This window comes from Cetorhinus maximus, chromosome 11 (assembly GCF_964194155.1).
Source record: "Cetorhinus maximus chromosome 11, sCetMax3.hap1.1, whole genome shotgun sequence".
Taxonomy (NCBI): domain Eukaryota; kingdom Metazoa; phylum Chordata; class Chondrichthyes; order Lamniformes; family Cetorhinidae; genus Cetorhinus; species Cetorhinus maximus.
The window spans coordinates 1,827,568-1,971,746 of record NC_135889.1 but is presented as its reverse complement, the minus strand read 5'-3'; the positions used below and the strand labels follow the sequence as shown (position 1 = coordinate 1,971,746).

At 46.4% G+C, this 144,179-nt stretch overlaps 1 protein-coding gene and 2 long non-coding RNA genes across 4 annotated transcripts; 1 reads left to right on the top strand and 2 right to left on the bottom strand.

The window, feature by feature from the left end:
• The first annotated feature begins 32,327 nt into the window (after positions 1 to 32,327).
• On the top strand, positions 32,328 to 102,583 carry LOC144686234 (uncharacterized). 2 transcript variants are annotated; one of them, XM_078551325.1, is made up of 6 exons: positions 32,328 to 32,809; positions 32,938 to 33,062; positions 69,270 to 69,392; positions 89,331 to 89,861; positions 93,617 to 93,862; positions 102,294 to 102,583. In XM_078551325.1, the coding sequence occupies exons 1-5, from the start codon at positions 32,758 to 32,760 to the stop codon at positions 93,824 to 93,826; spliced, it is 1,041 nt and encodes a 346-aa protein (XP_078407451.1). In that variant the 5' UTR covers positions 32,328 to 32,757; the 3' UTR covers positions 93,827 to 93,862; positions 102,294 to 102,583. The 2 variants fall into 2 exon arrangements, with proteins under 2 accessions (XP_078407451.1, XP_078407452.1); XM_078551326.1 differs by lacking the exons at positions 93,617 to 93,862; positions 102,294 to 102,583 and adding an exon at positions 90,653 to 90,676 and having other exon boundaries at positions 32,333 to 32,809.
• Positions 102,584 to 108,896: 6,313 nt separating this feature from the next.
• LOC144686328 (uncharacterized) lies at positions 108,897 to 119,774 on the bottom strand. Its single transcript, XR_013577900.1, has 2 exons — positions 119,596 to 119,774; positions 108,897 to 110,028 (listed from the first exon to the last, which is right to left on the bottom strand). It is a non-coding gene; the product is annotated as an uncharacterized LOC144686328 (long non-coding RNA).
• Positions 119,775 to 123,877: 4,103 nt separating this feature from the next.
• Positions 123,878 to 135,329, bottom strand: LOC144686327 (uncharacterized). The gene is made up of 3 exons (XR_013577899.1): positions 135,190 to 135,329; positions 130,372 to 130,472; positions 123,878 to 123,997 (listed from the first exon to the last, which is right to left on the bottom strand). It is a non-coding gene; the product is annotated as an uncharacterized LOC144686327 (long non-coding RNA).
• Between the last annotated feature and the right edge of the window lie 8,850 nt (positions 135,330 to 144,179).

Below are 144,179 nucleotides of genomic sequence, written 5' to 3'. Positions count from 1 at the left end.
AAGTGATATGTGAAGATTCCCTTCATTGCTGTAGCGGCTGTAATTGTGAACTGTCTTTTACCCCTCTCACTTTCCTTCAGTGTGATTGTGTGAATGGACGTGTAAGCGAATGAAGCAGAGCTCATTCTGAAATTGTTTTTTCTAGAAGAAACACGGCAGCAGGTTTTGCCTTTATTGCAGAGTGCCTGACGTTAAAGTGAAACCATTTGTAGAGCGTGGGCATTTATCATGATATAAGCTAAGCAACTTAGGGCTGAATTTCCCCGTTGCTGAGCAGGGGGCGGGGCTCGCTCGCCGATGTGTAAAATGACGCGAGATGATGTTGACCTCCGATGTCATCCCGCCCCATTTAAATTTTCAGGAAGGCGGGGGCACAGAAAAATCAGCTGCGGGCCCACCGACATGTCAATGGCCAATTGAGGCCATCGACAGGATCATTTATACAATTAAAGGACCTGCCCGTCCAACTTTAAGGTTGGCGGGTCGGCCAGGAGCCCTGGCGGGTAATAGAGAAAACATGAAACCTCATCCAGCAGCGGGATGAAGTTTCATGTAGTGTTCTAAAAAGTTTAATAAAGTTTAACTGTAATTTATGAACATGTCCCATCTCATGTGACACTGTCACATGAGGGGGACATGTTAAGGATTTAAAAAAATTTCTATTTTTAATATTGTTCAAAGTGGAAGCGATCTCCCTGAGGCTGCACTTAGCCTCAGGGAGATGTGCTCTCTGTCGTGCGCATGCGTGAAAGAGCGCACTCTCGCTTTTGGGGAATCGCCCGCACAGGGAGTGCATAGCGCTTCCCACCGGACGTCATGCTGGGCGGGCCTTAATTGGCCCACACACTTAAAATGGCGGCGGGGCCCACTTCTCCGGCAGGGGATGGTCTCCCCGCCCGCCAGAGATTGATTCGGGCCCACCCACCCAACAGGCAGAAAATTCAGCCCTTAATGATTGCCCAGCTCAGGGCAGTAGCTAAACAGGTGGGAAGTGAACGGGTGGCAAAAGAACAAAAACGCCTGAGGTACTAAAAATGTCCCTCAGCTCAGAACCAGAACAGGCAGAAAATACAGAACCCGAAACCCAGCCAAACTTTGCCTGGAGGAGCAGAGAGTGGAATTCGAGCTCCAAGGGCGAGAGAGGGGCAGGAAAGAAAGGAGGGGAGAGAATTCCAGGAGAGAGAGATGTAGTATAAAGGATCATTATCCAGAATGGATGTGTCACTCAATGCAGCACCTGATGATGTAGCATTGGCATCAGGCAGACAGGTGCTGGATACTGTAGGCAGCAGACAGGTAGCCCTGAGGGGAGATGTGCCTCCCCTGTAACCCACATTGTTCATACTGTAAATAAACCAGCTTTTTAGCAAATACCCTGATAAGCCGACAGCTCTTCTTTGTTAGAATCCTGGCTCCGCATGTTCTACACCATGGGAGCAGCAGCGGTGACACCAATTTAGTCCATTGTTGGTGCCACATGACAAACACCCACAGTCTGGGATGAGCACAATCCTAGCCTGGCACAATCAGCCATTTTGGTGCCAATCTCACCACAGATTGGTATCAATGGCGGTACAGCAAGAACAGTCACTGCCCCTACCCCTCCTGGTCTCAAACCTGGCAGACACACACAGAGCTTGTGGCCGGAAGGTGTGCTGTGAAAATTCTCTGTGGTTCCCACTGGCCTCGTCGCTCTTCATCAGCACAAAACCAATCCAGGCCCCGCTCTTTTTCCTCTTTTCAAGTGCCCGACTTAGATTGGCTTATTGACACCAATGTCTCCTGGGCCTCAACTGGGCCCATTCACTCATTCCTGGCCATTCCAGGACCAATGACCAGCCCTTACCAAAACATCTTCGACACAGCATCATCTTATGTCAACCCGTTCTCACTGAGCGCATTCGATCCACTATCTCGCCACCTGCCGGGACACCGAGATAGTCCACCAACACTGTACGAAAGGTGGGGAAACGGCCTGCCGCCATTTTGAAATGTCTGAGGCCCAGCAGGGGGCGCTGAGAGTTCCACATACTGCAGGATGGGGCATTCCCAGTGATTCTACTCAGTTAGAATCTCCAACAAGTGGGGTATAATGCCTAGCTTCCTCGGTGAAGCTCACCAGAATTCCCAGGGCTTCTGGTCCATCAATTTAGTGCTTACAGGGCTCCCAACATACTTCAAACCCGGCATGGGTACAGAGGTACCTGTACTGGCCGAACACCTTGCATGGCTCTGCACAATTCCTCTTCAGCCTTCCGCTATAAATCTCCAGGGGCTGGAGGAACAAAGCCACATGTTAAGGGTCAGATTACCACTGCACCACATCACAAGAGGAGACAGATCACGGAGACCCTTTATGTCATTCACAGCCAAAGCCTTTCCTCATTGAGCTGGAATTGATGTGTACAGTTCGTCATCAATGAGATTCTTCCATCGGACCCCTGGCTCACATTCCGCCAGGAATTGCCACCAGCTTTGCAAGGCCTGGGGCAGTGGAGAAACAAGTTCCACGTTTCTCTGTTCCCAGCCCCCATGCCAGTGTGCCTGTTCACCCTTAGGGGGGTGCCACACACCCTATTGCCGAAGGTTAAGGAGGAACTTCACCTCATGTTACACGGGGTTGATTATTTCCCTGGCCACACGACCAGCCTGCTGGTGTTCCAGTTTGGTCACTGTTCCTAAGCCCAATGGCCACCTCTGGCTTTGTGTGGATCGTACACGGTTCAATGAAACCGTTCAGAGGGGAGTCCACCAATGGCGTAAGTAGTTGACAATTTAGCCAAGCTCGCCAGTGGCATCTTGTTTATGAGGCTCAATGTGAACAGCAGGTTTCAGCAAATACCCCCCAACAAGGAATCCAGGCTCCTCATGACCTTTATCGTGCCCTTGGGTCAATTTTTCTTTAATTGCCTCCCTTTCAGCATTTGCCCCTGAGATATTCTAAGGTGCCATGTCAACAACCCTTGAGGGCAAACAAGGTGTTATTTGCCATATGGACAACAACCTCGTGAATGGTTCCACAAGAGCCAAACACAACCATAGAGTAAGAGAACAAAAACAAAAATACCTGGAAAAACTCAGCAGGTCTGACAGCTCCTGTGGCGAGGGATACAGCTGACATTTCGAGTCCATATGACTTTTCATCAGAACTGAGGAAAAATAGAAATGAGATGAAATATAAGCTGGTAGAGAGGGGTGGGACAGGAGGAGCTCTATAGGGGGCCAGTGATAGGTGGAGGCCAGGAAGAGATTGCCAAAGATGTCAGAGGCAAAAGGACAAATGGGGTGTTGATGGTGGTGATATTAGCTAAAGGATGTGCTAATGGGGACATTAAGAGCAGCAAGCAGGACAAGCTAGTGGCAGATGGCCCTAGTGGGGGTGGGGTGGAGGGAAGGGATCAAAATGGGCTGAAAGGTGGAGCTGAAACAATAGATCAAAATAAATTTAAAAATAGGTGGGAAAAGAAAAATATATTTATAAAAAAATTATAAATTATTGGAAAAAGGGGGATCAGAAAGGGGGTGGGGATGGAGGAGAGAGTTCATGATCTAAAGTTGTTGTACTCAATATTCAGTCCGGAAGGCTGTAAAGTGCCTAGTCGGAAGATGAGGTGCTGTTCCTCCAGTTTGTGTTGAGCTTCACTGGAACAGTGCAGCAGGCCAAGGGCGGACATGTGGGTATGAGAGCAGGGTGATGTGTTGAAATGGCAAGCGACAGGGAGGTCTGGGTAATGCTTGCGGACAGACCGAAGGTGTTCTGCAAAGCGGTCACCCAGTCTGTGTTTGGTCTCTCCAATGTAGAGGAAACCGCATTGGGAGCAACGAATGCAGTAGGCTAAATTGAGGGAAGTGCAAGTGAAATGTTGCTTCACTTGAAAGGAGTGTTTGGGCCCTTGGACGGTGAGGAGAGGGGAAGTGAAGGGGCAGGTGTTGCACCTTCTGCGGTTGCATGGGAAGGTGCCGTGGGAGGGGGTTGAGGTGTAGGGGATGATGGAGGAGTGGACCAGGGTGTCCTGGATGGAATGATCCCTGCGGAATGCCGCCAGGGGGGTGAAGGGAAGATGTGTTTGGTGGTGGCATCATGCTGGAGTTTGGCGGAAATGGCGGAGATGATCCTTTGAATGCGGAGGCTGGTGGGGTGATAAGTGAGGACAAGGGGGACCCTATCATGGTTCTGGGAGGGAGAGGAACGTGTGAGGGCAGAGGCATGCGAGTTGGGTGGGACACGGTTGAGGGCCCTGTCAACCACCGTGGGTGGAAAACCTCGGTTAAGGCAGAAGGAAGACATGTCAGAGGAGCTGTTTTTGAAGGTAGCGTCATCAGAACAGATGCAACGGAGGCGAAGGAACTGAGAGAATGGGATGGAGTCCTTACAGGAAGCGGGGTGTGAGGAGCTGTAGTCGAGGTAGCTGTGGGAGTCGGTAGGCTTGTAATGGATATTGGTGGACAGTCTATCACCAGAAATTAAGACAGAGAGTTCAAGGAAGGGAAGGGAAGTGTCGGAGATGGACCATGTGAAAATGATGGAGGGGTGGAAATTGGAAGCAAAATTAATACATTTTTCCAGGTCCAGACGAGAGCATGAAGCAGCACCGAAGTAATCATCGATGTACCGGAGAAAGAGTTGTGGGAGGGGGCCAGAGTAGGACTGGAACAAGGAATGTTCCACATACCCCATAAAGAGACAGGCACAGCTGGGGCCCATGTGGGTACACATTGCCACACCTTTTATTTGGAGGAAGAGAGAAGAGTTTAAGGAGAAATTGTTCAGTGTGAGAACGAGTTCAGCCAGACGGAGGAGAGTAGTGGTGGATGGGGATTGTTCAGGCCTCTGTTCAAGGAAGAGGCGGAGAGCGATCAGACCATCCCGGTGGGGGATGAAGGTGTAAAGGGATTGGACGTCCATGGTGAAGAGGAGGCGGTTGGGGCCAGGGAACTGGAAATTGTTGACATGATGTAGGAATCGTGGATGTAGGTGGGAAGGGACTGGACAAGGAGAGAGAGAATGGAGTCAAGATAGGAAGAAATGAGTTCCATGGGGCAGGAACAGGCTGACACGATCGGTCTGCCAGGACAGTCATGTTTGTGGATTTTGGGTAGGAGGTAGAAGCGGGCCGTCCGAGGTTGGGAGACTATGAGGTTGGAAGCTGTGGAAGGAAGATGTCCAGAGGAGATGAGGTCAGTGACAGTCCTGGAAACAATGGCTTGATGTTCAGTGGTGGGGTCATGGTCCAGGGGGAGGTAGGAGAAAGTGTCTGCAAGTTGGCGCTCAGCCTCTGCGAGGTAGAGGTCAGTGCGCCAGACAACAACAGCACCACCCTTGTCAGCGGGTTTGATGACAATGTCAGGGTTGGACCTGAGACAACGGAGTGCAGCAAGTTCAGAGAGAGACAGGTTAATGTGGGTGAGAGGAGCAGAGAAATTGAGACGACTGATGTCTGCACGAGACAGCGGCAGAGAGATCAGAACCAGCGCAAGTGTGGGGAAGCTTCAAAAAGTGACGTTAGCACAAAGGCGATGGCTGGTTGGTGAGTAATGGGTAAGTGTTTTTCTCCAGTTTAAAGTAAGTTAAGCTAAAGAAAGGTAAAAGTTCTAGTTTTTATTTAAAGTACATAAATGATTTATACTTTGTTTATTGTATTTAACTTAAAGTAAAGGTTTCTTTTCCAACTAGAGGCATGGCAGGGCAGCTCAGTCGCGTGGTATGTACTGCCTGCAACATGTGGGAAATCCTAGACGCTCCTTGCGCTCTGACGGACCACGTGTGCAGGAAGTTTCACCAGCTACAGCTACTTGAGCTCTGAGTTTCAGAGCTTGAGTGGTAGCTGGAGGCACTGAGGTACATCCACAAGGCTGTGTGTTTCGTGGATAGCATGTTTTTAGACGTGGTCACCCCACAGCATATGGAAGTGCAGACAGAGAGGGAATGGGTGACCATTAGTCAGAAAAAAGGTGTCAGGCAGGTAGTCAGGGAATCTCCAGGGTGAATCTCGCTCGAGAACCGTTTTTCTGTGTTGGAAACAGTGAGAGCGATGGTTCCTCTGGGGAGTGTAGCCACGCTCATGGCACAGTGAGTGGCTCAGCTGCACAGAGGGGAGGAAGAAGAGGGGACGAGCAATAGGGGTAGGAATCTCGATAGTAAGGGGAACAGACAGGCGTTTCTGCGGCCGTAGATGTGACTCCAGGATGGCATGTTGCCTCCCTGGTGCCAGGGTCAAGGATGTCACTGAACGGCTTCAGGGCATTCTAAAGGGGGAGGGCAAACAGACAGAGATCGTGGTACAGATTGGTACCAACAACATAGGTAGAAAGAGGGATGAGGTCCTGTAAGCAGGATTTAGGGAGCTAGGAATCAGATTAAAAAACAGGACCTCAAAGCTAATAATCTCTGGATTACTTCCGGTGCCTAGTGCTAGTGAATATAGAAATAGGCGGTTAGTCCAGATGAATGTGTGGCTGGAGAGATGGTGCAGGAAGGAAGGCTTTAGATTTCTGGGACATTGGGACCGTTTCTGGGGGCGGTGGGACCTGTACAAGGTGGACGGGTTGCACCTGAACCGGAATGGGACAAACATCCTTGCGAGGAGGGTGGCTCGTGCTGTTGGGGAGGGTTTAAACTAACTTGGCAGGGGAATGGGGACCTGAGAGGTGGTTCAGCAGGGGGAGGTGCACAGCCAGAATTAGACAAGAGAGCAAGTGAGTCTGGAAGGCATAGAAATTGTAGGCCAGTTAAGGCACAAGAGAGTTTGGCAAGATTGGCTGGCATATATTTTAATGCAAGGAGTCTGACGAATAAGGCAGCTGAGTTGAGGGCACAAATTAACACAAGGTTGTATGTCATTGCTGTCACAGAGACATGGTTGAGAGAGGGGCAGGATCGGCAACTAAATATTCCAGGATATAGGGTCTTCAGGGGAGACAGGAAAGGAGGTAAAAGAGGAGGGGGTATCGCAATATTGATGAAGGAATCATTTACAGCAGTAAGGAGGGATGACATCTTAGAAGGCTCCTCAAATGAAGCCATATGGGTAGAACTGAAAAACAAAAAAGGAGCAATCACATTGCTGGGAGTTTACTATAGGCCCCCAAACAGTCAGAGAGAAATAGAAGAGCAGATATGTAGTCAAATTTCAGAGAAGTGCAAAAATAATAGGGCAGAAATAGTGGAGGATTTCAGCTTCCCCAACATTAACTGGGTTAGTTATAGTGTGATAGGTTTAGAGGGAGCAGAATTCTTAAAATGCACCCAGGGGAGCTTTTTAAGCCAGTATGTAGAAGGTCCTACAAGGGAGGGGGTGGTCCTGGACTTAATTTTAGGGAATGAAGCCGGGCAAGTGGTAGAGGTATCAGTGGGGGAGCATTTTGCAGATAGTGATCATAACTCCGTTAGATTCAAGGTTGTTATGGAAAAGGACAAGGATGGGCCAGAAATCAGAGTTCTAAATTGGGGGATGGCCGATTTTAATAAGATCAGATATGATTTGGTCAGAGTGGGCTGGGAGCAGTTACTATTAGGTAAATCTGCGTCAGAGCAGTGGGACTCATTCAAGAAGGAAATAGAGAGAGTACAGGGCCAACATATTCCAGTAAAGACAAAGGGTGGGACCAACAAATCCAGGGAACCCTGGATGTCGAAGGGTGTAAAGGATTGGATAAAGAGAAAAAGGGAGGCTTAGGCAGATACCCAGGGCTCAAAACAGCAGAAGCCCCAGAGTATGGAATATGTAGGAGGAAACTTACAAAGGAAATTAGGAGAGCAAAAAGGGGGCATGAAAAAACATTGGCAGGTAAAATAAAAGAAAATCCAAAATTATTTTACAAGTGCATTAAGATTACGAGGATAACTAGGGAAAGAGTAGGGCCCATTAAGGTCCATAGTGGTAATTTATGTGTGGAGCCGGAAGACGTAGGTAGGGTTCTAAATGAATACTTTGTGTCAGTGTTCACAAGTGAGTGGGACGATGTGGGTTTGGAAATCAGGCAGAAGGACTGTGATATAATTAAAGAAATTAGCATAGAAAGGGAGGAGGTTCTGAGTGGTCTGTCAGGCTTGAAAGTAGATAAATCTCCAGGCCCGGATGAAATTTATCCCAGGCTATTGAGTGAGGCAAGGCAGGAGATAGCAGGGGCGCTGGCAATAATTTTCAACACCTCTCTGCCCACAGGAGAGGTGCCAGAGGACTGGAGGACAGCCAATGTGGTACTCTTATTCAAGAAGGGAGGAAGGCATAAACCAAGGAACGACAGGCCAGTCTGTCTAACCTCAGTGGTGGGGAACTATTGGAAGCAATTCTGAGGGACAGAATTAACCTACACTTGGAGAGGCAGAGATTAATCAAGGACAGTCAGCATGGTTTTGTTAAGGGGAGGTCATGTCTAACCAATTTGATTGAATTTTTCGAAGAGGTGATCAGGTGTGTAGATGAGGGCAATGTATTTGACATAGTCTACTTAGATTTCAGCAAGGCTTTTGATAAAGTCCCACATGAATGATTGATAACGAAGGTAAGAGCCCATGCGATCCAAGGCAATTTGGCAAATTGGATCCAGAATTGGCTGAGTGGCAGGATGCAGAGGGTGATGGTCGCGGGGTGTTTTTGTGACTGGATGCCTGTGTCCAGTAGGGTTCCACGAGGATCGGTTCTGGACCCCTTACTGTTTATGGTATATATAAACGATTTAGACTTGAATGTAGGAGGGCTGATCAGTATTTTCGGGGATGACACAAAAATTTGTGGGGTGGTAAATAATGAGGAGAATAGCCTTAGATTACAGGAGGATATAGACGGGCTGCAGAAAGAAAAGGCATGTAAGAAAGGCAAGGTTACATTGAACATGGGGGGATTTCAATATGCAGGTAGACAGGGAAAATCAGGTTGGTAGTGGATTCCAAGAAAAGGAATTTGTGGAATGTCTACGAGATGGCTTTTTGGAGCAGCTTGTGGTGGAGCCCACTAGGGAACAGGCAATACTAGATTTAGTGATGTGTAATGAGGCAGGTTTGATAAGGGAGCTTAAGGTGAAGGAACTCTTAGGAGGAAGTGACCATAATATGATAGAATTTACCCTGCAATTTGAGAGGAAAAAGCTGGAATCAGATGTAACGGTATTACAGTTGAATAAAGGCAACTACAGAGGCATGAGGGAGGAGCTGGCCAGAATTGACTGGGAGATGAGCCTAGCAAGAAAGACAGTGGAACAGCAATGGCAGGAGTTTCTGGGAGTAATTTGGAAGACACAGCAAAAATTCATCCCTAGGAAGAAGAAGCATAGTAAAGGGAGGACAAGGCAACCATGGCTGACAAGGGAAGTCAGGGACAGCATAAAAGCTAAAGAGAAAGCATACAATGCGGCGAAGAGCAGTGGGAAACCAGGGGATTGGGAAGCCTACAAAGACCAACAGAGGACACTAAAAAAGAAATACGGAGGGAGAAGATTAAATATGAGGGTAAACTAGCCAGTAATATAAAAGAAGATTGCAAGAGTTTTTGCAAGAGAGGGTAAGAGAGAGGCAAAAGTGGACATTGGGCCACTGGAAAATGATGCTGGAGAAGTAGTAGTGGGGAACAAAGAAATGGCGGAGGAACTGAATAGGTACTTTGCGTCAGTATTCACGATGGAAGACACAAGTAACGTTCCCAAAGTTCAAGAGAGTCGGGGGGGCAGAGATGAGTATGGTGGCCATTACCAAGGAGAAGGTGCTAGGAAAACTGAAAGGCCTGAAGGTGGGTAAATCACCTGGACCAGATGGATTACACCCCAGAGTTCTGAAGGAGATAGCTGAAGAGATAGTGGAGGCGTTAGTGGTGATCTTTCAGGAATCACTGGAGTCAGAGAGGGTCGCAGAGGACTGGAAAATCGCTAATGTAACCCCCTTGCTTAAGAAGGGAGTGAGGCAAAAGACGGGAAATTACAGGCCGATTAGCCTGACCTCGGTCGTTGGTAAGATTTTAGAGTCCATTATTAAGGTTGAGATTTCAGAATACTTGGAAGTGCATGGTAAAATAGGGCAACGTCAGCATGGTTTCATCAAGGGGAGGTCATGCCTGACAAATCTGTTAGAATTCTCTGAGGAGGTAACGGGTAGGTTAGACAAAGGAGAGCCAATGGATGTTATCTACTTGGACTTCCAGAAGGCCTTTGACAAGGTGCCGCACAGGAGGCTGCTCAGTAAGATAAGAGCCCATGGTGTTAGAGGCATGGTACTAGTATGGATAGAAGATTGGCTGTCTGGCAGGAGGCAGAGAGTGGGGATAAGGGGGTCCTTCTCAGGATGGCGGCTGGTGACTAGTGGAGTTCCGCTGGGGTCAGTGTTGGGACCACAACTTTTCACTTTATACATTAATGATCTAGATGAAGGAACTGAGGGCATCCTGGCTAAGTTTGCAGATGATACAAAGATAGGTGGAGGGACAGGTAGTATTGAGGAGGCGGGGAGGCTGCAGAAGGATTTGGACAGGTTAGGAGAATGGGCAAAGAAGTGGCAGATGGAATACAACGTGGGCAAGTGTGAGGTCATGCACTTTGGTAGGAAGAATAGAGGCATAGACTATTTTCTAAATGGGGAGAGAATTCAGAAATCTGGAATGCAAACGGACTTTGGAGTCCTAGTCCAGGATTCTCTTAAGGTTAACTTGCAGGTTGAGTCAGTAGTTAGGAAGGCAAATGCAATGTTGGCATTTATTTCGAGAGGACTAGAATATAAAAGCAGGGATGTGCTGCTGAGGCTTTTTAAGGCTCTGGTTAGACCATATTTAGAATATTGTGAGCAATTTTGGGCCCCGTATCTCAGGAAGGATGTTCTGGCCCTGGAGAGGCTCCAGAGGTGGTTCACGAGAACGATCCCAGGAATGAAAGGCTTAACATATGAGGAACGTTTGAGGACTCTGGGTCTATACTCGATGGAGTTTAGAAGGATGAGGGGGGATCTGATTGAAACTTACAGAATACTGAAAGGCCTGGTTAGAGTGGACGTGGGCAAGATGTTTCCATTAGTGGGAGAGACTAGGACCCGAGGGCACAGCCTCAGAGTAAAGGGAAGACCTTTTAGAACAGAGATGAGGAGAAACTTCTTTAGCCAGAGAGTGGTGAATCTATGGAATTCATTGCCACAGAAGGCTGTGGAGGCCAGGTCATTGAGTGTATTTAAGACCGAGATAGATAGGTTCTTGATTGGTAAGGGGATCAAAGGTTACAGGGAGAAGGCAGGAGAATGGGGTTGAGAAACGTATCAGCCATGATTGAATGGTGGAGCAGACTCGATGGGCCGATTGTCCTAATTTCTGCTCCTATGTCTTATGGTCTTATGGTCTTATGGCTGGTCAGATGGGCTGATCAGTGGCAAATGGAATTTAATCCGGATAAATGTGAGGTGATGCACTTGGGCAGGACAAGCAAGGCACGGGAATACACGATGAATGGTAGGACCCTGGGAAGAGACCAAGGATCAGAGGGACCTTGGTGTGTATGTCCACCGGTCCCTTAAGGCCTTTGGACAGGTAGATAAGGTAGTTAAGAAGGCATATGGGATACTTGCCTTTATTAGCCGAGGCTAGAATATAAGAGCAGGAAGGTTAAGCTGGAACTGTATAAAACGCTGGTAAGGCTACAGCTAGAATATTGTGTGCAGTTCTGGAATCCACATTATAGGAAGGATGTGTTTGCACTAGAGAGAGTGCAGAGGAGATTTACCAGGATGTTGCCTGGGCTGGAGAGTTTTAGTGATGGGGAGAGATTGGTTAGACTGGGGTTATTTTCCCTGGAGCAGAGGAGATTGAGGGGATACATGATTGAGGTGTATAAAATTATGAGGGGCATAGATAGGGTAGACAGGAAGGAACTGTGCCCTTGGTGGAGGGATCAATAACCAGGGGGCATAGATTTGAGGTAAGGGGCAGGAGGTTTAGAGGGGGTACGAGGAAGATTTCTTTCACCCCGAGGGTGGTGGGAATCTGGAACTTACTGCCTGAAAGGGTGGTAGACAGAAGCCTTCATGACATTTAAGAAGTATTTAGATGTGCACTTGCGATCCTATGGCATACAAGGCTGTGGGCCTAGTGCTGGAAAATGGGATTAGAATAGTTAGGCACTTGTTTGACCGGCGCAGACTCGATGGGCCGAAGGGCCTTTTTCTGTGTTGTAGACTGTATGACTCTATGACTCTATGTTACGCCGACAGTTTTCAACGAAAACATCAAGAGCAGGTAAGAGGCCAGAGGGAGTGGTCCAGGTGGAGGGACAACACTGGAGCCGGGAGAAAGAATCCATTGAACGGGGGGAGGGCTCCTGCCCAATGAAGTGAGCATGGAGACAGAGGCGGTGGATGGCTTGGAAGCTTTGCATTCAAAGGATCATCCTCCGCCATTTCCACCAACTCCAGCATGATGCCACCACCAAACACATCTTCCCTTCACCCCCCCGGCGGCATTCCGCAGGGATCATTCCCTCCGGGACACCCTGGTCTACTCCTCCATTACCCCCTACACCTCAACCCCCTCCCACGGCACCTTCCCATGCAACCGCAGAAGGTGCAACACCTGCCCCTTCACTTCCCCTCTCCTCACCGTCCAAGGGCCCAAACACTCCTTTCAAGTGAAGAAGCATTTCACTTGCACTTCCCTCAATTTGGTCTACTGCATTCGCTGCTCCCAATGCGGTTTCCTCTACATTGGAGAAACCAAACGCAGACTGGGTGACCGCTTTGCGGAACACCTTCGGTCTGTCCGCAAGCATGACCCAGACCTCCCTGTCGCTTGCCATTTCAACACTCCACCCTGCTCTCATGCCCACATGTCTGTCCTTGGCCTGCTGCATTGTTCCAGTGAAGCTCAACGCAAACTGGAGGAACAGCACCTCATCTTCCGACTAGGCACTTTACAGCCTTCCGGACTGAATATTGAGTTCAACAATTTTAGATCATGAACTCTCTCCTCCATCCCCACCCCCTTTCCGATCCCCTTTTATCAAGTACTTAATTTTTATTTTATATATATATATTTTTCCCACTTATTTGTATTATTATTTTTAAAAATGTATTTCCATTCATTGCTTTGCCCCCACCTTTTAGCCTATTTTGATAGTTTCTCCCACACCATCCCCTCCCACCACCCCACCCCCACTAGGGCTGTCTGTCACTTGCTCATCCTGCTTTCTGCTCTATGGGCAGAATTTTACAGCAGTGGGATTTTACATTCCTGCTGAACTCAATGGGGTTTATAACGGCCCCCCCTGTATTTTACAGCCCCGCCCCCTCCGAAACGGGGCTGTAAAACTCTGCCCTTAATGTCACCATTAACACCTCCTTTAGCCAGTATCACCACCATCAACACCCCTTCCACCTTTTGTCCATGACATCTTTTGCAATCTCTCCCTTGCCTCCACCTATCGCTGGCCTTCTATCCAGCTCCACCTGCCCTACCCCCTTAAACAGTATAAATTTCACCACATTTCTACTTCTACTTAGTTCTGAAGAAGAGTCATTCCGACTCAAAATGCTAACTCTTTCTTTCTCTCCACAGATGCTGTCAGACCTGCTGAGTTTTTCCAGCATTTTTTGTTTTTGATTCAGATTTCCAGCATCCGCAGTATTTTGCTTGAATATAAACCTAATGTTTCCATTAAGAAAGTTATCGGAAGATCAACTCTGTTACAAATAGGCAACAAGGTCAAACTACAACAGTGGGAGACTTCAATGTCTATCACCAAGAGTGGCTCGGTAGCACCACTACTGACCGAGCTGACCCAGTCCCAAAGGACATAGCTGCTAAACTAGGTCTGCGGCAGGTGATGAGGGAACCAACAAGATGGAAAAACATACCTATCCTCACCAACCTGCCTGCTGCAGATGCATCTGTCCATGATAGTATCGTAGGAGTGACCACCGCATGGTCATTGTGGAGACGAAGTCCCATCTACACATTGAGGATAGCCTCCATCATGTTGTGTGGCATTACCACCGTGCTAAATGGGATAGATTTGAACAGATCTACCAACTCAAGACTGGGCATCCATGAGGCGCTGTGGGCCATCAGCAGCAGCAGAATTGTACTCAAACACAATCTGTAACCTCATGGCCCGGCATATCCCCCACTCTACCATTACCATCAAACCAGGGGATCAACCCTGGTTCAATGAAGAGTGCTGGAGGGCATGCCAGGAGCAGCACCAGGCATACCTAAAAATGAGGTGTCAACCAGGTGAAGCTATAACACAGGAGTAATTGTGTGCCAAACAGCATAAGCAGCAAGTGATAAACAGAGCTAAGCGAACCCACAAGCAACAGATCAGATCTAAGCTCTGCAGTCCTGCCACATTCAGTCGTGAATGATGGTGGACAATTAAACACCTCACTGGAGGTGGAGGATCCACAAATATCCCCATCCTCAATGATGGAGGGGCCCAGCACATCAGTGCAAAAGATAAGGCTGAAGCATTTACTGCAATCTTCAGTCACAAGTACTGAGTGGATGATCCATCTCAGCCTCCTCCAGAGGGCCCCAGCATCACAGATGCCAGTCTTCAGCCAATTCAATTCACTCCACATGCTATCAAGAAACAGCTGAAGGCACTGGATACTGCAAAGGCTATGGGCCCCGACAATATTCCAGCAATAGTACTGAAGACTTGTGCTCCAGAACTTGCCGCGCCCCTAGCCAAGCTGTTCCAGTACAGCTACAACACTGACATCTATCCGGCTATGTGGAAAATTGCCCAAGTATGTCCTGTCCACAAAAAGCAGGACAAATCCAACCCAGTCTATTACTGCCCCATCAGTCTACTCTCTATCATCAGTAAAGTAATGGAAGGGGTCATCAACAATGCTATCAACCAGCACTTGCTTAGCAATAACCTGCTCACTGATGCCCAGTTTGAGTTCCACCAGGGCCACTCAGCTCCTGACCTCATTACAGCCTTGGTTCAAACATGGACAAAAGAACCGAACGCCTGAGGTGAGGTGAGAGTGACTGCCCTTGACATCAAGGCAGCATTTGACTGAGTGTGGCATCAAGGAGCCCTAGCAAAACTGAAGTCAATGGGAATCAGGGGGGAAACTCTCCACTGGTTGGAGTCATACCTAGCACAAAGGAAGATGGTTGTGGTTGTTGGAGGTCAGTCACCTCAGCTCCAGGACATCACTGCAGGAGTTCCTCAGGGTAGTGTCCTCGGCCCAACCATCTTCAGCTGCTTCATCAATGACCTTCCTTCCATCATAAGGTCAGAAGTGGGGATGTTTGCTGATGATTGCACAATGTTCAGCACCATTCACAACTGCTCAGACACTGAAGTAGTCCATGTCCATATGCAGCAAGACTTTGGCAATATCCAGGCTTGGGCTGACAAGTGGCAAGTGGCAAGTAACATTCGCGCCACACAAGTGCCAGGCAATGACTATCTCCAACAAGAGAGAATCCAAGCATCGCCCCTTGATGTTCAATGGCATTACCATCACTAAATCCCTTGCTATTAACATCCTGCGGGTCACCATTGACCAGAAACTGAACTAGACAAGCAAGATAAATGCTGTGGCTACAAGAGCAGGTCAGACACTAAGAATTGGACAGCGAGTAACTCACCCCCTTACTCCCCAAAGCCTGGCCACCATCGACAAGGCACAAGTCAGGAGTGTGATGGAACACCCCCCATTTGCCTGGGTGAGTGCAGTTCCTACAACACTCATGAAGCTCAACACCACCCAGGACAAAACAGCCCGCTTGATTGGCACCACATCCATAAATATTCACTCTCTCCACCACCGATGCACAGTAGCAGCAGTGTGTACCACCTACAAGATGCACTGCAGGTACTCACAAAGGCTCCTTAGACAGCACCTTGCAAACACATGACCACTACCACCGAGAAGGACAAGGGCAGAAGATGGATGGAAACACCACCACCTGGAAGTTCCCCTCCAAGCCACTCACCACCCTGACTTGGAAATATATCGCCGTTCCTTCACTGTCACTGGGTCAAAATCCTGGAACTCCCTCCCTAACAGCACTGTGGGTGTACCTACACCACATGGACCCCAGCGGTTCAAGAAGGCAGCTCACAACCAACATCTCAAAGGGTCGTGAATCTGTGGAATTCACTACCTCAGAGTGCAGTGGATGCTGGGATGATGAATAAATTTAAGGGGGAGATAGGCAGATATTTAATTAGTAACGGGTTGAAAGGTTAGGGGGAGAGGGCGGGAAATTGGAGTTGAAGCTGAAATGAGATCAGCCATGATCGTACTGAATGGCGGGGCAGACTCGAGGGGCTCGACTGACTACTCCTGCTCTTAATTCTTATGTGCTTATGTTCTTAAGGGCAACTAGGGATGGGCAATAAATGCTGACCCAGTCAGTGAAGCCTACATCACATGAATGGATTTTTAAAAATGCTGTAAGGTACAGTCGCTACAGACTGAAACACCCAGGATTGGAATGGGTGGTGTAAGGTACTGTTGCTACAGATTAAAAAATTGAGGACTGGAATTGGAGCTGTAATGCACTGTTGATACAGACTGAAATATCCAGGACTGGAATCTGAGCTGTAAAGTACTGTTCCTACAGACAGAAACATCCAGGACTGGAATCTGAGCTGTAAAGTACTGTTCATACAGACAGAAACATCCAGGACTGGAGTCGGAGCTGTAAGGTACTGAAGCTTTAGACTGAAACATCCAGGACTGGAATTAGTAGTGTAAGATACTGTTGCTACAGACTGAAACATTCAGGACTAGAATTGGAGCTGTAAGGTACTGTTGCTACAGGCTGAAACATCCAGGGCTGGAATTGGAGCTGTAATACACTGTTGCCCAAGACTGAAACATCGTGGAATGGAATCAGAGGTGCAATGTTCCTTTGCTACAAACTGAAATATCCAGGACTGGAATCGGAGCTGTAAGGTACTGTTGCTACAGACTGAAATATCCAGGACTGGAATCGGAGCTGTAAGGTACTGTTGCTACAAACTGAAATATCCAGGACTGGAATCGGAGCTGTAAGGTACTGTTGCTACAGACTGAAACATCCAGGACTGGAATCGGAGCTGTAAGGTACTGTTGACACAAGCTGAAACACCCAGCAATGGACTTGGTCCTGTAAGTTACTGTCATTACACAATGAAATATCCAGGACTGAAATCGATGCTGTCATATACTGTGGTGATAGACTGAAACATCCAGGACAGGAATCAAACTATAAGATATTGTTGCTACAAACTAAAACAACCAAAACTGGAATCGGAGCGACAATATACTGTATAAACAGGCTGAAATATCCAGGACTGGAATCAGAGTTATAATAAACTGTTGCTCTAGACTGAAAATTCCTGGAATGGAATCGGAGGTGTAATGTTCCTTTGCTACAGACTGAAACATCCAGGGCTGGAATCGGAGCTAGAAGGTGCTGTTGATACAGACTGAAAAACCCAGGGATAGTTAAGGTGCGGTCAGGCGCTGTTGCTACAGACCGAAACATCCAGGACTGGAATCGGAGCTGTGAGGTACTGTTGCTACAGACTGAAACATCCAGGAATGGAATCGGATGTGTAATGATCCTTTGCTACAGACTGAGTCATCCAGGGCTGGAATCGGAGCAAGAAGGTGCTGTTGATACAGACTGAAACACCCACGAAAAGTTAAGGGGCTGCCAGGTACTGTTGCTACTGACTGAAACATCCAGGATGAGAATAGGAGCTGTAAGGTACAGTTGCTACAGACAGAAACATCCAGGACTGGAATCGGAGCTGTAAGGTACAGTTGCTACAGACAGAAACACCCAGGACTGGAATCGGAGCTGTAAGGTACAGTTGCTACAGACAGAAACACCCAGGATTGGAATCGGAGCTGTAAGGTACAGTTGCTACAGACAGAAACATCCAGGACTGGAATCGGAGCTGTAAGGTACAGTTGCTACAGACAGAAACATCCAGGACTGGAATCGGAGCTGTAAAGTACTGTCGCTACAGACAGAAACACCCAGGACTGGAATCGGAGCTGTAAGGTACAGTTGCTACAGACAGAAACATCCAGGACTGGAATCGGAGCTGTAAAGTACTTTCGCTACAGACAGAAACACCCAGGACTGGAATCGGAGCTGTAAAGTACTGTCGCTACAGACAGAAACACCCAGGACTGGAATCGGAGCTGTAAGGTACAGTTGCTACAGACAGAAACATCCAGGACTGGAATCGGAGCTGTAAAGTACTGTCGCTACAGACAGAAACACCCAGGACTGGAATCGGAGCTGTAAGGTACAGTTGCTACAGACAGAAACATCCAGGACTGGAATCGGAGCTGTAAAGTACTGTCGCTACAGACAGAAACACCCAGGACTGGAATCGGAGCTGTAAGGTACAGTTGCTACAGACAGAAACATCCAGGACTGGAATCGGAGCTGTAAAGTACTATCGCTACAGACAGAAACACCCAGGACTGGAATCGGAGCTGTAAGGTACAGTTGCTACAGACAGAAACATCCAGGACTGGAATCGGAGCTGTAAAGTACTGTCGCTACAGACAGAAACACCCAGGACTGGAATCGGAGCTGTAAGGTACAGTTGCTACAGACAGAAACATCCAGGACTGGAATCGGAGCTGTAAAGTACTGTCGCTACAGACAGAAACAACCAGGACTGGAATCGGAGCTGTAAGGTACAGTTGCTACAGACAGAAACATCCAGGACTGGAATCGGAGCTGTAAAGTACTATCGCTACAGACAGAAACACCCAGGACTGGAATCGGAGCTGTAAGGTACAGTTGCTACAGACAGAAACATCCAGGACTGGAATCGGAGCTGTAAAGTACTGTCGCTACAGACAGAAACACCCAGGACTGGAATCGGAGCTGTAAGGTACAGTTGCTACAGACAGAAACATCCAGGACTGGAAATCGGAGCTTTAAAGTACTGTCGCTACAGACAGAAACACCCAGGACTGGAATCAGAGCTGTAAAGTACTGTTGCTACAGACAGAAACATCCAGGACTGGAATCGGAGCTGTAAAGTACTGTCGCTACAGACAGAAACATCCAGGACTGGAATCGGAGCTGTAAGGTACAGTTGCTACAGACAGAAACATCCAGGACTGGAATCGGAGCTGTAAGGTACAGTTGCTACAGACAGAAACATCCAGGACTGGAATCGGAGCTGTAAGGTACAGTTGCTACAGACAGAAACATCTAGGACTGGAATCGGAGCTGTAAAGTACTGTCGCTACAGACAGAAACACCCAGGACTGGAATCGGAGCTGTAAAGTACTGTCGCTACAGACAGAAACATCCAGGACTGGAATCGGAGCTGTAAGGTACAGTTGCTACAGACAGAAACATCCAGGACTGGAATCGGAGCTGTAAGGTACAGTTGCTACAGACAGAAACATCCAGGACTGGAATCGGAGCTGTAAGGTACTGTCGCTACAGACAGAAACATCCAGGACTGGAATCGGAGCTGTAAAGTACTGTCGCTACAGACAGAAACATCCAGGACTGGAATCGGAGCTGTAAAGTACTGTCGCTACAGACAGAAACACCCAGGACTGGAATCGGAGCTGTAAAGTACTGTCGCTACAGACAGAAACATCCAGGACTGGAATCGGAGCTGTAAAGTACTGTCGCTACAGACAGAAACATCCAGGACTGGAATCGGAGCTGTAAAGTACTGTCGCTACTGACAGAAACATCCAGGACTGGAATCGGAGCTGTAAAGTACTATCGCTACAGACAGAAACACCCAGGACTGGAATCGGAGCTGTAAGGTACAGTTGCTACAGACAGAAACATCCAGGACTGGAATCGGAGCTGTAAAGTACTGTCGCTACAGACAGAAACACCCAGGACTGGAATCGGAGCTGTAAGGTACAGTTGCTACAGACAGAAACATCCAGGACTGGAAATCGGAGCTTTAAAGTACTGTCGCTACAGACAGAAACACCCAGGACTGGAATCAGAGCTGTAAAGTACTGTTGCTACAGACAGAAACATCCAGGACTGGAATCGGAGCTGTAAAGTACTGTCGCTACAGACAGAAACATCCAGGAATGGAATCGGAGCTGTAAGGTACAGTTGCTACAGACAGAAACATCCAGGACTGGAATCGGAGCTGTAAGGTACAGTTGCTACAGACAGAAACATCCAGGACTGGAATCGGAGCTGTAAGGTACAGTTGCTACAGACAGAAACATCTAGGACTGGAATCGGAGCTGTAAAGTACTGTCGCTACAGACAGAAACACCCAGGACTGGAATCGGAGCTGTAAAGTACTGTCGCTACAGACAGAAACATCCAGGACTGGAATCGGAGCTGTAAAGTACTGTCGCTACAGACAGAAACATCCAGGACTGGAATCGGAGCTGTAAAGTACTGTCGCTACAGACAGAAACATCCAGGACTGGAATCGGAGCTGTAAGGTACTGTTGCTACAGACTAAAACACCCAGGACTGGAATCGGAGCTGTAAAGTACTGTCGCTACAGACAGAAACATCCAGGACTGGAATCGGAGCTGTAAGGTACAGTTGCTACAGACAGAAACATCCAGGACTGGAATCGGAGCTGTAAGGTACAGTTGCTACAGACAGAAACATCCAGGACTGGAATCGGAGCTGTAAGGTACTGTCGCTACAGACAGAAACATCCAGGACTGGAATCGGAGCTGTAAAGTACTGTCGCTACAGACAGAAACATCCAGGACTGGAATCGGAGCTGTAAAGTACTGTCGCTACAGACAGAAACACCCAGGACTGGAATCGGAGCTGTAAAGTACTGTCGCTACAGACAGAAACATCCAGGACTGGAATCGGAGCTGTAAAGTACTGTCGCTACAGACAGAAACATCCAGGACTGGAATCGGAGCTGTAAAGTACTGTCGCTACTGACAGAAACATCCAGGACTGGAATCGGAGCTGTAAGGTACTGTTGCTACAGACTAAAACACCCAGGACTGGAATCGGAGCTGTAAAGTACTGTCGCTACAGACAGAAACATCCAGGACTGGAATCGGAGCTGTAAAGTACTGTCGCTACAGACAGAAACATCCAGGACTGGAATCGGAGCTGTAAGGTACAGTTGCTACAGACAGAAACATCCAGGACTGGAATCGGAGCTGTAAGGTACAGTTGCTACAGACAGAAACATCCAGGACTGGAATCGGAGCTGTAAGGTACAGTTGCTACAGACAGAAACATCCAGGACTGGAATCGGAGCTGTAAAGTACTGTCGCTACAGACAGAAACACCCAGGACTGGAATCGGAGCTGTAAAGTACTGTCGCTACAGACAGAAACATCCAGGACTGGAATCGGAGCTGTAAAGTACTGTCGCTACAGACAGAAACATCCAGGACTGGAATCGGAGCTGTAAAGTACTGTCGCTACAGACAGAAACATCCAGGACTGGAATCGGAGCTGTAAAGTACTGTCGCTACAGACAGAAACATCCAGGACTGGAATCGGAGCTGTAAAGTACAGTTGCTACAGACAGAAACATCCAGGACTGGAATCGGAGCTGTAAGGTACTGTTACCACGGAATGAAACATCCAGATTTGGAATTGCAGCTGCAATTGCTACAGACGAAAACATCCAAGACTGGAATGGGTGGTGTAAGGTCCTGTTGCTACAAATTAAAAAATCGAGGACAGGAATCGGAGCTGTAAGGCACTGTTGCTGCAGGTTGAAACATCTAGGAGTGGAATTGGAACTGTAAGGTACTGAAGCTACAGACTGAAACATCCAGGCCTGGAATATGAGCTATAAGGTACTGTCGCCATGGACTGAAAAATCCAGGACTTGAATGGGAGCTGTAAGATACTGTTACCACGGAATGATAAACCCAGATTTGGAATCGGAGCTGTAAGGTACCATTGCTACAGACTGAAACATCCAAGACTGGAATGGGTGTTGTAAGCTACTGTTGCTACAGATTTAAAAATCGAGGACTGGAATCGGAGCTGTAAGGTACAGTTGCTACAGACAGAAACATCCAGGACTGGAATCGGAGCTGTAAGGTACAGTTGCTACAGACAGAAACATCCAGGACTGGAATCGGAGCTGTAAGGTACAGTTGCTACAGACAGAAACATCCAGGACTGGAATCGGAGCTGTAAAGTACTGTCGCTACAGACAGAAACACCCAGGACTGGAATCGGAGCTGTAAAGTACTGTCGCTACAGACAGAAACATCCAGGACTGGAATCGGAGCTGTAAAGTACTGTCGCTACAGACAGAAACATCCAGGACTGGAATCGGAGCTGTAAAGTACTGTCGCTACTGACAGAAACATCCAGGACTGGAATCGGAGCTGTAAGGTACTGTCGCTACGGACTAAAACACCCAGGACTGGAATCGGAGCTGTAAAGTACTGTCGCTACAGACAGAAACATCCAGGACTGGAATCGGAGCTGTAAAGTACTGTCGCTACTGACAGAAACATCCAGGACTGGAATCGGAGCTGTAAGGTACTGTTGCTACAGACTAAAACACCCAGGACTGGAATCGGAGCTGTAAAGTACTGTCGCTACAGACAGAAACATCCAGGACTGGAATCGGAGCTGTAAAGTACTGTCGCTACAGACAGAAACATCCAGGACTGGAATCGGAGCTGTAAGGTACAGTTGCTACAGACAGAAACATCCAGGACTGGAATCGGAGCTGTAAGGTACAGTTGCTACAGACAGAAACATCCAGGACTGGAATCGGAGCTGTAAGGTACAGTTGCTACAGACAGAAACATCCAGGACTGGAATCGGAGCTGTAAAGTACTGTCGCTACAGACAGAAACACCCAGGACTGGAATCGGAGCTGTAAAGTACTGTCGCTACAGACAGAAACATCCAGGACTGGAATCGGAGCTGTAAAGTACTGTCGCTACAGACAGAAACATCCAGGACTGGAATCGGAGCTGTAAAGTACTGTCGCTACAGACAGAAACATCCAGGACTGGAATCGGAGCTGTAAAGTACTGTCGCTACAGACAGAAACATCCAGGACTGGAATCGGAGCTGTAAAGTACAGTTGCTACAGACAGAAACATCCAGGACTGGAATCGGAGCTGTAAGGTACTGTTACCACGGAATGAAACATCCAGATTTGGAATTGCAGCTGCAATTGCTACAGACGAAAACATCCAAGACTGGAATGGGTGGTGTAAGGTCCTGTTGCTACAAATTAAAAAATCGAGGACAGGAATCGGAGCTGTAAGGCACTGTTGCTGCAGGTTGAAACATCTAGGAGTGGAATTGGAACTGTAAGGTACTGAAGCTACAGACTGAAACATCCAGGCCTGGAATATGAGCTATAAGGTACTGTCGCCATGGACTGAAAAATCCAGGACTTGAATGGGAGCTGTAAGATACTGTTACCACGGAATGATAAACCCAGATTTGGAATCGGAGCTGTAAGGTACCATTGCTACAGACTGAAACATCCAAGACTGGAATGGGTGTTGTAAGCTACTGTTGCTACAGATTTAAAAATCGAGGACTGGAATCGGAGCTGTAAGGTACAGTTGCTACAGACAGAAACATCCAGGACTGGAATCGGAGCTGTAAGGTACAGTTGCTACAGACAGAAACATCCAGGACTGGAATCGGAGCTGTAAGGTACAGTTGCTACAGACAGAAACATCCAGGACTGGAATCGGAGCTGTAAAGTACTGTCGCTACAGACAGAAACACCCAGGACTGGAATCGGAGCTGTAAAGTACTGTCGCTACAGACAGAAACATCCAGGACTGGAATCGGAGCTGTAAAGTACTGTCGCTACAGACAGAAACATCCAGGACTGGAATCGGAGCTGTAAAGTACTGTCGCTACAGACAGAAACATCCAGGACTGGAATCGGAGCTGTAAGGTACTGTTGCTACAGACTAAAACACCCAGGACTGGAATCGGAGCTGTAAAGTACTGTCGCTACAGACAGAAACATCCAGGACTGGAATCGGAGCTGTAAGGTACAGTTGCTACAGACAGAAACATCCAGGACTGGAATCGGAGCTGTAAGGTACAGTTGCTACAGACAGAAACATCCAGGACTGGAATCGGAGCTGTAAGGTACAGTTGCTACAGACAGAAACATCCAGGACTGGAATCGGAGCTGTAAAGTACTGTCGCTACAGACAGAAACATCCAGGACTGGAATCGGAGCTGTAAAGTACTGTCGCTACAGACAGAAACATCCAGGACTGGAATCGGAGCTGTAAAGTACTGTCGCTACAGACAGAAACATCCAGGACTGGAATCGGAGCTGTAAAGTACTGTCGCTACTGACAGAAACATCCAGGACTGGAATCGGAGCTGTAAGGTACTGTTGCTACGGACTAAAACACCCAGGACTGGAATCGGAGATGTAAAGTACTGTCGCTACAGACAGAAACATCCAGGACTGGAATCGGAGCTGTAAAGTACTGTCGCTACAGACAGAAACATCCAGGACTGGAATCGGAGCTGTAAGGTACAGTTGCTACAGACAGAAACATCCAGGACTGGAATCGGAGCTGTAAGGTACAGTTGCTACAGACAGAAACATCCAGGACTGGAATCGGAGCTGTAAAGTACAGTTGCTACAGACAGAAACATCCAGGACTGGAATCGGAGCTGTAAAGTACTGTCGCTACAGACAGAAACACCCAGGACTGGAATCGGAGCTGTAAAGTACTGTCGCTACAGACAGAAACATCCAGTACTGGAATCGGAGCTGTAAAGTACTGTCGCTACAGACAGAAACATCCAGGACTGGAATCGGAGCTGTAAAGTACTGTCGCTACAGACAGAAACATCCAGGACTGGAATCGGAGCTGTAAAGTACTGTCGCTACAGACAGAAACATCCAGGACTGGAATCGGAGCTGTAAAGTACTGTCGCTACAGACAGAAACATCCAGGACTGGAATCGGAGCTGTAAAGTACAGTTGCTACAGACAGAAACATCCAGGACTGGAATCGGAGCTGTAAGGTACTGTTACCACGGAATGAAACATCCAGATTTGGAATTGCAGCTGCAATTGCTACAGACGAAAACATCCAAGACTGGAATGGGTGGTGTAAGGTCCTGTTGCTACAAATTAAAAAATCGAGGACAGGAATCGGAGCTGTAAGGCACTGTTGCTGCAGGTTGAAACATCTAGGAGTGGAATTGGAACTGTAAGGTACTGAAGCTACAGACTGAAACATCCAGGCCTGGAATATGAGCTATAAGGTACTGTCGCCATGGACTGAAAAATCCAGGACTTGAATGGGAGCTGTAAGATACTGTTACCACGGAATGATAAACCCAGATTTGGAATCGGAGCTGTAAGGTACCATTGCTACAGACTGAAACATCCAAGACTGGAATGGGTGTTGTAAGCTACTGTTGCTACAGATTTAAAAATCGAGGACTGGAATTGGAGCTGTAAGGTACTGTTGCTCCAGACAGAAACATCCAATACGGGAATCGGAGAGGCAATATACTGCAGCAACAGGCTGAAATATCCAGGAATGGAATCGGTGTTGTAATACACTGTTGCTCTAGACAAAAACTTACTGGAATGGATTCGGTGGTGTAATGTTCCTTTGCTACAGACTGAAACATCCAGGGCTGGAATCGGAGCTGAAAGGTACTGTTGATACAGACTGAAAAACCCAGGGATAGTTAAGGGGATGTCAGGCACTGTTGCTACAGACTGAAATATCCAGGACTAGAATTGGTGTTGTAAAACACCATTGCTATAGACTGAAACATCCAGGAATGAAAAAGGAGCTGTGATATACTCTTGCTGCAGACTGAAAATCCAGGACTGGAATTGGAGCTGTAAGGGACTGTCGCTACAGACAGAAACATCCAGGAATGAAAAAGGAGCTGTAAAGTACTGTCGCTACAGACAGAAACATCCAGGGCTGGAATTGGACCTGTAAGTTACCATTGCTACAGACTGAAACATCCAGGACTGGAATGGGTGGTGTAAGGTACTGTTGCTACAGATAAAGAAATTGAGGACTGGAATTGGAGCTGTAAGGTACTGTTGCTACAGGTTGAAACATCTCGGATTGGAATCGAAGCCATGAGGTACTGTTGCTACAGACTGAAACATCCAGGAGTGGAAATGGACCTGTGAGGTACTGTGATTAAACACTGAAACATCCAGGACTCAAATCGGTGCCGTCATATACTGTGGTGACAGACTGAAACATCCAGGTCTAGAACCAAAGCTCTAAGATATTGTTGCTACAAACTGAATCATCCAAGACTGGAAGAGGAGCGGCAATATACTGTAGCAACAGGCTGAAATATCCAGGGCTGGAATCGGTGTTGTAATCACGTGTTGCTCTGGACTGAAAATTCCTGGAATGGAATCGGAGGTGTAATGTTCCTTTGCTACAGACTGAAACATCCAGGGCTGCAATCGGAGCTAGAAGGTGCTGTTGATACAGACTGAAATACCTAGGAATAATTAAGGGGCTGTCAGGCACTATTGCTACAGACCGAAACATCCAGGTTTGGAATTGGAGCTGTAAGGTATTGTTGCTACAGACTGAAACATCCAATACTGGAATTGGTGTTGTAAGGTACTGTTGATGAAGTCTAAAATATACAGGAATGGAATTGGAGCTGTAAGGCAATGTTGAGACAGACAAAATCATCCAGAACTGGAATCAGAGCTGTAAGGTACTGTTGCTACAGACTAAAACATCCAGGAGTTGAATCGGAGCTGTAAGGTACTGTTGCTACAGACTGAAACATACAGGACTGGAATAGGATCTATAAGGTACTGAAGCTACAGACTGAGATATCCAGGGCTGGAATCGGAGCTGTAAGGTACTGAAGCTACAGACTGAAACATCCAGGACTGCAATAGGAGCTGTAAGATATTTGTACCATGGAATGAAACACCCACGTTTGTAATTGGAGCTGTAAGGTACCGTTGCTACAGATTGAAACATCCAGGACTGGAATGGGTGGTTCCAACAGCTTCCAACCTGATAGTCGCCCAACCTCGGACAGCCCGCTTCTACCTCCTACCCAAAGTCCACAAACAGAACTATCCCGGCAGACCGATCGTGTCAGCCTGTTCCTGCCCCACGGAACTCATTTCTCGTTATCTTGACTCCCTTCTCTCTCCCCTTGCCCAGTCCCTTCCCACCTACATCCGTGATTCCTCTGACACCCTACATCATATCAACAATTTCCAGTTCCCTGGCCCCAACCACCTCCTCTTCACCATGGACGTCCAATCCCTCTACACCTCCATCCACCACCAGGATGGTCTGAGGGTTCTCCGCTTCTTCCTCGAACAGACGCCTGAACAATCCCCATCCACCACTACTCTCCTCTGTCTGGCTGAACTTGTTCTCACACTGAACAATTTCTCCTTTAACTCCTCTCACTTCCTCCAAATAAAAGGTGTGGCTATGGGTACCCGCATGGGGCCCAGCAATGCCTGTCTCTTTATGGAGTATGTGGAACATTCCTTGTTCCAGTCCTACTCCGGCCCCCTCCCACAACTCTTTCTCCGGTACATCGATGATTACTTTGGTGCGGCTTCATGCTCTCGTCGGGACCTGGAAAAATGTATTAATTTTGCTTCCAATCTCCACCCCTCCATCATTTTCACATGGTCCATCTCTGACACTTCCCTTCCCTTCCTTGACCTCTCTGTCTCAATTTCTGGTGATAGACTGTCCACCAATATCCATTACAAGCCTACCGATTCCCACAGCTACCTCGACTACAGATCCTCACACCCCGCTTCCTGTAAGGACTCCATCCCATTCTCTCAGTTCCTTCACCTCCTTCGCATCTGTTCTGATGACGCTACCTTCAAAAACAGTTCCTCTGACATGTCCTCATTCTTCCTTAACTGAGGTTTTCCACCCACGGTCGTTGACAGGGCCCTCAACCGTGTCCGGCCCATCTCCTGCGCATCCGCCCTCACGCCCTCTCCTCCCTCCCAGAAACATGATAGGGTCCCCCTTGTCCTCACTTATCACCCCACCAGCCTCCGCATTCAAAGGATAATCCTCCGCCATTTCCGCCAACTCCAGCATGATGCCACCACCAAACACATCTTCCCTTCACCCCCCCTGGCGGCATTCCGTTGGGATCGTTCCCTCTGGGACACCCTGGTCCACTCCTCCATTACCCCCTACTCCTCAACCCCCACCTATGGCACCTCCCCATGCCCACGCAGAAGATGCAATACCTGCCCCTTCACTTCCTCTCTCCTCACCGTCCAAGGGCCCAAACACTCCTTTCAAATGAAGCAGCATTTCACTTGCATTCCCCCTAACTTAGTCTACTGCATTCATTGCTCCCAATGCGTTCTCCTCTACATTAGGGAGACCAAACGCAGACTGGGTGACCACTTTGAAGAACACCTACGGTCTGTCCGCAAGAAAGACCCAAACCTCCCTGTCGCTTGCCATTTCAACACACCACCCTGCTCTCATGCCCACATGTCCATCCTTGGCTTGCTGCATTGTTCCAGTGAAGCTCAGCGCAAACTGGAGGAACAGCAACTCATCTTCCGACTAAGCACTTTACAGCCTTCCGGACTGAATATTGAGTTCAACAATTTTAGATCATGAACTCCCTCCTCCATCCCCACCCCGTTTCTTCCCCCTCCCTTTTGTTTTTTCCAATAATTTATATAGATTTTTCTTTTCCCACCTATTTCCATTATTTTTAAATCTATACTTTTAATACCCTGTCAGTCTTTCCACCCCACCCCCACTAGAGCTGTACCTTGAGTGTCCTGCCATCCATTCTTAATTAGCACATTCTCTTAGATAATATCACCACCTTCAACACCTCCCTGTTCCTTTTGTCTGTGACATCTTTTGATTATCTGCTCCTATCACTGCTTGCTTGTCCCTACAACTGCCCCACCCTCAACTTCTCTCCCCCAACCCCCCACCCCCACCCCCCCCTCACCAGCCCCCCCACCCACCTTAAACCAGCTTATATTTCACCCCTCTCCTAACTTCACTCAGTTCTGTTGAAAGGTCATGAGGACTCGAAACGTCAACTCTTTTCTTCTCCGCCGATGCTGCCAGACCTGCTGAGTTTTTCCAGGTAATTCTGTCTTTGTTTTGGATTTCCAGTATCCGCAGTAGTTTTTTGTTTTTATCTGGAATTGGAGCTGTAAGGTACTGTCGCTACAGACAGAAACATCCAGGACTGGAATGGGAGCTGTAAGATACTGTCGCTACAGACAGAAACATCCAGGACTGGAATGGGAGCTGTAAGGTACTGTTCCTACAGACAGAAACATCCAGGACTGGAATGGGAGCTGTAAGGTACTGTTCCTACAGACTGAAAAACCCAGGACTGGAATGGGAGCTGTAAGGTACTGTTCCTACAGACTGAAAAACCCAGGACTGGAATGGGAGCTGTAAGGTACTGTTCCTACAGACAGAAACATCCAGGACAGGAATGGGAGCTGTAAGGTACTGTTCCTACAGACTGAAAAACCCAGGACTGGAATCGGAGCTGTAAGGTACTGTCGCTACAGACTAAAACACCCCGGACTGGAATGGGATATGTAAGATATTGTTAACACAGAATGAAATACCCAGTTTTGGAATCGGAGCTGTAAGGTACCGTTGCTACAGACTGAAAAATCCAGGATTGGAATGGGTGGTGTAAGGAACTGTTGCTACAGTTTAAAAAATTGAGGACTGGATTTGGAGCTGTAAGGTACTGTTGGTAAAGACTAAAATATACAGGAATGGAATCGGAATTGTAAGGTACTGTTGATATAGACAGAAACATCCAGGACTGGAATCGGAGCTATAAGGTACTGAAGCTACAGACTCTAACATCCAAGCTGGAATCGGAGATGTAAGATACTAAAGCTACAGACTGAAACACCCAGGACTGGAATCGGAGTTGTAAGATACTAAAGCTACCGACTGAAACACCCAGGACTGGAATCGGAGCTGTAAGATACTGTTACCACGGAATGAAACACCCAGATTTGGAATTGCAGCTGTAAGGTACTGTTGATAAAGACTAAAATATACAGGAATGGAATCGGAGCTGTAAGGTACCGTTGCTACAGACTGAAACATCCAGGACTGGAATGGGTGGTGTAAGGTTCTGTTTCTACAGATAAAGAAATCGAGGACTGGAATCGGAGCTGTAAGGCACTGTCACTACAGACTGAAACATCCAGGACTGGAATCGGAGCTGTAAGAAATTTTTGCTACAAATTGAAACATCCAAGACTGGAATCGGAGCTGCAATATACTGTAGCAACAGGCTGAAATAGACAGGAATCAGTGTTGTAATAAACTGTTGCTCTAAACTGAAATTTCCAGGAGTGGAATTGGAGCTGTAAGGTACTGTTGCTCCAGACTAAAACATCCAGGACTGGAATCGGAGCTGTAAGGAATTGATGCTACAGACTGAAACATCCAGGGCTGGAATCGGAGCTGTGAGGAATTGATGCTACAGACTGAAACATCCAGGGCTGGAATCGGAGCTGTGAGGAATTGATGCTACAGACTGAAACATCCAGGGCTGGAATCGGAGCTGTGAGGAATTGATGCTACAGACTGAAACATCCAGGACTGGAATAGTAGCAATAAGGGACTGTTGGTACAGACTGAAACATCCAGGACTGGAATTGGAGATGTAAGGTACAGTTGTTACAGGCTGAAACATCTCGGATTGGAATGGAAGCCATGAGGTACTGTTGCTACAGACTGAAACATCCAGGTCTAGAATCAAAGCTCTAAGATATTGTTGCTACAAACTGTATCATCCAAGACTGGAATCGGAGCGGCAATATACCTTAGCAACAGGCTGAAATATCCAGGACTGGAATCGGTGTTGTAATAAACTGTTGCTCTAGACTGAAAATTCCTGGAATGGAATCGGAGGTGTAATGTTCCTTTGCTACAGACTGAAACATCCAGGGCTGGAATCGGAGCTAGAAGGTGCTGCTGATACAGACTGAAACAATCAGGAATAGTTAAGGGGCTGTCAGGCGCTGTTGCTACAGACCGAATCATCCAGGACTGGAATCGGAGCTGTAAGTTACTGTTGCTACAGACTGAATCACCCAGGACTGGAATCAAAGCTCTAAGATGTTTTTGCTACAAACTGAAACATCCTAGCCTGGAATGGGAGCGGCAATATACTGTAGCAACAGGCTGAAATAGACTGGATTCGGTGTGGTAGTACACTGTTGCTCTAGACTGAAACTTCCTGGAATGGAATCGGAGGTGTAATGTTACTTTGCTACAGACTGAGACATCCAGGGCTGGGATCGGAGCTAGAAGGCACTGTTGCTATATTCTGAAACATCCAGGACTGGAATCGGTGTTGTAATACACCATTGCTATAGTCTGAAACATCCAGGAATGAGAAAGGAGCTGTGATGTACTCTTGCTACAGACTGACACATTCAGGGCCGGAATCGGGGCTGTAAGGCACTGTTACTACAGACTGAAACATCCAGGACTGGAATTGGAGCTGTAAGGCACTGTTGCTACAGACTGAAACACCCAGGAGTGGAATTGGAGCTGTAAGGCACTGTTGCTACAGACTGAAACACCCAGGAGTGGAATTGGAGCTGTAAGGCACTGTTGCTACAGACTGAAACATCTAGGGCTGGAATCAGAGCTGTAAGTTATTGTTGCTACAGACTGAAACATCCAGGACTGGAATCGGGGCTGTAAGGCACTGTTGCTGCAGACTGAAACATCCAGTGACCAATCAGTGACCACTAAGCTTCACGGCCACACTTTCTCCCCCGTCGGCCTGTCTCGGAGTGAGTGGGTGGAGGCGCTGAGGAATTAACCTCCGCCCGCGATCGGCTCCCATCTGCATTTTCATGTGGGCAGGACAATTAACCCACCCCCCTCCCCCGCCTGCATCGCTGGCGGTAGTGCTGACAGCGACCTGAGTGGTAGGGTGGAGGAGGGAGAGCAGCCTTGGTGCGCATTCCGTGCATGTGCGAGACAGAGCATTTCCCTCTCTCTGAACCACGGAGCCACCTCAGGGAGTCTGAAGCGCTTTTTAAAAACATTAATGAGGACAGTGAAAATTTAAAAATCACGTTCCTTCTAGTGACTCTGTCACATAAACTGGGCCATGCTTTTCATTCAAAAATGCAGTTTTCAGTTCATGTTTATTTGCTTTTGGAAACCTCATATTGGTCATGGATGAGGCTTCCTAAAAAATGTAAAGGCCGCTTGTCCTTTTCGCCTGCCCGTTGATTGGAACTTTGGACGGGCAGCGTATATTGATTTTATTCATCTTGTTAAGGGCCTTAATGGGCCTTTCAATTATCAGCGAACGAAATATTGTGCAAGTGCATGGTGAGTATGGGACGCACGCCCGACATCATCGCGCAACATATTATGCTCGGGGGAGTCAGGCACGCTCCCACATGCCGAACGTTAAATTTTGACCCATGTCTCTAATTTTACGTGTTAAATTTGAGAATTCACCACTTTATTCCATTGCAGTTCATCACAAATAATTTAGAACGTTACCAAAATAATTTGGAGCCTGGATCATATTGATTATGAAAGGGGAAATTGACTCACATTGTACCTTACAAAACAAATTTCAACACCCAGTGATACTTTTGGACACAAAGTTAACAACTGGTGAGAGTTTGAAGGCAATGAAGGGAGTGAAGTCTGTGCAGTGATTGTGGTCAGGTTACCGCATTGTTCTGTAATGAGTGCGAATGTTTTGTGTGCTCTGATGTATATAAACCTTGAATAGAAGCAGAGAGGAGGCAGAGAGAAGAACAGGATCCAAGTGTCCTTCACCCTGTCTATCCAGGCAAAATGAAAATCATCCTCTTCATGTTTGCTACAGCCCAGATCCTCTCCTGTTCTGGTAAATATTGGAATGTGCTAAGGAATGGTTTCGTTGAGCAGTTTGTTGTTCTGATCATTGGGTGTTAACCCAAATGGCCCATCGTCAATGATGTCGTCACCCTTGAAACTCTTTGCTTTTAAATTCAGGAATTCCATGTGCAAGTTCTACATTTTCACAGATTGGGATTGTGATCGAAGCTACAATTGCAAAAGTGAATGAAGAATTCACGATGAACAACCTCTTGGCTAAAGTGAAGTGTGAAGTGACAAGGGTAAGTGGCACCAAGTCCAATTCATTCCCTTTTGTCCCTTTCATCGTAATGAATGTCATGAATTCTTTCTTTTGTGTAGGCAGGGGTTTTACTGTGGAAATCATATTTACTGCCAAGTGATATAAAATAACAATTCGTAACACTTTTGAGCAGTATTTTTATGATGGACCAATTTATTATATTTTATTGAAAGCAAATCATTTCTGTCCACCTGAATTACTTCCTCTTGTCACCATTTTTTGGCCATTGCTTCAACATGAATGATTAACCTTGAAATTCCTTTTGTAAACATTATAATGGGATCTCCCTATGCAAACACCTGCTGACCTGCTGTGAGGCTGCAGTTTGACTCCAGGAGGTGGTAGGAACAGGCTCCGGTCACTAGACACTGCTGAAGAGCAATTCTCAGTTTGTTCAAATCCAGCTCCCACCATCATCACAACCAAAATAAAATACTGCAGCTGCTGCAAAGCTGAAATAAAAGCCAAAGCTACTGGAATTACTCAGCAGGTCAGAGAGCTCCTGTGGAGAGAGGAACAGAATCAATGTGTCAGGTCGCAGACCGTTTACTCCATTGTGTTGGTTTGCTGGTTTGCTAATTTTTCAAACTTTTAATTTTTTTGTTTATGATTTTTAAATTCAGATATTTCTAACTGGCCAATTTGCAGTCTGTCTGACTCCAGTCCCAGTCGGTGTCCCCAGCCTGATCCCAGAGGCTGGACAATTCAGTTAGTAACAACTGCAGCTTTTATTTGATTCACACAACTTGGGGAAAGATGGATTTGCTCCTTTTATCTCACTGACATATTTTAGTGAAATCCGGTTGGGTTAAAAACCCGAGCCTTTTGTTTAATTAGTACCTTTTAGCAGAGTTGTATTTTATTTCTTCATTTTATTTAATAAATGTAATGGGATTTCCATTTGACTGAAACTAGGGTTAGTTGATCTATCGATACATTGGTACATATGACCAATCCCATTGCCTTTCAATCAACGTTGCTTTTATTTCGTTAATATATTTGTTGGGGAATAACTCTGTTCCCTTCACTCCCTGACATCTTCTTTACAGGATATCCACAAATATATTATTCTAATTCTTGTGTTAGCCAATCAACTTTTGTTCATTGACCTTAGGCCTTCCTGTGTCATCATTTTTTTTAAGTCATGCTTTTTATGTTAGGATTGAAAGGTGAGACTGCCCAAGTTGACATTTAGCCTCAGTCTGTGAGCTTTCCAATCTAACGTCTCGCCGTCAGTAGCGAGTTCGGTGCAGACTGAGGCATGAGCTTTGCTTGTGTTGTCTCAGCTCTTTGCTTTCCATCGAGGGAAGAGAAGGGGCCAATAGCTCTTCAGATGCATTGTGGTTGAATCCCAGTTTCCGAAAGGTAATCAATCACTTATAAAGAGATTGTCACTGGGGAATTACATTGTGGCCCCAACTTCCACCCGCTGTACAACAGGTATATCTGCTACAGGTAGGCGCAGTGTACTTTGGTTGTACATTTGCCCTTTGTGATCCACAGTGGGGTCAAACAGGCTTGTGTTCAGGTGCTACTGAGTTCTCAGCAGAGTGTTGCTCTACACCCGAAGATGCTGCATTAATATTCCAGGCTGAGGAACACCTGCAGCGGCAACTGAACAGACTCTCTCACACCTGTACAGAGTTTGGTTTGACCATCAGCATCGGGAAGATAAATGTCATGGGCCAGGATGTTGTCACACCGCCAGCTATCAGCGTTGACAATGTGAGGCTGGAGGTTGTTGCTAGCTTCACATAGCTCGGCTCCACAATCACCAGCAATCTGTCACTCGATGCTGAAAGCAGCACACACACACACACACACACACACACACAGCGCAAAAGCTGCGGCTGTTCTGCCCAAGCTGAGTAAGAGAGTGTGGAACAAGAGCAGCCTGACCAAGAACACCAAACTATGAGTCTACCGGGCCTGCGTCCTCAGTGCACTTTTCTGCAATGGTGAAACCTGGGCAACACGTACTAGGCAGGAGCAAAGGCTGAGCAGTTTACACCTTTGCTGTCTCAGGCATCTCTTGGCAGGACAAGGTCACCAGCTCAGTGGTCGTGGAGTGTGCAAATTCCATCAGCCTACTCATTGCTAAGCCAAGGATTCCTACGCTGGATCAGCCATATTTATTGGATGGCTGATGACCATATAGACCTTCTGTACAGTGAACTGGCCAGTGGCTCATAACCGTCTGGGCATCCATACCTCCGCTAAAAGGTAACCTATGAGTGAGACAGTCGCTGACGGCCGTGACGGTCTGGAGGCTGACTATTTGGAGGGTGTTGGAAAAAGCCAATAGAAATGAAGAACTCCGCTGGCTGAGAAGAGGGCCCAGAGAAAACAGAGGCCAGTGAATCGGGCACCTTCTCAGCCCACTGTCTTCCTTCACAGAGATCACCATGCCAGAGTGGGGATCCTGAAATGGAAGGCTGCCAAAGATACACTCAGAACAACTGTTAGGATTTCTATTTGTTTTATTCATTAAACAGGATGTGGGCTTCGCTGGCTGGACCAGCATTTATTGCCCATCCCTAGTTGCCCCTTGAGAAGGTGGTGGTGAGCTGCCTTCTTGAGCCGCTGCAGTCCATGTGGTGTAGGTACATCCACAGTGCTGTTAGGGAGGGAGTTCCAGGATTTTGACCCAGCGACAGTGAAGGAACTGCGATATATTTCCAAGTCAGGATGGTGAGTGGGTTGGAGGGGAACTTCCAGGTGGTGGTGTTCCCATCTATCTGCTGACCTTGTCCTTCTAGATGGTAGTGGCTGTGGGTTTGGATCTATTTGGATAGTGATCCCAGTTGTTCCATCTGTTACTGTGTCACATTAAAGGGGGTTGGTAGAACCCACAGTGCAGTGATTCCCACTGCTTGATCAATGTTAGTTCACTTATATTGTCTTAGCAATGCTGCAGTGTTGCTCAGCACCGTCTAGTCCGTGTCTGTGAAACATCATTCTTTTGGCTTGTGCTGCTTTCTGTGGCTGAATTCGCATGTTGCAATATTATTGTTTGGAAAAAGTCACACATTTTGTTCTGTTTGAAGGTTTAGGTTTTATTGGGGTTTCTTTGTAATCTGTGTGTAATGTTATGGTGCTCTAGTATATTTTGCTGTCCACTATTTTATGTTGAATTTACATCATGGTCTTTGGGAACAACAGGATAAAGTATTTCAACACCATTCACGCCTTGAATTCCTGTGTTTGTTTAAAATTCACTCATGGGGTGTTGGCATCTCTGGGAGGTCCAGTATTTATTGTTCATTCCTAATTACACTTGAGAAGGTTCCCGTGAATCACTTTCCTGAATTGCTGCACTCTGTGTGGCCAGTCTACTGCAATAGTGCTGCCAGAAAGGGGATTCAGGATTTCAAATCAGCTGGGTCATTCCAAATAAAACAATCATCCATATTTTTCAGGGTCTGAAGTCACATGTAGAGTAGGCTAGGTAAGGGCAGCAGATTGCCTTGCTAAAAGATACTAGAGACTCATATGACAGTCGATTCATGGTCACTATTACTGATCCTAGATGTTCCTTCCAGGTTTTTAAAATTATCTGCATTTTAAATTCCCTGCGGCGAGATTTGATTTCATGTCTGCATCTGCATCATAGATTAGTTCGAGCTGAGATGGATTTGGCCCCATCATATCTGTGCACATTCTCTGTAAGAGCAATTCACCTAGTTCCACTGCCCCACCCTTTTACCATAACCCTGCAATTGTATTCTCTTCAGATAATTATCCAATTTCTTTTCTAAATCCACAATTGGCCTCCTCCACACTTTCAGGCAGTGCATTCCTAATTCCTCACTGCAAAAAGGCTTCTCCTCCTGTCGACTTCTGTTCTTTAGCCAATCATCTTAAAGCTGTGGCCTCTGGTTCTCGATCCTCCCACCAGCGGGAACAGTTCCTCCCTACCTACTCTGCCCAGAAACCTCATGATTATGTATGCCTCTATAAAATCTCCTCACAATCTATTCTTTATGGGCATGTGAGTTAGGAGCAGGAGTAGGCTACTCGGCCCCTCGAGCCTGCTCTGCCATTCAATAAGATCATGGCTGGTCTGATTGTAACTTCAACCCCACATTCCCGCCAACCCCCGATAACCTTTCACCCCCTTGTTAATCAAGAACCTATCCACCTCTGCCTTAAAAATATTCAAAGATTCTGCTTCCACCGTCTTTTGAGGAAAAGAGTTCCACAGACTCTCAACCCTCTGAGAGAAAAAAATTCTCCTCATCTCTGTCTGAAATGGGCGACCATTTATTTTGAAACAGTGACCCCTAGTTCTAGATTCTCCCACAAGAGGAAACATCCTCTCCACATCCACCTTGTCAAGACCCCTCAGGATCTTACATGTTTCAATCAAGTCGCCTCTTAGTCTTCTAAATTCCAGTGGATACGAGACTAACCTGCCCAACCTCTCCTCATAAGACACTCCACCCATTCCTGGTATTAGCCTAATAACCCTTCTCTCAATTGCTCCTAACACATTTACATCTTCCCTTAAATAAGGAGACCAGTACTGTACACAATATTCCAGATGCGGTCTCACCAGTGCCCTGTATAACTGAAGCATAACATCCCTATTTTTGTATTCAATTCCCCTCACAATAAACAATAACATTCTATTAGCTTTCCTAATTACCTGTTGTACGTGTATACTAACCTTTTGTGATTCATGCACTCAGACACCCAGATCCCTCTGAATCTCAGAGCTCTGCAATCTCTCACCATTTAGATAATAAGCTTCTGTTTTAATCTTCCTACGAAAATGAAGGATTTCACATTTGTCCACATTATACTCCATTTGCCAGATCTTTGCCCACTCACTTAACCTATCTATGTCACTTTGTAGCCTCCTTATGTCCTCTTCACAATTTACTTTCCTACCTCTCTTTATGTCATCAGCAAATTTAGTAACCATTCCTTCAGTCCCTTCATCCAAGTCATCAATATAAATCGTAAAAGGTTGAAGCCCTGTAGCACAACACTCGTCACATCCTGCCAACCAGAGAAAGACCCATTTATGCCAACTCTCTGCTTCCTGTTAACCTGCCAAACTTCCGTCCATGCCAATATGTTACCCCCTACACCATGAGCTTTTATTTTCCGCAATAACTTTTGATGTGGCACCTTATCAAATGCCTTCTGGAAATCTAAGCACAGTACATCCACTGGTTCCCCTTTGTCCACTGCACATGTGATTCCTTCAGAGAACTCCAATTAATTGGTTAAACATGATTTCCCTTTCACAAAACTATGTTGGCTCTGCCCGACTGCACTGGATTTTTCTAAGTGCCCTGTTGTAACATTGTTAATAACAGCTTCTAACATTTCCTTTGAGGAGAACAGCTGTAGCTTCTCCAATCTATCCACATAACTGAAGTTCGTCATCCCTGGAGTCATTCTCTTCAATCTGTGTTGCACTTTCTCTAATGGCTTCACATCTTTTTTAAGGGGTGGTGTGCAGAATTGGGCACAATACTCCAGTTGAGGACAGCCCAGGGTTTTATACAGGTTCATCATAACTTCCTTGTTTTTGTACTCTATACCTCAATTAAGGATCCCGTATGCTTTATTAATTGCTCTCTCAACTTGTCCTGCCACTTTCAATGATGTGTGCACATATACCCCAAGCTCCCTCTGCTCTTGCACCTCTTTTGGAATAATACCTTTTATTTTATATTGCCTCTCCTTTTTCTTCCAACCAAAATGTAAGACTGAACTCTACATTAAATTCCATCTGCCTGTCTGCCCAATTCACCAACTTGTGTATATATGTATATATATATATATACATATATAAATATATATGTGTGTGTATATATATATTATATATATATTATATATATATATATAAACTCTTGAGGTCTATCAATATCCTCCTCACATTTCACAATATTTATAAACTTTGTATCATTTGATTATTAGACCATAAGACATAGGAGCAGAAGTAGGCCATTCGGCCCATCAAGTCTGCTCCATCATTCAATGAGATCTTGGCTGATCTGATAATCCTCAACCCCACTTTCCTGCCTTTTCCCCATAACCCTTGATTCCCTAACTGATTAAAAATCTGTCTATCTCAGCCTTGAATATACTTAACGACCCAGCCTCTACAGCCCTCTGCGGTAAAGAATTCCACAGATTGACTACCCTCTGAGAGAAGAAATTCCTCCTCATCTCTGTCTTGAATGGGCGCCCCCTTACTCTGAGATTATGCCCTCTGGTCCTAGACTCTCCCACAAGAACAAAGAACAAAGAACAAAGAAAAGTACAGCACAGGAACAGGCCCTTCGGCCCTCCAAGCCTGCGCCGATCATATTACCTGTCAACTAAAACATTTTGCACTTCCGGGGTCCGTATCCCTCTATTCCCATCCTATTCATGTATTTGTCAAGCGGCCTCTTAAACGCCACTATCGTACCTGCTTCCACCACCTCCTCTGGCAGCGAATTCCAGACACTCACTACCCTCTGCGTAAAAAACTTGCCCCGCACATCACCTTTATAATTTTCTCCTCTCACCTTAAATCTATGTCCCCTAGTAATTGACTCTTCCACCCTGGGAAAAAGCTTCTGACTACCTACTCTGTCCATGCCACTCATAATTTTCAAAGCTTCTATCAAGTCGCCCCTCAATCTCCGTCGCTGTAGTGAGAACAATCCGAGTTTCTCCAACCTCTCCTCATAGCTAATAACCTCCAGGCCAGGCAGTATCCTGGTAAACCTCCTCTGCACCCTCTCCAATGCCTCCCTATCCTTCTGGTAATGTGGTGACCAGAATTGTACGCAATATTCCAAGTGTGGCCTAACCAAGGTTCTATACAGCTGCAGCATGACTTCCCAGCTTTTATACTCAATACCCCTGCCAATGAAGGCAAGCATGCCATATGCCTTCCTGACTACCTTATCCACCTGCGTTGCCACTTTCAGTGACCTGTGGACCTGTACACCCAGATCCCTCTGCCCGTCAATGCACTTAAGGGTTCTGCCATTTACTGTATAATTCCTGCCTGCATTAGACCTTCCAAATTGCATTACCTTGCATTTGTCTGGATTAAACACCATCTGCCATTTCTCCGCCCAAGTCTCCAACCAATCTATATCCCGTTGTATCCTTTGACAATCCCCTTCACTATCTGCAACTCCTCCAACCTTATTGTCATCTGCAAACTTACTAATTATCCCAGTTACATTTTCCTCCAAATCATTTATGTATACCACAAACAGCAAAGGTCCCAGCACTGATCCCTGTGGAACTCCACTAGTCACAGCTCTCCATTCAGAAAAGCACACTTCCACTGCTACCCTCTGTCTTCTATGACCAATCCAATTCTGCATCCATCTTGTCAGCTCACCTCTGATCCCATGCGACCTTACCTTCTGTACCAGTCTGCCATGAGGGACCTTGCTAAAGGCCTTACTGAAAGCCATGTATATAAAATCCACTGCCCTTCCATCGTCAATCATCTTTGTCACTAACTCGAAAAACATGATCAAGTTAGTGAGACACGACCTCCCCTTCACAAAACCTGCTGCCTCTCATTAATACACCCATTTGCTTCCAAATGGTATTAAATCCTGTCACGAAGAATCTCCTCCAATAATTCCCCTGGCACTGAGGTAAGGCTCATCGGCCTGTAATTTCCTGGATTATCCCTGCTACCCTTCTTAAACAATGGAACAATATTGGCCATTCTCCAGTCCTCTGGGACCTCACCCGTAGCCAGTGAGGATACAAAGATTTCTGTCAAGGCCCCAGCAATCTCCTCCCTTGCCTCCCTCAGTACTCTGGGGTAGATCCCATCTGGCCCTGGGGACTTATCCACCTTAATATTCTTCAAGACACCTAACACCTCCTCTTTTTTGATCTCAACATGATCCAGGCTATCTACACACTCTTCCCTAGACAAATCGACCGCTAAGTCCTTCTCTTTGGTGAATACTGATGAGAAGTATTCATTTAGTATCTCTCCCATTTCTTCTGACTCCACAGACAGATTCCCACCTCTGTCCCTGAGTGGGCCTATCCTTTCCCTGGCTACCCTCTTGCCCTTTACATATGTATAAAAGGCCTTGGGATTTTCCTTAATCCTGGTTGCCAGTGACTTTTCATGACCCCTTTTAGCCCTCCTGACTCCTTGCTTAATTTTCTTCCTACTTTCTTTATATTCTCCACGGGCTTCATCTGTTCCCAGCCTTCTAGCCCTTACAAATGCTTCCCTTTCCTTTTTGGCTAATCTCACAATATCCTTCGTTATCCAAGGTTCCTGAAACTTGCCATGCTTTTCCTTCATCCTAGCAGGAACATGCCGGTCCTGAATTCTTATCAACTAATGTTTGAAAGTCCCCCACATGTCAGTTGTTTATTTGCCCTCAAACATCCGCCTCCAGTCTAGATTTCTCAGTTACTGCCTAATATTGTTATAATTAGCCTTCCCCCAATTAAGCAACTTAACCCGAGGACTCCTGTTATCCTTATCCACCAGTACCTTGAAACTTACTGAATTATGGTCACTTTTCCCGAAATGCTCTCCTACTGAAACTTCGACCACCTAGCCGGGTTCATTCCCTAATACCAGGTCCAGTATTGCCTCTTCCCTAGTTGGACTATCTACATATTGTCTCAGGAAGCCCTCCAGGATGCACCTTACAAATTCTGCACCATCCAAACCCCTAGCATTAAGTGATTCCCAGTCAATATAGAGAAATTTAAAATCACCCACCAAAACAACCCTATTGCTCTTACATCTTTCCAAAATCTGCCTACATAACTGTTCCTCAATCTCCCAAGTGGAAACAAGGGGAAACAACCTCTCAGCATCTACCCTGTCAAGCCCCCTAAGAATCTTACATGTTTCAATAAGGTCGCCTCTTATTCTTCTAAACTCCAATAAGTACAGGCCCAACCTACTCAGCCTCTCCTCATAAGAAAATCCCTCCATACCCGAGCTCAACCTAGTGAACCTTCTCTGGACTGCCTCCAATGCCAGTATATCTTTCCTTAGATAAGGGGACCAAAACTGTTCACTGTATTCTAGGTGTGGTCTGTCTAGTGCCTTGTATAGTTTTAGCAAGACTTCCCTATTTTTATACTCCATTCCCTTTGAAATAAAGACCAACATCCCATTTACCTTCCCTATTACCTGCTGAACTTTTATGTTAGCTTTTGATGATTCATCCACAAGGACTCCCAAATCCATGCAGCTTTCTTCATTCTTTTTCCATTTAAATAATATTCATCTCCGCTATTCTTCCTGCCAAAGTGTATAACCTCACATTTCCCACATTATATCCCGTCTGCCAAGTTTTTGCCCACTCACTTAACCTGTAGGTTCCTTGTGTCATCCTCACCACTTGCCTTCCCACCTATTTTTGTCTCATCCGCAATCTTGGCGATAGTACATTCATTTCCCTCATCCAAGTCATTAATATATATTGGAAATAATTGTGGCCCCAGCACTGATCCCTGTGGCACTCCACTAGTTACAGTTTGCAATCCTGAAAACGCCTCCCTTATCCCAACTCTCTGCTTTCTATTAGTCGATCAATCCTATATCATGCCAGTATACTACCCCCAACACCATGGGCTCTTAACTTATTAAGTAGCCTTATGTGCGGTACCTTATCAAATGCCTTTGGAAATCCAAATATATTACATCTACCTTTATCTATCCTGCTTGTTACCTCCTCAAAGAATTCTAATAAATTTGTCAGCATTATTTCCCCTTCAAGAACCCATGCTGACTTTGCTCTGCTTGATTATATTATGCATTTCTAAATACTCTACTATTACTCCCTTTATAATAGACTCTAACATTTTCCTAATGACGGATGTTAAGCTAACTGGCCTATAGTTACCTGTTTCTTTGTTTCCTTCCCTTTTTGAATAAGGGTGTTACATTGGCATTTTTCCAATCCTCTGAGACTTTTCCAGAATCTAAGGATTCTTGGAAGATTACTACCAGTGCATCCACTATCTCTGTAGTTATTTCCTTTAATATCCTAAGATGCAACCCATCAGGTCCAGGGGACTTATCGGCCTTTAGCCCCATTAGTTTTGCTAGTACGTTTTCTCTAGTGATAGTTATTGTATTTATTTCCTCCCCTCCTTTTGCCCCCTGATTGTTTAGTATTTTTGGAATGCTATTCATGTCTTCTACCTTAACGGCTAATGCAATGTATTTATTCAACTCCTCTGCCATTTCCTGGTTCCCCATTATTATTTCCCCAGCCTCATTCTCTAAGGGGCCTATGTTCACTTTGGCCTCTCTCTTTCTTTTTATATATTTAAACAAGCTCTTACTGTCCATTTTTATATTACTTGCTGGTTTACCTTCAAAGTTTATTTTCTCCCTCTTTATTTCTTTTGATCATCTTTTGTTGGTTTTTAAAACTTTCCCAATCCTCTGGCTTACCACTAATCTTTACCACATTGTATGTTTTTTCTTTCAATTTGACACTTTCCTTAACTTTCTTGGTTAACCATGGTTGGTTTTTCCCCTTCCTAGAATCCTTCTTCCTCACTGGGATATATCATTGTTGTGAGTCATGAACCTTTCTCTTAAATGTCTGCCATTGTTCGTCAGCTGTCTTTTCTGCTAAACTCCTTTCCCAGTCCACTTCAGCAAACTCTGCCCTCATTCCTTTGTAATTACCCTTATTTAAGTTTAGCACAGTTGTTTCTGACCCAAGTTTCTCACTCTCAAACTGAATGCTAAATTCTGCCATGTTATGGTCACTGTTTCCTAGGGGATCTTTCACTCTGGGGTCATTTATTAAACCTGCCTCATTACACATTGCCAGATCCAAAATAGCCTGATCCCTGGTTGGATTCACAACATATCGTTCTAGGAAACTGTCCCAAATACACTCTATCAATTCTTGCTCATGGCTACTTCAGCCAATTTGATTTTCCCAATCTACATGAAGATTAAAGTCACCCATGATTAATTTTTTTTACATCCCTCATTATCTCCTGATTTACTCTGTATCCTACAGTATAGCTACTGTGGGGGCAGGGTCTATAGACTACTTCCACCAGTGTCTTCTTCCCCTTGTTATTTCTTACCTCCACCCATGTGGATTCGACACCTTCCAATCCAAGATCATACTTATTCCATCTCATACGAACAAAGCTACTCGACCACCCTTTCCGACCTACCTGTCATTTCAAAACACCACATACCCCTGAATATTTAGTACCCAGCTTTGATCTCTATGTAACCATGTCTCTGTGATGGCTAGAAGATCATACCCAATAACCTTTATCTGAGCTGTTAATTCATTTATTTTGTTCTAAATACTATGTGCGTTTAAGTAAAGATCCATTAATTTAGCCTTTTTACCATTTTTTTCCCATTTTGACCCTATTTTCTGCATTTTAAAAATATTTGTACAATCTGTCCCTCCCTGTCCCACTTTGGATATCATTACCCAAATAGCTGCTCTGCAATGCTGCCATATCCTTTTGCTTTGTAAGCCTACGTATCCCCTCTCCAGGGCCATAAGACCATAAGGCCATAAGACATAGGAGCAGAAATTAGGCCATTCGGCCAATCGAGTCTACTCCGCCATTCAATCATGGCTGATAAGTTTCTCAACCCCATTCTCCCGCCTTCTCCCCGTAACCTTTGATCCCCTTACCAATCAAGAACCTATCTCGGTCTTAAATACACTCAATGACCTGGCCTCCACAGCCTTCTGTGGCAATGAATTCCACAGATTCACCACTCTCTGGCTAAAGATGTTTCTCCTCATCTCTGTTCTAAAAGGACTCCCCTTTACTCTGAGGCTGTGCCCTTGGGTCCTAGTCTCTCCTATTAATGGAAACATCATCCTCACGTCCACTCTATCCAGGCCTTTCAGTATTCTGTAAGTTTCAATCAGGTCCCCCCTCATCCTTCTAAACTCCATCGAGTATAGACCCAGAGTCCTCAAACGTTCCTCATATGTTAAGCCTTTCATTCCTGGGATCGTTCTCGTGAACCTCCTCTGGACCCTCTCCAGGGCCAGCACATCCTTCCTGAGATACGGGGCCCAAAATTGCTCACAATATTCTAAATGTGGTCTAACCAGAGCCTTATAAAGCCTCAGCAGCACATCCCTGCTTTTATATTCTAGTCCTCTTGAAATAAATGCCAACATTGCATTTGCCTTCCTAACTACTGACTCAACCTGTAAGTTAACCTTAAGATAACCCTGGACTAGGACTCCCAAGTCCCTTTGCACTCCAGATTTCTGAATTCTCTCCCCATTTAGAAAATAGTCTATGCCTCTATTCTTCCTACCAAAGTGCATGACCTCACACTTGCCCACGTTGCCACTTCTTTGCCCATTCTCCTAACCTGTCCGATCCTTCTGCAGCCTCCCCGCCTCCTCAATATAACCTGTTCCTCCACCTATCTTTGTATCATCTGCAAACTTAGCCAGGATGCCCTCAGTTCCTTCATCTAGATCATTAATGTATAAAGTGAAAAGTTGTGGTCCCAAAACTGACCCCTGCAGAACTCCACTAGTCACCGGCCGCCATCCTGAGAAGGACCTCCTTATCCCCACTCTCTGCCTCCTGCCAGACAGCCAATCTTCTATCCATGCTAGTACCTTGCCTCTAGCACCATGGGCTCTTATCTTACTGAGCAGCCTCCTGTGCGGGACCTTGTCAAAGGCCTTTTGGAAGTCCAAGTAGATAACATCCATTGGCTCTCCTTTGTCTAACCTACTCATTACATCCTCAAAGAATTCTAACAGATTTGTCAGGCATGACCTCCCTTTGATAAAGCCATGCTGACTTTGCCCGATTTTACCATGCACTTCCAAGTATTCTGAAATCTCATCCTTAATAATGGACTCTAAAATCTTACCAACGACCAAGGTCAGGCTAATCGGCCTGTAATTTCCCGTCTTTTGCCTCACTCCCTTCTTAAACAGGGGGGTTACATTAGCGATTTTCCAGTCTTCTGGGACCCTCCCTGACTCCAGTGATTCCTGAAAGATTACCACTAACGCCTCCACTATCTCTTCAGCTATCTCCTTCAGAACTCTGGGGTGTAATCCATCTGGTCCAGGTGATTTACCCACCTTCAGGCCTTTCAGTTTTCCTAGCACCTTCTCCTTGGTAATGGCCACCATACTCACCTCTGCCCCCCCGACTCTCTTGAACTTTGGGAATGTTACTTGTGTCTTCCATCGTGAAGACTGACGCAAAGTACCTATTCAGTTCCTCCGCCATTTCTTTGTTCCCCACTACTACTTCTCCAGCGTCATTTTCCAGCAGCCCAATGTCCACTTTTGCCTCTCTCTTACCCTTTATATATCTAAAAAATACTCTTGCAATCTTCTTTTATATTACAGGCTAGTTTACCCTCATATTTAATCTTCTCCCTCCTTATTTCTTTTTTAGTTGTCCTTTGTTGGTCTTTGTAGGCTTCCCAATCCCCTGGTTTCCCACTGCTCTTCGCCACATTGTATGCTTTCTCTTTACTTTTATGCTGTCCTTGACCTCCCTTGTCAGCCATGGTTGCCTCGTCCTCTCTTTAGTATGCTTCTTCTTCCTAGGGATGAACTTTTGCTGTGTCTCCCAAATTACTCCCAGAAACTCCTACCATTGCTGTTCCACTGTCTTTCCTGCTAGGCTCATCTCCCAGTCAATTCTGGCCAGCTCCTCCCTCATGCCTCTGTAGTTGCCTTTATTCAACTGTAATACCGTTACATCTGATTCCAGCTTTTTCCTCTCAAATTGCAGGGTAAATTCTATCATATTATGGTCACTTCCTCCTAAGGGTTCCTTCACCTTAAACTCCCTTATCAAATCTGCCTCATTACACATCACTAAATCTAGAATTGCCTGTTCCCTAGTGGGCTCCACCACAAGCTGCTCCAAAAAGCCATCTCGTAGACATTCCACAAATTCCTTTTCTTGGAATCCACTACCAACCTGATTTTCCCAGTCTACCTGCATATCGAAATCCCCCATGATCACTGTAACCTTGCCTTTCTTACAGGCCTTTTCTATCTCCTGGTGTATCTTGTGCCCCACATCCTGACTACTGTTCAGAGGCCTGTACATAACTCCCATTATGGTTATTTTACCTTTGCTGTTCCTGAACTCTACGCACACAGATTCTACATCATCTGACCCTACGTCATTTCTTGCTATCGATTTAATTTCATTTCTTACTAACAAAGCAACCCCATCCCCTCTGTCAATCTGCCTATCTTTTCAATTGGATGTATATCCTTGTATATTTAGCTCCCAGTCCTGATCCCCTTGCAGCCATGTCTCCGTGATGCCCACCACATCATACCTGCCAATTTCAATCGGCGCCGCAAGCTCATTTACCTTATTTCGTATACTGCGTGCATTCAGATACAACACCTTGAGTCCTGTATTTCCCGTCCCCTTTCTCATTGTCGTCCCTTTATCTGATGTGCTTGAAGTTAGATTCCTAGCCCTTTCCAAACACTCTGTCCTATTTTGTGTTCTGGAGACTTTAATAGCCTCTCCTGGGCTCTCCTTTCTTTTCAGTTTTTTCATAATTTTCCATGAAGTTGAATCCACCCCCCCACACGCTAACCTGCTGCTTTGTTTCCCATTAGTCATACTTCTTGGAGTTTTACCCTTCCCTTCCCCCCTCACTTTCTAGTTTAAAGCCCTGTTGACCACCCTATTTACCCTTTTCACTAGAACATTGGTCCCAGATCGGTTCAGGTGGAGACCATCCCAACGGTACAGATCCCTCCTGTTCCAATACTGATGCCAGTGCCCCACGAAATGGAACCCCTCTTTCCCGCACCACTCCTTTAGCCACGTGTTTAATTCCCTTATTCTCGCGTCCCTATGCCAATTTGCACATGGCTCGGGTAGTAATCCGTAGATTATTACCCTTGAGGACCTGTTCTTTAATTTAGTTCCTAGTTCCTGATAATCCCCAAACAGGTCCTCTTCCCTAGTTTTACCTATGTTATTTGTCCTGACGTGGACCATAACAACTGGATCCTCCCCCTCCCTCTCCAATATCCTTTCAAGCCGGTCAGAGATGTCCCTAACCCTGGCACCGGGCAGGCAACATACCACGCGAGACTCTCGATCCTGCTTACAAAGGAAGCTATCAGTTCCCTTAGTTATAGAATCTCCTACAACTACCACTTGTCTTTTTGCTCCCCTGTCTTGAATGGCCTCCTGTGCCACGGTGCCGTGGTCAGCTGGCTCATCCTCCCTACAGCCCTGTTCCTCATCCACACAGGGAGCAAGTACCTCGTACCTGTTGGACAAGGTCAAGAGCTGAGGCTCCTCTGTTCCTGAACACAGGATCCCTCTACCTGCCTCACTTGCAGTCACACCCTGCTGACCCTGACCACTGACCGAACTTGAGGTGCTTAATCTACCGGGTGTGACCGCCTCCTGAAACAAAGCGTCCAGGTAACTCTCCCCCTCCCGGATGTGCCGCAGCGTCCGGAGCTCGGACTCCAGCTCATCAATTCTGAGCCGGAGTTCCTCCAGCAACCAACACTTGCTGCAGATGTGGTCACTGCGGCTCGCAATGGGATCTGCCAGCTCCCACATCAGACAGCTACAGCACATCACCTGCCCAACCATCTCAACTTAGTTAATTAATTTATTAATTACAAAGAACAAAGAACAAAGAAAAGTACAGCACAGGAACAGGCCCTTGGGCCCTCCAAGCCTGCGCCGATCAAATTGCCCGTCAACTAAAACATTTTCCACTTCCGGGGTCCATATCCCTCTATTCCCATCCTAATCATGTATTTGTCAAGCTGCCTCTTAAACACCACTATCGTACCTGCTTCCACCACCTCCTCACTATCCTCTGCGTATAAAACTTGCCCCGCACATCTCCTTTATAGTTTTCTCCTCTCACCTTAAATCTATGTCCCCTAGTAATTGACTCTTCCACCCTGGGAAAAAGCTTCTGACTATCTACTCTGTCCATGCCACTCATAATTTTGTAAACTTCTATCAAGTCGCTCCTCAATCTCCGTCGCTGTAGTGAGAATAATCCAAGTTTCTCCAACCTCTCCTCATAGCTAATAACCTCCAGACCAGGCAGCATCCTGGTAAACCTCCTCTGCACCCTCTCCAATGCGTCCACATCCTTCTGGTAATGTGGTGACCAGAATTGTACGCAATATTCCAAGTGTAGCCTAACCAAGGTTCTATACAGCTGCAGCATGACTTCCCAGCTTTTATACTCAATACCCCTGCCAATGAAGGCAAGCATGCCATATGCCTTCCTGACTACCTTATCCACCTGCGTTGCCACTTTCAGTGACCTGTGGACCTGTACACTCAGATCCCTCTGCCCATCGATGCACTTAAGGGTTCTACCATTTACTGTATAATTCCTACCTGTATTAGACCTTCCAAAATGCATTACCTCACATTTGTCCGGATTAAACTCCATCTGCCATTTCTCCGCCCAAGTCTCCAACTGTTCTATATCCCGTTGTATCCTTTGACAATCCTCTTCACTATCTGCAACGCCTCCAACCTTAGTGTCGTCTGCAAACTAACTAATTAGCCCAGTTACATTTTCCTCCAAATCATTTATGTATACCACAAACAGCAAAGGTCCCAGCACTGATCCCTGCGGAACTCCACTAGTCACAGCTCTCCATTCAGAAAAGCACCCTTCCACTGCTACCCTCTGTCTTCTATGACCAAGACAATTCTGTATCCATCTTGCCAGCTCACCTCTGATCCCATGCAACTTTACCTTCTGTACCAGTCTGCCATGAGGGACCTTGTCAAAGGCCTTACTGAAATCCATGTATATAACATCCACTGCCCTTCCATTGTTCATTATCTTTGTCACTTCCTCGAAAAACTCGATCAAGTTAGTGAGACACGACCTCCCCTTCACAAAACCATGCTGCCTCTCACTAATATGCCCATTTGCTTCCAAATGGTAGTAAATCCTGTCACGAAGAATCATCTCCAATAATTTCCCTGCCACTGAGGTAAGGCTCACCGGCCTGTAATTTCCTGGATTATCCCTGCTACCCTTCTTAAACAATGGAACAACATTGGCCATTCTCCAGTCCTCTGGGACCTCACCCGTAGCCAGTGAGGATACAAAGATTTCTGTCAAGGCCCCACCAATCTCCTCCCTTGCCTCCCCCAGTACTCTGGGGTAGATCCCATCTGGCCCTGGGGACTTATCCACCTTAATATTCTTCAAGGTACCTAACACCTCCTCTTTTTTGATCTCAACATTATCCAGGCTATCTACACACTCTTCCCTAGACAAATCGACCGCTAAGTCCTTCTCTTTGGTGAATACTGATGAGAAGTATTCATTTAGTATCTCTCCCATTTCTTCTGGCTCCACACACAGATTCCCACCTCTGTCCCTGAGTGGGCCTACCCTTTCCCTGGCTACCCTCTTGCTTTTTACATATGTATAAAAGGCCTTGGGATTTTCCTTAATCCTGGTTGCCAGTGACTTTTCATGACCGCTTTTAGCCCTCCTGACTCCTTGCTTAAGTTTCTTCCTACTTTCTTTGTATTCTCCACGGGCTTCATCTGTTCGCAGCCTTCTAGCCCTTACGAATGCTTCCCTTTTCTTTTTGACTAATTAGCTTTGCAGTGTTGTTTATTTTAAATTTGGTGCAGATTACCTACCAACCAATCAGGTCACAGCTTTTCTGTGACGTCACTTTTTTAGTTTTGGCTTCAGTTACTATGTGCCCCGGGGTCACCGCTCTGGTGCTCCTCCCTCCGAGTCTGCTCCCTGGAGACAAGGCCGCGAATCCCCGAGGTAAACTAGATTTATACTCACCGCTCCGGTGCTCCTCCCTCCGAGTCTGCTCCCTGGAGACAAGGCCGCGAATCCCCGAGGTAAACTAGATTTATACTCACCGCTCCAGTGCTCCTCCCTCCGAGTCTGCCCCCTGGAGACAAGACCACCAATCCCTGAGGTAAACTAGATTCATAATCACCGCACCGGTGCTCCTCCCTCCGAGTCTGCTCCCTGGAGACAAGGCTGCCAATCCCCGAAGTAAGCTAGATTTATACTCACCGCTCCGGTGCTCTTCCCTCAGAGTCTGCTCCCTGGATTCAAGGCCGCAAATCCCTGAGATAAGCTAGATTTATACTCACCGCTCCGGTGCTCCTCCCTCAGAGTCTGCTCCCTAGAGACAAGGCCGCGAATCCCCGAGGTAAACTAGATTTATACTCACCGCTCCAGTGCTCCTCCCTCCGAGTCTGCTCCCAGGATTTACTCACCAATCAGCTGCTTTTTCTTTAAAATCCACTTTCAGAAGAGTGTCCCTCGCAGGTCTGGTACGCTCCTGAAGGCACTGCCTCTTCCTCTCTCTTTTTTTTGAGGTTTGAGGAGGAGGAAGGGATGGAAACACTACAGCAATGTAATGTTTGGGGCTATTCCGTTCTTTGACAGTGGGTCCTCCTCGATTCCCTCCTGTGTCACGGTGTCTGTGGTGACTTCTCCCAGAATGCTTCAGTCACTTCGCACTACCGCCCTCTGTTGAATGCTCTTCCTCCTGTTGAGTGCAAGAGTCCTTCTCCTCGATTCCCTCCTGAGTCGCGGTGGCTGCGGTGACTTCTCCCAGAATACTTCAGTCACTTCTCACCAGCGCCCTCTGTTGGATGCCCTCCCCCGCTCTATTTAATTTAAAGCCCTCTCTACATTATCAGTTTAAGCCTCTGGGTTACTAGTCCAGTAACATGATGACTATGTTGCTGCATTCCTGTAAAGTTCAGAACCTGGAAAGATCAACCTTCAAAAGAAAAAAAAACTTACTTGAATTTTTGAGGATGTAACAGCGTTGACAATGGGAATGCAGTAAACATAATTTATCTGGATTTTCAAAAGGCCTTTTATAAGATGCGCCATAATAGACAAATGAATAAGGTTAGAGAACGTGGAGCCCGGGGTCAAGGGGCAGGATGCATTGCTAGCTGGCTTCAAATCAGAAAGCAGAGAATGAGTTATTCAGAGTGGCAGAAGGTGGGAAGTGTTATTCCACATGTATCAGTGCTGTGACCACTGCTGTTCACAATTTACATTAACCATTTGGACTTTGAGATCAAAAGTGCAATTTCTAAATTTGTTATCTGGGGTGGGGATTGGGGATTTGTCAGTCAAAACTGAGGAGGACTGCAATAAATGACAGGGGGGCTGTTGTGATGTGGCAGATGTATGCCAGATGGATCAAATCCACAAAGGAAGCTTGATCCCGCTATCACGACAGTTTTACAATTTGTATTTATTTTGAGATGTGTGCGTGATTCAGAAGTAATAAGTCCACTGAGAGCTTCAGAGATTTTTATAAAACTAAATTAAAATATTTACAGCAAAAGAAAAGATGGTAAACACATACATAAGATTCCAGTTACTTAACACTATAGTAAATATAAAGTTCCCACCTAACCTGACTCCCAAATACACCCCCATGTAAGGCAACAGTCCAAACTGGACTTTAAAGTAAAAAAAAACAGTCCACCTTTAAGGGCTGGATGCAGCAGACTAATGCAAGCATGCTGGAGACATCTTTGAGTTTATTTTGTAGGCTTCTATTAAATGTCACACGGCCTCTCTCCTTAGAGTTTCATTCCCTTTTATGTATATTTTTCTCTCTTTTTAATCTGTAAATTCCGTTGTCCCATATGTTTATGAACATGGAATTCCCCATAATATAAACTTTTCATGGTGCTAATGTTGTCAGTAACCTATGGGGAAAATAAATACATAACTTGGCCTAGCTTCTGTCGAGGTGTAAACATGTTAGTGTCTCTTTGAAATTCAAACTGCCCCAATTTATCTAAAAATGCCAATTTTCCTCATACCTTACATTCTAAGATTTCAGCCATATTTACATACTTAGCATTTCAAACCTAGCATCTTTTGATGAGTCAAAGACTCCAAACCAGCTGTTTACAATTGAATTAAAACACACACAGACACACTCGCACAAAAACCACCCAAACCCCACTATTAGCCTACTTTTATAATAAATCACAATAATATTATGAAAATTATTACACTTTCTCCCCTTAACGGGGGGCAATGGCGTAGTGGTATTGTCGCTGGACTAATAATCCAATGACAAAAACCGAGAATGCTGGATAAACTCAGCAGGTCTAACAGCATCTGTGGAGAGGCAAAAAACAGAGTTAACGTTTCAAGCCTGTACGACTCTTTTTCAGGTTCACTAACGCCCTTTAGGGAAGGAAATCTGTTGTCCTTACCTGGCCTGGCCTCCAGACACACAGTGATGTGGTTGACTCTGAAATGGTCTAGCAAACCACTCAGGTGTATCAAACCGCTACAAGGTCACAGCAAAAGAATGAAACAGGACGGACCACCCAGAATCGACCTAGGCACCGGAAACAACAATGACAAATTCAGCCCTGTCGACCCTGCAAAGTCCTCATCTAACATCTGGGGGCTAGTGCCAAAATTGGGAGAGCTGTCTCACAGACTAGCCAAGCAACAGCCTGGAATAGTCATCCTCACGGAATCATATCTTACAGATAATGTCCCAGACACCACCCTCACCATCCCTGGGTATGTCCTGTCCCACCGGCAGGACAGACTCAACAGAGGTGGTGACACAGTGGTATACAGTCGGGAGGGAGTGGCCCTGGGAGTCCTCAACATCGACTCCGGACCCCATGGACTCTCATGGCATCAGGTCAAACATGGGCAAGGAAACCTCCTGCTGATTATCACGTACCACCATCCCTCAGCTGATCAATCAGTGCTCCTCCATGTTGAACACCACTTGGAGGAAGCACTGAGGGTGGCAAGGGCACAGAATGTACTCTGGGTGGGGGACTTCAATGTCCATCACCAAGGGTGTCTCGGTAGCACCACTACTGACCGAGCTGGCCGAGTCCTAAATGATATAGCTGCTAGACTGGGTCTGCGGCAGGTGGTGAGGGAACCAACAAGAGGGAAAAATATACTTGGCCTCATCCTCACCAACCTGCCTGCCGCAGATGCATCTGTCCGTGACAGAATCATAGGAGTGACCACTGCACAGTTGTTGTGGAGACGAAGACCCATCTTCACATTGAGGATATTCTTCATCGTGTTGTGTGGCACTATCACCGTGCTAAATGGGATAGATTTCAAACAGATCTAACAACTCAGGACTGGGCTTCCATGAGGCGCTGTGGTGCCATCAGCAGCAGCAGAATTGTACTCGAACACAATCTGTAACCTCATGGCCCAGCATATCCCCCACTCTACCATTACCATCAAGCCAGGGGATCAACCCTGGTTCAATGAAGAGTGCAGGAGGGCATGCCAGGGGCAGCACCAGGCATACCTAAAAATGAGGTGAGGTGAAGCTATAACACAGGACTACTTGTGTGCCAAACAGCATAAGCAGCAAGTGTTAGACAGAGCTAAGCGATCCCACAACCAACGGATCAGATCTAAGCTCTGCAGTCCTGCCACATCCAGGCGTGAATGGTGATGGACAATTAAACAACTCACTGGAGGAGGAGGCTCCACAAATATCCCCATCCTCAATGATGGAGGGGCCCAGCACATCAGTGCAAAAGATAAGGCTGAAACATTTGCTACAATCTTCAGCCAGAAGTGCCGAGTGGATGATCCATCTCATCCTCCTCCGGAGGTCCCCAGCATCACAGATGCCAGTCTTCAGCCAATTCAATTCACTCCACATGATATCAAGAAACGGCTGAAGGCACTGGATACTGCAAAGGCTATGGGCCCTGACAATATTCCGGCAATAGTACCAAAGACTTGTGCTCCAGAACTTGCTGCGCCCCTAGCCAAGCTGTTCCAGTACAGCTACAACACTGGCATCTACCCGGCTATGTGGAAAATTGCCCAGGTATGTCCTGTACACAAAAAGCAGGACAAATCCAACCCGGCCAGTTAACACCCCATCAGTCTGCTCTCCATCATCAGTAAAGCAATGGAAGGGGCCATCATCAGTGCTATCAAGCAGCACTTGCTGAGCAATAACCTGCTCAGTGACGCCCAGTTTGACCATTAAAGTTTCAATTAGCGGCGATTTTACGTTCGGCGGGCAGGCAAATCAGCCAGGCCACCTTCGGTGTTTTGAGGAAACCTCATCCAAGGGCGGGATGAGGTTTCCGGTAACAATTAAAAAATGTTTGGGCGGAATTGTTATTAACTACACGTTTAGGAGAGTGAATCCGATGTGTGGAAATTTTTTCTGCATTTTTACTTCCTTAAGTTCTTCAGCTCCCTGAGGCAGCTCTCTGGCTTCAGAGAGCTTTCATTTCGTGCTCCCCCACCAACGCCCGCACTGACATAAATACTCGCCCTCCTCCTGCCCCCACTCTGGCAGAGCTGAACCTTTCAGTGCGCCTTTTGCGCTGGCTGACCAGACAGCATGAAATCGCGGTCGGGGGCCGAAAGCGGGCAGTGGGCAGCGGGCTGTTTTCCAGTTACTCCCAGGCCCACCCACCGCGCCTGCTCAATAACCCGAAAATCCTGCCCTATGTGTAGTAACCTTTGATGTGGCACCTTGTCAAATGCCATTCGGAGACCCAAGTACAGCACATCTACCAGTTCCCCTTTATCCACCTTGAATCAAATGATTGTAAGAGATTATTTAAACACGATTTCTCTTTCACAAAGCCATGTTGGCTCTGCCTGATCAAATCGTGATTTTCTAAGTGTCCTGCTATAACCTCCTTAATAATGGATTCCTGCACTTTCCCAGTGACAGATGTTAGACCAACTGGCCTGCAGTTTCCTGCTTTCTGCCTCCCTCCTTTATGGAATAAAGGTGCTAAATTTGTTATTTTCCAATCTGCTGGGTCCCTTCCAGCATATCAGGTGTTTTGACAGGTTATAACCAATGTCTCTACCATCACTGCAGCCATTTCTTATCAGACCCTAGGATGCAGGCCATCTGGTCCTGGGGGGTATATCGGCCTTTAGGTCTAATAATTTTCCCAGCACACTTTCCCTGGTGAGGGTAACTGTATTAACCTCAGGCCGCCCTGTCACCTCTTGATTTTCAAGAATCTTTGGGAAGTTTTCTAAGTTTTCTACCATGAATACAGACAGAAAATGGCTGTTAAACGCCTCCACCATTTCTTTGCCGCTAAAATGCTCTATAACTAGCATTTTCCAGTCCCGTTGGTGTCAGGAATTGTGGTCAGTGGGCAGGGGATGGGGTGAAATGTGGGGAGAAGGACAAAAATCGGGTTTTATGCCAGCATGACACCAGTTTGTTATCGTCCGCTCCACCAGCCAAAGACAGGCTGCGTTTCCCACTGCCGCATGCCAGGAACACCATTTTAATGCATTTGCATCTAAATATAAGCCCAGCTCACTGGAATCAGCCCCTCACATCAAATATACTGTCCACGTCCGTGTTCAGAACGGTGTGCTTCACGGCTGCCTTGGCGACCTGAACTTTGAGGGGAACTCAGAGGTGAGTGCACATAACCTTGCGCAGCACGCGAGAGCGTCGCCCATTGGGCATCAAGGAAGAGGCGCTGCACATTCACGGGGGGCACAGGCCAGTCGCTTTTTTCCTGGCTGGGTCTCAGTGCGATGCCAGGGCAAGGGCCCCAGTCCATGTCAGGCTGGGGTGTGAGGGGTTGGACAGCACAGGCTAAAGGAAATCCTCAAGCACACGCTGGGGGTGGGAGGAGAGGGGGTGAGGGAAATGCCATGTACTTGGAAAAGTTTGTCAAAAGTGAGCATTCTACCTGCCCTGAGACCATTCAGCTGCAGCTCCATTGATATGCTCGGAGTCGGGCCTCTGAAAATATTCTGCCCACTCCAGCAACGGAAAAGCATGAAATTACCACCAGTACTTTTCACCCCTCAGGGCAGAATAAAAATGAATGTGTATTTTAGGGGGCAGCAGTACAATTGGCCAACTGGGCAAGTTGTAGAACCCTCTAACAAAAGGTGCCCATGGGGCAGTCACTGGTGGAGGTGCTCACAGCCCCTTTGCAATGTCAGCATCCCGGTCTGGACCAGTCTCCCCCATGGTAACAGTGCAGCCTTGCAGTGCGGGTTAGGAGAATGCCTGTGCCTGAGCTGAGGGCACAGCCTGCAGTCCAGTGGGCAAAGCTGCTGCCAATCGGTCAGGTGGAGTGGGGCGGAGGTGGGTGGGGTTTCGGGCAGCCATGCAGCGCACTAAACTCTGGCCATCCAAGTGGTGGCCAGCACTCTCCAGGGGTGAAGGGGCCTTCAGGCTTAACCAAGAGAGGTTCTTAGTGCATCCAAACTAACCCAGGCGTCTCTCTCTTTGATCCTGCAGGAGGAGAACATCAGGATCATGGAGCCTGGTGAATTAACGTCTGCTTCATGGCTCACAGGGAGCAGAGATGAAGAAGGAGAGAGCAGCGGAGGTGCCTGACTCAGCAAATGGTGGAGCACCTCCCTCAAGATGAAGGTACAGCAGTGCCCGCTGCACACACAGCTGAAGATCCCCAGAGATCCATCTGTCGTAGGCACCTCGCTAGACCCAGGGTCTATAGTCGGCGCCTGTCGCTCCTGCAGAGGAGCGAGAACCAGTGTCACAAAAGACTGAGCATGTCCAGGGAACTGGTCACATCTGCCAGCTGCTGCAGGATTTGGTGCCCCGGGGACTTGGAGGGCATCCACTGCCACTGGCTGTGAACGTAACCACAGTGCTCAATTCCTACACCAATGGCTCCTTCCAGGGCTCCACAGGTGACCCGTGCTGGATCTCACAAGCCTCCACCCACCGGTGTACCCAGGAGGTCACCGTCACCATCCTCACGAAGACAGAGAACTTGATGCATTTCAACCGGGATTCAGAAAACCAGGAAGCAAGAGCCCTGGGATTTACCCAGATCTCGGGATTCCCACAGGTGCAGGGTGCCATCGACTGCACTCACATGGCGCTCAGGTCTCCATGGCAACAAGCAGACCAAGTGAGGTTTCCCGGAAAATTTGTCCTGCTGCCTATCTACATCATGTTCCATCTGAAACACCCTCTACAAACAGCCCTCGTCTAAAATTAGCTGTGCAAAACTTTGGGAGTCCTATTGCCTGAACCTTCATTTTGCTGGCAGAGAGTTTGCTGGTTCTGTATGAAGTGAATGAGTGATAGTTCTCTGCTTTCCCCTTTCTCTCCTGTATGTAAGCTCTGACAGTCATCTGCAGATGAATCAGGTGCCAGTAAAGTGATGCCATTGGGCAGAGCAGTCACTTTCAGGCTGCACCTCTCTACATGTCACCCTGAGTTAAATAGCTTCTCCAAACAATGCTAGAGGCTGGGATGTATGTCTCCCCTCAGAGGAGGGTTTGGAAGTGGGTATGGGAGGGCCTGTAAAATACCATGGGTGCCACGCCATGCACCTACCCACCCACCCCTGCCCCAGGGCAATTTCACCAGTGGCAGCCAGGGGTCAGGTGGCCTGCCTACCTGTGGGCCAATTGAGGCTCTTAAATAACCAATGAATACCCACTCAATGGCCTCATTGCAGCACCACTGGGATCTAACCAGCGGCAGGAGGGACTGCACCAAGTGTGTCCTTGCAAGTGTTAAAACCTGGAACAGGGGAAAGCTCGCCCCATTAAACCCAGCCTGATCTAAGCATCTTAAACTGTGAGGCCACCAAGTAGACAATGTTCTTGTGGACTCCCAACATCACACCGTCCTGTGGGAGTGGAGAGCTCAGTAAGGTCAACTACCTGTTAACCTTGCCTCACAGCCGCAGCCATTCCCTAATGGACTGCACACATCATTTCAGTCAGGTAACCAAACCTACATGAGGTGCCCATCACTTGTGTGTGGCCGGGAATTCAATAACTGCTCACATTTCTGGAATGTTTCCTGGCTAATGATATACCCAAACACCCAGGAGAGATGGGGCAGGAATGGCCTCAGGCTTTTGGATGCTGACACTCAGGAGCTTATTGATGCTGTGAGACAGAGGAGGCAAACCATCTCTCCAAAGGGTGAAGGCTGCCCTCATACACAGCAAAGAGAGCCCATCTGGGATTGGCAGACATTTGGAAGTGTGACTGGAGTGCATCGGCAAACCTGGACTCGGTGCCCATAGGCCTTTTCGTGACCTTTCTCAGGCTGGAAAAGTGAGTGAAACATCATTCACATTGGCCAGAGCCTTGGCCATGCAGTCAGCAGCACTTCCAGCAGCTGAGGGGACCCATGGAGCAAGCTGATCCTCAACTTTGAAGGAGTGTGTGCCTAGGACACACTTGGGGAAGCTCTGAGAGGGTTGCTTCTGGGAGCAGGCAAATCGCTAAACATCTGGAGGAGCTGCCCTTTCTCCATGCAGGACTGCAGAGCCTTATCTCCTCTGGCATTCGCAGGAAAAGCAGGCACTGAAGAGAGCCAGGGAAGGGGCACCCATCGTGCTGCCCATTAGACCAACCGAGGAGGCAGCTATGGAAATTGCAAGAGTGCTGCAGCTGGAGAAAGTCAGCGAGATCACCATTGTGGGTGCAGGTAGCCATTGAAGAGACCCATAGGTGCCTGGTGTGGTGGGTGTGCAAGGGACGGTGACCTCACGTAACACCTTGTCTGAAAGCACGCAGTGCGCTGGCTGTGTGGATTGCCTCAGCATTTCAGAGTCTTCAGGCTTTGCCTGGTTAACCCTAATAGGCTCCTCCTGTGTCTAACACAGGTTCCAGGGGTAGCTGGCACACCCAGACAATGCAAGGATCCCTCAATCACAGGAGGAAGAGACGTCTGAGGTAGTGATGTCACAGCAGACTAGTGCATCATCCACCAGCACAAATATTTTCACCTCTGTGAGTCTTTCCATGTGGTTAAATTGGGTGTTACTGGCTGAGGGACACTGCCTTTCCTTCCTTTCCTTGTTGTCCTTCGGGGTGAAGGTGGGTTTGAATTGTCTGGGGCGTTTGATAGGATTCCAATGGCCTGTGTCTTGAAGCTTCTGCTGCAAAATGGACAGGATACCTCTGTTAGGAAATTGTGATAGTTTAAGTAAGTTATTCTTGTATTTGTGGGTGTTGGGAATGAGTTTTAGCTTTAAAGTTTAAGTTTGATTTATATTTCTATAGCTGTGTGTTAAGAAAGGTGAAATGGAGTTTTAGTTTCACTTTAAAAGGGTGCTTGCATTTCTCATGAGAGTTTAAGACTTAAGAAGTTAAGCAAACAGGAGTAGAAGAATTGGGCTGTTGCCTAGGAAAAGGGGCCCAGAGGGGCAGATCTCTCCCACAGACACACACAGGAAAACTAAAGAAACAGCAGTTTTAAGTTCAGTTTGAAACCAGAGCCCCAGAGAGACTGGGCACTGGGAGAGGGAGCTGCAGATTTCCCAAAAGAACCAAAAGGCCCCACAAGCGAAGGAGTGAGACAGAAACAGGGGAAAGCCTGAAGAAGACCTTCTAGTAAATGAAAGGATAGGAACCTGGAAAAGATCCTGTTAATGAATTTAAGAGTGAGGGGCAGAAAGAAAGGCTCCAAGTTTGAGATTTAAAGAGACTAAATATGCAGAAAGCAGATTTAAGGTGAGAACAGCTTGCAAGAGGCAAGAAGGTCCAAAGAGGGGTGATGGTGGAGTAGTGATAATGTCACTGAACTGATAATCCAGAGATCCAGGTTAATGCCCTGGGGCCATGGGTTCAAATCCCACCATGGCAGTTGGTAGAATTTTAATTCAGTCAATAACAAATCTGGAATTGAAAGCTAGTCTCATTATCATCAATTGTTGCTTAAAGGCCCATCTGGCTCACTTACTTTTTTTTGCCTACATGTGACACCAGACCCACAGCAGTGTGTTTGACTCTTAACCACCCTCTGAAATGGCTTAGTAAGCCATTCAGTTCAAGGGCAGTTAGGGATGGGCAACAAATGCTAACCTTGCCAGTGACACCCACATCCTGTGAAGTAATAAAGTAAAGCAGAGTAAGGAATATGATAATAACCAGATAATCTATTTTCTGGACCTAATATTTGGAAATGAGCCTAGGCAGGTGGAAGGCATATCAGTAGGGGAGCATTTTGGAGATAGTGACCATAACTCAGTTACACTTAGGGTAGTTATGGAAAATGATAAGGTTGGGCCTGGAATAAAATTTCTAAATGGGGAAAGGCTAATTTTATTAACATGAGATGCGATTTGGCCCAAGTGGACTGGGAGCAGCTACTTGCAGATAAAACTGTGTCAGAGCAGTGGGAGGCATTCAAGGAGGAAATAGCGAGAGTACAGGGCAAATATGTTCCCGTAAAGGCAAACAGGGGTACAAAGCCCAGAGAACCCTGGATGTCAAGGGGCATAAAGGTTAGGATGAAGAAAAAAATAAACGTTTATGGCAAATACCGAGGGCTCAATACGGCAGAGTCCCTAGGAGAGTAAAAAAAGTGCAGAGGGGAACTTAAAAAGGAAATTAGGAAAGCTAAGTGAATGCATGAGATAGCATTGGTGGTTAGAATAAAGGAAAACTCAAAGGGGTTTTTTAAAATATATTAAGAGCAAGAGAATAACTATGGAAAGAATAGGGGCAATTGGGGATCATCGAGGTAATCTATGTGTGGACCTGGAAGACGTGGGTGCAGGCCTCAATGAATACATTGCGCCGGTCTTCACAATGGAAAAGGACGAAGTAGATATATCAGGGTGGGGGACTGTGAAATATTAGAAGAAATTAACATAGAGAGAGGGGAGGTACTAGTGGGTTTAGCAGCCTTAAAAGTGGATAAATCCACAGGCCCAGATGAGACGCATCTCAGGCTGTTGAGGGAGGCAAGATATCAGGAGCCCTGACAGTAATTTTCAAATCCTTTCTGGCTATAGGTGCGGTGCCAGAGGACTGGAGGACTGCTAACATTGTCCCATTATTAAAAAAAGGAGGAAGGGATAGAGGAGGAAATTATAGGCCAGTCTAACCTGAGTGTTGGGGAAGCTGCGAGAAGAATTCTGAGGGACAGAATTGTTCAATCCCCTCTGGCCACAGGTGAGGTGCCAGAGGACTGGAGGGCTGCTAACGTTATCCCATTATTAAAAAAGGGAGGAAGGGATAGACCAGGAAATTACAGGCCAGTCAGAATAGCTTTGGTGGTGGGAAATATACTAGAAAGAATTCTGAGGGACAGGATATATCTGCACTTGGAGAGACATGGATTAATCAGGGATAGTCAGCATGGATTTGTTAAGGGAAGGTCGTGTTTGACAAATTTGCTTGAGTTTTTTGAGGAGGTAACCAGGAGTGTTGATGAGGGTAATGCATTTGATGTGGTCTACATGGACTTTAGCAAGGCTTTCGATAAGGTCCATCATGGCAGACTAGTCAAATAACAAAGAACAAAGAAAAGTACAGCACAGGAACAGGCCCTTCGGCCCTCCAAGCCTGCGCCGATCATATTGCCCGTCAACTAAAACATTTTGCACTTCCTGGGTCCGTATCCCTCTATTCCCATCATATTCATATATTTGTCAAGATGCCTCTTGAACACCACTATCGTACCTGCTTCCACCACCACCACCTCTAGCAGCGAATTCCAGACACTCACTACCCGCTGCGTAAAAAACTTGCCCCGCACATCTCCTCTATAGTTTTCTCCTCTCACCTTAAATCTATGTCCCCTAGTAATTGACTCTTTCACCCTGGGAAAAAGCTTCTGACTATCTACCCTGTCCATGCCATTCATAATTTTGTAAACTTCTATCAAGTCACCCCTCAATCCCCGTCGCTCTAGTGAGAACAATCAGAGTTTCTCCAACCTCTCCTCATAGCTTATAACCTCCAGGCCAGGCGGCATCCTGGTAAACCTCCTCTGCACCCTCTCCAACGCCTCCATATCCTTCTGGTAATGTGGTGACCAGAATTGCACGCAATATTCCAAGTGTGGCCTAACCAAGGTTCTATACAGCTGCAGCATGACTTCCCAGCTTTTATACTCAATACCTCTGCCAATGAAGGCAAGCATGCCATATGCCTTCCTGACTACCTTATTCACCTGCGTTGCCACTTTCAGTGACCTGTGGACCTGTACACCCAGATCCCTCTGCCCGTCGATGCACTTAAGAGTTCTGCCATTTACTGTATAATTCCTGCCTGTATTGGACCTTCCAAAATGCATTACCTCACATTTGTCTGGATTAAACTCCATCTGTCATTTCTCCGCCCAATCTCCAACCAATCTATATCCCATTGTATCCTTTGACAATCCTCCTCACCATCTGCAACTCCTCCAACCTTAGTGTCATCTTAAAACTTACTAATTATCCCAGTTACATTTTCCTCCAAATCATTTATGTATACCACAAACAGCAAAGGTCCCAGCATTGATCCCTGCGGAACTCCACTAGTCACAGTTCTCCATTCAGAAAAGCACCCTTCCACTGCTACCCTCTGTCTTCTATGACCAAGACAATTCTGTATCCATCTTGCCAGCTCACCTCTGATCCCGTGAGACTTTACCTTCTGTACCAGTCTGCCATGAAGGACCTTGTCAAAGGCCTTACTGAAATCCATGTATATAACATCCACTGCCCTTCCATCGTCGATCATCTTTGTCACTTCCTCGAAAAACTCGATCAAGTTAGTGAGACACGACCTCCCCTTCACAAAACCATGCTGCCTCTCACTAATACGCCCATTTGCTTCCAAATGGTAGTAAATCCTGTCACGAAGAATCTTCTCCAATAATTTCCCTACCACTGACATAAGGCTCACCGGCCTGTAATTTCCTGGATTATTCCTGCTACCCTTCTTAAACAATGGAACAACACTGGCCATTCTCCAGTCCTCTGGGACCTCACCCGTAGCCAGTGAGGATACAAAGATTTCTGTCAAGGCCCCAGCAATCTCCTCCCTAGCCTCCCTCAGTACTCTGGGGTAGATCCCATCTGGTCCTGGGGACTTATCCATCTTAATATTCTTCAAGACACCTAACACCTCCTCTTTTTTGATCTCAACGTGATCCAGGCTATCTACACACTCTTCCCTAGACAAATCGACCGCTAAGTCCTTCTCTTTGGTGAATACTGATGAGAAGTATTCATTTAGTATCTCTCCCATTTCTTCTGACTCCACAGACAGATTCCCACCTCTGTCCCTGAATGGGCCTATCCTTTCCCTGGCTACCCTCTTGCTTTTTACATATGTATAAAAGGCCTTGGGATTTTCCTTAATCCTGGTTGCCAGTGACTTTTCATGACCGCTTTTAGCCATCCTGACTCCTTGCTTAAGTTTCTTCCTACTTTCTTTATATTCTCCATGGGCTTCATCTGTTCCCAGCCTTCTAGCCCTTACGAATGCTTCCCTTTTCTTTATGACTAATCTCACAATATCCTTCGTTATCCAAGGTTCCTGAAACTTGCCATGCTTATCCTTCATCCTAGCAGGAACATGCCGGTCCTGAATTCTTATCAACTGACGTTTGAAAGTCCCCCACATGTCAGCTATTGATTTGCCCTCAAACATCCGCCTCCAGTCTAGATTCCTCAGTTCCTGCCTAATATTGTTATAATTAGCCTTCCCCCAATGAAGCACCTAGAGAGGTGAGAGTAAGAGCCCGTGGGATCCAAGGCAAAGTGGCACATTGGATTCAAAATTGGCTGAGAGGCAGGAAGCAGAGGGTGATGGTAGAGGGATGTTTCTGTGACTGGATGTCTGTTTCCAGTGGGGTTCCACAGGGCTCGGTGCTCGGGCCCTTGCTGTTTGTGGTGTACATAAATGACTCGGACTTAAATGTAGAGGGCATGATCAAGAAGTTCACGGATGGCATGAAAATTGGTAGGGTGGTAAATAGTGAGTAGGATAGCTATAAACTGCAGGAAGATATCAATGGACTGCTCCGGTGGGCAGAGCAGTGGCAAATGGAATTCAACCCGGAAAAGTGTGAGGTAATGCAGTTGGGGAGGGCTAACAAGGCAAGGGATTACACTATGAATGGCAGGACCCTGGAAAGTACTGAAGATCAGAGGGACATTGGTGTGCATATCCACAGATTCCTGAGGGCAGCAGGACAGGTAGATAAGGTGGTTAAGGAGGCATATGGGATACTTGCCTTTATTAGCCGAGGCATAGAATATAAGAGCAGGGAGGTTATGCTGGGACTGTCTAAAATGCTGGTTAGGCCACAGCTGGAGTACTGTGTGCAGTTCTGGTCACCACATTATAGGAAGGATGTGATTGCACTGGAGAGGGTGCAGAGGAGATTCACCAGGATGTTGCCTTGTCTGGAGGGTCTGAGCTATGAGGAAAGATTGGACAGGATGGTGCTGTTTTCCCTAGAGCAGTGAAGGTTGAGAAGGGACCTGATAGAGGTGTATAAGATTATGAGGGGTATAGATAGGGTGGATAGGAAGGCACTTTTTCCATTAGTCGAGGGATCAATGAACATGGAGCATAGATTTAAGGTGAGAGGTAGAAGGCTAAGAGGGGAATTGAGAAGAAATGTTTTCACCCAGATGGTGATGGGAGACTGGAACTCACTGTCTGAAAGGGTGCTTGAGTGAGAAACTCAAGTAACATTTAAGAAGTATTTAGATATTCACTTGCATTGCCATAGCCTCCAGGGCTATGGGCCAAGCGCTGGAAAATGGTATTAGTCAGATGGAGTATAGTCAGATCTTTGTTAACCGATGCAGGAGTGATGGGCCAAATGGTCTCCTTCTGTGCTGTAAATCATCTATGAGTCTATGAAAGACAACGGAAGGTCTGTAATTCTTTGCTCTGGGCATGTGAAACTGTGGTACTGTTTCGGCTGAGTCAGTGAGAGAGAGTGCCTGGAAGGCAGCTCGAATGCATCTGTTGACCCAGGGAAGAGGAACATCAGAAGGAGAGTTTGAAACTCTAGAGGTGAACCCTTGCAGAAGGCCAATGAGAGATAGCTTTGGTTTGGGAGAATATTCCAAGGCAAGGCCTTGGAGAGTGGAGGTTGGAAACCCTTGTAGGAAAGATGGAATTCAGTGAGACTGGTTGGCTCACTGTGTGACAAGCATCTGGGAGGGAGTGGAGGAGAGACCCATAGAATCTGGTTGAGGTGACATCTGTCACTTGGTTTCAGAGTGTGGTGTGTCTGACCACAGGGTGCGATAGGTTCAACAATTTCAGATCATGAACTCTCTCCTCCATCCCCACCCCCTTTCCGATCCCCCTTTTTCTAATAATGTAAAAGGAAATCCTTACAAATATTTTTCTTTTCCCTCCTATTTTAAAATTTATTTTGACCTATTGTTTCATCTCCACCTTTTAGCCCAATTCGATCCCTTCCCATTAGATGCTAATGTATAGAGCGGGGCTGCATCCAAGGCATCTTGTTGTGTTTGGGAAGGTGGAAGACTCTCCTGGTGAGTAACAGGTCATAGTCAGCACACATCTCCAGCAAGTGGAGACAATTGCTGTTACAATAGTCAACACCATTATTCTGAGGACCAGGGCCCCGGGGAGGAGTTACACGCAATGCAGAACACCGGGGCTCGGGGGCTAAGGTGGCCCAGCTCTGTGTTGCCATCTAGGTGAGCAGCCAGAGAGCTTCAGTCCTGAAAAATTGGTTTTAAAAAACACAGAAACTATCGGTCTGACAGTTCCAGTTTTTTTTAAAGCTGGTCTTGCAGGCCGGTTTCACCGCTAGTTGTTGCACTGCTGCTTCCAACCTCTAGGTTCTGTTGTTTTTTGAAAAGCTGCCAGAAAACCACGAGTTTGTAAGAAAGTAAAAACCGGGAGTGATGCAAATCAGGGTGTTGAGTCACTAGCGCCTGTTTTATTACTCTTTCAAAGTCTGGGAATGAAGTCCCTATTTGTCACTGTTACAGACAGGAGAGAGAGACAGACAATCTGTGCTTATGTCCTCTCACCAACTGTCCTTAAACAGAAGGTGTTTTGAATTACTTTTGAAGTGTGCTGTTTTCCAATCCCTCGGTTTGTGTGATCCAATTTACTAATAATTTGTAGCAAACTTGTGTTATGATTAACTCATAAGGGTAGTTTATTATTTCACATTCAAAGGCCAGGAGAGGAGTGTTCGCAACCTCCGACTCCACTACACACAAACACCCACCCACACACACACACACAGAGTTAATGGGGCGGGGGAGGGGTGGAAAAAAGAGCGTTACAACTATGAATAGTAACAGTACAAGAATCACAGAAATGAACATTAGAATATGTGATACTTTTCAGGCTGGAGGATGGTTTGTAGTTGAGTTCCCTTGAGGTTGGTATTGGGACAAAAACAGAAAATGCTGGAAAAACTCAGCAGGTCTAACAGCATCTGTTGAAAGAAAAACAGAGTTAATGTTTCGAATCTATAAGACTTGAAAAGAGGTAAACATCAGGAAAAATGTGATGAAATTTATCCTGTTTAAGTGGGGATAGAGCAGGTGAAGCTGGATAGAAGGCCAGCGATAGCTGGAGGCAAAGGAGAGATTGAGAAAGATGTCATGGACAAAAGGACAAAGGGGGTGTTAATGGTAGTGGTATTGGCTCAAGGAGGTGCTGACAGTGGCATTAAAGTGAGAAAGCAGAATGTGGTAATAGCAGAGTAAGGGTAAGCACTCTGGAAAGAACAACATGAACAAGTGACAGATGACCCTTGTGGGGGTGGGGGTGGGGAGAGGGGCAGTGATGGGAAAAATATCAAAAATAGGATAAAAGGTGGGGATGAAACAATGAATAAATTAATAAAAATGAAAATAAATAAAATAGAAATAAGTGGATAAAAAATAAAAATAAAAATGAATATTGAAAAAAGGGGGTATAAAAGGAGTGAAGATAGAGGAGAGAGTTCATGGCCTGTTAACACCCCTTTGTCCATTTGTTTGTGACACCTTTGTCAATCTCTCCTTTGCCTCCAGCTATCGCTGGCCTTCTATTCAGCTCCACCTGCTCCACCCCTTTAAACAATATAAATTTCATCACATTTTTGCTTCTCTGTAGCTCTGAAGAAGGGTCATACCGACTCGAAACCTCAACTCTGTTTTTCTCTTCACAGATGCAGTTAGACCTGCTGAGTTTTCCAGCATTTTCTGTTTTTGTTTCAGATTTCCGTCATCCGCAGTATTTTGCATTTATATTGGTTTGGGCACCCTTGCTTTTCCTGATATATATATTAATGATCTAGATCTTGGTGTGCAGGGGACAATTTCAAAGTTTGCTGATGATGCGAAGTTTAGGAGTGTTGTGAACTGTGAGGAGGACGGTGTAGAACTTCAAGAGGACATAGGCAAGTTGGTGGAGTGGGCAGATAGGTGGCAGATGAAGTTCAATGCAGAGAAGTGTGAGGTGATGCATTTTGGTAGGAAGAACATGGACAGACAATATCAAATAAGGGGTGACATTTTGAAGGGGGTGCAGAAGCAGAAAGACCTGGGTGTATATGTGCAGAGATCATTGAAAGTGGCAGGACAGGTGGAGAGAGCGGTTAACAAAGCATATAGTATCCTGGGCTTTATTAATAGGGGCATAGAGTATAAGAGCAGGGAGGTTAGGCTGAATTTATATAAGACACTCATTAGACCTCAGCTGGAATATTGTGTACAGTTCTGGGCACCACATCATAGGAGAATGTGAACACATCGGAGAGAGTGCGGAAGAGGTTTAGAAGAATGGTTCCAGGGATGAGAAACTTCAGCTGTGAGGATAGATCGGAGAGGTTGGGACTGTTCTCCTTGGAGAGAAGAAGGCTGAGAGGAGATTTGATAGAGATGTTCAAAATCATGAGGGGGCTGGACAGAGTAGATAGGGAGAAACTGTTCCTGCTCGTAAAAGGATCAATAACGAGAGGGTACAGATTTAAAGTGATTTGCAAAAGAAACAAGTGTGACATGTGGAAAAACTTTTTCACACAGTGAGTGGTTCGGGTCTGGAATGCACTGCCTGGAAGTGTGGTGGAGGCAGGTTCAATCGAGACATTCAAGAGGGCAATAGATGATTATTTGAATAGAAACACTGCTGTATAAGGCTCTCTCCTGGAGCAGCACCCAGAGAGAATGCAGGGGCAGTGCACTTTCTGTAACCTGGGCCAACCTGTTCAGGACATGAACACTGATATCCATGGGACCCTCGAAGCACGACAGAGCCTGGACAGAAGAGCTATCTCTCCCTTAGAAGGGGCAGAATCAGAGATGGGACTTCCATCCATGCAACATCTTACTGGCCTACCAGCTTGGGACCAATCAGACCAGGAAGATCAACTTCCTATTATTATTTATAAACGTGATGGGAAAAACTCTTCATTAACTGTGACTCTACTCCTTTGGTTAGGTTCAGGATTTCGGAGAAGGTATATTCCACGTCAACTTAACTGTTGATGTCCAGGAAACTGTGTGCAACAGAAGCTCTGGATTGGATCCGGCAAATTGTTCACTGATTCCTATCCCGGACGCTGTGAGTATTCCAATGTTAGTCATTCGCTTCTCCGTTGTAATTAATCCTTTCACTGGGAGCTTTCGTCTGACAGTAAAATGCACAATGACCACCCATGGAGTATTTGAGATTTAGTCCACTGTTGGTTAATATTTCTGATTGGCCCTCACACAGCAGAAGCCAATAAAGCAGCTCACTGTGTCTCAGTGGTGTAGGGACAGTTTTGGGAGGCAATGGTGCCAACATGGGACAAGCTTGGATCAGTGACTGGGCAATTATACAATCAACTACACCATTGATTTTGATGCAGGAGCCTTCACAATGAATCTCCTCCATTGTCCATCTGGACAGGACTGTCTTCCATTGGCTCCTCTCACATTGACCTGATAGTGACCAGGCATCTCCAGCAATGGCTTCACTCCCTACCTCTGCACAGTTACGTGTGGGATGTATGCCACACTTCCACATCTCCATGCTGCCCCTTGGCAACATCTTCTGAAAACATGGTGTCAAATTCAAACATGTCTTCTCATGACACCAGCTCTAGCTCTCCATCATCTCTCACAACCCTTCCATCATCTCTGTGCTGTCAGCCTGCTTCCCCACCGTTCATAGAAACAGGTGAAACAGGAGCAGGAGGAGGCTATTCAGCCCCTCAAGCTGTGCTGCCATTCAACTAGAACATGGCTGATCTTCTATCACAACGCCATTTACCCACGTTATCCCCATATCCCTTGATGTCATTACTATCTAGAAAACTATCAATCTCTGCCTTGAGCATACCCAATGACTGAGCCTCCATAGCCCTCTTGGATAGAGAGTTCCAATGATTCAGCACCCACTGAGTGAAGAAATTCCTCCTCATCTCAGTTTTTAATGGCCTGTCCCTTGTTCTGAGACTGTGTCCCCTGGTTCCAGACCCCAACCCACCCCAGCCAGAGGAAACATCCTTCCTGCATCTCTCCCGTCGAGCCCTGTAAAAATCCTGTACGTTTCAAGGAGGTTGCCCTTCATTCTTCTAAACTCCAGAGAATATCACCTCAGTCTCCTCAATCTCTCCTCATAGAACAATCCCGCCACCCCAGGGCTCAGCCTGGTCGACCACTGTTGCACTTTCTCTCTGGCCAGTATATCCTTGCCTGGGTAAGGATACCAAAATTGCACACAATATTCCAGGTGTGGTCTCACCAAGACTCGATACAATTGCAGCAAGACATCTTTACTCCTGGACGCAAATCCTCTTGTAATAAAGACCAACAAACTATTAACCTTGCTAATTGTGTGCTGCACCTACATGTTAGTTTTCAGTGACTCATGAACAAGGACATCAACACTCCCCAATCTCTCACCATTCGAGAAATACTCGGCATTTCTGTTTGTCCTGCCAAACTGGATAACTTCACATTTTTCCACAGGATATTCCATCTGCCATGTTCTTACCCACTCTCTTAGCCTGCCTAAATCCCCTTGAAGCCTCTTTACATCCTCCTCACAACTCAAATGCCCACCTAGTTTTGTGTCATCAGCAAATTTGGAAATATTACATTTAATCCTCACATATAAATCATTGATAGAGATTGTGAACAGCTGAGGCCCCAACACTGATCCCTGTGGTACTCCACAAGTCACAGCCCTGGCAAGCTGAGAATGATCCATTTATTCCTACTCCCTGTTTTCTGTCTGTTCACCAATTTTCAATCCATGCCAGTATATTCCCCTAATCCCATGTGGTCTGATTTTGTTTCCTAATCTCCTTGTGCGGGACCTTATTGAAATCCCACTACAAATCAAAACACACCCACATCTACTGGTTCCTTATCTATTCTGCTGGTTAAATCCTCCAAAAGCTCCACAGGTTTGTCAAACACAGCATCTTTTTCATGAATCTATGTTGACTCTGTCCAATCCTACCATTATTTTCTAAATGTCCTGTTATCACATCATTAATAAGAGATCCTAGCATTTTCCCTACTACTGATGTCAGGCTAACAGGTCTGCAGTTCCCTGTTTTCTCCCTCCCTCCTTTCTCCAACTAGTGGGGTGACATTTGCCACTTTCCAATCTGCTGGAATCATTGCAGTTTCTATCGACTTTTGGAAGATGATCACCAATGCATCCAATATCGCTACAGCCACTTCTTTCAATACTCTGGGATGTAGGTCATCAGGTCCAACTTTCAGCCCCATTAACTTCCCCAGTACTACATTTTTACTAACACTAATACCTTTCAGTTCCTCATTCCTGCTAGTCCCTTGGTTCTGTTACTTCTGGGAGTTTTTAGTATTTTCCTCTGTGAAGATAGACACAAGGGCAGAAATTCACCCATGCCAGGCAGGCTTGGTGTGGGCTGGCAGGAGCAGCCAGGAAGCTGACCACCATCCGCGATAGGGTCCGGGCCGCGGTTTCACACTAGCGTGCCAGTGAAGGCCTGCCCAGCATGAGACACAAGCGGCAGCGCTCAGGGCTGCCTGTGCAGCTGGGGGAGGAGGGTGAGTACGAATATCATGCAAGTGTGTGAGTGCGCACCACATAATCTCCTTGAGGCACAGAACTGCCTCAGGGAGATGAACATAACTTTTTAAAAAATTAAGATTTTATGTTACAAAACATGTCCCTTCATGTTACTCTGTCACAGGGTCATGTTAATAACTAAATTTAACATTTTTATTTCATTTGTATTTGCTTTTGGAAACCTCATCCTGCCTGTGGGCAGTGAAAATTTTCTTTTAATTAACTTTTTCAATGGCTTTACCAGGCCCTTTAATTGTCAGTGGGCTCATTGCCCACTCCGGCGCACGCCCACTGACCGAATTATCGTGCGAGTGTGCAATTACGTCAGGACAGTCGCCCGATGTCATTGCGCATCATTTTACGCTCGGTCAGGTTGGATGCGCATCCGGCCAATGGGCTAAAACTTTGGCCCAAAGTATTTGTTTAGTTTCTCTGCCATTTCCTTATTTCCCATTATAAATCCTCCTTGTCTCTGCCTGTAATGGGCCCACATCTGTCATTGCTAACCTTTTCCTTTTTAGGCACCTATGGAAGTTTTTACAATCCGTTTTCATGTTTCTCAGTAGTTTACTTTCATAATCTGTTTCCCCTTTCCTTATCCGTCTCTTTGTCTTCCTTTGCTGAATTCTAAAATTGTTTCCAACCCTCAGGCTTAATTCTTTTTTTGGCAACTTTATGAGCCTCTTCCTTTGATCGAATAGACTCTGTAACTTTTCTTGTTAACTACGGGTTGAATCGCTTTTCCTGTTGAGTATCTATGCCCTAAAGGAATGTGTATTTGTTGAAAGGCATGTACTAATCTTTCAACTGCTACTGTCTGTCTACCATCATATCTTTTAATGTAGTTTACCTATCTACCACAGACAGCTTTCCCCTCATACCTTCCTAGTTTCCTTTGTTTAGATTTTAAGACCCTAGCTTTGGATTGAACTACATCACTTCCAAACTGAAAGCAAAATTCCATCATATTATGGTTACACTTCCCTAAAGACTCTTTTAAAATTAAATTGCTAATTATCTCTTTGTAATGACTTGATGCACTGGACAGGTTTCAACAAGAAACAGATAAACTTTATTACAGACAGTTTTTCAGAAGCTACATGCTTAAACAGGATCCTCAACAGGAAAGCTCCACCCCACCCCCCACCCTCGGGTGTCATTTGTTGGAGTCTCCAAGAACATCACGTGACCTCTGATAAACAGTTGGAGAGGTTTTACCTTCAGTTACTACATTCCCACCCCCTTTAGTTTTTTTTACACTTTCCATTTACAGGGAAACATTGAATATCCAGCAACATATACATATATACAACTTCAGGTGATTGAAGATTAAGTCTGTGAGGTGGTTTCCTTATTTGGTTAGAGAAACGTAGCTCTACCATTTGAGGTTCTTCCAATGGATCGACCTGATCAGGAACTGCAGTACCAGGTACATCACTAGAAAGTGGCAGCTCAGTGTTTGACAACAGTACAGACACATCGGGTATGTCTGTTCTAGGTCAACCTGTCACCTCAGGTATTAATAGTTTGATGTTATTCACAGGCGGAATAGCTGGTTGTTGGATAGTCTCTCTAGTTCTAAGATGGTCCACATGTTTTTGAATAATTTGGTCTTACACTTTTACCTGGAGGGGCAAGGGACCAGTTTCGGAGACAATTGTACCAGGAAACCATCAAAGTCCACTTCCAAAATTCTGCAAGAAAACTGTACCTCCTACAGTGAATCTTTGAGCTTTGCTATGAATACCGTGATTCAATTTTTGATTACTCTGATTCTTCTCTACCCCTCCCGCCCTTCTAAGTTTGGCAACTCCAGACTTAACCTTGTATGTGGGTGGCATTCCATCAGCAATTCGGGTGGTGGTTAACCCATAGTCGAATGAGGCATTGTACAATAAGTGAGAAGAAAGTGGGGAAGTCGAGTTTCTAGGGTAGCTTCGGGTAAAGTCTTCAATCCAGATTTGAAAGTTTGCACAGCTCTCTCAGCGAGGTCATGTGATGAGGGATAATATGGTGCTGTTTTAATATGTCCAATTCCATTTAAACTCATGAATCTCTGAATTTCTGTACTGGTAAAGGCTGTACCTTTATCTGAAACAATGACTTCCGGTAGGCCGTGTACTAAAACAATGACGCAACTTTTCTATAAGACGTAGGAGCAGAAGTTGGCCATTCGGCCCATCGAGTCTGCTCTGTCATTCAATAAGATCATGGCTGATCTGATAATTCTCAACTCCACTTGCCTGCCTTTCCCCCATAACCCTTGATTCCCTTACTTATTAAAAATCTGTCTATCTCAGCCTTGAATATACTTAATGACCCAGCCTCTACAGCCCTCTGCAGTAAAGAATTCCACAGATTGACTACCCTCTGAGAGAAGAAATTCCTCCTCATCTCTGTCTTAAAATGGCACCCCCTTACTCTGAGATTATGCCCTCTGGTCCTAGACTCTCCCACAATGGGAAACAACCTCTCAGCATCTACCCTGTCAGGCCCCCCAATAATCTTATATGTTTCTATGAGGTCGCCTCTCATTCTTCTAAACTCCAATGAGTACAGGACCAACCTACTCAACCTCTCCTCATAAGAAAATCCCTCCATCCCCAGGATCAACCTAGTGAACCTTCTCTGGACTGCCTCCAATGCCAGTATATCTTTCCATAGATAAGGGAACCAAAACTGTTCACAGTATTCTAGGTGTGATCTAACTAGTGCCTTGTATAGTTTTAGCAAGGCTTCCCTATTTTTATACTCCATTCCCTTTGAAATAAAGGCCAACATTCCATTTGCCTTCCCTATTACCTGCTGAACTTGTATGTTAGCTTTTGGTGATTCCTGCACAAGGACCCCCAAATCCCTCTGTGCTGCAGCTTTCTGCAGTCTTTCTCCACTTAAATAATATTCAGCTTCTCTATTCGTCCTGCCAAAGTGCATAATCTCACATTTTTCTACATTATATTCTACCTGCCAAGTTTTTGCCCACTCACTTAACCTGTCTGTATCCCTCTGTTGACTCTTTGTGTCATCCTCACCACTTGTCTTCCCACCTATTTTTGTGTCATCCACAAACCTGGCGATAATACATTCACTTTTCCTCATCCAAGTCATTAATATATATTGGAAATAATTGTGGCTCCAGCACTGATCCCTGTGGCACTCCACTAGTTACAGGTTGCCATCCTGAAATTGCCCTCCATATCCCAACTCTGTCTTCTATTAGTTAGCCAGTCCTCTATCCATGTTAATATACTACCCCCAACACCATGGGCTCTTAACTTATTAAGTAGCCTTATGTGCAGTACCTTATGGAATGCTTTTTGGAAATCCAAATATATTACATCTGCTGGTTCCCTTTATCTATCCTGCTTGTTACCTCCTCAAAGAATTCTAATAAATTTGTCAGGCACGATTTCCCCTTCATGAAGCCATGCTGACTCTGCTTGGTTATATTACACATTTCTAAATGTTCTGTTATTACTCCCTTTATAATAGACTTTAACATTTTCCCAATGATGGATGTTAAGCTAACTGACCTGTTTTTTTGTCTCCCTCTCTTTTTGAATAAGGGTGTTACATTCCAATCCTCTGGGATTTTTCCAGAATCTCAGGATTCTTGGAAGATTACTACCAGTGGATTCACTGGGCTGAATTTCCCTGTCGGTGAGCAGGGGGGGCGGGGCCCGCTCGCCGATGTGTAAAATGACGCGGGATGATGTCGGGCAGAACCCCCGATGTCATTCCGCCCATTTAAATTTTCAGGAAGGCGTGGGGTGCAGCAAAATCAGCTGCGGGCCCGCCGACCTGTCAATGGCCAATTGAGGCCATTGACAGGATCATTTATACAATTAAAGGACCTGCTCGTCCAACCTTAAGGTTGGCGGGTCGGCCAGGAGCCCCGGCGGCAAATAGAAAAAACATGAAACCTCATCCAGCGGCGGGGTGAGATTTCATGCAGGGTTCTAAAAAGTTTAATAAAGTTATTATGTAAATTATGAACATGTCCCATCTCGTGTGACACTGTCCCATGAGGGGGACATGTTAGGGAATTTTTTTTTCCTATTTTTAATATTGTTCAAAGTGGAAGCGATCTCTCTGAGGCTGCACTTAGCCTCAGGGAGATGTGCGCTCTGTTGTGTGCATGTGGGAAAGTGCACACTCTCGCTTTTGGGGAATCGCCCACGCAGGGAGCGCATAGCGCTTCCCGCCGGACATCACGCTGGGCGGGCCTTAATTGGTCCACCCACTTAAAATGGCGGCGGGGCCGACTTCTCCGGTGGGGATCGGCTCCCCGCCTGCCAGAGATTGGGTCGGGCTCGCCCGCCCAACAGGCAGAAAATTCTACCCACTGGCTCCAGTCTTCCAGAGTCATGTGGTAAGGATTGATTCTGCTGAAGGGTGGCATGACTGGTGAACAGTCTTGTCTTTGTTGTTAAAATTTGATCTACACACATTACCAAAGTGAGGTGCAGCGTCGGAGCTATTTTACCCTTGTCGCCAAAGGTAATGACTTGCCGCAGTGGACAGGTTTCAACAAGAAACAGATAAACGTTATTATGGAGAGTTTTTCAGATGCTACACGCTCGCACAGGATCCTCAACAGGAAAGCTCCCCAAGCCCCATCCGCACTGGATGACCTGCACTTAGGGCTTATTGGTCGGAGCCACCAAGAACATCATGTGACCCCTGATAAATAGTAGGAGAGTCTATACCTTCAGTTACTACACCCTTTCTCATTGCACAATACTAAAACTCGTCTCTAATTGGATCCTCAAGGTGCTGGTGAAGAAAATCATCTCTTATACATTTCAGGAATTTGTCCTCCACAGCGTTAGTGTGAATCAGGTTTACTAAGTCTATGTGTAGATTGAAGACGCCCATGGTTACTGCTTTACCCTTGTTATATGCACCTCGAATTTCCTGATTTATGCCATGCCCTACATTACCACTTATGTTTTGTAGCCCATAAAGAATTCCTATCAATGTTTGTTCTCCTTGCTGTTTTTGAGCTTTACCCAAACTGGTTCTACAGCTGTGATTTTCCCTGAAACACATAAAGTGCGGCAGTGGGTGTAAGAAGCAGCGTTCAACCCGCTGGCCTCAATGGCTGGGTTCTCATGCCTTATCCTTTGCTTCAAACTTAATGAATTATTCATCCACGGGGATCACGCCATATAGCTGGTGGGCAGGCTGTGATTTTCCTGTCTTGCCGTGACCTCGGAGCTACTCAACTCCGGGGCACCACACTTAAAGGACGCCCCTACACTGTGTTTGTACTCTCTCAGCCTAGGAAAGCTCCACATAAGAAATGGCATCCAAAGGGAGGAAGCATGCAGTGCCCAAGTTTCATGATGCATCACCAGCGAGCCTGCTGGATGCGATGGGGACCTGCTGTGATGTCCTCTACCCTCGCATTAGACACTGGGGTTCTAGCAAGGTGGCCAATCCAACTTGGGGGCCAGTGGCATTGGTGGTCACGCCAATGCCTGCAAAAGAGGTCAGCCACCCAGTGCAGGAAGAGGGTGAATGATCTCCAGGGTAAGTCAACTATCGCTTCACTCTCAACCCACACACTCACAAGCCCATCACACATTCACAAGGATCTCACTCACTGCCACCTCGAGGGACATCACCACTCACTCTCACACACCCTCACACCTCCACCTGGCCTCATCTCCTCTGAAGCTTTCATCCTTATCCTGTCCATGGCTCCACTCACCACCCACACACGCCAGGCATCGTTATCATCTCCCCTCACGTGTGTCCTGCACACACTCCCCCCACCTGTCTTCGTGCAGGACAAGCTGGCTCACAATAAGGAGAGTCCCCAGACCGGGGGTGGGGTTCCAGAGATCTGGGTTCACATAGCCCTCGAGAACAGAGCCGTAGAGCTGGCCAGAGAGGACGTAGACGATGCCTGCGCTGACAGTGAGGTTAGCAGCGCACACCCAAGTGAGGATCCAGCGCTAGAACATCCATCAAACAACCAGGCTGTGAGCAATGTCTCCTTTTTGACAGTCCCCTGCTATTCACTAATTGTATCTCATCACAGCCTCACCCACACCCTCCACCAGCACAGAGACACACACCTCGGTGGGACCCAGCTTTAGAGTAGCCTCGGGATCACAGTCTGGTGAGCACATCGCACTGTCTGATCCACAGCAGGCGGAGACAGGGACTTCCCAGGTCCCCGGCACTCGGAGGACTGCTGGAGGCCAGAACGTTGCTGAGTCCGAGTCAGATGATGAGTCTCTGGACTCGGTCATGTCACAGTTGCTGGAGCTCTAAAGACAAGCTCGGGAACATCAGGAAGGGATGTCCGCTGCACTCCTCAGATTGTAAGGCACGATGGAGGAGTCTGTCCGCCTTCAGGCTGAGGTGATAGCGCCGGCATTGTCAACGCACCGAGGTCAACACTGGCAGGATGGCGGCCGCCATGGAGACCTTGGTCCAGGATGTCGCTCCTGCTGCATGAGCTGTACTGCATTGCTGCAGCCATTGATAGCGTCTATTAGCGTCAATACAAAGAGGTGCAGGGCAGCTCGATCTCACTCCAGCTTCCATTCTACTCAAGGAACAATCCTGGGGGCCATCGGCACCCATAGGGAGGAGGATCAGCAGCTCGACACCCCAGGCCCATCCATCTCCGGGAGTGTCCGGCCCATCCGAATCCCCTCTTCCTGTGACCTCAGCAGCTCCAGCTCCACAGGCTGAGGAGGGTGACACTGCCACACAGCAGGACCCCGAAAGCAGGCCGGGGCCCACCAGGTCTCGGCCCTCCAGAGGACACCTGCCAAGGTCATCACATACAGGGTGTTACAGTCAGCAGGCTGCCCCCACCTCCGCTATGGATGTCCGGGGAGCACCAAGACGTGGAGGCAGGGTTAGGAAGGTTAATAAGATGTAGCCACCCAATGTTGACATAGGAGTTAATCACTTGTACTCAATGTTCACAAACGTAAAGGAACTTGCAATCATTTTGTATTTCCTTGGCTCTGCCTCTTTCTTATGATGGGCTGTGTTAATGTCAGCCAGGTGTGAAATCTTTGTTTCTGTGCATAATAATGGCAGTTGTTGGTCTCCTGAGCCTCTCCCCTGTGCATTATGATCAGACCACAGTGAGTGTCCCTGTTTAATGTCGCTCTCCAGATCAGTAATGCCTGCACCTTATTACAAAGTGTGGTTGCTGCAAGAACCTCGTACTCGAGCACCACAGGGCCCTGTGGTGTGCTGTGTTGGCTCTGCAGCATTGAGGCAGAGGTGTCCCCCTATCTCACCTGCATTCTTGAGAGGTGAAGGTGTGGTGTTCAAGGGGAGAGGTGGTCATGCTTGCCGAAGGCTCATGTACTCTCAAACTCCATCCGCCTGCTGTCTCTCAGTAGGGCCTGGATGATAGGAGCCTCTTCACTGAGCTTCTGTGCACTGACCTCAGCCAGACACATGTCAGATGTTCCCAGATACAACATGCTGATCTCAGCTCAAGGTCGGAACACTTTTGCCATGTCAAGCTGATGAAGCCATGGCACACGAGTGTGCAGGCACTGAGACCTCCAACCTTCAGTGTCTGCAGCCTGAAGTTGTGACTATTGCGGGGCGGAGGGTCCCTCCACTAAGTTGGCGGACGGCGATGTTTATCCTATCAGCAGGTTACTGATCCAAATGGTGATCTCTGAGAACCACATCAGCCTTTCAGCCTGCACTAGAATCCTTCATCGCTGCTTCTTACAATTTGCGGAGGACCAATGGGATAGGAGCGAGTGTGTGGTGAGCCCAAACAGGGCTCCTCATAAGCCAAGGCGCACACCCTTGAGGGTTTCATGCTGTCTGACCATTCTGGATGTCACAAGGGGAAGGTTTGGCCATGAGGACTTGCCAATTGTGTGTCAGGGGAGGCAGTTCAATGTCATGAAGCCCAGCGTCTGGCCTCATCAATCTTAGGTGGGGTTGGGATATTTGCAACTCAGGAACCCTCACTGAAAGTGTTGGATGAGAATGTCCTATCAGCGAGCATGCCACAACTGACTGAGTCCTCTGTAAGTGCAGTCACATCAGCGGGATTTCATCTGTCTCCTTTCCGCTAGTCTAATGTCTCTGTGGATAAAAGCAAAATACTACGGATGCTGCAAATCTGAAATAAAAACAGAAATTGCTGGAAAAACTCAGTAGGGCTGACAGTATCTGCGGAGAGTTAATGTTTCGAGTCCAAATGAATCCTCTTCAGAGTTCTGGACTCAAAACGTTAACTCTGCTTCTCTCTCCACAGATGCTGCCAGACCTGCTGAGATTTCGCATTCTCTTTTCTCATTCTCTCGCTGAGAATGTTGTTTTTCTTATGCAATGTTTCTGTATCAGCATCGATGGAACTCATTGAGTGTGGCTGCCTGAGTCATGATGGACTAAGGTGGATCTCATTTCGGGGCCTTGCCTGATGGAAGGCATGCAGCTAATACCCCACTCATGATCACGCAAGTGCCCCTGTGTCTTGTAGGTGCTGTTGTGACTGGGATGCTGGGTGAATGTGTGAGGATGCAGCACCTTCTGATTCCTGAGGCTGGAAAGACCTTCTCCAGGTAACACCTCATCTCAGGGCTGCCACATGCCCTTGAGGCATCCTTATCCTTCAAAGATTCAGGGTGATGTGAGCAAGCTGTGCGACAATGCACTGTCGTCTGGAAGCTCCTGACCATCTTCACGCTGGCCCATCAGCCTCGTCCTTTGCAGGCAGCCCTTGTCCCTGAGAGTCCTGTGTCGTCCCTCGAAGGTGTTAGGGATCTAAGACCTAGTGAAGATGTGCGAGTCGTGGATTCTCCCGGGGTATCAGGTGCAAATGTGCGTGATCCGTTTGTTATGGCCGTGCACCAGCTGAAGGTTGAGGGAATGGAAGCCTTTGCGGTTGAGGTACTGGGACAGCCTGTTGCCAAGGAGATTTAAGAACCACGTCAGCCCAGTCGATGGCGTCTGCGCCTGTGGGGATGTGGAAATCTCAGCAAGGCCCAGCGCTCCTGCATCCTGGCTTGCCTGATCTCTGACGAAGTCGACAAAATTGTGGGCCTTGGCAAAGATGGCGTCTGTGACTTCTTGGATGTATTTGTGGACGGAGGCTTGTGAAATCCTGCAAAGGTCCCCAGTGGAGCCCTGAAAGGAGCCAACAGCCAATGGAGTTGAATTCCGCGGTGTCTTTCACTGCCACTGGCAGTGGATACCCTCTAAATCCCCATGGCGCCAAATCCTGCAGAAGGTGGCAAATGTGAGTGACATCTGCACGTAGCACAGGCGGCGTCTAAACACCTTCGGTCTAGCAAGGTGCCTACAAATGCCAGCCCTCCAGGGATCTTCCTCTGTGTCTGGGGAGGCCCTGCTGCCCATTGGCCTTGAGGGTTTTGCTCCTTCTGGTGCAAACCAGGTGTCTCCGTTGCCCCTTCCCCATCTTCTCTGCTGCCTATAAACAATAATACAGACACCGATAACACTAGTCCCCATCTTCTCTGCTGCCTGTAAACAATAATACACACCGATAACACTAGTCCCCATCTTCTCTGCTGCCTGTAAACAATAATACAGACACCGATAACACTAGTCCCCATCTTCTCTGCTGCCTGTAAACAATAATACAGACACCGATAACACTAGTCCCCATCTTCTCTGCTGCCTGTAAACAATAATACAGACACCGATAACACTAGTCCCCATCTTCCTGATGGCCTCCTCGCTGCAATATCAATGAGAGAGAGACAAGAATCAGCGCTTGTTTCTGAAGGTCCACTTTTGATCAAGGGATTGCCTGTGGCCTGGGCCTTGAGGGGTCCTCACCCCTGCCGCAGAGTCCTTGTCCCTGAAATGATGCACAGCGTGAGGTGCACATGAACATTCACCACAAACCCCTCAATACCTCCCCTCTACCCCACATGGTCAACTGAGGACAGCTTCAGCTATTCAACTGGATGTTGTCCTTTCAGCCCAGGCTCTGCCATCTCCCTAACCCGCACCCCAAGACTGCGTTTGGACTCATCATGAGGGTGAATCTTCATTGGCAACATTACAATAAGTTAGGGGGTCTGGAACGTTCTCCTCTGGTAAATGTTCCATGGCCACTTATTAAAGGGGGTCCTGAGGCTTGTCCAGTCACCCGCTAGTTCTGTACCTTGATAAGGCTCTTGCAGGCTGCGCACAAGGGGTTAAAACAAGGGGAACAATCATTGCCAGTTTGAGGGGTCAGCGCTGCTTGAAAGGGCATATTTGCTTCACTTGCCTGACTCCATTCATGGCAATTGAGCGGCTGCTAACCTGACTCAATTAGACCAATTTTCAGTTGGGTGACTGTTTAGTGACCCCCCCCAGCAGTCACATGTTTGTGGACAACCTTCCACACTCATTGGTCCCAGTGGAGCCCTTGCCCCAGCACCCCCTCCCCTCCCTCAGTCCTGACTTACCCCTTCCCCCAGGAGCCCCTCCCCTCCCTCAGTCCTGACTTACCCCTCCCCCAGTGGATCCCTTGCCCCAGGACCCCCTCCCCTCCCTCAGTCCTGACTTACCCCTTTCCCAGTGGATCCTTTGCCCCAGGACCCCCTCCCCTCCCTCAGTCCTGACTTACCCCTTCCCCAGTGGATCCTTTGCCCCAGGACCCCCTCCCCTCCCTCAGTCCTGACTTACCCCTTCCCCAGTGGATCCCTTGCCCCAGGACCCCCTCCCCTCCCTCAGTCCTGACTTACCCCTTCCCCAATGGAGCCCTTGCCCCAGGACCCCCTCCCCTCCCTCAGTCCTGACTTACCCCTTCTCCAGTGAAGCCCTTGCCCTGCAGCATTGTAAAAGCCACTTCAGCCTTTAACCCTGGCCTGGTCGCTATGGGGACTTGCCTGAGAGACCCCCCTGAACCTCTTTGTTGTCCTGATTGCACAGCCACATGGTATTTAAATTCAACGTGGGGGATGATTGTGGTGATGGGGCATTATAATGAGATGCAAATGTATGCTAATGACATTCAATGATGGAAAATGCAGTCTGCCATTGACGGGTGAAACGCACAATCACTTCCTCCTTTTATATCGTTGGCAAACCCATAAGACCATAAGACATAGGAGCAGAAATTAGGCCATTCGGCCCATCGAGTCTGCTCTGCCATTCAATCATGGCTGATGTGTTTCTCAACCCCATTCTCCCGCCTTCTCCCCGTAACCTTTGACCCCCTTACCAACCAAGAACCTATCTATCTCGGTCTTAAATACACTCAATGACCTGGCCTCCACAGCCTTCTGTGGCAATGAATTCCATAGATTCACCACTCTCTGGCCAAAGAAGTTTCTCCTCATCTCTGTTCTAAAAGGTCTTCCCTTTACTGACATCTCGGGTCTTCTCACGAGACTTTGTTGTCAGGCCCACCATGACACCCGCCCAGGTCAGGAGTGGATAACCTCGGCCTGCATCTTGATCTTCCAATGTAAGATCCTCTCTTACTGATATACTGATCCTATCCGTTATTAACACTGCTACCCCACTCCCTTTTCCATTTCACCATCCTTCCTAAATGTGGAATATTCTTGAACATTCAGTTCCAAGCCTTGGTCACCCTGCAGCCATGTCTCTACAATGGCAACCCGTTCACTCCCCGACCACTATTGCTGTACCTTGTTGTGAATGCTGCCTGCATTCTGATAGAGTGCCTTTCATTTTGCCTTTTTAACATTATTCCATGATTTGACCATATTTGATGCTGCCCTTTCCTGGTGCTGCCTTCCACATTCATTCACTACCTTTCTTCCCGCCATTACCAGCTTTGTTTCTCTCCTATTTGAGACTCCTGTCATATTCCCACTCCTGACAAGGTAGCTTAAACCCCACTCCCCCCCAACAGCACTAACAAATCTCCCAGTGAGGATATCAGCCATCGGTCCTGGTCCTGCTAAAGTGTAACCTGTCCTCCTTGTAAAGGTTCCACTTACCCCACAATCAGTCCCAAAGCCTCAGAAGTCAAAAACACTCCCCCCTGCACCATCTCTCCAGCCTTGCATTCATTTGCTCTATCTTCCTATTTCTGTCCTCACCAGCATGTGGCACTGGGAGTAATCCTGCCTTTGCAGTCCTGCTGTTTAATCTCTTCCTGAGCTCTCTAAACCCTGTTTTCAGGACCTCACCCCTCTTTCTACATTGCTATAAATATGGACCATGATCTCTGGCTGAGACACTAATGGGACTAAAAGCAGACAAGTCACCAGGACCTGATGACCTGCATACAAGGGTTTTAAAGGAAGTGGCTGTAGAGATAGTGGAGGCATTGGTGGAAATATTCCAGAATTCACTGGATTCGGGGAGGGTCCCAGCAGATTGGGAAACCGCTAATGTGATGCCCCTGTTGAGAATGGGAGGGAGACAAAAAAACAGGAAACTATAGGACAATCAGCCAAACATCTGTCACTGGGAAAATGCTTGAGTCCATTATTAAGGAAGAAATAGCAGGACATTTGGAAAAGATTAACACAATCAAAGAGAGTCGACATGGTTTTGTGAAAGGGAAATCATGGTTGACAAATGTGCCAAAGTTCTTTGAGGATATAACAAGCAGCGTTAACAAAAGGGGAACCAGTAGATGTTGGGCAGAATTTTGCCCTCGCCAGGTGGGCTTGGCGGTGTGGGTGGGGGAGGTCAGGAAGCTGACTGCCGCACCGCGATTTTACACTAGCCAGTCAATTAAGGCCCTCCCAGTATGAAACGTGAGCAGCAGCACTGAGCGCTGAGCCCCTCTGTGTGGGGCTGGGGCGGGGTGGGTGGGTGCAGAGTGCAAGCGGACCGAGCTCATGAGCAGGTACGTGTTAGTAATGAAAAAATGAATGTTTTTACTAGATTTTTATTTGCGTTAGGGAACCTCATGCTGCCCGTGGATGAGGTTTCCAAAAAAGTGCAAAGGTCGCTTAGAACTTTTCATCTGCCCGACAACCATTAGAGGTTGAATGGGCAGCGAGAAATTGGCGTTAATTGATTACTTAATGGCCTTGAGAGGCCTTCTCATTCTTGGCGGGTGCGCTGCCTGTTTCAGAGCGCCCGCCGACCAAACTATCAGACGACTGCACATTGTCTTCCGCACGCTCAGCCGACATCAACACACGCCACTTCACATTCGAGCGGGTCTGACACGCACCCACCCACTGAGTGGAAATTCCTGCCCGTAGTGTATTTGGATTTCCCGGAGGCATTCGATAAGGTGCCACATAAAAGGTTGTTGCACAAGGTAGAGCTCCCAGTATTGGGGGTGATGTACTAGCACGGATTGAGGATTGGTTAACACAGGAGGGAGGGAGTCAGGATTCATGGGTCTTTTTCAGGTTGGAAAGATGTAACTAGTGGAGTGATCCACAAGGTTCAGCCCTAGGGCCTCAATTATTTACTATCTATATTAAAGATTTGGAGGAGGGGGCAGAGTTTAGTGCATCCAAATTTGCTGACAATACAAAAATAGGCGGGAGGGCATGTTGTGATGAGGACATGAGGAATCTGCAAGGGGATATAGACAGGTTGAGTGAGTGGGCAAAAACTTGGAGGATGGAGTTTAATAGTAATGGCTGTCTATTATTTAAATGGAGAGAGACTCCAATACGTTTAGCACAGAGGGATCTGGGTGTTCTTGTGCATGAAACAGAAAAAGTTAGCATGCAGGTGTAGTAAGTAATTAAGGAGACAAATGGTATTTTGGCCTGTATTGCCAGGGGGTTGGAGTTTAAAAATAGGGAAACCTTGTTACAACTGTACAGGGTGTTGGTGAGGCCGCACCTGGGGTACTGTGTACAGTTTTGATCTCTGTATTTAAGAAAGGATAGACTGACATTGGAGGCAGTTCAAAAGAGATTCACTGGGCTGATTCCTGGGATAGAGGGGTTGACTTATCAAGATCGGCTAAACAGGTTAGGCCTTTATTCATTAGAGTTTAGAAGAATGAGGGGTGATCTTATTGAAATGTACAAGATTCTGAGGGGGCTTGACAGGGTAGATGTTGAGAAGCTGTTTCCACTAGTGGGGGAATCTCGAACTAGGGGACATAGTTACAGAATAAGGGGGCACTCATTTAAAACTGAGATGTGAAGAGATTTCTTCTCTCAGAGGGTAGTGACTGTCTGGAATTCTACCCCAGAGAGTTGTGGAGGTTAGATCACAGAGAGTATTTAAAGAGGAGGTAGATAGATTTGTGAGATATCGGGGAGTTGAGGGCTATGAGAAGCTGGCATGAAAGAGGAGTTGAGGCCTGGGGCAGATCAGCCGTGATCTTATTGAATGGTGGGGCAGGCTTGAGGGGCCGAATGGCCTACTCCTGCTCCTATTTTGTATGTCCTTATGTTCACCCTCCCCAGAAGAATGTCCTGCGGCTGCTCTGTGACACCCTTGACTCTGGCACCAGGGTGGCAACATACCATCCTGGAGGCATGTTTGCAGCCACAGAAACATCGACCTGTTCCCCTAATTATGGAATCCCCTATTGCTATTGCTCTTCCGCTCTTTTTCCTTCCCTCCTGTGCGGCGGAATCAACCGTGGTGCCAAAGACTTGGCTTTGGCTGGACTCCTCTGAGGAACCATCACCTTCACCAGTATCCTACGCTGCCTGTGTGGGTGGGGGTCGGGAGGGAGAGTCGGGGCCTGCACTCTTCCACAGGAACCTCCCTGAGGCAGTGCATCATAAAAGTTTTTATATAATGAAGTAGAAATATATTTACACATGTCCCCTCATGTGGCAGTGTCACATGAGCTATGAAATGTGCAAAAAATAATTTTATAAAACCTTCAGGAAACTTCATCCCATCCGAAAAATGCGAAGGCTGCTTGGCCTCTCTGGCTGAGCGCTAACCTTAAGGTTGGACAGGCAGCGCTGATAAGTGCTTGAATTGGTCTTTTAATGGCCTCAATAGGCCCTTGGCAGTTTGGCCGAGTGCTTGTCGAACTGTCAACGGCCTATTAAGGCCATTAAAAAAGCAATTTACCCTATTCCCTGTGGGATATCACAATCTTCCACTCACAAATGCATCCATCAGGTCACAGATGCATCTTCTTCATGGCGAAAACTTTGTGCATTTCGTCCGGGACCGGGACAGCCAGGACGCAAGGGCCATTGGATTCACCCTGATCTGAGGATATCCACAGGTGCAGGGTGCGATTGACTGCACTCACCTGGTGCTCAGGTCTCCATCGCTACACTCAGTGAACTACATCAACCACAAGGGCTTCCACTCACTGAATGTGCAGCTGGTGAGCAACCACCAGAAACACACCCTGCAGGTGTGTGCACGGTTTCCAGGGAGTGTACATGGGTGCACTTTGCACCTTTCCTGCTCTTGTGTCACTGCCCATTAACGCTTCCCGGAGAGAGCCGGTCACCCCTCAGATGGCCAGAGGTGAGTGCGCTGCATGGCTGCCCTGTCAGCCTGCAACATGGGGGGACACGGGTCCAAACCAGGATGCTGAGATTGCAAGGGGCTGTGAGCACCTCCTGCAGTGACTGCTACATGGCCAGTGTTGGTGAGGAGATTGTACAATGTGTTCAGTCCAACTGCTCCGCGGTCCAGTAAAGTGGTGGCGGACTCGCAGTCTGTGTTGGGGGAGGGGGGGTGGTGGAGGGGGGCAGGGGTTAAGGTCTGGAGCGCTTGGTGGCCTTTTGGTGTCTCCGCATTGCTTGTGTGGGTGGGCAGGCTAGGAGCCTGACCTCAATCACATCACTGTGGCTGCGCCTGAACTGTCTCAGTTGCTGAGGAATGCTCAGGTTATACAGGACGTCCCTACTGCCTGGCCACTTCCCTCACTTACCCTGCCCCCCACCTCCATTTCTTGTGCGCGGGATCCAACGCCAGGACAGCAGTTGCCACCCTGCAACCCTCAATAACAGCACAGTCGCCTCCGAGGCTGGATGGCAGTTGCCCCCGGACACCCTACTCTCCCCCCTGATAACAGCTGTCTCCGAGGCAGGGCAGCACTTCACCCAGGCCCCCCGGCACTTCTGAAGCCTGAAAAGCAACAGGAGACCCGGGCAAGTTGAGGGAGCCAAGCGGGTGCCCTGACATATCTCACCAGATTGAGCCCTGGAGCTCCCAGCTGCAGCAATATGTTGGAAGGCGGGTGGAGGTGGCGGGAAGGGTGTTGATTGCAGAGACTGAGGATCCTGGCAGCAGCAGCCCTAAGTCTTTCACGACTGACTGTTAGCATGTTTCTCCTCACCCACTGGTCACAGAACTGATGGGCACCCAGTGCAGAAACTCTCTCCAGTTGCTACCTTAAATGGATTTAAGATGCTATTTATCTCAGAGGGCATTAATTTCCATATTAAGAATGACTATTTTCCTGAAGTACATGGTTGTTATGGGCAGTTAGCAAAAGGCTCCATTTTAAATGGAGTCATTGGCAGCAGCAGAATGATCTACAACCCCTATTTGTAAGCTTATGGCTGGGCATGTCCTTCACTCTTCCCTTACAGCCACGCCTCCTTCATTGAAGGCCATGCCAATGAATGACTCATTTGGGACAAGTTTACATTTTCCATCCAGTGGTTATAAATACTGGAAACCTGGTGCGACACCCAACCGAGGAACCTCAAGAGTGACAATCTGCTCTGTGAATGGTGAATGGCTGTGAGTGACTGATTATCACACCCACCATTAAAGGCTTTCGAGCAGAACGGCTGCTGGGAATATAACTGTTCCATCAATTCCATAGCACAGAGTTAAATATTAAAGCATTCTCTGACAGAAGGTTCAGAAAGTGACAATCATTTACAGGAGAGGAAACAGACCCGGTGATGCGACACTCAGGGGAGGTGTACACAGACTGTGGTGTGATAGTCGGGCTGATGGGGGGATAGTGGAGGAGGTTACAGTGCACCAAAGGCACCTTTGTGTAAACGTTGAAAATATCTTGCTAAAGAGCTTCAGGATCTGTCTCCAGCCCTGCTCTCTCAGTGATCTCACTTTTCTGATCCAGTCAGATCAGTTCAGTGATCATTTCCATTAAGGAGACAGCTCTTTAATTTTTTACACTCTCCCTTCCACTGTTTTAACAATGCTGGATATCAGGATGTAACAGCATTCCTGATGCCCAGTGTTGTTCACAATGGGAAAATGCCAGGCGACAGAGTCTACAATCTGTCTCTGGGCAGTCCTGCCATCGCTCCCAATGAAAATTCCTGCAGCTGACAGTGAAGTTGAAGGAACTAAAAGGAATAACACTGATTCAGTCTCCCACAGCTTGGAAGCCCTCCCTCAGTGTAAAACGATCACAATATCACATTAATATGGAATGCAACATTTACCCTGATGAGTAAACAATATCCTGTATTAATAAAACCCCTTGATGTTTACATTCTCCCGGCACTCAGGCGTGTTACCATTAGTTCAATATTCCACTGCTGATGCTCACTCACTATTACAAAATTCACTGTGATTTGGAGCAGTGTTACTGAATTATAATCTCACCTTGTATATCTGTAGAAAACAGCTACTTGCATCAGCCTCGTCACAGTTAATCGCGCTGTGGGTGTCATCAGTGTCATATTGCAATGCACAAACACAACCTTCACAACCTCAACACCGATTCCAACAACAATGCCGAGTTCAACAACAACAACAACTCCAACAACAACTCCAACAACAACAACAACTCCAACAACTACTCCATCATCAACAACAACTCCAGCAACAACCCCATCGACAACCCCAACAACAACAACTCCAGCAACAACAACTCCAACAACAACAACTCCAACAACAACAACTCCAAAAACAACCCCAACAACAACTACAACAACTCCAACAACAACAACAAAAACTCCAACAACAACAACAACAACAACAACCAAATCACCACCATCATCATCATCAGAAAGCAGTGAATCATCATCGGAAAGCAGTGAATCATCATCGGGAAGCAGTGAATCATCATCGGGAAGCAGTGAATCATCATCGGGAAGCAGTGAATCATCATCGGGAAGCAGCGAATCTTTGGATCAATGCAGTAGAAAGGTAAATGACAGATTTTCTTTTGTAATTTACTTTGAAGGAAGTGACAGTTCTGCTGTCCCCCCTATCGCTCCATCCAAGGGCCCAAACACTCCTTTCAAGTGAAGCAGCATTTCACTTGCACTTCCCTCAATTTAGTCTACTGCATTCGCTCCCAATGCAGTTTCCTCTACATTGGAGAGACCAAACGCAGACTGGGTGACCGTTTTGCAGAATACCTTCGGTCTGTCCTCAAGCATGACCCAGACCTCCCTGTCGCTTGCCATTTCCACACTCCACCCTGCTCTCATGCCCACATGTCCATCCTTGGCCTGCTGCAATGTTCCAGTGAAGCTCAACGCAAACTGGAGGAACAGCACCTCATCTTCCGACTAGGCACTTTACAGCCTTCCGGACTGAATATTGAGTTCAACAACTTTAGATCTTGAACTCTCTCCTCCATCCCCACCCCCCACCCGTTTCTTCCCCCTCCTTTTTGTTTTTTCCAATTTATATAGATTTTTCTTTTCCCACCTATTTCCAATATTTTTAAATGTATTTCCACCCATTGTTTATTTCTACCTTTTAGTATTCCCCCACCCCCACTAGAGCTATCTGTACTTTATCTGTCCTGTCTTCTACTCTTAATTAGCACATTCCTTTAGATAATATCACCACCTTCAACACCTCTTTGTTCTTTTGTCTGTGACATCTTTTGGTTATCTCCACCTATCACTGGCCCTCTATCCAGCTCTACCTGTCCCACCACCCCCTTAAACCAGCTTATATTTCACACCTTTCCTATTTTTACTTAGTTCTGTTGAAGGGTCATGAGGACTCGAAACGTCAACTGTGCTCTTCTCCGCCGATGCTGCCAGACCTGCTGAGTTTTTCCAGGTATTTCTGTTTCTGTTTTTGTGATGGCCCACAATGTCTGGAAAGCCTGTGTGGAAATAGTAGTGTAAATACAGCCAATTTTCAGTGTAAATTCAACTGATTTTCAGTGTAAATATGACTGATTTTCAGTGTAAAGACAGCCAATTTTCAGTGTATATGCGACTGAATTTCAGTGTAAATTCGACTGATTTTCAGTGTAAATATGACTGATTTTCAGTGTAAATACAGCCAATTTTCAGTGTATATGCGACTGAATTTCAGTGTAAATTTGACTGATTTTCAGTGTAAATATGACTGATTTTCAGTGTAAATACAGGCAATCTTAAGCATATATGCGACTGAATTTCAGTGTAAATTTGACTGATTTTCAGTGTAAATATGACTGATTTTCAGTGTAAATACAGCCAATTTTCAGTGTATATGCGACTGAATTTCAGTGTAAATTTGACTAATTTTCAGTGTATATGCGACTGAATTTCAGTGTAAATATGACTGATTTTCAGTGTAAATACAGCCAATTTTCAGTGTATATGCGACTGAATTTCAGTGTAAATTCGACTGATTTTCAGTGTAAATATGACTGATTTTCAGTGTATATGAGACTGAATTTCAGTGTAAATTTGACTGATTTTCAGTGTAAATATGACTGATTTTCAGTGTAAAGACAGCCAATTTTCAGTGTATATGCGACTGAATTTCAGTGTAAATTCGACTGATTTTCAGTGTAAATATGACTGATTTTCAGTGTAAATACAGCCAATTTTCAGTGTATATGCGACTGAATTTCAGTGTAAATTTGACTGATTTTCAGTGTAAATATGACTGATTTTCAGTGTAAATACAGGCAATCTTAAGCATATATGCGACTGAATTTCAGTGTAAATTTGACTAATTTTCAGTGTATATGCGACTGAATTTCAGTGTAAATATGACTGATTTTCAGTGTAAATACAGCCAATTTTCAGTGTATATGCGACTGAATTTCAGTGTAAATTCGACTGATTTTCAGTGTAAATATGACTGATTTTCAGTGTATATGAGACTGAATTTCAGTGTAAATTTGACTGATTTTCAGTGTAAATATGACTGATTTTCAATGTAAATACAGCCAATTTTCAGCGTATATGCGGCTGAATTTCAGTATAAATTCGACTAATTTTCGGTGTAAATATGACTGATTTTCAGTGTAAATAAAGCCAATTTTCAGTGTATATGCGACTGATTTTCAGTGTATATGCGACTGATTTTCAGTGTAAATAAAGCCAATTTTCAGTGTATATGCGACTGATTTTCAGTGTATATGCGACTGATTTTCAGTGTATATGCGACTGATTTTCAGTGTAAATTCGACTGATTTTCAGTGTAAATAAAGCCAATTTTCAGTGTAAATTCGACTGATTTTCAGTGTAAATAAAGCCAATTTTCAGTGTATATGCGACTGATTTTCAGTATAAATTTGACTGAGTTTCAGTGTAAATAAAGCCAATTTTCAGTGTATATGCCACTGAATTTCAGTGTAAATTTGACTGATTTTCAGTGTAAATAGGGCTGATTATCTGTATAAATACAACAGATTTTCAGTGTAAATATGAATTTTCTCCCTATCAGGGGGGCTGAGCGGGAGCAGGCAGCAGCGCGATCGGCTGTGTGCCGCTATTTTAAGGCGCCTCCTGATGTGACAGGCACCCAGAAGCGCTGAGCGCTCCCTGTGTGGTTGGGGGGGAGGAGGGAGAGTCAGGGCCTGTGGTCTGCCGTGCATGTGCGTGAAAGAGCACAGAAACCACCCTGAGGCACGGAGCTTCCTCAGGGAGATTAATTTAACAATAAAACATTGCAAAAAAGAAAAATTCCTCAGGCATGTCCCCTCATCTGACAGTGTCACATGATCTGGGACATGTTTTTGAAATTTCAAAATGGGACAAGACATTTGATTTGATTAGCAAACACTTCATGAAGCCTCATCCCGCCCGTGGATGAGGTTTGGTGATAAATGCGAAGGCCGCCTGGGCTCTCCGCCTGCCACTAACCTTAACCTTGGACGGGCAGCCCTGACAATCAGTTTAATGAGGTAATTAATGGCCTTAACAGGCCTTTGGCAGTTTGGCGGGTGTGCAGCCGATTCCGGTGTCCGCCCGCCGAACTGAAGACCGGAATGATGCGCGGTGACATCGGGGCGCATGCCTCATGTCACCGTGCGTCATTTTATGCATCGGTGTGCAGGCCCACGCCTGCACGCTGAACGGGAGATTCTGGCCTGCGTATTCTCTTTAAAACTTGCTTTCCTACCCATCCTCGTATCATCTGCAACTTTTGCTACAACACACTCAGTTCTTTCATCCACGATATTGATACAAATTGTAAATAGTTCAGGCCCCAGCACTGAATTCGGTGGCACTCCACTAGTTCCAGTTTGTCAACCCAAAAATGGCCCATTTACCCTGAATCTCTGCTTCCTGTTTGTTAGCCAATCCTCCATCCATGCTACTATATCACCCCTGACAGCATAAGCTGTGACACTTTATGGAATGCCTTTTGGAAATCCTAATACACGACATCTACTGTTTCCTCTTTACCCACCCTGCTTTTTACATCCTCAATGAACTCTAATAAATTTGTCAAACTCTATTTCCCATTCACGCAGCCATGTAGACTCTGCCTGATTGTACTGATTTTCTAAATGTCCTGCCACGACCTCCTTAATAATGGATTCTAGCGTTTTCCAATGACAGATGTTCGACTAACTGACCTATAGTTTCCTGCTTTCCGTCTCCTCCTTTATTGAACAGAGGTGTTACATTCGCAGCTTTCTGATCCACTGGGACATTTCCAGAGTCTAGGGAGCTTTGGAAGATTACATGCTTAAATGACACTCTTTATTTTAGATACACTACAGAGGAGGAGACTATTGGTGTTGCAGGAAGAAATATGGTTCAAGAAGAAGAAGGAGTTGGTGGAGGCTTTGGTGGAGGTGTCGCTGGGGTAGGGGAAGGCGTAACAGGCATCAGTGGAATGACAACAGATACAACAGATACAACAGGTACAACCATGGACGAGTAAATGGCTATCAACCTGTAGGAAGAACCAATCCATAAGGCAAAAGGAACTGGAGAGAGTGAAATACAAACTTTGTAAGTATCACCAGAAATTATTTGTTACTTTTTATTTTTATTTCATCTCAGGAGTCACTGGATCACTGAAAATTACAATTGGCCTGTGTTGGTATTTATCCCCATGTGAACTGTATCCTAATCCCGTGTGCCTGCCCAGTTTCTGTATCCTTCCACCTCCCTTTCATTCAGCCTCCTATTTAACCTCATTACCTATCTTTAAATGTTGACATGGTCTGTTGCAGTGGTTTAGTTTACAGTATTAAGATGGGGTTGATTTTTCTGTATGATTCTGATCTTGTATATTTCTATATGGTCACCTCCCAGATGCCACTTATCAAAGCAGAAATACCCAAAGTCTTTCTTCGTAACCCACCTCTCTAACACTTGGGATCAGTCACTCTTTCTGAACTGCCTCCAAGATTTGAATGTCTCCCTTTTGCCCCAGTGACTAGAACTGGACACAATATTCCAAGTGTGGTCTATCCAGAGAACAATACGACTTAATCATGACTTCCTCTGACTGGCCTTCCCTTTTTATCATTCATTCACAGGATGTGGGCATCACAAGCAAAGCTAGAAGTAAATGCCCATCCCTAATTGCCCTTTAGAAGGTGGTTGTGAGCTGCCTTCTTGAATCACTGCAGTCCCTGTGCTGTTTGGGAGGTAATATCAGGATTTTTACCTAGCAACAACTGAAAGAATTACAGTATATTTCCAAGTCAGGATGGTGAGAGGCTTGGAGGGGAATTTCCAGGTGGTGGTGTTCCCATCTATCTGCTGCCCTTTTCCTTCTAGATGGTAGTGGTCATGGGTTTGGAAGGTGCTGTAGAAGGAGCCTTGGTGAGTTGGTGCAGTACATTTTGTAGACTATACACACTGCTGCTACTGTGCATAGGAGGTGAAGTGAGTGAATGTTTAAGATGGTGGATGGGGTGCCAATCAAGCGGGGCTGCTTTGTCCTGGACGGTGTTGAGCTTCCTGAGTGTTGTGGGAGCTGCATTCATCCAGGCAAGTGGAGGGTATTCCATCACATTCCTGACTTGTGCCTTCTGGATGATGCTTTGGGGAGACAGGAAGTGAGTTACTCGCTGCAGGATTCCAAGCCTCTGAGCTGCTCTTGTAGCCACAGTGTTTATATGGCTAGTCCAGTTCAGTTTCTGGTCAATGGTAACCCACAGGATGTTGATAGTGGGGGATGGTGGTAAAGTTGTTGAATGTTAAGGGAGATGGTTGGATTCTGTCTTATTGGAAATGGCATAGGGGGGCGTGGGTGATGATGTGGTGGTAATTGTCACTGGACGAGTATTCCAGAGACCCAGGGTAATCCTCTGGGACCTGAGTTTGAATCCTGCTACGGCAGATGGTGAAATTTGAATTCAATAAAAATCCAGAATTAAAAGCCTGACGATGACAACAAAATCATTGCTGGTTGTCATAAAAACCCATCTGATTCACTCATGCCGTTTAGGGAAGGAAATCTGCTGTCCTTACCTGGCCTACTGCAGACCCACAGCAATGTGGTTGACTCTTAAATGGCCTCTGAACAAGGGCAATTAGGGATGGACAATAAATGCTGGCCTAGCCAGAGATGTCCCATGAACAAATACGAAATAAAGATTTGAGCTGTATATGTTACTTGCCACTTATCAGCCCAGTCTTGCTACACACAGGCATGGAATGCTTCATTGTCAGAGGAGTTGTGAATGGTACTAAACATTGTGAAATCATTAGAGAACATCACTATTCCTGACCTTATTACAGAGGGAAGGACATTGATGAAGCAGCTGAAGATGGTTGGGCTGAGGACACTACCCTGAGGAACTCCTGCAGTGATGTCCTGGAGCTGAGATGACTGACCTCCAACAACCATAACCATCTCCCTTTGTGCTAGGTATGACTCCAACCAGCGGAGAGTTTCCCCCCTGATTCCCATTGACTCCAGTTTTACTAGGGCTCCTTGATGCCACACTCGGTCAAATGCTGCCTTGATGTCAAGGGCAGTCACTCTCACCTCGCCTCAAGAGTTCAGCTCTTTTGTCCATGTTTGTACCAAGGCTGTAATGAGGTCAGGAGCTGAGTGGCCCTGGCAGAACCCAAACTAGGTGTCAGTGAGCAGGTTATTGCTAAGCAAGTGCCGCTTGATAGCACTGTTGATGACCCCTTCCATCACTTTACTGTTGATGGAGAGTAGACTGATGGGACAGTAATTGGCCGGGTTGGATTTGTCCAGCTTTTTATGTACAGGACATACCTGGGCAATTTTCCACATAGCCGGGTAGATGCCAGTGTTGTGGCTGTACTAGAACAGCTTGGCTAGGGGCGCGGCAAGTTCTGGAGCACAAGTCTTCAGTACTATTGCTGGGATATTGTCAGGGCCCATTGCCTTTGCAGTATCCAGTGCCTTCAGCCATTTGTTGATACCACGTGGAGTGAATCGAATTGGCTGAAGACTGACCCCTGTGATGCTGGGGACCTCCGGAGGAGGCCGAGATGGATCATAGAATGCTTCCAGCACAGAAGGAGACTATTTGGCCTGTCCTGTCTGTGCTGGCTCTCAGGAGGATCAATTCACCTAGTGTCACTGAGCTGCCTTCCCTGCTTGGCTCTGCCCAACATGCTGTGATGGATTTTGAACTCCTACCTCTGGACCTTTAGTCCAGCCGTATGGGTTAAAGTCTAGGAACATCATCACTATGTTATTGTATCCTCTACTCCGGAGGAGGCCGAGATGCATTATCCACTCAATATTTCTGGCTGAAGATTGTTGCAAAAGCGCCAGCCTTGGCTTTTGCATTGACCTCCTGGGCTCCACCATCATTGAGGATGGGGATATTTGTGGAGACCCTTTCTCCTGTTAGTTGTTTAATTGTCCGCCACCATTCCCAACTGGATATTTAAAAATTCATTCATTCACAGGATGTGGGCTTCGCGGGCTGGGCCAGCATTTATTGCCCATCCCTAATCACCCTTGAGAAGGTGGTGGTGAGCTGCCTTCTTGAGCCGCTGCAGTCCATGTGGTGTAGGTACACCCACAGTGCTGTTAGGGAGGGAGTTCCAGGATTTTGACCCAGCGACAGTGAAGGAACGGCGATATATTTCCAAGTCAGGATGGTGAGTGACTTGGAGGGGAACTTCCAGGCAGTGGTGTTCCCATCTATCTGCTGCCCTTGTCCTTCTGGGTGGTAGCGGTTGTGGGTTTGGAAGTTGCTGTCGAAGGAGTCTTGGTGAATTTTTGCAGTGCATCTTGTAGATGGTACACACACTGCTGCTACTGTGCATCGGTGGTGGAGAGAGTGAATGCTTGTGGCAAGACTGAAGAGCTTAGCTCTGATCCGTTTGTTGTAGAATCACTTAGTTCTGTCTATCACTTGCTGGTTATGTTGCCTGGCATGCAGGTAGCCCTGTGTTGTAGCTTCACCAGGTTGACACCTCATTTTTCGGTATGCCTGGTGCTGCTCCTGGCATGCCCTCCTGCACTCTTCAATGAACCAGGGTTGATCCCCTGGCTTGATGGTAATGGTAGATATGCCGGGCTATGAGGTTACAGATTGTGTTCGAGTGCAATTCTGCTGCTGCTGATGGCCCACAGTGCCTAATGGATGTCTTGTTTTGAGTTGCTAGACCTTTTCGAAATGTATTCCATTTAGCACGGTGGTAGCACCACACAACACGATGGAGGGTACCCTCAATGTGAAGATGGGACTTCATCCCTACAAGGACTGTGTAATTCTCAATCCTACCGATACTGTCATGGACAGATGCATCTATGACAGTTAGCTTGGTGAGGATGAGGTCAAGTACGTTTTTGCCTCTTCTTTAACGAAAAGGGGAGGTATGTGCTGTGACAGGACGGAGGGCAAGGGTGGAGATTAAATAACAAATGCTTTCATGCTGCAAAGGACAAAGGAGGTGGTAATGGATATAGGAACGATGCAAAAGATGTGTCCAAATAAGGGACGAGTGGCTGGATAAACAATACTGCCCCACCTAATTCTTTTGTCCTTTTCTCTCTTTCCTGAACACCATATACCCAGGAATATTTAGGACCAAGTCCAGCCCTTTTTTTTGAATCCAGTCTTTGTCAGCACCACATTTTATTTCCATGGGGCAGACACTTGGCGTTCAGGCGCGCACTGACACGCTCGAGCGTGAAATAGCTCGTGCGCTGTCCTGGTCGGTAGGCGCGTGTGAGAGTCGGTGGAGCGCCCGCCGACAATTAGGCCCATCAACGGGGCAGGTAACTGGGATTTTTCACTGCCCGTCCAAGGTTACAGTTGGCGAGTGGGTGAATCGGACAGGAGGTCTTTGGCTTTTTCAGGAAACCTCACCCAAGGGCAGGGTGAGGTTTCTGTTATTAGATTAAAATAAATAAAACCCTATGCACAGAATGTTTATAGTGTCTATGCTCAGCTGACTGCTTGAGCTGCGCGGACATTTTTTTCTGGATTTAAAAATCTTTATTTGATACTTGTGAACTGTTCAGCTCCCTGGGGCAGCTCTCTGCCTTCAGGGATCTTTCTGTGCGTGCTCCCCCCATGCCTGCGCTGACTTCAGCGCTCGCCCTCCTCCCAGGCAGCACTGATCATAGTGCCCGCGCTTCACACTGACTGGCCGGTAAATGATCGCGGGCGGCGGCCTGTGCTCTGGCCCCTCCCAGGCCTGTCCACTGTGCCTGCCCAAATCAAACTCCCGCCCTATGTGTCTATTTGATCACTGACCTTATCTGTGACATTTCATACGTTTACATGCATGCACTGTATATGGAATCTGACTTTATTACATTGCTTCACAGTCTGACCTCATCTAATGCTTTGCCATTTCTTACCCCCATGTTATCAACTTCGCCAAATCCCCTGTGCACTTTATTCCCCCCTCCCAGTGCTGCTTCCCGGTTCCTGGCCAGACACCCTCCCAAGGTAATTTAAACCTTTCCAAAAGTGCTCATCAATCACCCCACAAAGGGTACTGGCCCAAGCTTGGTTCAGGTGCAACCTGTCTGGCCTGTTACAGGTCCAATCACCCTCAGAGCTCTCGAACTGTCTCAGGTATCCAAACGCCTCCCTCCTGCACCATCTCTCCAGCCACTCATATGTCTGCGCTATCCTCCCATTTCTATAGTCGCTAGTGGGTGCTACTGTTAGTGATCCACAGATGACTTTTTTGAGGTTCTGCTTGCTAATTTCTGACCCAGCCCCCTAAAGTGTTCCTGCAGGACCACATCCTTCTTTCTAATAATGTCATTGATACCCTTATGGACCATGACCTGTGGCTGTTCTCTCCCCCCCACTCAGGCTGCTCTGTAGCTGTTCAGTGGCATTTCCTGACCCTACAGCAGGGAGGCAACGCGCCATCCTGGGTTCATGCCAGTGAATGTAGAAATGCCTGTGTGTTCCTCTAACTGTCTATCCCCTATCACTGTTGCTTCTTCAATCTTCCTTGTGCATCCCTGCACAGCTGAGCTACCCGTGGTGCCGTGGACTTGGCTCTGGCTGCGCTCCCCAGATGAACCATCACTGTCACCAGCATTCGGAGCTGAGTACTGGCTGGAGAGTGGGCTGCACTCAGGGGACTCCTGCTCTACCTGCCTGGCCCTCGACTGCCTGGTGGCCATTTGTTCCCTCTCTGCGCACGCTTTACTTGTGGAGGTGAATGCGTCAGGTAATGTGCTATGCATGAAACTCTCAGCCTCATGGATGAGCCACGATAACCCCAACTGCTGCTGAAGTCCAAAACCCACAGCTCAGGTCAGTCCAGCCCATGACACTTGCTGCACACTGTCTCCTGGAAAGCCCACCCGGGTGTATACTGAACAGCCCTGAGGTGTCCTGCCATTGCCTGTATTTATTCAACTATTCGTTACATTTATCAGAAATAAGAGTTCAAATTTGAAAGTCAATTTAAGATTGAAAAACTTTGGTTAACTTTGCGAGTTCCTGACATTATTCAGATCCTTACCTTAATATACATTGTTTATATCAATCTTAATTCTCTTGTGCTCTGCCTCTCCTTCCTCTCTTAGAGTCATCGTGTCACAGGGTTAGACAGCACAGAAACAGGCCCTTCAGCCCATCATGTCCATGCCGGCCATCAAACCCCTACCTATTCTAATCCCATTTTCCAGCACTTGGCCCATAGCCCTGTATGCCATGGCATTTCAAGTGCTCATCTAAATACTTCTTCAATGTTATGAGGGTTTCTGCCTCTACCACCCTTTCAGGCAGTGAGTTCCAGATTTCCACCACCCTCTGGGTGAAAAAATTCCTCCTCACATCCCCTCTAAACCTCCTGCCCCTTACCTTAAATTTATTCCCCTTGGTTATTGACACCTCCGCTAAGGGGTAAAGTTTCTTCCTATCTACCCTCTCTATGCCCCTCATAATTTTGTACGCCTCTATCAAGTCCTCCCTTAGCCTTCTCTGCTCTAAGGAAAACAACTGTAGACTATCCAGTCTCTCTTCATAGCTGAAACTCTCCAGCCCAGGCAGCATCCTGGTGAATCTCCTCTGCACTCTCTCTAGTGCAACCACATCCTTCCTGGAGTGTGACAACCAGAACTGGATGCAGTACTCCAACTGTGGCCTAACCAGCGTTTTATACAGTTCCAGCATAACCTCCCTGCTCTTATATTCTATGCCTCGGCTAATAAAGGCAAGTATCCTATATGCCTCCTTAACCACCTTATCTACCTGTCCTGCTGCCTTCTGGGATCTAAGGACATGTACACCAAGGTCCCTCTGATCCTCTGTACTTCCTAGGGCTTGACCATTCATTGTGTATTCCCTTGCCGTGTTAGTCCTCCCAAAATGCATCACCCCACACTTCACTGACCCTGACCTCACTCTCCTAATGCTCACACTTCCTCTGACCTCCGGCTGTTTCACTGTAAAACTCCCACTTCTAGGCTCTCCAGAGTCATAACAATAATCAATATATTTCCCTAGCATGAGTTTATGCAACTGCCTGAGCTTCTAGACAATAAAGAATACACTGTAATCCAACCACCTATGAGGACATAGTGATTTAGTGGTAATGTTTGTGGGCTAATAATCCAGAGGCCCAGGCTCGTGGTCTGGGGGCAAGGGTTCAAATCCGACCATGGCACTGGTGGAATTGAAATTTAATTAATTAATCTGAACTTGAAAGACAGACTCAGGAATGGTGACCATAATTATCGATTGTTGTAGAAACCCATTGGGTTCATGAATCTCCTTTAGGGAAGACAATCTGCCTTACCTGGTCTGGCCCAATGTGACTCCAGAGCTACAGCAATGTGGTTGACTCTGAACTGGCTGAGCAAGCCTCCTAATTCAAGTGTAATGGGGTCAAGCAACTAATTCTGTCCTTGCCAGTGTGAAAGAATAAAACAACCTACCTGCTCTTATGTGATGTCGCTCCATGATGCTTCTCCACTTTTTTGGTTTCTCTCTACCACCAATTCATAAACCCTCTACCCCACCAACAAACCCTCTCCATCCCCACCCCCGCCACCTTTCCATTCCCCTGCTCCACCACCTTCCCAGCCCCTCCCCATGCCCTCCCCCTCCCCACCTTATCCCTCCTCCATCCAGTCCTCCATCCCTCGCTCACTCCCCCACCTCCCCTCTCCCACCCCCTCCCTCTCCCTCTCTCCCTTCCCCGCCCCCCTCCCTTCACAGTCCCGCTCCTCCGCCCCTACCCCCCTTCACTTCCACCAACTCCCTCTCTCCCTCTCCTTCCCCCACCCCTCCCTCTTCCCCCAAGGCCTCTCTGCCCACTCCCTCCCCCTCCCCCTCTGTCCCTCCCCCACCCGTTCCCCCTCTCCCTCCCCCATCCCTTCACCTCCTCTCCCTGCCCCATTCCCTCCCTCTCCCCCTCTCTCCACCCTCTTCTCTCTCTCTCTCTCCTCCTCTCTACCATTTGCTTCCTAAACCCACTGCCCCTTCCCTTTCGTCTCTTCCCCTTTCCCTCTTGCTCCTCCCCTCCACTCTACTCCACCTCTACCCCTTTCCAGCTCCTTATCCCACTACCTCTGCCCCTCACCTGTCCCCTTCCCTCTTAATCCCCCCCCACTCAACGCCCACATCCTCTCACACTCCCCCTTCCCCCTTTCCCTCCCTTTTCAACTCCCCCCTCCTCCTCAGCCTCACGCTCCCCACTCACTACCCACCTCTGACTGCATTACCCCTTCCCAACCCTCTCCTCCTCAGGGCAAACAGACAATACTCCCAGGATTAAACATTAACTCAATGCTGTCACCATAACTGTCCCAGGAGAAACACATCCTTCCCAACATCAGCCCCATTCTACACGCGTCCACCACAAACTCACATTTCTTTTACTGAGAAGAGATTTTTCACCTCATTCACTAACTGAAAATATTCGCCAAGAACCTCCTTGAAAAATTATGAGCCAATTTTCAGCTGAAACTATTAGGAATTCTCATTGAGTGAATTTTGCTGATTTATTACAGATTTCAACAGAAAACTGAAGAGAGAACAGAGACATCAGGACAGAGGGAGGAGATAAACAGGAAGGAAATTCCACCTGGATTAAACTGATAACTTTAAAACATTGTTTCACATTTAATTATAAGTAATTTACTGTTTAAATGTTAGTCGGTTACACTGTAGCTTATTATACTGGTGTTCATGATATTCTCACTGCTCAGTAATGTGTCAATTAACTAAATCATATGATATATTCCATACAATATGTCGCTGTGAAGCTGAATAATAAACAGAATATTGAATTTTTCGGCAACTGGGGCTCTTTCAGTTCAACAACACAGAAACAACTCACACATATTTTATTGAATGTCTGAGATGGTAAAACTCTGCAATCTGATTTGTAACTGCTTTGCCCTAAACTGATCCAACTCGCATTCCACAAACCACCTTGGGTCGCTTGCTTCAGGATGTCTTATAAATCCATTCAACAAATGTACTGACAGTGAAAGGTCAGAGGCACAGAAAGTCACATCAGCAGAGAAACAAGGTGAAGAATATAAACAGGCCACATTTCACTAACTCCTAATAACACTGAAACTGGCGCAGTCTGTTTAACACAAACTGATACATGAGGAGTTCCTGTTCCTGTGAGAGCTCCTGATGTGTCCATTACAGGTTTTTACAGATATTCTCCAAAATTAGCATCATCGGTGCTGCTCAGAGTCGGTTTGTGCATCTTGTAATCAAGAGTTAACTTTTCCTATCTAATATCTAGATGTGTAATAGTGTAACTGGGGTTTGGGAACAGTGAGATTCTCTTGTTCATATCTATTTAATCACACGGCCCTCACAGGCAAGAGCTCCGATGGTGCTGCCTTTGTTTTCTGAAAGGAGAATGCGTTTCCCATTTAGTGAGATGAAGACAGATACAAATCATTCAGCTGCCTTATTTTGCATTCAGTAAAGAGGATAGTTTGTGGTAATTATGGATTTATTTAATGTATAATATACCTTTAAGAAGAATGTTTGTTGATGACTATCACATGACCTTTAATACCCAGTAGGAGTGTAGCGTGGGCTACCTCAGTAGTTAGTGGTGCAGAGATAGAGTTTGAAGTGAAGGCACTCGTGCAGTTGCCTTTGTAAATAAGGCAGGGTCAGGATTTGTCCTAAGACGGGCGGGCTGGGTGGAAGCGGGCGCGAGCGGGGGCGGGTGGGGAGCCGATTGTTACCTGGGATTGGCTGCACATCGCCATTTTACACAGGTGGGCCAATGAAGGCCTCCCCAGCATACGGCGCGGCCGGTAGCGCTCAGCGTTACCTGTGCGGGTGGGGGGAGGAGGGAGAATCGGGGCCAGCGCTCTTTGGTGCATGCGCGTGAGAGAGCGCTTCAATCGCTCTGAGGCACAGAGCTGCCTCAGGGAGATCGAATGGAAGGAAGCTCTTTCCATGATGATGGTGGGGTAGCTTTGTTAGCACAAGATGGAATAAATACAATAGCAAGAAAGGATCTTGGATCAGAAGGTGCAGAATCCACATGGGTGGTGGTAAGAAATAACAAGGGGAAGAAGATATTGGTGGGAGTAGTCTATGGGCCCCCTAACAATAACTATATTATAAGACAGAGAATAAATCAGGAGATAATGAGGGAATGTAAAAAAGGCAGTGCATTAATCGTGGGTGACTTTAATCTTCATGTAGATTTGGAAAATCAAATTGACAGAGGTAGACATGACTAAGAATTCATAGAGTGTATTCGGGACAGTTTCTTTGAACAATATGTTATGGGTCCAACCAGGGTATTTTGGACCTGGTAATGTATAATGAGGCAGGTCTAATAAATGATCTCAGAGTAAAAGACCCCCTAGGAAACAGTGACCATAACATGGTAGAATTTAGCATTCAGTTTGAGAGTGAGATACTTGGGTCAGAAACAACTGTGTTAAACTTAAATAAGGGTAATTACAAAGGAATGAGGGCAGAGTTGGCTGGAGTGGACTGGGAAAGGAGTTTAGCAGAAAAGATGATTGATAAACAATGACAAACATTTAAGAAAATAGTTTGTGATTCACACCAAAGATATATCCCAGTGAGGAAGAGGATTCTAGGAAGGAGATAAACCAGCCATGGTCAAACAAGGAAGTTAAGGACAGTGTCAAATTGAAAGTGAAAACATACAATGTGACAAGGTAAGCCAGAGGATTGGGGAAGTTTTAAAAAACAACAAAAGATGACCAGAAAAGTAATAAAGAGGGAGGGAGGAAATACACTTTGAGTGTAAATTAGCAAGCAACATAAAAACGGACAGTAAGAGCTTCTTTAAATATATAAAAAGGAAGAGAGAGGCCAAAGTGAGCATTAGCCCTTTAGAAAATGAAACCGGGGGGATAATAATAGGGAACCAGGAAATGGCAAAGGAGTTGAATAAATACTTTGGACCAGTCTTCACTGTAGAATGTGCTAATAGCAATCCAAAATTACTACATAATCCAGAGGCAAAATTGGGGTGGGGTAGGAAATAAATACAATAACTAGAGAAAAAGTACCACGGAAAATTTGAGGTTATGCATTTTGTCAGGAACAATAGAGGAGCGGAATATGGTTTAAATGCAGAAAGACTGCAGAAAGCTGCAGCACAGAGGGATCTGGGGGTCCCCGTGCATGAATCCCAAAAGCTAACACACAAGCTCAACAGGTAATGGGGAAGGCAAATGGAATTTTGGCCTTTATTTCAAAGGGAAATAAATATAAAAATAGGGAAGCTAAAATTATACAAGGCACTAGTTAGACCGCACCTAGAATACTGTGAACAGTTTTGGTCCCCTTATCTATGGAAAGATATACTGGCATTGGAGGCAGTCCAGAGAAGATTCACTAGGTTGATCCCGGGGATGGAGGGATTTTCTTTTCAGGAAAGGTTGAGTAGGTTGGTTCTGCATTCACTTAGAGGGAGCACTGAGGGTGGCAAGGGCACAAAGTGTACTCTGGGTGGGGGACTTCAACGTCCATCACCAAGAGTAGCTTGGTAGCACCACTACTGACCGAGCTGGCCGAGTCCTAAATGACATAGCTGCTAGACTGGGTCTGCGGCAGGTGGTGAGGGAACCAGCAAGAGGGAAAAACATACTTGACCTCATCCTCACCAGCCTGCCTGCTGCAGATGCATCTGTCCATGACAGTATCGGTAGGATAGAACCAGGCACAGTCATTGTAGAAAAGAGAAAGTAGTACAAAAATAGGGAAGTCGTGTGAAAAATATACAAGTTACCACCGGATTTTTTTGAATCACAGACGCTTGGGAACAACACCCTGTTTTAACAGTGGCTTGACTGGAATGTAAGGTATACTCTGGGTAAGGGTACTCCTTCATAGGGCCAGGGTAAGACTCGTGGATAATGATGGTGGGGGAGTCAGGGCCGACTGACATTAATGCACTCGGACTTTCGGTGGTCACCTGTTTGATGTTCTGGTCCATCTCTTGCTTCAATTCTTGGGAATCTGTACTTGGGAGGACCTGTTTAAAATCATTGGCCTGGATTTTTCCTATCGTAGGCAGGCTGGGCGGGAGGGGGCGCAGATCTGATTGCCGCCCGCAATCGGCTGTGCGCCGCCATTTTACACGGGCGGGCCAATTAAGGCCCACCCAGCATAACGCCTGGCCGGTAGCGCTCAGCACTACCTGTGCGGAAGGGGGGTAGGAGGGAGAGTCGGGGCCTGTCCTCTTCCATGCAGGCAAGTGCGCATGAGAAAGACAGAGATCACCCTGAGGCACAGGGCTGCCTTGGGGAGATTGAATAGAGATAAAACATTTTAATAAATGATGTAAAAATTGATTTAAACATGTCCCCTCATGTGACAGCATCACATCAATTGGGACATGTTTGTGAATGTGGGAAAATTAATTTATTGATTTTATAAGAGCTTCAGGAAATCTCATTCCGCCCTGAAAAACACAAAGGCCCCCTGGGATTTTCAGCTGCCCACCAATCTTAAGTCTGGATGGGCAGCGTTCTCAACTACATTAATTCATTTCTTAATACCAGTTTATTAAAGGCCCCAATTCCTTTAACTAGTGACCTTCCCTAACATTGCCTCAGCATTGTAGTTAAGGTGGAGGGCTGTAGGGGTACCAACCCTCCAGGGTAGGCCTGGAGTCTCCAGGCATTGACGATCAATCTCCAGGGTATGGCTGTGTGCAAACCTGGAGAACAATCATTGGGACATTTAAAAGGATTGGGTTTTTTTTGGCATTATCTTTGAACATTTCTCTTTACCAGGTTTGAAAGTATAAAATGGATATTTTAAAAATGTGACTTGGATGACAGTCAAGCATTGTTACATTGGGTAATGAGTCTTTTTGCTTTCCAATTGGCAGAGGAATGCAGTACGTTACAAGGGTGGATGTGTCGGCCGACCAATGGCTGGAGTCTGGGAGCAAGTCATGTGATCAAGCCTCCAGGACCACATTCAATCACAGTTGGCAATCCCGCAAAAGTGTGGAGTGCTGGATGTGATAAGCATAGGGAAAAAAGGGAGTATTAAAGGGATTAGCATCCTTGAAAGTGGATATATCACCAGGGCCAGATGAGATGGATCCCAGGCTGTTAAAAGAAGCCAGGGAGGAAATAGCAGAGGGTCTGACCATCATTTTCCAATCCTCACTGAATACAGGTGAGGTGCTGGAGAATTGGAGGACAGCTAACATTGTATTTTCATCTAAAAAGGGGACGAGGGAATGATCAAATAATTACAGGCCAGTCAGCCTGACCTCAGCAGTGGGCAAAATATTGGAATCAATTCTGGATAAACTGTCAGTTAGAAAGGCCCTGATTGATCAGGGACAGTCAGCATGGATTTGTTAAGGGAAGCTGATGTCTAACTAACTTAAGGGAATTTCTTTGAGAAGCTAACAAGGAGGATTGATGAGGGTTGCACAGTCGATGTGGCCTATATGGATTTTTTCAAGGCTTTTGACAAGGTCCCACATGGCAGACTGGTTAAAAATATAAAAGCCCATAGGATCCAGGGGAATGTAGCAAACTGGATACAAAATTAGCTCAGTGGCAGGAAACAAAGGGTCATTTTTGACGGGTGTTTTTGTGACTGGAAGGCTGCTTCTCATGGGGTTCCACAAGGCTCAGTCCTAGGTTCCCTGCTTTTTGTGGTGTATATTAATGATTTGAACTTAACTGTAAGGGACATGATCAGGAAGATCACTAAAATAGCTGCAGACTGCGGGAAGATATCAATGGGCTGGTCTGGGGGATACAAAAGGCAAATGGAGTTCAAACCAGAGAAGTGTGAGGTGATGCATTTAGGGAGGTCAAGCAAGGGAAAGGAATACAGGGTAAATGGGAGGATACTGGCAGGTGTAGAGGAAGTGAGGGACCTTGGAGTGAATGTCTACAGATCAGGTCAAATAAGGTGATTAAGAAGGTGGTTAATATGGAATCCTTTCGTTTATTAGCCGAGGCATAGAATATAAGAGCAGGGAGGTTATGCTGGAATTATATAAAACGTTAGTTAGGCCACAACTTGAGTCCCATGTGCAGTTCTGGTCACCTTGTTACAGAAAGGATGTAATTGCATTCAAGAGGGAACAGAGGAGATTTACCAGGATGTTGCCGGGTTGGCAAATTACAGCGATGAGGAAAAGTAGGCTGGGATTGTTCTCCTTGGAATAGAGGAGGCTGAGGGGAGATTTGGTTGAGGCGTACAAGGTTGTGAGGGGCCTGGAGAGAGTGGATGGGAAGGACCTGTTTCCCTGAGCAGAGAGGTCAGTGAATAGGGGGCATAAATTTCAAGTGTTCGGTAGAAGGATTGGAGGGGGGATGAGGAAATCTTTTCAGTCAAACGGTGAGTGGGGTCTGGAACTCACTGGCTGAAGGGGGAGTAGAGGGAGAAAGCTTCAGCTCATGTAAAAGGTGCCTGGGGGGTATGCACCTGAGTGCAGTAACCTGCAGGGCTATGGACCAGGAGCTGGAAAATGGGGTTAAGCTGGCTGGCTTCTTTCTCAGCTAGAGCAGACATGGTGGGTAGAGTGATTCCCTTCTGTGCCATACATCTTTCTAAATATTCTAACTATCTGAAAAGGAGGTATGTGTCGGGATGTAGAGAGAGACGGTGGGGGGAATGGCATTACATGAACTGCTTCTTAGGAGAGCCAGCACAGATACAATGGGCCAAATGGCCTTCTTCAGTGCTGCAATGATTCTGTGATTCAATAACATTTGCTCGCCCCTTGCCTGCTTCCTCCCAATTCAAGTGTGAAATGAGCCAACAGCTTAAGATGTGGCCTGGAAGTTAAAAATCGTCTTCTCTCAGTTAAAATTTCCCCTATTACCTTTTCGAAGGATTTCAGGGAATCAACAGGATTTAAACCCTGGCGTCTGTGTGATAGTTGGTTAACTGTCCCCACAATTATTATAATGGATGAAAGGTTTATAATCTGACATCACGGTCATTGTGGCCGGCAATCAGTAAACCGATTTCTCCAGCACGGCAGAGTAGGGAATGGCGTGTGAGTGTAATGAAAGGGTTAATCTTGATGTTGCAGGATTGACATTTGGCTGTTGCCTGGTAAGCAAGTTTCTGTTAGAAGAATGAAAGTGTAACTCTGAGGCAGGTTTGCTTTGAAAGTATTTTATTGATGCGGCTAAAAGCAACAGTCAGTTATACTGTAATCCTAACTAAAATAACCATGAGAAAAGACAATAAATGTTAAATTGTAACACTAAAGAGTAGCAAACCCAGAACCTCCGGGCTTTTCAGCTGTGGTTTGTGAGGAGCCGGGGGCCTGTGCCCGATATTTCACAGCTGGCGGAGAGTGTACAGGGAAACTCAGCAAACCTGGGGGTGTGGAGGCCCTGCTCAACTGAACAGCAAGGCCTCACTCTCGTTTCTCTGACCGTGCCCTGCCCAAGCAGCAGGCTATTTTCACAATCTGCCCCAGGGAAAACCAGGCCGGGGCCTTCAGGGATGGTTCCTGCGAATTGGGAGGGAGAGAGATCAGAGTTTGGCAAATGGGGAGTCATGGATTGCAATATAAAGCTTGAAGGTGCTGTGGTCGAGGTGGTGAGGCCGAAGGCTTCCTTGAGGAGCCAATAGGGGTGAAGTGGGGGTGCCGGACAAGCACTCCTACTCTTCCTAGCCCACAAGGAGCAAGGAGTGCTGTAAAAGGTAGGTCATCTGCAGAGCTGGTAACTCCTGGCTCCATTCTATTCTCAAGCTTCCTGACTTAAGCACATTGGAGTGTTCCACCTCTCCAAGGCTCATGTGGCATGTTCTCCATCAGAACAATGAAAGCAGCACATGCATCAGGTTGGGGTGCATTCCTCTATTGACAAACCTCCCCAGCCCCCCTCCTATTACAGGAGGCGGGGGAGGGTTAACATCGAGGACAAAGAGCTTGACTGCCCAGGTGGAGAGGACTCCATACTCCTCACATTGATGAAGACCTTCATCATAAGACCACAGAAACCCAGACAGGTCTGGGCAGGTTCTTCCTGAGAACTCAAGTCACCGATGAGTGAAGAATTATATGAGAGAGAAGCAACATCTTTTTAAAAGAAATGATGATGATTTCACACCAATACGATAGGGTTCAGTCACAAAACCATGAATGCATTAACCATTGAGTAGCAAATCATTCTATGAAAGCAATATTGAGAAATGAACTGAAGCTTTGCAGAATTTTCATCCATAGTTCTTATCTGCTTTTGCCTTCTTTTTTAACTTTCCATGTTAAGCTTTATAATCCTGCAATTCAATGAAGAAATTGAATAGTATAAACTTTCCTGGTTTGCAGCTGAATTTCAGTTCGAACATTTTAACAGGTTATTCATTAAATATATGTGGTTACTACTTGAAATATAATTTATCAAAAAAATAACAATTGTTCAGTTATGTATTTGTGCTGAATAACATTCAGTTGCTTCAGGTATTTATGGTCATCATCAATTGTTCCATTCTGGAAGTGCTTTCCTCCTCTATTCTGAGGTAATTTAATTGGAAAATGATCAAACACATCCTCTACAAGCAGTTACATGGTATTTCTTATTGCCACTAGGTCAACAAGACAAAAGTTGAAATCTTCTTTACCACAAGCTATGTGTGTGTTTGTGTGCGTGCGTGCATGTGTCTGTGGGTGTGTGTGCCTGTGTGCGTGTGTCTGTATCTGTGTGTGTGAGTGCATGTGTCTGCACCTGTGTGTGTGTGTGTGTGCGCGCATGTGTCTGTGTGTGTCTGCGTGTGCGTGTGTCTGTGTGTACGTGGGTCTGTGTGTGTGTGTGTCTATGTGTGTGTGTCTGTGTGTGTGTCCGTGTGTGTGCATGTGTGTGTGTGCGCGCGTGTGTGTGTATGTCTGACTGTCCCCGTGTGCATGTGTGTGTGTCCGTCCTGTGTGTGTCTGTCTATCTATGTGTATGTGCACTGGTCTGCTGTTTTGGGCTGCAGTAGAATGCTTAAGTTGGAGTTTGGTGACTGAGGGAGTTCAGTGAGGAGGGAACGAGGTGATCATTTGAGTACCGTGTGTACAGTCGGGTAAGTATTTACTACTTTTATTGCTTATAGTTCTTAAGGTCCCATTTTGTGGTTCATCACTTGTAAGGGCTATATTCTGTAACAACGAGGAGCAGGGAAGTAGTGCCATAGAGGAATTGAAATTATTTGATATTAAGTATCTTCCAAAAGGTTTAATTTAATTTAAAGGGGTAAGTCATAGCAGGAGAGCTCAAAGCCGTGGTGTGCTCCTCCTGCTCTATGTGGGAAGCCTGGAACATGCCCAGTGCCCGGAGCCAGTGTGTGTGCGGGAAGTGTCTCCAGCTGCAGCTCCTGGAAGCCTGGGTTTTGGAGCTGGAGCGGCGGCTTCCGCGAGGTGGAGAGTATCGTGGATAGCACGTACAGAGAGGTGGTCACACCGCAGGCTAAGAGTCCACAGGCAGGAAGGGAATGGGTGACCACCAGGCAGAGCAAGAGGACTAGGCGGGCAATGCAGGAATCTCCTGTGGCGATTCCCCTGCAAAACAGATATATCGCTTTGGATACTGTTGAGGGGAATTGCCTCTCAGGAGAAAGCAGCAACAGCCAAATTTGTTGCACCGCGGTTGGCTCTGCTGCACAGGGGAGGAGTAAAAACTTTGGGAATGCAATAGTTATAGGGAATTCAATTGTAAGGGGAATAGATATGAATTTCTGTGGCTGCAAACGAGACTCCAGGATGGTGTGTTGCCTCCCTGGTGCTAGGATGTCTCAGGGCAGCTACAGGACATTCTGAAGGGGGAGGGTGAACAGCCAGTGGTCGTGGTACACATTGGTACAAATGACATAGGTAAAAAAAGGGATGAGGTCCTAAAAGCGGAACATAGGGAGTTAGGAAGTAAGTTGAAAAGTAGGACCTCAAAGGTAGTGATCTCAGGATTACTACCAGTGCCACGCGCTAGTCAGAGTAGAAATAGCAGGATATATCGGATTAATACGTGGCTGCAGAGATGGTGTGAGGGGGAGGGTTTCAGATTCCTGGGGCATTGGGACCGGCTCTGGGGGAGGTGGGACCAGTACAAACTGGACAGGTTACACCTGGGCAGGACCAGGACTGATGTCCTAGGGGGAACATTTGCTAGAGTGGTTGAGGAGGGTTTACACTAAAATGTCAGGGAGATGGGAACTTATGCCAGGAGTCAGAGGAGGGGGGATCAAGGGCAATAATCAAACAGGGCCTCAGTGAAAAATATTGGGAATGGGACAAGTAATGTTAAAAAGACAAGCCTTAAGGCTTTGTGCCTTAACGCGAGGAGCATTCGCAATAAAGTAGATGAATTAACCACGCAAATAGATGTAAACAGGTATGATGTAGTCGGGGTTACAGAGACATGGCTGCAGGGTGACAGACAAAAAGGAAAAGGCGGTGGAATTGCATTACTGGTTAAAGAGGAAATTAACGCAATAGTGAGGAAAGATATTAGCTCCGGCGATGTGGAATCTGTACGGGTAGAGCTAAGAAACATTAAGAGGCACAAAATGTTAGTGGGGGTTGTATATAGACCCTCAAACTGTTGTTGTGATGTTGGGAATGGCATTAAACAGGATATTAGCGATGCATGCAATAAAGGAACATCTGTAATTATGGGCGACTTTAATCTGCATATAGATTGGGCAAATCAAATTAGTAACAATACCCTAGAGGAGGAATTCCTGGGAAGTATACAGGATGGTTTTCTGGACCAATAGTTTGAGGAATCTACTGGAGAACAGGCCATCCTTGACTGGGCATTGTGTAATGAGAAAGGAATAATTGGCAGTCTAGTTGTGTGAGGCCCCTTGGGGATGAGTGACCATAATATGATAGAATTCTTCATCAAGATGGAGAGTGATGTAGTTGATTCTGAGACTAGGGTATTGTGTGCAGTTTTGGTCTCCTTATCTGAGGATGGATGTTCTTGCTATAGAGGGAGTGCAGCAAAGGTTTACCAGGCTGATTCCTGGGATGGCGGGACTGACACATGAAGAGAGATTGAGTTGGTTAGGATTATATTCGCTAGAATTCAGAAGAATGACGGGGGGGATCTCATAGAAACCTATAAAATTCTAACAGGACTGGACAGGGTAGATGTAGGAAGGATGTTCCCGATGGTGGGGGAGTCCAGAACCAGGGGTCACAGTCAGAATAGGTGACGTTGGGCGGTGAGAAGAGGAAGAGAAGACAGTGAAAGGGGGAGGGTGGAGGGAAAACAGAGAAAAGGGACAGAGATAGAAAGATAAAGAGAGAGAGACAGAGAGAAAGCAGAAGAAAATATGGAATTTAATGCGGAAAAGTGTGAGGTGTTGCATTTTGGAAGGACAAACCAAGGTAGGACATACACAGTAAATGGTAGGGCACTGAGGAGTGCGGAGGAACAAAGGGATCTGGGAGTTCAGATACATAATTCCCTGAAAGTGGTATCACAGGTAGACAAGGTTGTAAAGAAAGCTTTTGGCATACTGGCCTTCATAAATCAAAGTATTGAGTATAGGAGTTGGGATGTTATGCTGAGGTTGTATAAGACATTGGTGAGGCCAACTTTGGAGCATTGCGTGCAGTTCTGGTCGCTTAACTACAGGAAGGATATCAGTAAGATTGAGAGAGTGCAGAGAAGATTTACTAGGATGTTGCCAGGTCTTCAGGAGTTGAGTTACAGGGAAAGATTAAACAGGTTAGGACTTTATTCCTTGGAATGTAGAAGAATGAGGGGAGATTTGATAGAAGTTTACAAAATTGTGAGGGGTATAGACAGAGTAAATGTGAGTAGGCTCTTTCTACTTAGATTTGGAGAAATAAACATGAGAGGACATGGCTTCAGGGTGAAAGGGGAAAGGTTTAGGGGGAACATTAGGGGAACTTCTTCACTCAGGGAGTGGTGAGAGTGTGGAACGAGCTACCACCTGACGTGGTAAATGCGGGCTCACTCTTAAGTTTTACGAATAAATTGGATAGATACATGGATGGGAGAGGTCTGGAGGATTATGGACTAGGTGCAGGTCAATGGGACTAGCGGAATAATATTTCGGCACAGACTAGAAGGGCCGAATGGCCTGTTTTCTGTGCTGTAGTGTTCTATGGTTCTATGGTCTGAGGATATGGTGTAGACCATTTAGGATTGAGATGAGGAGAAATTTCTTCACCCAGAAAGTGCTGAGCCTGTAGAATTCGTTACCACAGAAAGTAGTTGAGGCCAAAACATCGCATGTTTTGAAGAAGGAGTTAGATATAGCTCTGAGGGCGAAAGGGATCAAAGGATATGGGGAGAAAGCGGGAGCAGACTGTTGAGCTGGATGATCAGCCATGTTCATAATGAATGGTGGAGCAGGCTCGAAGGGCTGAATGGCCTCCACCTGCTCCTAGTTTCTATGTTTCTATGTGCGTGTCTATGTGTGTGTGTGTGTGAGCATGTGTGATTGTGTGTGTGTGTATGTGTCTGTGTGTTTGTGTACATGTGGACATGTATCTGTGTGTGTGTGCCTGTCTCTGTATATGTGTGTCTGTCTGCCTCTGTGTGTGTGTGTGTGTGTGTGTCTGTATCTGTCTGTGTGTGTGTGTGCCTGTCTGTTTGTCTGTCTGCCTGTGTCTGTGTGTGCTGGTTAAATACTGATATCAACTGCTGGGCACAGTTGGTCCAAATAAAAACAAACTACTTATGAACAAATGAATTAGGAGCAGGAGAAGGCCACTCAGCCCCTCGAGCCTGCTCTGCTGTTCAATAAGATCATAGCTGATCTGATTTTAGCATCAGCCCCACATTCCCGCCTACCCCCGATAACCTTTCACCCCCTTGTTAATAAAGAATCTATATAGCTCTGCTTTAAAAATATTCATAGCCTCTACTTTCATCGCGTTTTGTGGAAGAGAGTTCCACAGACTCAACCCTCTGTGAGAAAAAAAATTCTCCTCATCTCTGTCTTAAATGGGTGACCCCTTATTTTTAAACAGTGACCCCTAGTTCTAGATTCTCCCACAGGAGGAAACATCCTCTCCACATCCACCCTGCCAAGACCCCTCAGGGTCTTAAAGGATTCGATCAAGTCGCCTCTTACTCTTCTAAATTCCAGTGGATACAAGCCTAACCTGCCCAACCTCTCCTCATAAGACAACCCGCCCATTCCTGGTATTAGTTTAGTGAACTTTCTCTGAACTGCTTCTAATACATTTACATCTTTCCTTAAATAAGGAGACCAATACTGTACACAATACTCCAGATGTGGTCTCACCAGTGCCCTGTACAACTGAGACATAACCTCCCTACTTTTGTATTCAATTCCCCTCACAATAAACAATAACATTCTATTAGCTTTCCAAATTACCTGCTGTACCTGCATACTAACCTTTTGTGATTCATACACTAGGACACCCTGATCCCTCTGAATCTCTCGCCATTTAAATAATAAGCTTCTTTTTCATTCTTCCTGCCAAATTGGACAATTTCACATTTGCCCACATTCTTCTCCATTTTCCAGATCTTTGCCCACTCACTTAACCTATCTGTGTCACTTTGTAGCCTCTTTACATCCTCTTCACAATTTACTTTCCTACCTATCTTTGTGTCATCAGCAAATTTACTAACCATTCCTTCAGTCCCTTCATCCAAGTCATTTATATAAATTGTAAAAAGTTGAGGCCCCAGCACTGATCCCTGTGACACACCACTCATCACATCCTGCCAATCAGAAAAAGACCCATTTATGCCAACTCTCTGCTTCCTGTTAATCTGCCAAACTTCCGTCCATGCCAATATGTTACCCCCTACACCATGAGCTTTTATTTTCCACTATAATCTTTAATGTGGCACCTTATTAAATGACTTCTGGAAATCTAAGGACAGTACATCCACCAGTTCCCCTTTATCCACAGCACATGTGACTCCTTGAAAGGACTCCAATAAATTGGTTAAACATGATTTCCCTTTCACAAAACCATGTTGAGTCTGCCTGATTGCACTGAGCTTTTCTAAGTGCCCTGTTATAACATCTTTAATAATAGCACAGTTCCAATGTAGCCCATCCCAACGGTACAGATCCCACTATCCCCAGTGCTGGTGCCAGTGCCCCACAAACCAGAAGCCACTTCTCCCACACCAGTCTTTGAGCGGTACATTCATCTCTCTAATTTTATGTACCCTATGCCAATTTGCACCTGGCTCAGGTAATAATCCAGAAATTATCACCTTTGAGGTTCTGCTTCTTAATTAGGTGCCTAGCTCCTCATACTGGCTATGCAGAACCTCCTTCCTCATCCTGCCTATGTCATTGGTACCTATATGGACCATGACCACTGGATCCTCCACCTCCCACTGCAAGTTCCTCTCCACCCTGAGCAGATGTCCCAAACCCTGGCACCAGGCAGGCAACACAGCCGTCTGGACTCTCGCTCTTTGCTGCAGAGAACAAAGTCAATCCCTTTCGCTACTCCCACTACATTCCTCTTTGGACTACCCACTGGAATGGCTTCCTGCACCATGGTGTCATGGTCACTTTGCTCATCCATCCTGCAGCCCCCACTCTCACCCACACAAGCTGAGTGAACCTCAAACCTGTTGGACAATTACAAAGGCCAAGGCTCCTGCACTCCTGCCCTCTGGGTCCCCTTACCTGCCTCACTCGCAGTCACACCCTCCTGTCCCTGACCACTGACCAAATCAGAAGACCCTGTCCTATGTGGTGTGACTGCCCCTGGTTTAGAGCATCCAGGTAACTTTCCCCCTCCCTGGTGTGTCACAGAGTCTGCAGCTCAGCCTCCAGCTCAGTGACTCTGAGCTGAAGTCCCTCCAGCCACAAACATTGTAGACGTGTTTACCCTGGATCACAATGGTGTCCAGGAGCTCCCACATGCTGAAGCCCTGACACATCACTGGTCTCGCCATTCTTAATGCGTTTCAATTAATTACTTAATTATATTAATCACTTATGTATGTTGTTTTTTTAATATATTTTATTAACTTTAGCACCAAATTGTGTACTATTTTAAACATTAGGGATAGTATAGAACTCACCCACTTACCAGATACTCACCAAACAGCTATCTCCTTTCCCTGTAGTGGAGCAAGAACCTATTTCTATGGGGTGAGAAAGATACAAGGAGGAAATGGACAACTCCTTCTCCCCCCTCGCTGAACTCCCCTCTCACCAAACCCCAAGTCTTCACACAGTTAGCCAGCTGCACTCTATTTGCCCAACCTGAATGTTCTACAACATTTCAGTTCACCTACAACTGGTAAATCATGATGTGCCTCATTTCCCCAATATAATGCTGAGCTTTGAAATATTCAGATGCTAGGATATAACTTGTAGTGTTTTAAGTCTAAGGCAATGTTCCTAACAGGCAATGGGGGTACAATCGAACTTGGATGGAGATGCTAAATGGCCAATCAATGAAGGAAGGTTAGGGTTAGGGTTACATGAAGGAAGGTAGGACCAAGAAGAGGCCACTTGGCTCCTCTAGACAGTTCTGCCATTCTATTGGACTGTAACCAATGTTTATCTTGACTTTATTTACTTGCATTGACTCCATAGTGCGTGAGGGGGGGGATGATGGTATCGTGGGAATATCACTGGACCAGTAATCCAGAGGCCCAGGCGAATGCTCTGGGGACATGGGTTCAAATCCCACCATGGTACCTGGTTAATAAATCTGGAATAGAAAGCGAGGCTGGGGTTTTCCAGCCCATCCACAGCCAGGATCTTCTGGTCCCGATGAAAGTCAATGGGCTGCAGCAGGTCCCACCCCATGGCAGGGCTGGGAAAATCCCGGCCCTGGCCTCAGTAAAGATGACCACGGCAATTATCATTGATTGGCATAAAAACCCATATATCTGCCATCCTTACACCCATCTGGCCTACACTTGACTGTGGACCACAGCAATATGCTTGACTCTTAACTACCCTCTGGCCCATCAAGTCACTCAGTTTCAAGGGCAATTAGGGATGAGCAACAAATGCTGGCTTTGCAAAATGGCTCAGTCTTCAGACCTGGAATGGTCTCTCCAACTCTCTTACCTCCTTGAATGTATTAATCGCCATACTGCCAAAATCTTCAGCTTTGTCTTCGTGTCAATTTGTGTCTAATTATGCTTCTGTGAAGTGTTTTCTGCTGAACAATCTGTGTTATCCCCATTCTTTACTCACATCTCATTTTCCATTAAAACTGATGAGTCAAAGAAGCTATTGACTAAATTTTAACTCCCAAAATGTGTAGGTTGGGGCCGGGTCTGATAGATATCAGGCACAACACCGATTCCACTCATTCCTGGGTTTAACAGAGGCAGGTTGACAATTTAAATAATTTAGTTAGTCACAAAGCCTCATATTTAATCTGTCCCACAGGTTTAACCCTGGCTAGCTAGGTTTTGCAGGCTTTGGGGAAACTCAGCAGCACAAAGGAGGTGAGGACTGCTTCAGAAAGGAGGTAAGTACATTTGTAGCCTTGCTTGTGGGCCAGGAGGAGCAACAGTGTTTCCCCGGACTGACCACCCGGAGACGCTCACCTCATCAGGCACCCAGACATTCAAAGGACATTGGGGTCAACTATCAGGTTCTCCATCACCTGGATCAGGGGCCAGACCCTCCCCGACATGGATCAGCGATCAGACCCTCCCTCAGCCAGATCCAGGAATGATCAAGGTCAGGAATGTAACCCTTTCATACTCAGATAAGAGAGCAGACTCTCTCACATCCACATCAGGAAGCTAACCTAGATCCACCTGGGTCAGAGATCAGACCCTCCCCAAACCGGGTCAGAGATCAAATCCTCCCCAGCCTGCGCCAGAGGTCAGACCCTCCTTAGCCCGAGTCAGAGGTCAGACCCTCCCCAGCCCGGGTCAGAGATCAGACCCTCCCCAAACCGGGTCAGAGATCAAATCCTCCCCAGCCCGGGTCAGAGATCAAATCCTCCCCAGCCTGCGCCAGAGGTCAGACCCTCCTTAGCCCGAGTCAGAGGTCAGACCCTCCCCAGCCCGGGTCAGAGGTCAGACCCTCCCCAGCCCGGGTCAGAGATAAAATCCTCCCCAGCCTGGGCCAGAGGTCAGACCCTTCCTAGCCCGAGTCAGAGATCAGACCTTACCCAGCCTGGGTCAGAGGTCAGAGCCTCCCCATCCCGAGTCAGAGGTCACACCCTCCCCAGCCCGGGTCAGAGGTCAGACCCTCCCCAACCCGGGTCAGAGGTCAGACCCTCCCTCCGTCCGGGTCAGGGTTCAGACCCTCCCCCCGTCCGGGTCGAGGTTCAGACCTTCCCCCCGCCCGGGTCAGGGTTCAGACCCTCCCCCCGCCTGGGTCAGGGTTCAGGCCCTCCCCCCCGCCTGGGTCAGGGTTCAGGCCCTCCCCCTGCCCAGATCAGGGTTCAGACCCTCCCCCAGCTCGGGTCAGGGTTCAGACCTTCCCCCTGCCCGGGTCAGGGTTCAGACCCTCACCCAGCTCGGGTCAGGGTTCAGACCTTCCCCCTGCCCAGATCAGGGTTCAGACCCTCCCCCAGCTCGGGTCGAGGTTCAGACCTTCCCCCCGCCCGGGTCAGGGTTCAGACCCTTCCCCCGCCTGGGTCAGGGTTCAGGCCCTCCCCCAGCTCGGGTCAGGGTTCAGACTTTCCCTCTGCCCGGGTCAGGGTTCAGATTTATCTGGTGTCTCTGGCTGACCTGAATCCGGCCCTGTCCATCAATCTGACTTCCAGATGGGAAGCTGAATTAAGGAAGAAAGATGCTCATTGTGGAGTTGTCAAGTATGGAGATGCCCAGGTTCCCCAGAACCAAAATTCCACCCCGGGAGAATGAAACCATTCTGCAGCCGCTGAAATGTGCGTTGTGGTTTTACCTGTTTGCTGTTCAGGATTGGTTTGAATCCGCCCCTGCGGCTGAGCTGTTGCTGGCCGACATTGCCAAAAGCTCCAGCACGTTCTCTATAGGTGGCAGTAACCCTGAGCAACCCGATATCTCAACTTTGTCCAGCACACAGTCTGCATACTTGACCATGCATGTACATGTGTCGGTTACCTACAGAAATAAAACATGGCAAGGAATAAACCAGCTGCAATAAAATGCAATAAAATAGCACGTTCTTTGTGAAATGAGCTTCCAGTGATGTTGATATAATTTAGCTATGACATTGCCTATATTGTTAAAATTTAATCATGACCAGCCTCTTGAACGGAAGTTACTGAAAGTCCAAAACATACTTGTTTTATAATGACAGGAATATTACAATATCTACTCCAGACCCATTTGTATATTTGGCTTTCCAAGGCATTCCTGAGTGAAAACAATGCTTCCAAGGGTACATGATATTGGCTGACACGTCAATGGAGGAGTGAGGAACTATTGCATTGTCCAGGAATCATTCTACAGGGAAGGCCTTAACACTACACATCATTAATTTCCTATGCTTGGAAAGTGAAGGATCCCATGAAATTACTTTAAGAGCAGCAGAAGTTTGATCAACATCCTGGCTAGCGTTTCTATCTCAGTCAAACCCATCGCGGATAGAGAATTGGCTGTTCATTCATCTCACTAATTCATATGTGGTTGAAGTGTTTTAAGGCATTTCAAAAACAGCAGGAGAAGAATGTCTCCTTCGTCTCTCTCCATATAACATTTACATATTTTTCAATCTTTTTTCTGTATCATTTGTTTTGCAATCAATTCTCATTCTTATATTAATCCTCTTTTAAGCCTTAGTGCAGGGTTTGGGAATGGGTAATCTTTGGCTTCACTCACTCACTGACTTCCATTCTAATCTATCTAGTTACAGTGAGAGAACCACCTGCTTTCTCTTCCCGCCTCCAGCACCGTTACCTGTGGTGTTCCCTCTGAGGATTTATCCTAGGCCCCATCATATTGCTCATCAACATGCTGCCCCTCACAATATCATCCAAAACACTGCATTATTGTACACATGTACACTGATGACATACAAATCTGCCACACCACCATCACTTTCAACTGCCCAATGTTGCTAAATGATCAGATTGCTTGTCTAATATCCACTAACAGGCGAGTAGAAATCTCCAACTAAACATACAGAAGACTGTAGTCATTGTTTGGGAAGACTGTAGCCATTGCTTTGGGAAGGCTGTAGTCATTGCTTTGGGAAGACTGTAGTCATTGCTTTGGGAAGACTGTAGCCATTGCTTTGGGAAGACTGTAGCCATTGCTTTGGGAAGACTGTAGCCATTGTTTTGGGAAGACTGTAGTCATTGCTTTGGGAAGACTGTAGTCATTGCTTTGGGAAGACTGTAGTCATTGCTTTGGGAAGACTGTAGTCATGGCTTTGGGAAGACTGTAGTCATTGCTTTGGGAAGACTGTAGTCATTACTTTGGGGGCTGCGGCTCCAAACTGCACTCTAGCCACCGGCTCCATTACTCTCCCTGGCAACTGTCTGAAGCTGAACCAGACTGTTCACAACCTTAGTATCATATTTAACGCCAAGGTGAGCTTCTGACCACATGTCCATGCCAACACAAACATTTTTTATAAACACATCAAAAAAGTAAGAGGATAACTAAAGAAAGAGTAGGGCCCTATTAGGGTTACCATAAGGGTAACCTGTGTGTGGAGGCCGAGGACATTAGTATGTCTCTTAATGAATACATCTGTTTTCTCAAAAGACAGGGGACATACAGACATTGAAATTAGGGAAAGAGGAATATGAAATATTAGATGAAATTAACATAGTTAGAGAGGAAGTATTAAGGGGTTTAACATTTTTTTTAAGTGGATAAATCTCCAGGCCTGAATAAAATGTATCTTAGACAGTTAAGGGAAGCAAGAGAAGAGATTCTGATCATCATTTTCCAATTCTCTCTGAAAACAGGTGTGGTGCCAGAGTACTGGGGGATTGCTAACATTGTTCCATTGTTTAAAAAGGGAGAAAGGGATAGACTGGGGAATTACAAGACAATCAGCCTAATTTCATGGCAGGAAAATTAATTTTGAGGGACAGGGTAACTCTCCATTTAGAATGGCACAGATAAATCAAAGTCAGTCAGCACAGATCGGTTAAGGGAAGGTCGTGTTTCTGACTAAATTGAATTTTTTGAGGAGGTAACAAGGAGGTTCGATGAGGGTTGTGCATTTGTAATCTATATGAATTCTAGGAAGGCTTATGATAAGGTCCCACATGACAGACCTGCTCACAAAAGATAAAAGCCCATGGAATCCAATGCAAATTGGCAAGTTGGACCCAAAATTGGCTTAGAGGCAGGAGGCAAAGGGTTAGTTCAACATATGTTTTAGTGACTAGGGGGCTGTTTTCAGTGGGGTTCCCCAGGGTTCAGTACTGGCTCCCTTGTTTTTGTGCCATGTGCCAAAGAGTTATATTTGAATGTAGGGATATGATTAAGAAGTTTGGAGGTGATACAAAAATTGGCTGTGCAATTGGTGTTGAAGAAGAAATTTGTCGATGGCAGGAAGCCGTGACTGGTGAGGTGGACAGAAAAGTAGCAAATGAAGTTCAATCCATGGGAGTGTGAGATATTCCATTTAGGGAAGGCTAACAAGGCAAGAGAATACACAATAAATGCTAGAATACTGGGAAGCGTGTAGGAATAGAAGGAGCCTGCTGTGCGTGTCTTGAAGGTGACTGGACAGGTAGATATGGTGGTCAGGAGGCAGACGGGATACCTTATTAATCGAGGCATAGAATATAAGGGCATGGAGGTTTTGCTTAAACTGTATAAAACACTGGGTGGGTCACAACTGGGGTACTGCATGCAGTTCTGGTCATTACGCTTTAGGAAAAATGTGATTGCACTAGAGAGTGATGTTAGAGAATTAGTTATGAGGAACGATTTGTTTTGGCTAGCATTATTCTCTTTGGAATAGAGGAGGCTGAGGGGAGACTTAATTGCAGTGAATAAAATTATGAGGGGGCTAGATACAGTAGATAAGAAGGCCACATTCACCTTGGCTGTACAATCTATAACCAGGGCATAGGCTTGGGGTGAGAGGTAGGAGGTTTAGAGGGGATCCAAGGGAAATTCTTTTTAACCAGATAGTGACGGGAATCTGGAATTCTCTGTCTGAAAGGGTGGTAGAGGCAGAAACCCTCGTTATATTTAAAAAGTACTTGGATATGCACTGAAGGAGCCATAACCTATAAGCCTATGGACTAAGAGCTGGATAGTGAGTTAGGCTTTATGGTTATTTATCAGGCGGGGCAGACACATTGGGCCAAATGTCCCCCCTTCCAAGCTGAAAATCTTTATGATTCTATCATTCATCTCCACAGCATAGCCCAACTTCTCCCCTGTCTCAGCTCATCTGCTGCGGAAACTCTCATTCATGCCTTTGTTACCACTGGACTTGGCTGTTTCAACACACTCCTGGCTTCCCCTATTCTACCCCCTATGAACTTAAAGTCATCCAAATCCCTGCTGTCTGTGTCATAACCTTCACCAAATCCCTTTTCACCCCTCAATCCTGTGCCTCCTGATCCATACTGGCTCCCAGGAGGGAGTGGGCTTTGTGAAACTCCTGCTCCTTCCATTACAAAGGACTATTTTGAAAACTTTGCATCTTTAAGGGCCTCTGGTTCGATGGCTAAGGACATAGAAATACTATTCAGGTATTCTGGTGCTCTGTATCTTCACAGGCATGTTTTATCTCTGGGAGATATTGGGAATGCGTTGGATGGAGCGGAAGGCTGATTATTAACCTGTTATAAACCACATCCTGATCATTCCCACTGTGGCTAACATGTCCTGGTGTGGGACTGAGAACGCAGAGTTTCTGGCTCAGAGTCAGGGGTTCAATCACTGAACCACGAACCTCTGTAATGATATGCTCTCATTCAGACGAGTCAAATAAAGATTGCTGAATCTGAGTGGGATATGAGCTGAGGAATTGATTTGAAATATTTGAAAAGCCCCTGGCCGATTTGTCAGTGGATCAAACAGCCATGCGGTTTGGAAGTACACCTCTGCCCTGTTAGCACTGTATAAACTGGGGGCTTTGATGCAGAGGTTAGGCCTCCATGTTTTCATTAGGAAGAGCAGGAACTTATTGCAGTCTGCACTTACCATCGCGCTCACCTCAACGCTAAATAATCAGGAGCAGACATGCAGACCTGAGAAGGATTCTTCATAAAAGTAATACTTACAGCCTGAGGCAAAGGCTTCAGCGCACAGTCTGATGAAAGGCTTTCAATTCCTTGAGTGCAAGAAGTTTCCTGAATGGTCAATTTTAACGTGACCTGCAGACCTTGTTCCGTCAGTTGAACCTAGCAAAAATAACAGGATTAGAGGGAAGAGACAATGCTGAGTGTTTAAACGATGCATGTTAACATTAGGAGCACTGGACAGGAATGATACGAGATTTTCACAGATTCTAGTCAGTCAACGGGAGCATTTATAAAGCAATTGTTATGGTGACTTATGGGTCCTTGTGTTGATCCGTTAACTTCAATGAAAAAATGATCATTTGTAATTCAGGCCAAACCTTCAAACTCATTCGTGCTCAACACACAAGGCAGCTTCCGAACTGATGCAGCTTCCACTACAATTGGACTATAACAGACTCTGGTGGATTCTCATGCTTTCTCTAATAGGTGGAGAACACAAGGCTGACAAACCATTCAGCTCAGGTTAAAATGACAAATTCTGATCTTTTGTTTGTTGAAAGATTTTGTAGAAGGAAAGAGAAATCAACAGGTGAAATAGAATTAGAATATTTAATACTCACTTATAATTAATACCCCTCTCTAAGACCAAAGGAACAAAGTGCTTTGAGATTCTTAATGATTCCTTTTTTAGAGCTCTTAGCAATGTATTAACACTTCCCAATGGACGGGGGAGGTTGGATAAAAGATTAAACAAGATGAATACATCACCAACACACTGTGCATACTATTTTACAGTGCTGGCTATTGGATTCTGTGACACTCTCGCTGTGAACAGATGGGGCACTTTATTAGCATATTTGAATTGGATTCCCGCAATGCGATCGGGGGCCTGATCAAGAATTCACTGTTTCTGCACTGGATTCAGGGAGCTTAGGAAACTCAGCAGTAAAGGGAGACAGGACCTCCTGACTCAACAGGGGAAGGGCCTTCTCAAGATTCCCTCATGGTCACAGTCTCTCTTTTCAACTCCCAACAATACCATGCCCTCTCTCTCTCTCTCGCTTCCCCCCAACCCTCATACTCCCTGTCTTCCCCAATCTCCACATTTTCCCTTTCTCTCTCTCCCCAACCCCCATGTCCTCTCTCTCCCCAGCCTCCATATCCTCTCCCTGTCTCCCCTCCAGTCCCCATGTTCTCTCTTTCACTCTCTGTCTTACCAGCCCCTATGTTCTCTCTATTTCTACCCAGCCTCTCTCCCTAGCCCCCATCCCAAATGTTCTGTCTCCCACCCACCCAGCCCTGAATCCAACACAGATGATTTCTTTCCTCCTATTTTTTTTAATCCTTTCATCCCCTGCCCCCCCCCACTTTAACCCTCCCCTTCAACAAGACATGCTATTTTTTCCCTTTCAAGAATCAATAATCAATTAACCAAACAATCACAGAAAGGTCCTGGTAAAATGGTAATACCTATTGTTCGCATCTGATTACAAATATCATCCCATATATATGCAGCATGGGTTTCCCTCCACTAACTTTCCCTCCAGCACACACACATACACATGATGGAGGGTATCCTCAATGTGAAGGTGGGACTTCATCTCTGTGCAGTAGTCACTCCTACCAATACTGTCATGGACAGAGGAATCTGTGGCACGCAGGTTGGTGAGGATGAGGTCAAGTATGTTTTTCCCTTTTGCCGTAAATCCAGTCTAGCAGCTATGTCATTTAGGACTCAGTCAGCTTCGTCAGTAGTGGTGCTACTGAGCCAGTCTTGGTGTTGGACATTGAATTTACCAACCCAGAGTACATTCTGCACCCTTGCAACCCTCAGTGCTTCCTCCAAGTGATGTTCATCAGCTGAGGGAGAGCGGTACGTGATCAGCTGAAGGGTTCTCAAAACTTCCACATTTTTCATATCATCAACAAGGATATGACTTTTAGACTTTTAAACTGCTGAGTTAAATGTAAATCCCTGCAGACAGGAGGATGGGCCCCTTGAAGGCCCAGAGCTGCACATGCCCGGGCTTGTTGAGTGCAGTGTGGATTGTTGACTGAAACCAGACAACGAAAGGAGACAGATTACGCATTCTTCCCTTCAAAACAATCAAGCCAGAGAAAGACTTCACCTCACACGAAAATGAAGCCCATCAAAATCTGGCGTAAATAATCGCTACTAACTACTCAGGTAGGAAGGCACAATCAATTCAATTATGTGAACCCATCAATAATCCACATATACAATGGCTTTCAGTTCAAAACTAGTTACTAGGCAGGAAGACAATGAAAAACATCATGTGAACCCACTAAAAACAACGAGACAACAATCACCGGGGGAAGCCCACCAAAGTCCAACAAAGAACTAACCTTGATTTGGAATCCAATAAGAAATTCGAAAGACAGTATAACAGGGCAGTCAGATATGAAGGAGAGAGAGAGAAAACAGCTAGCAGGCAGTGAGCAGTTGGGAACGGTTGAAACAGAGTTTAAGCTAGAAAATCTGGAGGTTTGCAGGCCCGCAGGCAACATCACGGCGAAGGGCACGGGGTGGCAGGCTCAACCGAAGACAACAAGGCCGCAACCGCAGCCCTCCAGGAAGATCGACCACCCACAACCGTGCCCTCCACCCAACTGAAGAACCTTCGCAGATTCCACAGACCAGGACCATGTGGGGACAGCAGGCCCCAGAGGACACAAAGAGCGTACCCCAAAACTGCAACCGGCTCACCTGGCTGGATTTCGAACTGTCAAGGAACCCTGGGATGGTGAGCATGATCCCTGACCTCTCCGAGTTCAATTTAGTTAGGTTTTGGGGGTGGGACAAGGGTAAGGGGATTAGTAGCGTGATTTTCCCTCATTATGCCGTGTGTTCCCCATTCTTAACTAAGTGTACTTTGTAGGTCTGTATAATCTCAGTGTAATCCTAATGTTATAAGTTCATTTGTGACTTCAATAAACTCAGTTTTTCTTGCACCAAAATCAGTTGTCTGCTGCACTTTGTTACAACCCCCAAATAAGTCCAAGGTCTAGAACCCAGGGAGTGGGAGCGATTCGGACCCCTCAGAAGTCAAAGGTGAAGCTGACACACACACCACCCCCTACAATCAGCAGGAGGTTTCCTTGTCCATGTTTGACCTGATGCCATGAGACTTCATGGCGTCCGGAGTTGATTTTGAGGACTCCCAGGACAACTCCCTCCTGACTGTACACCACTGTGCCACCACCTCTGCTGGGTCTGTCCTGCAGGTGGGACAGGACATACCCAGGGATGATGCCTAGGTCGATGCGGGATGGTCCATCTGGTCTCATTCCTTTTTTGTGACTTTGTAGTGGCTTGTTACGGCATTTCAGAGGGCATTTACGCGTCAATCACATTGCTGTGGGTCTGGAGTTAGATGTAGGCCAGACCAGGTAAGGATAACAGATTTCCTTCCCCAAAAGGACATTAGCAACCAGATGAGTTTTTGTGACAAACGTGGCTCCCTGTAAATATCGAGGCTGTTATAAATTCCTTATAATTGCTACAAGTTCTATGGAATTCTGCAATGTAGAAATAATTTGAGGTGTGGTTCAATCAAATGAATTCAGTCACTCATGTGTTTCATGAGTCCAGGCAGGTTAGAACTAAAGAATCTTCCCTTACCTCACGAAGCAAACTGCTTTAAAGAAGCCAAGCTCTTATGCAACTGCTGGCTAAACAGGTTTTTAATCAATTGTATTCTCCGGGTAATTAGCAAAAGAACTGCTGTAGCCCTCTCCACTCGTTTTGGGGCCGCGTCATTTTGAGACAAACACTGCACTTGAAAGTTTTATTTGTTCGTCACTGTCTGATTAAATCTACAAAACAACATTCACACTGCCCTTCAGGTAATCGTGCAGTTGCTAGGCCCTAGATCAGACAACAGATGTGTATTCCACCCTCATCCCCATGTCCATCCCCACCCCCTTTCCGATCCCCCTTTTTTCCCAATAATTCATATAGATTTTTCTTTTCCCACCTATTTCCATTATTTTTAAATGTATTTCCATCCATTGTTTTATCTCTACCTTTTAGCCTATTTCGATCCCTTCCCCCCACCCCACCCCCACTAGGGCTATCTGTACCTTGCTTGTCCTGCTTTCTACCCTTAATTAGCACATTCTTTAGATAATATCACCACCTTCAACACCTCTTTGACCTTTTGTCTGTGACATCTTTTGGTTATCTCCACCTATCACTGGCCCTCTATCCAGCTCTACTTGTCCCACCCTCCTTAAACCAGCTTATATTTCACCCCTTTTCTATTTTTATTTAGTTCTGTTCAAGGGTCATACGGACTCGAAACGTTAACTGTGTTCCTCTCCGCAGATGCTGTCAGACCTGCTGAGTTTTTCCAGGTATTTTTGTTCTTGTTAACAGATGTGTATTCATTCAGTCTCCCCCCTATACACAAAAAACAAGATACAATCCAACAGACAGGCACCAGGGACCCATTGGAATTTATCAATGTTTAATGTGAAAGCATATGAGCCCTGTCCTAGTGAAACTGTTACGACAGATCTAAGGCGTGTGAAAGCCCAGAGTGTTGATGGCACTGAGGGATGGGGTAGGAGCCCCTTCTGTGCTGGGGCTCACTGCTAACTGGAAGCTTGCGCTGGGACTCAGGCCTGTATGATGGCTGGTTACCTGAGCAGTGAGCAACTCCCAAACAATGTCGTTCCAGAAAATGTGAAGAAATAAGCTTCAGGAGTGAAGGACTTAAAGCAATTAATATTAGTAAGGAAACAGTACTGGAGAAATTAAATGTCAGGAACTCACTAGGGCCTGCTGGCCTGCCCCCTGAGGGTTTAATAGAGCGACAGAGGCAGTGGATCAGCTGGTTTTGATCTTCCAGAATTCTCCAGCTACTAGGACGGTCCCAGTGGATTGGAAGTTAACAATTGTAATTCTGCTATTCAGGGAATGAGGGAGAGGGAAAACAGGGAACTACAGAGCAGTCAGTTATCGGTTAAGTGCTGGAATCCATTATTAGGACCGTAATAACATGGTACCTCAAAAATCACAAGATGATGGGGAAGAGTCAGAGTTTTATAAAGGGACATCATGTCTGAGAAATCCATTGCACTTTTTGAGGGAGTAACTAGCAGAGCAGGTAGAGGGGAACCATTGAATGTAGTGGGTTGGATTTTCAAAAGGCATTCAATGATCTGCCAGTGAAGATGTTACATCAGATTAGGGGTTGAGGTAATGTGTTAGTTCCGACTGAAGATTAGTTAATGGGCAGTCATTTTCAAGTTAGCATGTTGTGGATGGGGTACCTCAAGAGTTAATGCGGGGTCCTCAGCTATTATGTTAATAATTTACACAAGGGGACCGAGTGTAATTTATTCAAGTTTGCTGACAATAGAGATCTGTATGGGAAAGTAAGCATGAGGAAATCCATGTACACCGATCCAGAACATTAATATTTGGATGTAGAAACTCTATTGATCACCGTACTAAATGTACTCAACAACTGAGCCCTCTGGGGTCGAGAATGCCAATGATGTACAACCCTCGGAGTGAAGACATTCCTCCTCATCTCAGTCCTAAATGGAATCCCTTATGCTGAGACAGTGGCCCCATGTTCTAGACCCCCCAGCCAGGGAAGGACAGCCCCTCAGCATATGCACTGTCAAGCCCTCACAGAATCTCAAACGTTTCAATAAGATCACCTCTCATCTAAACTTCAGAGAATATAGCCCCATTCTGCTCAATCTCTCCTCACAAGGCACCATCTCATCCCAGTAATCGATCGAGCAAACTTTTGCTTCATTCTCTCTAAGGTATGTGCACTCTTTCCTGCATAAGGAGACCAAAACAGTGCTCAGTGGATCCATCAAAGCCCTGTAAACTAGTAGCAAGACTTCCTTATTCTTATACTCCAATCCTATTGCAATAAAGATTAACATACCATTTGCTTCAGAATTGTTTGCCATACCTGTATGTTAACATTTTACAATTTGTGCACAAGGACACCCAAATGTCTCTGAACACCAACATTTACCAATTTTCCAACTTTTAAAAATATTTTACTTTCCCTTATTTTTACAAACTGAATAACCTCACACTTGCCCACATCATACTCCATCTGCCACCTTCTTGCCCAATTATTTAATCTGTCTATATCCCTTGACCATTTCTTTGTACCTACACCACATGGACTGCAGCGGCTCACCACCACCTTCTCAAGGGCAACTAGGAATGGGCAATAAATGCTGGCCCAGGCAGCAGGGCCCACATCCTCCTTTACTTGCATTCCCATGTAGTTTTTGTATCATCAGCAAACTTGGATTCTTTACCCTGAGCGCCCCCCCAACCCCAGTTAATTCTTATGAAGCTATTATGAAATTGTAAGAATAGATTTTAAAAATTCATTGTCACTAGGTAGAGAAGATTTAAATTGTATTGATATCAACAAAAAAATGTTGAAATACCTAAGGTACTAGGAGATTACATTTCAGTAATTGAGAGAATGGAATGTAGAATATCATTGACATTTGATGAGACTCACATCTATTTGTTCATGGCTGGTCACAGCAACAAGATTACTGAGAACAGATTCTTCATTCAACTGGTCAATTGCATCACCTACAGCTTGATTAAGAGATTGTCCTGAATGAAAGAGCAAAGTGGTGCACTGTTAGTATATTTTAACTACATTTTCAATCAAAACCAGAGCTCCTTCCCCGAGCTCAATAATTCCCTGGTTTATGTCTAATTCTCCCTCAATGTGAAGCTCTCTCCTCCATTTTTCCTCTCTTTTCCTTTATCAAACCTTTTTCCTCACCAGTTTCGTGGCACATCCTGCAGGCGACGATTGGTGCTACAGACCGGCCAGGATGCCTCCCTGCCCAGTTTTCCTCTAACACCGCCCATATTTTACCAAAACACGGGAGAATTAGGGAGGAAAATCTGCAGTGGGTATTTTTAATGTCTAATCTGAATAGAGGAGAGCCTGCATTCTCATCATTTTGGAAATACAGGGCAAAATGTCCTTGCTCCTGTTAGAACTTCTTCCTGTCATTCTGACGCTGTGCTGGTCTCCTAGATCAAGAGAAATGGCTATGAAGGAAGGAATATGAAACATTTGAAACAAGTTGGATAAACACTATTCAGCCTATTTGATTCCGGTGTGCTGTAAGCTCCTGTCAAATTTTAATGCATCCGCTATAGCCAAGCGATCTTGGGAGAGGCAAAAAACTGGGGAAAAAAATGCCTTCTGCCAATTTAAGAAATTACTCTTCAATCCCCACAGGCAATCAAGCCTGCTCCAAAAGACCACGGTGTGTGTAACGCAACGTCCAATGAGGCATCGCCTTTGACCTTTTCAATCTGTGCTCATTGCAACTTTTAGCCAATTACTCAAGTTCAACCTTTGAGAAGTGGGGTAACTCCTGATATCTAACGTTATTCCCTCCATAGGTGCTTACTTAACTCAATCTAAGGCCCCCATGTCATCTCTAATCTATTTAACTCAAATAGCCCACTTGAACTGAGACAATTCCTTTCATTATTTTAAAACTGCAATCCTATCTGCTTGAATTCAACACTTTTTTGAAGTAAAAATTCACAGGCTCACTTCACCTGCCCTGATAACTCTGGGGTGTTAAATGTGATATCAGTCTCGTGGGCATCGGCTAAATCTTTGCCAAGGCTACTAGTCTCTGCCACTGAGATGGCAGTTTCTTCCCTCAAGGGAAGAACAGTGGTAGATGCAGCCTAACAAAAGAGGATCACTTAGATATGAAGAGTAATTGCTTCAGGTCTCAAATTGAGCAGCGTCCTACACAAGATGGGGGGCGGGGGGGTGCGGAGAGGAGGGAGAGACTCATAGACTCGTTGATGTTCACAGCACAGGAGGAGGCCATTCAGCCCATCGTGTCCCTGCCGGTCAACAAAGATCTGACGACACTAATCCCATTTTCCAGCGCTTGGCCCATAGCCCTGGAGGCTATGGCAATGCAAGTGAATATCTAAACGCTTCTTAAATGTTACGAGAGTTTCTGACCCCACCACCCTTTCAGGCAGTGAGTTCCAGACTCCCACCACCCTCTGGGTGAGAAAGAATTCTCCTCAACTCCCCTCTTAGCCTTCTGCCTCTGACTTTAAATCTATTCCCAATGGTCATTGACCCCTCCACTAATGGAAAAAGTGCCTTCCTATCCACCCTATCTATGCCCCTCATAATCTTATACACCTCTATCAGATCCCCTCTCAACCTTCGCTGCTGTAAGGAAAACAACCCCAAGCTATCCAATCTTTCCTCATAGCTCAGACCCTCCAGCCCAGGCAGCATCCTGGTAAATCTCTGCACTCTCTCCAGTGCAATCACATCCTTCCTATAATGTGGTGACCAGAACTGCACACAGTACTCCAGCTGTGGCCTAACCAGCGTTTTATACAGTCCCAGCATAACCTCTCTGTTCTTGTATTCTATGCCTTGGCTAATAAAGGCAAGTATCCCATATGCCTTCGTAACCAGCTTATCTACCTGTCCCGCTACCCTCAGGGATCTATGGATATGCACACAAAGATCCCTCTGATCTTCAGTACTTTCCAGGGTCCTGCCATTCATAGTGTAATCCCTTGCCTTGTTAGCCCTCCCCAAGTGCATTACCTCACACTTTTCTGGGCTGAATTCCATTTGCCACTGCTCTGCCCACCTGACCAAACTCTTGATATCCTCCTGCAGTTTACGGCTATCCTCCTCACTATTTACCATCCTATCAACTTTCATGTCATCTGTAACTTCTTGATCATGCCCCCTACATATAAGTCCAAATCATTTATGTACACCACAAACAACACTGTGGAACCCACTGGGAACAGACTTCCAGTCACAGAAACATCCCTCCACCATCACCCTCTGCTTCCTGCCTCTCAGCCAATTTTGGGTCCAATGTGCCACTTTGCCTTGAATCCCTTGGACTCTTACTTTCTTGACCAGTCTGCCATGAGGGACCTTATCAAAAGCCTTGCTAAAGTCCATGTAGACCACATCAAATGCATTACCCTCATCAACACTCCTGGTTACCTCCTCAGAAAACTCAGTCAAATTTGTCAAACACGACCTTTCCTTAACAAATCCATGCTGACTATCCCTGATTAATCCAAGTCTCTCCAAGTGCAGATATATCCTGTCCCTCAGAATTCTTTCTAGTATATTTCCCACCACCAAAGCTATTCTGACTGGCCTGTAATTTCCTGGTCTATCCCTTCCTCCCTTTTTTAATAATGGGATAACGTTAGCAGCCCTCCAGTCCTCTGGCACCTCACCTGTGGCCAGAGGAGATTGAACAATACTGTCAGGGGCCCTGACATCTCTTGCTTTGCCTCTCTCAACAGCCTGGGGTACATCTCATCCGGGCCTGTGGATTTATCCACTTTTAAGGTTGCTAAACCCGCTAGTACCTCCTCTCTCTCAATGTTAATTTCCTCTAATATTTCACAGTCCTCCACCCTGATGTCTATACCTGTGTCGTCCTTTTCCATTGTGAAGACTGACGCAAGGTATTCACTGGGGACTGCATTCTCGTCTTCCAGCTCCACACACAGATTATCTCTATGGTCTCTAATTGGCCCTATTCTTTCCCTAGTTATTCTCTTGAGGTGTCCACTCCTACCATATAAGGGGTATCGGCAAACATACCTAAATGGACTGCAGCGGTTCGAGAAGGTAGCTCACCCTGAAAAGGGGAATTAGGGATGGGAAACAAATGCCCGCCTAGCCAACAATGCCCACAACACATGAAAGAATAAAAAAAAAAACAGTGACCAACAGCAGCACTGATTAGGGTAAGAAAATAAGACTGCTTTCCAGTCCTGCCTGCCTCCCAATAAAACATTCAGCGGGGAATGTGAGAATAGCAGAGTGTATTCCCTGCGGGGTCGAGAGAGGAGAATATAGATGCAGGCAGGAATGCGGTACAGCCTCCTTGCCTCATTGTCTTTGTATTATCACACACAGTGGAGCAGGAGAAAATCCAACCCTGAAAATGTTCATTGCAGATTTGGGAATGTTGTGTGGAGATCTGAATTTCCACATATTCTGCTCAGATTTGCTTCCTTATGCTCCAGGATTTATTTGACCATGTGTCAGAAACTGTCTTCAAGATGTTACTGAACTCTGTGGGGAGCTGGGAGGCTGGGAGGTTGGGGGTTGGGGCGTGGATTTTGAACTGTTGGTGACAGTTTAAAACGGGCAATATCAAATTAGCCACCTGTAGAAAAAGGCTGGCAATATCGCACTGGCCGCCTGTTATAATGGACAATATCGCACTGGCCGCCTGTTATAATGGACAATATCGCACTGGCCGCCTGTTATAATGGACAATATCACACTGGCCGCCTGATATAATGGACAATATCGCACTGGACGCCTGTTATAATGGACAATATCGCACTGGTCGCCTGTTATAATGGACAATATCGCACTGGCCGCCTGATATAATGGACAATATCGCACTGGCCGCCTGATATAATGGACAATATTGCACTGGCCGCCTGTTATAATGGACAATATTGCACTGGCCGCCTGATATAATGGACAATATCGCACTGGCCGCCTGTTATAATGGACAATATCGCACTGGCCGCCTGATATAATGGACAATATCACACTGGCTACCTGATATAATGGACAATATCGCACTGGCTGCCTGTTGTAATGGACAATATCGCACTGGCCGCCTGATATAATGGACAATATCGCACTGGCCGCCTGATATAATGGACAATATTGCACTGGCCGCCTGTTGTAATGGACAATATCGCACTGGCCGTCTGATATAATGGACAATATCGCACTGGCAGCCTGTTGTAATGGACAATATCGCACTGGACGCCTGTTATAATGGACAATGTCACATTGGCCGCCTGTTATAATGGACAATATCGCACTGGCCGCCTGATACAATGGACAATGTCTCACTGACTGCCTGTTATAATGGACAATGTCGCATTGGCCACCTGTTATAAAGGACAATGTCACACTGGCTGCCTGTTGTAATGGACAATGTCGCACTGCCACCTGTTATAATGGACAGTGTCACATTGTTAGCCTGTTAGAGTGGACAATATCACACTGGCCGTCTGTTATAAAACTTTTCCACTGTTGGTTTCTGTTGAAGTCAGTCTAAAATCAAAAATAGGAGAGGGGTAAACTGGCGACCAATCCACTGGTTGTATACCATCGCAGAAGGTTAAACTGACTCCTGCATAGTCTAGTTACACAATAAAGCAACAAAATCCAACTTCATTAATCTTTTGGAGAAACAAAATATTTTGTTTAGTTGTAAATGACTTTGGATGAATGTACATCAGCACTTACCAGAAACATGGAGAATCTGGACAGCAGCAAAAATGAAGATGATGGCTTTCATTCTGTGTGTGTATGATGATGGAGAATTACTCTTTTGTTCAGTGTTCTGCTCTTACCGGCTGCATTCAGTGTTTATATAGATCAGAGCATGAGAACAACAGGGGTTATTGGGCAATGATTCAATCAGGTAAATTACTGCAGCTCCTGATTAGCTGGGGAAATTACCTTTCATTTAAATACTTGTTTCCCCAAACACCATTTCCATTTCATCATTTCTGTGGAGCGCATTTTGCAACAACGGATATGTTGTCAGGGTCTAGTTTCATAACGTGTTATGCAAGTGATTCATTATACAGTTAAGAAACATTCCTTGTGATGAGCTTAAACAAGTGTGTGCTGCTGAATCTTTACTGAGAATTTAAGCCAAAAGTGATTATGATTGGAAACAGTAGGGTTAAATAGTCTAACTCCTTAAAATGGGCACAGGGACCTTGATCTAAAATTAATTTGCACCCATTCATTGAACCTTTCAAAGATGGAGTACATTCTGACTGCTCCTGGCTGTGAGACTGTGCAGTGACTGAAGATATAGCCTTCACCTACTGCCTATCAGGGGTCAACGTGATTGTTCTTGGAGGCTCCGACAAATGACCCATAAGTGTGGGTAATCCGGGGTCATGGCTTTCTAGTTCAGGATCTGGTTCAAGTATGTAGCTTCTGAAAAAGCTCTCAAGTACATCAAGTCATTACATTTGGAGAGGAGGGTAAAATGGCTCTGATGCTGCACCTCGCCTTGTGGATGCGAGTACATCAGTTCTTAAGGAAAAAGGAAAAGTATACTCAATAGTCACGTCACTCTCCAGCAGAATCGACCCTTCTGATGTGTCCATGGAAGACTGGAGCCAGTACAGAGAGCGCCTTGGATTTTATTTTGTGGCAGACAAAATATCCGCGGAGGAGAAGCAGAAAGAAATTCTTCTGAGTGTCTGTGGCAGTCAGACATATAATCTCATCGACAGTCTGACAGCCCTGAATGTGCCCAATGCTCAATCTTTTAATGAATTAATGGACCTCGTGAAGATGCATTTTCAGCAGAAACCATCGGTAATAATGCAGAGGTTTAAGTTTCACTCCAGAGTCAGGGCCCTGAGGAGAGTCCATCGCAACCTATATAGTGAAGTTGCAGCAGTTGACTGAGCGCTCTGACCTCAGAGACACACTCAATGATATGCTGCAGGACGATTAGTTAGCGAAGTTCACGATGATGCCATTCACGGCCGTTTATTCACAGAAGTCAACATCGATTTGAAGTGCACTATGGAAATAGCACGAGCATTGGAGAGAGCTGAGAGGGACTCAGATTTACAGAGTGTGCAACATGGAAACAGCGCTAGCAATGGAGAGTGCTGACAGGGACTCACTGCTTTACAGAGGGTGCACCATGGAAACAGCACTAGCAATGGAGAGTCTGAGAGGGACTCACTGCTTTACAGAGTGTGCACCATGGAAACAGCACTAGCAATGGAGAGTCTGACAGCGACTCACTGCTTTACAGAGTGTGCACCAAGGAAACAGCGCGAGCAATGGAGAGTCTGACAGGGACTTAGTGCTTCACAAAGTGTGCACTATGGAAAGAGTGCGAGCAATGGAGAGTCTGAGAGGGACTCACTGCTTTAGAGAGTGTGCACCATAGAAACACAGCTAGCAATGGAGAGTGCTGACAGGGACTCACTGCTTTACAGTGGGTGCACCATGGAAATAGCGCGAGCAATGGAGAGTCTGACAGGGACTCACTGCTTAAGAGAGTGTGCACCATGGAAATAGCGCGAGCAATGGAGAGTGCTGACAGGGACTCACTGCTTTACAGAGTGTGCACCATGGAAACAGCACTAGCGATGGAGAGTGCTGACAGGGACTCACTGCTTTACAAAGTGTGCATCATGGAAACAGCGCTAGCGATGGAGAGTCTGACAGGGACTCACTGCTTAGGAGAGTGTGCACCATGGAAATAGTGCTAGTAATGGAGAGTCTGAGAGGGACTAACTGCTTAAGAGAGTGTGCAACATGGAAACAGCGCGAGCAATGGAGAGTCTGAGAGGGACTCACTGCTTTACAGAAGGTGCACCATGGAAATAGCGCTAGCAATGGAGAGTCTGACAGGGACTCACTGCTTTACAGAGTGTGCACCATGGAAATAGCGCGAGCAATGGAGAGTCTGAGAGGGACTCACTGCTTTACACAGTGTGCACCATGGAAACAGCGCTAGCAATGCAGAGTCTGAGAGGGACTCACTGCTTTACAAAGTGTGCACCATGGAAATAGCGCTAGCAATGGAGAGTCTGAGAGGGTCTCACTGCTTTACAGATTGTGCACCATGGAAACAGCGCTAGCGATGGAGAGTGATGACAGTGACTCACTGCTTTACAGAGTGTGCACCATGGAAACAGCGCTAGCGATGGAGAGTGCTGATAGGGACTCACTGCTTTACAGAGTGTGCACTATGGAAACAGCGCTATCGATGGAGAGTCTGACAGGGACTCACTGCTTTACAGAGTGTGCACCATGGAAATAGCGCGAGCATTGGAGAATTTGAGAGGGACTCAATGCTTTACAGAGTGTGCACCATGGAAATAGCGCGAGCAATGGAGAGTCTGAGAGGGTCTCACTGCTTTACAGAGTGTGCACCATGGAAATAGCGTGAGCAATGGAGAGTCTGACAGGGACTTACTGCTTTACAGAGTATGCACCATGGAAATAGCGTGAGCAATGGAGAGTCTGAGAGGGTGCACCATGGAAATAGCGCGAGCAATGGAGAGTCTGAGAGGGTGCACCATGGAAATAGCGCGAGCAATGGAGAGTCTGAGAGGGACTCACTCGTTTACAGAGGGTGCACAATGGAAATAGCGCTAGCAATGGAGAGTGCTGAGAGGGACTCACTGCTTTACAGAGTGTACACCATGGAAACAGTGCTATCGATGGAGTGTTCTGACAGGGACTCACTGCTTTACAGAGTGTGCAACATGGAAATAGCGCGAGCAGTGGAGAGTGCTGACAAGGACTCACTGCTTTATAGTGTGTGCACCACGGAAATAACAAGAGCAATGGAGAGTCTGAGAGGGACTCACTGCTTTACAGAGTGTGCACCATGGAAATAGCGCAAGCGATGGAGAGTGCTGACAGGGACACACTGCTTTACAGAATGTGCACCATGGAAACAGCGCTAGCGATGGAGAGTGCTGACAGGGACTCACTGCTTTACAGAGTGTGCACCATGGAAATAGCGCTAGCAATGGAGAATCTGAGAGGGACACACTGCTTTACAGAATGTGCACCATGGAAACATTGCTAGCGATGGAGAGTGCTGACAGGGACTCACTGCTTTATAGTGTGTGCACCACGGAAATAGCGCGAGCAATGGAGAGTCTGAGAGGGACTCACTGCTTTACAGAGTGTGCAACATGGAAATAGCGCGAGCAATGGAGAGTCTGACAGGGACTCACTGCTTTACAAAGTGTGCACCATGGAAATAGCGCTAGCAATGGAGAGTGCTGACAGGGACTCACATCTTAACAGAGTGTGCACCATGGAAACAGCACTAGCGATGGAGAGTCTGCCTGGGACTCACTGCTTTACAGAGTGCGCACCATGGAAATAGCGCGAGCATTGGAGAGTCTGAGAGGGATTCACTGCTTTACAGAGTGTGCACCATGGAAATAGCGCGAGCATTGGAGAGTCTGAGAGGGATTCACTGCTTTACAGAGTGTGCACCATGGAAACAGCGCTAGCGATGGAGAGTCTGACAGGGACTCACTGCTTTACTGAGTGTGCACCATGAAAATAGAGCGAGCAATGGAGAGTCTGAGAGGTTCTCACTGCTTTACAGACTGTGCACCATGGAAATAGCGCTAGCAATGGAGAGTCTGAGAGGGACTCACTGCTTTACAGTGTGTGCACCATGGAAATAGCGCGAGCATTGGAGACTCTGAGAGGGACTCACTGCTTTACAGTGTGTGCACCATGGAAATAGCGCTAGCAATGGAGAGTGCTGAGAGGGACTCACTGCTTTACAGAGTGTGCACCATGGAAACAGCGCGAGCAATGGAGAATCTGAGAGGGACTCACTGCTTTACAGAGTGTGCACCATGGAAACAGCGCTATCGATGGAGTGTTCTGACAGGGACTCACTGCTTTACAGAGTGTGCATCATGGAAATAGCGCGAGCAATGGAGAGTCTGAGAGGGACTCACTGCTTTACAGAGTATGCACCATGGAAATAGCGCGAGCAATGGAGAGTCTGAGAGGGTGCACCATGGAAATAGCGCGAGCAATGGAGAGTCTGTGAGGGACTCACTGCTTTACCGAGTGTGCAACATGGAAACAGCGCTAGTAATGGAGAGTCTGAGAGGGACTCACTGCTTTACAGAGTGTGCAACATGGAAACAGCGCTAGTTATGGAGAGTCTGAGAGGGACTCACTGCTTTACAGAGTGTGCACCATGGAAACAGCGCTAGTAATGGAGAGTGCTGACAGGGACTCACTGCTTTACAGAGGGTGCACCATGGAAATAGCGCTAGTGATGGAAGGTGCTGACAGAACTCACTGCCATACAGAGTGTGCACTATGGAAATAGCACTAGCGATGGAGAGTGCTGACAGAACTCACTGCCATACAGAGTGTGCACTATGCAAATAGCACGAGCAATGGGGAGTCTGAGAGGGATTCACTGCTTTACAGAGTGTGCATCATGGAAATAGCGCGAGCAATGGAGAGTGCTGACAGGGACTCACTGCTTTACAGAGCGTGCACCATGGAAATAGCGCGAGCAATGGAGAGTCTGAGAGGGTGCACCATGGAAATAGCGCGAGCAATGGAGAGTCTGTGAGGGACTCACTGCTTTACAGAGTGTGCAACATGGAAACAGCGCTAGTAATGGAGAGTCTGAGAGGGACTCACCGCTTTACAGAGTGTGCACCATGGAAACAGCGCTAGTAATGGAGAGTCTGACAGGGAGTCACTGCCATACAGAGTGTGCACTATGGAAATAGCGCGAGCAATGGAGAGTCTGACAGGGATTCACTGCTTTACAGAATGTGCAACATGGAAATAGCGCGAGCAGTGGAGAGTCTGAGAGGGACTCACTGCTTTACAGAGTGTGCAACATGGAAATAGCACGAGCAATGGAGAGTCTGACAGGGACTCACTGCTTTACAAAGTGTGCACCATGGAAATAGCGCTAGCAATGGAGAGTCTGAGAGGGACTCACTGCTTTACAGAGTATGCACCATGGAAACAGCGCTAGCAATGCAGAGTCTGAGAGGGACTCACTGCTTTACAGAGTGTGCACCATGGAAACAGCGCTAGCAATGGAGAGTCTGAGAGGGACTCACTGCTTTACAGAGGGTGCACAATGGAGCCGTTCTTTAGTTAGGGTGGGAACCAATCACCGGGCATGGCACAAAAACCAGAGAGACAGCAGCAAAGTGAGAGACAGTCTCTGCTGCTTAAAAAATAAAAGGCTGACTAGATATATTTCAGCAGCTACTCCGAGGTTAATGTGTTACAGAGGTGGAGGTGAGCACATACCAAACACCTCCAGATTCAAGGAGGCAGAATGCCATTACTGCCATAGGAAAGGGCAGGTAATAAAATAATGCATGGCGAAATCGAGACAGCCCATAAGACAGCAGACCACAGTGAATCAAGTGAATATAATAGAGCCTGAAGCTGCCGATACTGATATCTATTCCCTGTACAATGTCACTGCAGTAAAAACTGAAACTATAACTATCACAATTCAAGTTAAAGGGAAGCCACTAGTAATGGAGGTTGATATGGGGGCCTCAACCACAGTGGTGGGAGAACACACATTTAAATAGCTAAATGAAGCTACCCAGCTACTGAATTTGGAGCTAACCACAGCTCAGCTGAAGACAAACACTGGAGAATCCATACAGGTAAAGGGCATCGCCACAGTACCTGTGTCCTATAGGTAACAGACAGCCCAGCTTCCAGTGACCATAGTGACAGGTGAAGGACCTTGTCTCCTGGTCTGAGACTGGTTACAAAAAATTAAGCTCAACTGGTCTGAACTGTTTCACTTGAGAACAGGAGGAATTCCTGACCTGTTAAGGAAATGCGATAGTGTATTTCGTCATGAATTAGCGATGTTCAAAGGCTTCCACGCAAAAAGATATGTGGATTCTCGGGTAAGACCCTGTTTCTTTAAGGCCAGACCTGTGCCTGATGCCTTAAAGGTGAAGGTGGATGCAGAACTGTGCAGGTTAGACAAGCTTGGCATCATCCAACATGTCCCATTCTCCGAATGGGCAGCACCCATAGTCCCAGCGGTGAAACCTCATCAAACTATTCGCACTTTGTGGGGATTACAAACTGACCATAAACAAGGCAGCTAAATTAGATAAATATCCTATCCCGAGGATAGACAACTTGCACACTAAGCTAGCTGGAGGCAAATCCTATACCAAACTGAGCCATGCATAATAACAGCTAGAGCTGGACAGGACATCTAGACGGTATGTAACCATCAAGACATGGGTCTGTACCAATATACACACCTACCCTTTGGCGTATCATCTGCCTCTGCAATCTTCCAAAGGACCATGGAAAGCAAGGAGTTCCCTGAGTAGTAGTTACCTAGATGATGTCCTGATCACAGGGTCAATGGAAGCTGAACATTTGGCCAACCTGGAAGAGATGTTAAGAGGAATCATGGAGGCAGGTGTACATTTAAAGAAAGAGAAATGTACATTCCAAGCAGCAGAAGGCACTTACCTGGGTCACCGGGTGGATGCCATGGGGTTGTGTCCAATAGAAGAGAAAGTTAGGGCCACCAAAGAGTCGCCCTCTCCGTCCAGTGTAACTGAACTCAAGCCATTTTTGGACGTGATTAATTATTATAGTCACTTCTTGCCAAACTTGTCAACAGGTGTTAGCTCCTCTACACTTGTTGTTGAAAGAGAATCATCGTTGGTCATGGAAGTTGCAACAAGAAGAAGCCTTTGTAAAAGTCAAGAAGTTATTACACTCGTCATGTACATTATGATCCATCAAAAGAATTAATATTAACATGTGATGTGTCTCCTTACGGTGTGGGAGCGGTGTTATCACAAAAATTGGAAGATGGTTTTGAAAGGGAAATTGGCTATGTGTCCAGAAGCCTCTCTGCAGTCGAGAAGAGTTATTCACAACTTGAAAAGGAAGGTTTATCGGTGGTATTCAGAGTGAAGAATTGCCACCAGTGCCTGCATGGATGACATTTCACCATAAACAATGGGCTTATTCAGTGAGGATAAAGCCATTCTGCCAATAGCATCAGCAAGAATTCAAAATTGGGCTATAGTATTATCTGTATATGAGTATACCTTTATGCACCGTCCTGGTGTGCATATTGCAAATGCGGACGTGCCCAGTGGTCTCCCGTTACCAGATAGTATTGTACATGCTCCTGTGCCACAAGAAGTTGTGCTTGTGCTGAATTTCTTGGATTCTTCACCTGTGTGTGCGAAGCAAATAAGGAATTGGACAAACAGGGATACAATTTTGTTGAAAGACGAAGACCTTGTATTGCAAGAGAGGTCAAATTCACCAGTGTGTGAAGAGGTAAAACCATTCCATGCCCGGAAAACAGAGTTAAGTTGTCAAGATGGAATCTTGATGTAGGGATCAAGAGTCATCGTCCCTTCACAAGGGAGAGAACGACTCTTGACAGAGCTCCAAAGTGCACATCCAGCCACATCGAAGATGAAGATGCTTGTGTGAAGCTATGTCTAGTGGCCAGGCATTGACAGTGACATTGAAAACGTGGCCAAGCACTGACTCCACTGTCAGTAACAACAGAAGTTGCCTGTTTCAGCTCCTCTGCATCCGTGGGAGTGGCCTGGTTGACCCTGGGTTCGAGTACATATCGATTATGTAGGACCATTCCTAGGTACCATGTTTTTATTGATTGTAGATGTGCATTCGAAGTGGATGGATGTGTATGAGGTCAGATCACCAACATCGAGTACAACTATTGAAAAGCTGTGTTAATGTTTTAGTACATAGCCGGCCGGAAGTCACTGTATCAGATAATGGTACAGCTTTTACTAGTACAGAATTTCAGAGATTCATGAGCTTAAATGGAATCAGACTTTTTAAAACAGCACCATATCTTCCCTCATCGAATGGGATGGCGGAAAGAGTTGTGCAAACTTTCAAATCAGGAATGAAGAGGTTTTCCAAAGGTACTCGAGAAACTCGACTTTCCCGCTTTCTTCTCAATTAAGATCCTCAAGCAACTATGGGTTCAACACCGCCTGAGTTATTGATGAAACATCACCCACGTACAAGGTTAAGTCTGGTGTTTCCAAACTTAGAGAGGGAAGTAGAGAAGAATCAGAGTAATTAAAAATTGATTCACAATGTTCATAGCAAAGCTTAAAGATTTACTGTAGGAGATACAGTTTTTATGCAGAATTTTGGAAATGGGCCTTGTTGGGTTCCTGGTACAATTGCGTCTCAAGCTGGTTCCCTGTCCTTCCAGGTGAAAGTTGAAGGGTTCTCAAAATTCCCACATTTTTCATATCATCAACATGGATATGACTTTTGGACTTTTATGGCAGAGGACCCAACCGCTGGGTTAAGTGTAGAACCCTGCAGACAGGAAGCTAGGCCCATGAAGGCCTGGGACTGGACATGCCCAGGCTTGTTGAGTTCAGTGTGGATTGTTGCCTGGAACCAGACAACGAGAGGAGGCAGAATACGCATTCTTCCCTTTAAAACAATCAACCCAGAGAAGGACGTCATCTTACACGAAACTAAAGCCCATCAATATCTTGCATAAATAATCGCAACGAACTACTAAGGCAGGAAGGCAGCAATCAATGCAATTATGCGAACCCATCAATACTCCACACATACAATGGCTTTCAGTTCAAGACTAGTTACGGGGACAGGAAGACAATGATAAACATCATGTGAGCCCATTAAAAACAACGAGA

Excerpts from the sequence above, each read along its gene's own strand:
- LOC144686234 (XM_078551325.1), top strand. The coding sequence starts at position 32,758 with ATGAAAATCATCCTCTTCATGTTTGCTACAGCCCAGATCCTCTCCTGT. Across the intron at positions 32,810-32,937 it reads CCAGATCCTCTCCTGTTCTG|GAATTCCATGTGCAAGTTCT; the intron begins GTAAATATTGGA and ends TTTTAAATTCAG. Across the intron at positions 69,393-89,330 it reads TGATTCCTATCCCGGACGCT|AAAACAGCTACTTGCATCAG; the intron begins GTGAGTATTCCA and ends GTATATCTGTAG.